The 105729-nt window shown below is 36.9% G+C and overlaps 1 protein-coding gene and 1 long non-coding RNA gene across 3 annotated transcripts; one reads left to right on the top strand and one right to left on the bottom strand.

Moving 5' to 3' along the window:
* The first annotated feature begins 1096 nt into the window (after window positions 1-1096).
* Window positions 1097-85412, top strand: NAA15 (N-alpha-acetyltransferase 15, NatA auxiliary subunit). Of its 2 annotated transcripts, none has more exons than XM_059168473.1 (20): window positions 1097-1431; window positions 36269-36353; window positions 38446-38550; window positions 41842-41999; window positions 42810-42944; window positions 44164-44317; window positions 48477-48596; window positions 49954-50049; window positions 50199-50305; window positions 52522-52594; window positions 55247-55416; window positions 56602-56754; window positions 57269-57397; window positions 58518-58731; window positions 66853-67046; window positions 71529-71637; window positions 73992-74090; window positions 79432-79575; window positions 80728-80825; window positions 82974-85412. In XM_059168473.1, the coding sequence occupies exons 1-20, from the start codon at window positions 1378-1380 to the stop codon at window positions 83172-83174; spliced, it is 2598 nt and encodes an 865-aa protein (XP_059024456.1). In that variant the 5' UTR covers window positions 1097-1377; the 3' UTR covers window positions 83175-85412. The 2 variants fall into 2 exon arrangements, with proteins under 2 accessions (XP_059024456.1, XP_059024449.1); XM_059168466.1 differs by having other exon boundaries at window positions 1098-1431; window positions 79429-79575.
* Window positions 85413-85809: 397 nt separating this feature from the next.
* Window positions 85810-86646, bottom strand: LOC131827617 (uncharacterized). The gene is made up of 3 exons (XR_009352080.1): window positions 86521-86646; window positions 86253-86366; window positions 85810-86135 (listed from the first exon to the last, which is right to left on the bottom strand). It is a non-coding gene; the product is annotated as an uncharacterized LOC131827617 (long non-coding RNA).
* Between the last annotated feature and the right edge of the window lie 19083 nt (window positions 86647-105729).

Genomic DNA, 105729 nt, shown 5'->3' with positions numbered 1-105729 from the left:
AAATGGCTCATATGAGGGAAAAATTGTAGATCATCAATGGAATGTCAGCTTTAAAATAGTTGTACTGTCAATTACAAAAAAAAAATCTTTTTTTAAAAAGTAGGCTTCATGCCAACTTGGGGCTTAAATTCACCACCCTGAAATCAAAAGTCATATGCTCTACTGACTGAGCCAGCCAGGCGCCCCTTTACTGTCAGTTGTTAATGAAATTACTTATACATATACGCATATGTGGAAAAGGTCCACTTCGGTATCTAGTTTGATCTTGTCTACTGCAGCGTTCTCTAGTATCCTTCCCTGATACTCTGATGTTCAAGATTTGAGGATTTCTGGTGATGGAGAGTTCAACACTCACAACATTAAGCACTTTAGCCAACTCCGGGGGAGTCAATGTCCCTGAACTCTACTCCAACATGGCTTAAACAGTCGTGAACCCTTCATTGTATGGACTAAACACTGAAATAAAACACATTTAACTTTCAGATGCTTCTTTGGCAGTGCAAATATGGCACTTAGGATATGGCTCTTTCCCCGCTCACCTTAAGTAATAAACTAAATCACCGATCCTCCAGCCAGCCCATTTAATTGGTCAAACTCTTTCACGGTTTTCAGACTCCATGAACCCTCTCTTTTTCGTACAGGTTTTCAAGTCCCCCCTGGGGTGAAGCCTTCATTTCCCTTTCGCCTCTGCTTTTTAATTCGGTACTTGATCCACGATCAAACGCAGAACTTCTTGAACACCTTCACTTTAGCACTTCAGGCTCAAAGTATGATCATACAGCCTACGAGAATCTACCCAATGAATGAAAGGCAGGCCGCTTTGGCATCAAACAGCAGAAAAGCAATTTGAGAGCGGGAGGCTCTTGGACAGCAGTTAGGGACCTCCCACCCCCCAACTCTTCCCCAAGCGCCTGCAAGACGCTCTGCGACCGAGGGATGGGCGGGGCCTGCCGCGACCCTCTTGGCCTCCGCCCACCCGCTGGCCTCCAGGTTTCCCAGCAAGCTCTAGGACAGAGGAGGTGGGGAAAGGAGGTCATCGCGCCTGCGTGCTAGGAGGTGTGACCCGGGTGGGAAAGCCCTCCGCGTCCGCCATTTTGGCTGCCTCTGTCGGTCTGTTCAGTTACCACGTGAACCGCCGACGGAGACCCGTGGGGGGGGGGAGGCGGCGGCAGCGTTAAGTGAGAAAGGAAAAAAGACAACGAGGGGAAGGGGGGTGTCGGGGTTGGGTGACGCGGTGACACTCGAGGCCTGGTGGTGGCGGTGGATCGGGGCAATCAAGGCTGAAGCGGCCAGGGGACGGCGGCGGCGGCGGCGGCGGTCGGACAAACAGACTGACCGAGCCGGGCGGTGGCGGGAGCAGCGGGAGGAGCCGGAACGATGCCGGCCGTGAGCCTCCCGCCCAAGGAGAACGCTCTTTTCAAGCGGATCTTGGTAAGTGTGAGACTCTGGGCAAGAAGTGGGGAGGATTTAGCCGGTACAAGGGCCTGTCACCCCTAACCTCGGTCCGGCGGGCACGGGGCCACCTCCGCCAGGAAACCCGCCTTCGTACTCCTAGTCAAGCAGTATGCACCTCCTCGTCCCTTCCCTGTGGTTCCCACTGCGCCCCGAGCCACGGGCTTCCTCCTCGCTTCCGAGGCCGTGGTTCCGGAGTAGGCCCCGTTTTCCTAGCTTCTAGACTGCGGGTTTTCATCCGCCCCGAATGAAGGGAGGACAGGCCCGGCCTTTAGCCGGGAAGCGGGCAACACGGGCAGGAGTAGCGGCCGGGGTGGTGCAGGAACACTGCCGGTAGGTCGCAGTGGCACCCTTCTAAGGAACAGGTGGTGCGGATGCGGCACAGCTCATTCATTGCCCAAGCGCGGCTCTCCCTCCATCGTCCGTCCCTCCCTCTTCCTCTCTTGATATTCACCTGTCCCCGCCCGGGGTCACTGAATGACCTGGACGGAGGGAAGGAAGGGATTTAGTAGAGGAAAAGAAGCTTTCTAAATGACTACCTCCTTGTAATTAGTTTCATACTTGAGTCTGCAGATTATCGGCCTTTTCCCCTCGTTTCTGTATGGAGAAGGGACATTTATTTCTTAGTTTCCGAGCGGGAAACAGCCCCACCCCATACCCTACTCGGGAGGTGGGGCCCACTGCGAGGGGGCGGTCCGGTTGGAAGTGAAAAGTTTATGGAGTTTCTGGTTTAGATGTTCTAGACGCAAATTTTCTCAGAGACTGAAGTGTATTAACACTGATCCAAAAATTTAGCAGCAAAGGCAACTTAAGAACTTTTGAGATGGATTTTATTGACGCGAGCTCACACTCACTTATTTTTTACATTTCAGATGTGTGCGGTTTGCATTTTTCTTTAATACCATAAAATACAGTGATGTTTGGAGGGACTGTTGACATTGTAAAATGTATCTTGTGGTCTTGGCGCTATGATTAATACCTCATGGCACATTTTAAGTTTGACATTTAGTTTGTGGGTTGCCCCTTCATGCGAAGATTTCTTTATGAAAGAATTAACTGACAGACTTAAAACTTTTAAAAAACTTGGAGTGTGTGTATGAAAGTGTTAGCTGTTTTCCATTGCAATTTTAATTTGCTTCAATTATTTATTTGAAAAGTAGACCAATTTTGGGGATCCAGTCTTCTAGAAATAGGAAGGAGTAATCCATGTTGAACTGACTTTGATTTTGCAAAAATATCCATATGCTTTACAGATTTAGTCAATTTATGTTGAAAAACTTAACAGGAAGTCACATCCAATACCAAGTAATTTTTCCTTTGAATTTCTTATTGCCATTTTTTGGTTTTAGGAATAACCAGGGTAGATGGAAAATTCATTTGTTTTACAATCCTTTATTTATTTATTTTAAAAGATTTTACTTAACTGAGGGAGAGAGCGTGAGCATGCCTAAGAGCGGGGGAGTGGGAGAGGAAGGTAGAGGGAGAAGCAGGTCACTGTTGAGCGGTCCTAGATCCCAGGACCTGAGCTGAAGCCAGGAGCCCAACCCACTGAACCACTCAGGCATTCCTACTTTTAAATCTTTTAAAAGACCAACTGGTGTGTCAGTTCGACTGTAACATACTTTCAGGGTAAAAATGTGTCTTAAATTTTACTCCTTAACTTTTTTTGAAAAAAATTCAAGCAGAAAAGTTGAGAGAAGAGTTCAAGGAGCACTCATGAACTCTTTACCTTAATTTAGTATGTAACATTTTGCCAGATTGCTTCTTGCTCTTCCAATACACATAAGAGTAAATAGCAGGCATACGATTTAATCCATATATGCTCCAGCAATAAGGGTAGTGTCCTGTCTATCCATAATATTGTTAACAGCCATTCCCTGGTACTGTGGAATATCCAGCTCATATTCAAATTATCCCAATTGTTAGGGTAGCAGTTTAAAAAAAAAATCAGACTTTTTATTTTGAGATAACTAGACTCACATGCAGTTTTAAGGAATAATACAGAGATCCCTTGTACCCTTTACCTAGTTTCCCAGTGCTAATGCCTTATAAAACTGTAGTTCAATATCAACATTGATATACTCTATCAATCTTATTCAGATTTCTTGAGTTTATTTGTACTAATTTGTGTGTGTATTTAGTTCTATGCAGTGTTATCGCAATTGTAATTACATAACCTCCACTACATTGGGTATGCAGAATGGTTCCATAAGCACAGGGATCCTTCTCTTGCCCTTTTAGAACCACACCTTCCTACCTGCCTTCCATCCCCTTTACCCCCAAACTCTGGCAGTCACTAACTGTTCTGTTTCCTATTTCTATGATTTTGTCATTTCATGAATGTTTACTGAAAAGAATCATACAGCATATAACTTTTTAGGATTGGCCTTTTTTTTTTTTTTAAGATTTTATTTATTTATTTGACAGACAGAGATCACAAGTAGACAGAGAGGCAGGGAGGGAGAGGGGGAAGCAGGCTCCCTGCTGAGCAGAGAGCCCAATGCAGGGCTCGATCCCAGGACCCTGGGATCATGACCTGAGCCAAAGGTAGAGGCTTAACCCACTGAGCCACCCAGGCGCCCCGGATTGGCCTTGTTTTAATGCAATATAAATTTCCTTGGGACACATCCCAGTTGTTGGGTGTATTAATACTCGTTTGTTCCTTTTTATTGTTGAGTAGAATTCTGTGATATAGGTGTACCACAGTTTAACCATTCATAGAATAGCATTTTTTCATTAATCATTTTGCTCATATTTTTTTTTCTCGTGATAGTGGGGCAGAACTTTTAAGTTTATTGCTAAAATCGAAGCGCTAAAGGATTTATTGTGATACAGTATATGCGGAAGAAACGTGAAAATTACTAAAGAGAAGGGGATAGTGTTCTTTTTGTTCAGTTACATTAGGAATGAAGAAAACTTTGCTAACCAAAAGTATAGTTGTATTTGCTTTTTCAAAATTCCTTCTGATTCCTCAGTTTTTATGGTATGTTAGCCCTTTTGATTTTAAGACCGCCAATTCCAAAAAATTGGGCATACTTTAATGCCTGTAAACCAAGTGTTGCTGGGTTGGTAACTGTTAAATCATTCCAGTAGTATTCACTTTTTGAGCTGCTACTTTGTTAGTTGTACCATACTTGTTTGTATTTACTACAGTAAATTCCTTTAGGAAATGAAGTTTGTATTTTTAAAATATTTGAAAACTCAATTTCAAAGTAATAAAATATGTTTTGCCTTTATTTTTCAAAGGAGACCCAGAAAGTTTCTGTAGTGGATTTTCCTGGCTCGTTCTAGTTTAGTTTTGATATCTAAAATTCAGTTTTGAGGGCACCTGGGTGGCTCAGTCAGTTAAGTGCTTGCCTTTGGCTAAGGTCATGATCCCAGAGTCCTGGGATCAAGCCCTACCTCAGGCTCCTTGCTTAGCAGGGAGCTTAGTCTCCCTTTCTCTCTGCCTGCTACTCCCCCTACTTGTGCTCCTCTCTGTCAAATAAATAAAATCTTAAAAAAAATAAAAAATAATAAAATTCAATTTTGGTGCATATTGGGCCCTTTTTTCATATGTTACTTTACTCTTTTCTGACTAAAGAATTGTTATAAATTGGTCAGAATGTCTACAAAATGGGTCTTGTGTGTAATTTGTCTAGAGAAAGGGCAGGGCATGAATTTAATGTAACATATAGGAGTTTAGTTTAAAGAAGAGTTATGTGTGTTTATCAGGAATGGGTTTTTTTTTTTTGTGGGATTTTTGTTGTAATTATACACGATTTTAATGATTTGGAAAATTAAGTCATTAGAAAATTGTGACTTTGTCTACTCATGATGCTATTTGTTTATCTAAATAGTTTAAGAACAGTACCAGATCTCCATACCACTTTTTTAGGATCTAGGTTAAGGGTAGGAAAAATGAGTTGCTGGAATGGAATGAAATTCACACCTTTTTAGATTTTAGTCCACTTGGACAAGTTGGGTATACCCTGATGCTTTTCAGTCAAGTGTTGCCAGGTTGGTGACTGTTGCTGCTTCTGCTCTTCTTTTCTCAAGTGTTAATGTGAGCTATACGGGCAAAAAATCCTATGTTGAGAGCACTTAAAATAGTTTACATCATTAATCTGTTTTGGACTTTTGCCTGAATGATTTATGTTGTTAGTTAAAAGTCTAGAGAACAGAATTTTTCTTTCCTAGAAAAGTGGCAAGAGAAGTTATAGTGTGGCATGGTGATATTTGTGATTTACTGAAAACTTAACATTTGCACTGCACAATAGAACTTTCTGTGGTGATGGAAATGTCCTGTATCTGCCTTGTCCAATATGGTAGCTGTTAGTCACATGTGACTGTTGTACACCTCAGATAGGGCTAATGTGATTGAGGAATTCAATTTTTAAATTTAGTTAAGTTTAAATTCAAATAGCCACATGTGGTGGTGTGTGATTGCCGTTTTGGACAGTGCCCTTTGTGGATCCTTCTTTATTCTTGAAACTTCCCAAGGTGGAGACATTTTTTATTAAGAAAGCAGACTGAGATTAAGGTTAACACTTAGTGTTAGATTCAAGAATCAGTTTTTGGGGTATTTTTCAAGGCATTTGTACCATACCTGCCTAGTGTTTGTTTGGTGGTGGTGGTGTGGGGTGCTGGGTTTGGTTGTAGGTAGAGGGAGTTAGGTGAAGGTGTTGTAATAATTGTCGGTGACTAGATGTATTGTAGGTACCTACATATTGTAGGTAAATTATTTCATATGATTTATTGCATTTGGGAAGAAGTGCTCTTTTTACAGTAATACTTAGGTTGGATTTAGTTGCAGATGAAATTAAAATTAGGAATTGTCAAGAAAATTTCCATGTGTACATGGAAGGTCTGTTGATTTAAATTTCTATGTAACAGTTGTAGTTTTGGCAACTGAATGTGGACAGTAACCTTGAAATTGGTTTTAATGTGCTCTGGCCTGCCTTGCATGTGTTCAGAATGTAACAAAGAAACAAATACAGAAATGGAAACAAAGTTTTACCTACAGTGAAGTCCTTTTTCTTTTTCTTTTTAAAAACTTTTTAATTTATTTGAGAGAGAGAAGGTAAAGCAAGTGAAAACATGAGTAGGGGAAGAGAGGCAGAGGGAGAGGGAGAAGCAGGCTGAGCAGGGAGCCGGATGTTGGGCTCAATGCCAGGGCTCTGGGATCAGGACCTGAGCTAAGGCAGAAGCTCAACTGACTGAGCCACCCAGGTGCCCCTGAAGTCCTTTTCTTTTGTACACTGTAGGTAATCAAATGTTTAAGCCAGAATAAATTTCTTCCTGGAAGTGTACTAGAAAAGGAAATGCAAATTTGCTATACTGTACTATATTATAAAATACAGAAAATGCTCTTTTTAAAAGTCTGTAAAAATCTTAGGAGAAAAAAACCTTTCAATAATGTGGTGAATTCATGGTTTTGTTTGTTTGCATTTATACTTATGCCCTAAATCCTTTCTGGAATGGGATGTAGAATGAATGAACAAAGAGATGTTTTTATTTAAATTGACAAAGCATATGTGCTTGTACGTGTGTGTTTTTTGTTTTTGTTTTTAATTTTGGGGGGTTGGGGTGGGAGAGAATCTTACTTAAGTAGCTCTATGCCTAGCATGGGACATGGGATTGATCTCAAGACCCTGAGATCCTGACCTGAGCTGACATAAGAATCAGTGGCCTGACTCTACCACCTAGGTGCTCCCAAACATATTTTTTAAATGGTTTATTGTGTTAGAAACCTGAAATGTCTCAAATGTCTCTTGGATTGAGAGTAGGTTAAAGTACTTGTTTATGCAGATTATTTAGAGACTACTTTGGCTTAAAAAAAAGAATTGACCACAGTTTAGTTTTTTTTTTTTTTTTTTAAGATTTTATTTATTTGTCAGAGAGAGAGAGAGAGAGAGCACAAGCAGGGGGAGCTGCAGGCAGAAGGAGAAGCAGGCTCCCACTGAGCAAGGAGCCCATTGTAGGCTTGATCCCAAGACTCTGGGATCATGACCTGAGCTGAATTGAGGCAGATGCTAAACTAACTGAGCCACCCAGGTGCCCCCTGCAGTTTAGTTTTTAATAGTAGGAAATTACACTTTATGTTCAGAAAAGCATACAAAACTTTAACAGGGAATTGAATTTAATGTTTGATTCTGTGGATATTTTAAAGGCTTGCAGTCTTGGGTATTTATTGGGGATTATACAAACTAAGTTATTTGATGATAATAGAATTGCTATCCCAGCTATTACTTTGAAGCACTGGTTAAAAAGACTGTTTCCGCAGAGGCAGGCATGGTGCCCTGTATGGTTGGAGGACTGGAGAACTACTGGCCAACCTGCTTTAGCTAAAGGGATCTCTTTGTTTAGTGTGCATTATTTCCTTTAATATTTGTGCCTCTGACCATGCAGTTCTCATAGAGCATTGAATCAAATATATCGTCTTTGTACCTGAAAGTGGTTTTGGACATAAAAAGGCAGGTTATATAAGGGATCATATGCAAAGGACTATTCAGAATTTTCTCCCCCATCAGATACCTGCATGGCACATTTCTTCTTTTAGAATTCTGCTCAAATGTTCTCTAAATGTTGTGTAGAGGCCTTCCTTCACCAGAAGTCTTCCTCAGCTCACTTATTTTCTTCCTTACTTTATGTCTTTCTATATCATTTTATTACCATATGACATATATGTGTGAGTAATTTATCACATGTCTTCTATAATTAAAATGTAGGTTTTATGATGATAGGACCTTTTTTCTGTTAATTACTATACCCCCATTGGTTAGAACGATGTACCATAACAGACACTGAATAAGTACTTGTTGCATAAAATGAGTGTATAAACAGTAACAAGAGAGAAAGCTCTTTGGATTATGTTCTTATATAAAGATTTTTGAGAAAAGGGTGTTACTGGGCCTTGGCATTGAAGAGTACATTGTTCCATGAGGTAATGGTAGGCTATCAGGCAGAACCTGTATTACCCGGTAAGACCTTAGAAGTTTCATTTACGAATGAATCATAGTATTAGTTTGTTTACATGGCCTTTCTCTAGTCACAGAAGCATAATAAGAGGAAATTTTATTGTTTCTGTTTTGGTTGTTTTAGCACTGGAGGAAAAAATGGCATCTGGATTAAATGAGGATGTTTGTCATGAGGAGCCTGTTGAATCAGATAGTAAAGCTCAGTCATCTATAGTTTCAGAAAGCTCTGTAACTGATTCCAACACACATTTGGGGTTGAGGACCAGTGCATGTGATATCATAAAACAGGAAGGAATATTTTTGTAGATTAAAGTTGCTTTGTAAGTGTTTTACAGAAAATGTAAAGATGAGGTTGAATTTTTGGAATTGGAAAGGTATGCTAGGAGGCTGGTGTGGCAGAGCAAGCCGCATAACTAATCATTGAGCCTAGCCAGCCATCAACATTCACATCTAAATACAACTTTGCTGTCTATTTATAGGCAGTAGCCCTACTGAAGAGAGAAAAACTTAAGATTCTTAGTGAAAAATAGTTTTGAAAAGAATGTCAGTTGCCAGTGCTGATGGTGAGAAGCGCATGTGAAGAGGTTTAAAAGAGTGTTGGTTCTTAATATAAATATTGGGGTTTGGTGAGGAGGGAATTTTATGCTGTGATTGTATTCTTGACTTTGGGGAATTTCCCTGGAATATCAGCTGTATACCTAACATCTAAGCTGTTTTATAATGCAAACTTGTGTTGAAATTTTAACTTTTGAAAAACTAGCTTAACTTGTTACATATGGTTTTTCCTCCTTAGGTAAGATAGGAATTATATTGTTCCCTGCTAATTTGGAAATAAAATAATTCATTCTTTAAAATTTTAATTTAATAAAGCAGTTTTTTGACTTTTTTTTTTAAGATTTTATTTATTTATTTGACAGAGAGAGATCACAAGTAGACGGAGAGGCAGGCAGAGAGAGAGAGAGAGAGAGAAGCAGGCTCCCCGCTGAGCAGAGAGACCAATGCAGGACTCGATCCCAGGACCCTGAGATCATGACCTGAGCCGAAGGCAGCGGCCCAACCCACTGAGCCACCCAAGTGCCCCTTTTTTGACTATTTAAAAATAAAATAAAAATTGCAGTATAGGGGAGCCTGGGTGGCTCAGTTGTTAAGCGTCTGCCTCATCAGGAAGCCTGCTTCTCTTTCTCCCATTCCCTGTGCTTGTGTTCTGTCTCTTGCTTGTCTCTCTCTGTCAAATAAATAAAATCCTTTTTTTAAAAATTGCAGTATAGAAATAAATGATGGAAAGATTAATGTTTTTGTTGCCTGATATGCTCTATTCCACTGAAATTTTCTTCAGTTAGTATAATAGGAACACATTTTCAGTTGAGATAATTTGAAAATTTCTGTCAAAGCCTACTGGGGAAATTACAATCTTAGTTCAAGCCAATGATTCTTTTTCTTTTTTCTTCTGTGAGTAAGCCCTAGGCCCAACATGGGGTTTGTACCACCACCGTAGGATCAGGATTTGCATGCTCTACCCACTGAGCCAGCCAGGCACCTCTAGCCAGTGATTTTTTTTTTTTTTAAAGATTTTATTTATTTATTTATTTGACAGAGAGAGAGATCACAAATAGGCAGAGAGACAGACAGAGAGAGAGATGAGGAGAAGCAGGCTCCCTGCTGAGCAGAGAGCCCTATCCGGGACTCAATCCCAGGACCCTGGGATCATTACCTGAGCTGAAGGCAGCGGCTTAACTGACTGAGGCACCCAGGCACCCCTAGCCAGTGATATTTTAAATCTTGAAGATTCCATTATGTAGGAGATTATTTAAATATTCCTGTGTGTTATCTGTTGGAATTATTCTATCTATCTATATGTGTTGGATATAAAAGGAGAAATGAAAGTTTGCTTTTAAAAGTATAGACCTAGAAAAATACCCTTAAGGTTGGTTGTTTACTTCCACACATGGTTGTTCCAGTTAAAAAAATTTTTTTCTCTTTACAGTAATGGCTTCCACTTAATATGATACTCTTTATTTTTCAGAGAGATCTCATTGGAGATTACAAGATCATCTTTGAGTATCAGTGCTTTGAAACTGAATCAGAATCTTTAAGAAGAGGGGAAATGAAGTAAACTGGCATTTATTGAAGAGTATTTTGAGCCAGATTTTATATTAGGCTCTTCTTACACATGAGCTGATGTAAATAAATCTTGCATCTCTCCTTTAAGGAAACTAACAAGTATAGCTCATACTTAACGTTATTGTTAAAAGTAGATTTCTGATTGCTTTATATAGAGTCACTTGTGCTGTATCAGGACAATGGGTTCCTGAAAGTCACTGCACTATGCAAAATCATGCAATAAAAACCACAGGGCTTACGGAAAAAATGGGGTTAGGCACAGCACTCAAAAAAATTTTTATTAGTGAGGGGCACCTGGCTCATTTGGTTAAGCGTCTGCCTTTGGCTCAGGTCGTGATCCTGAAGACCGGGATCGAGCCCTGCATGGGCTGCCTGTTCAGTAGGGAATTCCCTTCTTCTCCCTCTCAAATAAAAAAATAAAATCTTTTTTTTGTTTGTTTTTTAAGATTTTATTTATTTGACGGAGAGATCACAAGTAGGCAGAGAGGCAGGAAGAGAAAGAGGAGGAAGCAGGCTCCCTGCTGAGCAGGGAGCCCGCTGTGGGGCTCTATCCCAGGACCCTGGGATCACGACCTGAGCTGAAGGCAGAGGCTTAACTCACTGAGCCACCCAGGCGCCCCTAAATAAAGAAATATTAAAATTTTTTTTCAGTAGTGAAAAAAGCAAAGGTAAGAACCAAATTAAAATGATAGCACAGTTTTTACATATGTTAAATGGTTAACAAATACATAAATACCATAGAATAAATACTGCATTTTACCATAGAGAGATCCAGAAGTTTGTGGGAGTGTCAGAAGGACTACAGCTTGTGGATTATTTGAAGTCATGGAAGGAAAGTTATGTAAAATCTGAGGGAAAGTTGTAACACAAGATAGGGATGGGTGTGGCTCATAACACAGCCAGAACTGATGTAGCTAGTAGATGTTTGAGGTGTATGTTGTCTGTCCTGTACATGCCTATGTGGTTTGTCTCAGCTGAGTGCAGTTTTGTTTACCTAGTACTTCTGATGGACAAAATCTCACAGAAACAATCACGAAATTTGAAATTTAGTGTGTTCAGAATACTCTTTACTGTGTCAGTGATGTTGGAACAAACGTGTTTTCCAAATAAGCATTATAGCAGAACGGACTATACATTATCTAACTTTGTGTTATAGTGATCACACAGCCTAGGTTTGGGTAACTCTTCTTCACTCTGGCATGTGATTATTTGGATTACTAAATTAGAACTTCTTGCATTTAAGACCTGATACAGTGTCACATTCTTTGCCATCTTAGTTGCCACTGCCACTGTGAAGACTTAAACTTATTTCAGTGTTTTTCTTGTTAAAGAGAAACTTTGTCCCAGAATATCAAAAGTTTCAGGCCAATTCATCCTAAAGATTTTTTGTGGGAATATAGTATTTTAAAAACAGGAAACAAACAGTACACATTTCTTACATTTGTGTTTTGAAACAATTTCAGTGTTGAGTAGAGGGAGCCTGGTGTGGAAAGAAAAACATTCTGGAATTGAATCCTAGCTCAGCTTTGTTTTATTCCATATTTTTTAAGACTCAGTTTGCCTTATGAGTAAAAACAGATAAAAGAGTACTTTTCTGACACACCTCACAGGTCGTGTAGTGAGATATATACGAAAGTGCCTGGCAAATAGTTAAGCATGTGAATTAGTACTTGTTTTGTTGTAGGTGTAGTGTATTAAGAACTTTAGTTTTTTTATTGATTTCATTTTTGTTTTATGTTATCCTTTTGTGTTTTATATTCTGTTTGATATTTTTATTTTGTTTTGTGTATTTTTTGGTATTTAGGAAGGTTTATATCTACTTAGTTACCTTTATATTTTTACCTTTGAAAAGTTCTCTTAATCCTCCTTTTTTTAATTTAGGCTTTTGCTGTTTGATTTGTTAGCTGTAAATTAAATCCACTGATTCTCATTTTCTTATGTATGAGGCAGTGAATGAGCTTATTCTGCTTTACATTTTTTCCCATGTCTCTTTTTCTTTGACATTTTAAAGTGATTTTTACTTGGTTGAGAGTATGTAATTTTATGTACTGTTCTTTCACCCTCATCAATACCTTTGTTTTAGATTTAGTTCTGTAAGTAAATATAGTTTATATTCACAAGCAGACCGTTAGCTGAAGTTTTCCCAATCATCCCTTGGTTGGATAAAGCTCATTGTACACTAGAGGTTCCTTAGCAGTGCTTATGGAAATCTTTTAAGTTCATACATGGTTAAACTGTTTTTCTGTAGCCTTGATATTTGAAAGACAGTTTGGCTGAATGTAAAACCTTTGATGTATGTCTTAAGTTTTTTTGAGAATATTGCCCTCCTGTTCTCTGGCTTGTATATTGCTGATGCCACTGTGATTTTCTTTGTGGGTGATTTGGTCTTTTTGGAGATCTGAGGAGTTTTCCTTATATCATTTTACTAGGATTATGTCTCTTTGTTAACTGTTCTGGATAAATTTTCCCTGGTATGTGGTTTCAGGTACAATTACAGTTTGTTAGTTCTCTTCTACTTTATTCTCTGATGATCTTTGCCTGTTTGATCTCCTTTTATTTTTTATTTTTCCTTGGATTCTTTTCACATTTGTTTTTCACTTACTTGAGAAGCATTCCTATTTTCTATCACTTTAGATCATATATCTTGAAGTTTAGTCTTCATTTCTGAGATGCAGTTATGTTTCTCTTGTTTCTTTACTTCAGTCTGTAGTCTGTACCTGTCCCTGTTTTATATTTTCCTATTATTATTAAGAAATAACTGACATAGGGGCATCTGGGTGGCTCAGTAGGTTAGCGGTCTGCCTTCAGCTCAGGTCATGATGCAGGGGTCCTGGATCGAGCCTTGCATTGGGCTGCCTGCTCAGTGGAAGCCTGCTTCTCCCTCTCTCACTTCCTCTGCTTGTGTTCCCGGTCTTGCTGTGTTTCTGTCAAATAAATAAATAAATAATCTTAAAAAAAAAAAAAAAGGAAATCATTGACATACCTCGCTGTAAGTTATACAGCATTATTTGGTTATTTTAAATTTGTGATGGAGTTGGGGCGCCTGGGTGGCTCAGTGGGTTAAAGCCTCTGACTTCAGCTCAGGTCATGATCTCAGGGTCCTGGGATCGAGCCCCACATCGGGCTCTCTGCTCAGCAGGGACCCTGCTTCCCTTCCTCTCTCTCTGCCTGCCTCTCTGCCCACTTGTGATCTCTGTCAAATAAATAAATAAAAAAATAAAATAATTTAAAAAAAAATAAATTTGTGATGGAGTTGTATTACATGCTTCTTTTTTATTGTTAGGCTTTTTGGGTGTGTTTCCATCTGCCACAAGGTTTTTTACTTTTTTTAAATTCCATATAAATAGCTTGGTATAGATGATGGTTTTTTTTTTTTCTTTTTCTGTTCAGGTTGTGATGGATTTTACTAGACTAACACTTGGACAGTTTTATTTTTTATTTATTTCTAATTTTTTAAAAAAGATTTTATTTATTTGAGAGAGAGAGAGAGAGAAGGATCAGGGGGAGAAGGAGAAGCGGACTCCCCGCTGAGCAGGGAACCCGACTCGGGGCTTGATTCCAGGATCCTGAGACCATGATTGAAGGCAGATGCTTAACCAGCTGAAGCCACTCAGGTACCCTTGGACAGTTTTATTTTTGGATTGAGGTTTGTGTGGCTTCCTCAGTCTCTTAGTTCAAGAGAGCACCCTCTTTTGTTGCTACAGTGAATCGTTTTTTTTAAATAATTATATATATATATATAAATATTATATATATATTATTTTAAATAATTATATATCACAATTGTTCTATCATTATTTTAGTAGTGTCTTCATCTTCAGTGGTTTCTTTCTCTATTATGCTTTCAAGTGTCAATTCCTTCTTCTAAGGTGCCTCTTTCTCCCCAAATGCTATGCCTTGCTAAAACTGTCATCTTTGATCTTTTTTGTTTTTTAAGTTTTTATTTAAATTCCAGCTAACATACAGTGTAACATTAGTTTCAGGTATACACTACAGCAATTCAACACTTCCATACATCACCCTGCACTCATCACAAGTGTACTCCTTAATCTCCGTCACCTGTTTCACCCATCTTCCACCTACCTTCCCTCTGGTAACCATCAGTTTCTATAGTTAAGAGTGTTTCTTGGTTTGCCTGTGTTTTCCCTCTTTGCTTATTTGTTTTATTTCTTAAATTCCATATGTGATTGAAATCATATGGTTTTTGTCTTTCTCTGACTTATTTTACTTAACATGCTGTACCTCCACCCATGTCATTGCAAGTGGCAAGATTTCATTCTTTTTTATGGCTGAGTAATATCCCATTGTTCCCATTGGTATATATACCACATCTTGTTTATCCATTCATCATTCAGTGGACCTTTGGTTTCTTTCCATAATTTGGCTATTGTTGATAATACTGCTATAAACATTGGGGTGCATATATCTCTTTGAATTAGTATTTTTATATTCTTTGGGTGAATGTCTAGTGTGTAACTGCTGGATAACTTTTTAAGATTTTATTTTTAAGGGGCACCAGGGTGGCTCAGTTGGTTAAGTATGAGCCTTCGGCTCAGGTCATGATGCAGGGGTCTTGGAATTGAGCCCTGACATTGGGCTTCCTGCTCAGCAGGGAGTCTGCTTCTCTTTCTCCCTCTTTCCTGTCCCCCACCATGCTCTCTTTCTCAAGTGAATATATAAAATCTTAAAAAAATTAAAAAAAATTTATTTTTGTCATCTTTTTTAAAAAGTAATCTCTCTTTTTAAAGTAATTCCAACACTGGGCATGAACCCACAACCCTGAGATCAGGAGTTGCAAGCTCTACAACTGAGCCAGTTAGGTGTCCCTATTTTTAATTTAATTTTTTTTTTAAATGGGCTCCCCATGGAGCCAGCATGGGGCTTGAACTCACAACACTGAGATCAAGAGTCAGATATTTAACAAATTGAGCCACCCAGGCACCCCTGTTTTCAACCTTGTTTTTTAAAGATTTTATTTATTTGAGAGAAAGAGCATGGATGAGAGAGCACAAGTTGGGTGGGAGCGCATGCAGAGGGAGAAGCAGACTCCCCACTGAGTAGGGAGCCTGATGTGCTCTATCCCAGGACCCTGGCATCATGACCAGAGCTGAAGAAGATGCTCAATCAACCAACTGAGCCATTCAGGTGTTCCTGTTTTTAACTTTTGGTGGAGTCTCCATATTGTTTTCTACAGTAGCTCCCAGTTTGCATTCCCACCTTTAAGTGCAAAAGGGTTCCCCTTTCTCCACATCTTCGCCAACACCTGTTGTTTCTTGTGTTGTTGATTTTAGCCATTTGGACAGGTGTGAGGTGGTGATACCTCATTGTAGTTTTAATTTGCTCTTCCCTGATGGTAAGTGTATCTTTTCATGTGTCTGATGGCCATCTGTATGTCTTTGGAGAAGTATCTTTTTGTGTCTTCTGCCCGTTTTTAAATTGGATTATTTGTGTTTTGGGTGTTGAGTTTTGCAAATTAATTATGTATTTTGGATACTAACCCTTTATTCATATGTCATTTGCAAATATCTTTTTCCATTCACTAGGTTGCCTTTTTGTTTTGTTGATTATTTCCATCACTCTGCAGAAGCCTTTTATTTTGATACAGTCTCAATAGTTTATTTTTGCTTTTGTTTCCCCTGCCTTTGGAGACATATCTAGAAGTTGTTAATGCTAATGTCAAAGAAACTACAGCCTGTGTTCTCTTCTAGTATTTTTAAGGTTTCATGTCTCACATTTAGGTCTTTCATCCATTTTGAATTTTATGTGTATGGTATAAGAAAGTGGTCCAGTTTCATTCCTGTGTATGTTGCTGTCCATTTTTCCCAACACCATTTGTTGAAGAGATGGTCTTCACAGACTTTAAAGCCTTTCTTCTTGATGTCCAGTAGCCATTATTCTCATCCATTGTGTCTCTTAATACTTTCTTTCAAGATGGGGCCTTCTTCTGAGTGAATCCTAGGTAAGATTACATACATTCAGTCACCACTTTGGCCCTGTTTTATTGCTCAGTTCCTATGGGGGCTTCTGATGTTGGGTGGTTATGCACGTATATGCAAGCTGGAATATTTTACTTATCTCATCTTAAGAAGCTGACTTTGGGTGATTTTGTTTGCTCTCTTTCTTGGCCTGTGGTTTTTGTGAGGATTTGTGGCGTGTTTAGAAATTAGTGGGCAGCCTTTATGCTATAAAGAGTTTAGTTTTGGTTTTATGTGCTATGCTTATCAATAATGGTGTCTTTTTTTTTTTAATTGCAGTTCAGGTTTTATACATATAAACTGAGTAATTGATTATACTTCTGTTTCTGTGTTTTCATGGCCACTTCATTGTTTCTCTTCAGACTCTCTTGGAAGTACAAGGTTCTATTATATAGTTGACTATCAAATGTGTATGTACCTATGAGTTTTACTGAATTTTGTCCTATCACTAGCATTAGAGCTCATAGCTAACAGCATTTCTTCAGCAGAATTCTGTTCATATTAAGCAGAATCTGAAATCTTCAACTTTTTTCTCAGGTGATGTAGTTGAATACTGAGAAAAAAAAAAAAAAGTAAGATAAAACACATTTTACAATGCATTAACAGTGGTGTAGTATCCAGAAAGCAGATGGTGATTGTCACATTGAATTCTGCTGCTAGTAAGACCATATCAGATTTTAACTTCTGTGTCCAAAATTTAAGAAAGATATAGACCATTGACTCCCTCAGGCTGATATGCCACAAGAATATTGGTGTAAAATTCCTACAGAACTTTGTTTTATTTTGAGACTGTGTATCTGTTACTTTTAAAATACTGATATGCCTTTTGTTTTGTGAAATAGTAAATACAGTTTAAAAAAAGATTTAGAAAAACAAAGCTTACAAACCTCATTTAAATGATTCTTTTTCTTTTTTTAGAAATTTTACTAGTTTTGAAAAATTATACAAGTATGGAAACAATACTGTATTAACTTCAGAGAGTGGCCCAGGTTGTTAAAGGACTTAAAACTTTCTTAAAAGGAACAGTTAGAACAAGGATGGTTAGCCTGAAAGAGAAAACTGAACTCTTTTTTTTTTTTTTTTTAAAGATTTTATTTATTTATTTATTTATTTGACAAGAGAGAGAGACAGACAGACAAACAGTGAGAGAGGAAATACAAGCAAGAGGGAGCAGCAGAGGGAGAGGAAGAAGCAGAAGCAGGCTTCCCACTGAGCAGGGAGGACCCAGGACCTTGGGATCATGACCTGAGCTGAAGGCAGACGATTAACGACTATGCCACCCAGGTGCCCCAGAAAACTGAACTCTTACAAAGCTAAAATCAGTAAACAGAAGGCAGAGTGAGATTTTGGCTCAGTATATCTGAAAACATTTTAATAGAGTGAGCTGGCAGCACATAGGAGCTATGTAACCACTTGCACCAGATGATGTTTAGGGTTTCTTTTGACTAGAGACTATAAAATAGCCTGGACTTGTTAAGTCTTCTCTCAGTGGATCTTAGTTTTGTTTTTTTATTGTAGAAATAAGAGAAACATTTAAAAAAATAGTATAAAACTAGGAGGAGAGAAGTCATCCTTAGGATTTCTTTTCATGGTGCTTGTGGTTTGCCAGAAATTGTATGATATGAGAAGGACAATATATTGTCTGCAAATGGAAGTTGCAACTAAAATAATTTTGGGAAAGATGATAGAGGTAGAGATCCTATGTTGTTTTTTGTTTTTTAAAGATTTATTTATTTATTTTAGAGAGAGAAGAGTGTAGCAGGGAAGGTCAGAAGGGGAAGGAAGGCGAGTCTGAAGCAGACTCTGTTGAGCATTGGAGCCCAACTTGGAACTTGATCTCATGAACCTGAGAATACAACCTGAGCCAAAACCAAGAGTTGGATGCCTAACTGACTGTACCATTTGAGTGTCCCTCTGTGTTTTCTTTTTCTCTCTTTTTTTAATTATTTTTTTTAAACAAAAATACTTGATATATAATCCCTCAGGGTGCAAATTGTATAGAAGGGTGAGTTGATTTTTGACCTGATAAGTTCAGTCTAATTACTAGACTTTTAGTGTTGTAAATGGAGATTCTTTTTAGATTTTAGTTATTTATCAGAGAGAGAGAGAGAGATGTGCACACAAGGGCGGAGCAGCAGGCAGAAGGAGAAGCAGGCTCCATGCTCAGCCACCCAAGGGTCCCTCTGTTTTCTTTTTTTTTTTTAATTTCAAAAGTCAAAGTATAATTTACAGTAACATGCACGGGTCTTGAGTGTACTATTTTATTAGTTGTCTTAAGGGTACTGTTCTATTCATTTTGACAATTGCATATGTCTGTGTAACCTATATGCCCCTTTCAAGATGTAGAAACATTTCCATTATCTCAGACCCTTCTTTCCCCTTGGTTGTATAATTTAATTTAGTTTCTGCTTTCGTATTCCTCTGCGCTCAGTCAATCTGGGTTAGGTATAAATATTTTAAGCTGTAACTGATACCTTAGTGCTTTTTTTTTTCTAAGTATAATTTTTTATTTTTTATAAACATATATTTTTATCCCCAGGGGTACAGGTCTGTGAATCACCAGGTTTACACACTTCACAGCACTCACCAAAGCACATACCCTCCCCAATGTCCATAATCCCATCCTCTTCTCCCAAACCCCCTCCCCCCAGCAACCCTCAGTTTGTTTTGTGAGATTAAGGGTCACTTATGGTTTGTCTCCCTCCCAATCCCATTTTCTTTCATTTATTCTTCTCGTACCCACTTAAGCCCCCATGTTGCATCACCACTTCCTCATATCAGGGAGATCATATGATAGTTGTCTTTCTCCGCTTGACTTATTTCGCTAAGCATGATACGCTCTAGTTCCATCCATGTTGTCGCAAATGGCAAGATTTCATTTCTTTTGATGGCTGCATAGTATTCCATTGTGTATATATACCACATCTTCTTGATCCATTCATCTGTTGATGGACATCTAGGTTCTTTCCATAGTTTGGCTATTGTGGACATTGCTGCTATAAACATTCGGGTACACGTGCCCCTTTGGATCACTACGTTTGTATCTTTAGGGTAAATACCCAATAGTGCAATTGCTGGGTCATAGGGCAGTTCTATTTTCAACATTTTGAGGAACCTCCATGCTGTTTTCCAGAGAGGTTGCACCAGCTTGCATTCCCACCAACAGTGTAGGAGGGTTCCCCTTTCTCCGCATCCTCGCCAGCATCTGTCATTTCCTGACTTGTTTATTTTAGCCATTCTGACTGGTGTGAGGAGATATCTCATTGTGGTTTTGATCTGTATTTCCCTGATGCCGAGTGATATGGAGCACTTTTTCATGTGTCTGTTGGCCATCTGGATGTCTTCTTTGCAGAAATGTCTGTTCATGTCCTCTGCCCATTTCTTGATTGGATTATTTGTTCTTTGGGTGTTGAGTTTGCTAAGTTCTTTATAGATTCTGGACACTAGTCCTTTATCTGATATGTCGTTTGCAAATATCTTCTCCCATTCTGTCAGTTGTCTTTTGATTTTGTTAACTGTTTCCTTTGCTGTGCAAAAGCTTTTGATCTTGATGAAATCCCAATAGTTCATTTTTGCCCTTGCTTCCCTTGCCTTTGGCGTTGTTCCTAGGAAGATGTTGCTGCGGCTGAGGTCGAAGAGGTTGCTGCCTCTTAGTGCTTTATTTAAACTTAAAATGTTTGTTCGTTTGTTTTTTAAGGTAAACTCTACCCCCATCGTGGGGCTGGAACTCAGAGCTTGAGTCACATGCTTCCCTGATTGAGCCAGCAACGTGCCCCTATTTAAACACTTTGATTGAGTGCTTATTCAGGTTCTTTATAAAGTTTGTATTCAGTTCTTTTTTTTTTTAAAGATTTTATTTATTTATTTGTCAGAGAGAAAGCAAGCGAGATCGAGCACAGGCAGACAGAGTGGAAGGCAGAGTCAGAGGGAGAAGCAGGCTCCCTGTGGAGCAAGGAGCCCGATGCGGGACTCGATCCCAGGACGCTGGGATCATGACCTGAGCCGAAGGCAGCTGCTTAACCAACTGAGCCACCCAGGCGTCCCTGTATTCAGTTCTTACCTAAACCCTGCATGGTGGTTGATCAGATAGTTGAGGCTATAGTTAGGCCAGTGATACAAGCTGTATTTTCAGTGGCTGCTAGGGTTTGAACTCTAGACCATTGCTGTCTAATAGAATTTTTCATGGTGATGGAAGCGTTCTACATCTGAATTTCCAGGACGTTAGCCACTGTTCACCTGAGATTTGGGTAGTGTGAGAGCTTTACTGAAGAATTTTAATTTTTTTTTTTTTAAAAGGGAAAAGGAGGGAGGGGCAGAGGGAGAGAGAATCTTAAGCAGTCTCCACACCCAAAGTGAGCTCCACGTGGGCTTCATCTCACAACACTAAGATCATGACTTAAGCTGAAATTACAGGTCAGATGTTTAAGTGACTGAACCATCTAGGTGCCCCTTAAGAATCTTACTTTTTATTTAATTATTGATGAACTGAAATGTTAAATGGCTACAGCTCTAATCTCTGACTCCTAAGGCTTTATGTGGTCTTTCACCATATCTTTCTGCTCTGCAGAAGTAGAATCACTAAACTAGCTCCAGTACACTGGCATTAAGTGCTGGTCAGGCTTCTGGTAAGTGAATAAATGCTTCTTTTTTTAAAAAAAATTTACTTATTTGACAGAGATCACAAGTCGGCAGAGAGAGAGAGGAAGAGAAGAGAAGCAGGCTCCCTGCTGAGCAGAGAGCCTGATGGGTTGTGGGGCTTGATCCCAATGACCTGAGCCGAAAGCAGAGGCTTTAACTTACGGAGCCACCTAGGCACCCTTGAATAAACGCTTCTTGATTTGATTTTGGCATACCTAAGACTTGTTTTCTTTTTAACTTAATTGTGAAAATTTTCAAACATAAGAAAATAATATAATGAGCCTATCTCCTAATTTTGACAGTTACCAACTGTGGTTCCTTCTTTTTCATCTGTGACCTCTACCCCTTAGACTATTTTGAAGAAATCCCAGGCATCATTTCAACATGGTTGACTTTTAAAGTCAAGTTTGGCTTTTATCATTTAGCTTGATTTGAAGCTACATTCTTTTCAGTTTTAAAGAATGAAATGTTTCTTGGCATTAGCTGAAGGAAAGCAATGGAAGGATATATATAATACTAAAGAAAATCATGTAATCTTAACGCCAAATCTAAATTGTATGTACAGTTTTTGCCTAGTTTCTTTATTTGCCCTGTCATAGTTCCCACTTCTAGGGAACTGTTTTTTTCTGTAACAAGGATTCAGAAAAGGTCGATGAACTTTATTTCTGCAATAGATAACCTTATATAGTTTCTCTGGGCTTTTCATAACTTGTCTAGTTATTCTGTTTTTGTTTTTGATTTTTTTTTAATTTTTCCCCAAGATTTTATTTATTTATTGAGGCAGTGAGAGAGAGTGAGAGCTCACACAAAGGGAGAGGGAGAGAGACAAGGAGACTCCCTGCCAAGCAGAGAACCCTACATGGGGCTCAGTGCTAGGACCCTGAGATCATGACTGGAAGGCATGAGCAGAAGGCAATGCTGAACTGACCGAGCCACCCAGGCACTCCTTGTCCAACTATTGTATTCTTTTTAACTTATTTACTTCTTAAAGATTTATTTTTGGAGAGTACTTGTGCAAGTGGGGAGAGGGGCAGAGGGAGAGCATCTTCAAGCCGACTTCCCACGGAGCACCATGCACCATGTGGGGGCTCAGTCCCACAACCCATGAGACCACGATCTGATCCAAAACCAAGCACCAGTCACCCAACTGCTTGAGATACCCAGGCACGGCCAGCTATTCCATTTATATAAACAACCACCTGTTTGGAGATTTCATAACAGCCTTCATACTCATTTCATTTTATTATATATATATTTGAGAGAGAGCATGCAAGTGGGGAGTGTGCGGAGGGAGGGAGAGAGAAAGAGAGAACTCCTGGCAGGCTCCTCACCCAGCATGGAGCCCGATGCAGGGTTTGATCCCATGACCCTGAGATCACGACCTGAGCCTAAATAGAGAGTCAGACACTTGCCTAAATAGAGAGTCAGACACTTAACCAGCTGAGCCACCCATGTGCTCCAACCTCCTTCATGTTAGTCAAATTAGAGATCATTTTCCTAGGGAAGAATAGTGGAATAATTTTTAGTATTATGACAAAAGTTCTGTTACTTAACATCATGGGTTTGATTTGTGATGACCTCATGGTACCATATAGTGCCTCACCTCAGGCATTGGTGGCTGATGAAATGTGCTGGGCCACCTAGGGGATCCCAGAGGGTCCCCTCTTCCAGGATTCCTCTCGCACAAGTGCCTAAGGCTTTGTTCATTTTTTTTAAAAGTCTTTTTCTCTGTTCTTCAGATTGGATAAATTTTTCTTATTGATTGACCAGTACACCGATTCTTTCCTGTTATCTCCATTCCAGTATTGAGCCCATATGATGAGTTTTCTTATCTTCCCAAAAAGAGTGTTGGAAAGTGTTCAGTAATTGCTTCCTCCGGTATTTTTATAATAGCTAATTTCAAGTCTTAAATCTCTCTCATCTCCATACTTGCATCAATAAGTCTTTTTTCTTGCAAGTTGAGATTTTTCCTGTGTATTTGCTTGCCATATAATTTTGAATTTTATCCTGGACATTTTGAATATCAGCTTACCAGAATCTGGGTCTTATTGAGATCCTGTGGAGAATGTTATTTTTGTTTTAGCAAATCTGGTTAGGTTCAGGCTGTAAGTTTCAACTCTTTCTTTTGGCTATGGTTGTAATATCAGTTCACTTTTTAAAATCTTTGTAGTCAGTTTTAAAATCCTGTATGTGCCACCATGTAACTGATTTGAGTCTTAGACAGTGTATCTTTTGGTTCATTTCTCAGTCTTTGGTGTCATGAATAGGATCAGGTCCATCCATGTATGTGCAGTTTAGGGTTGAACCGTGGAGTTCATAAATGAGTATAGGGTTGCTTTCTCTATTTCCTCCTTTTCTGTGAATTGTTGGTACTTTGTTTCCCTGAGTCTTCTCTTTTCATCCTCTAGCTAGAAAACTGGGGTTCTAGTTAATTCACTGTACTCTGCACTTTTGTGATTATGCCTGTGTCTGGCTAGAGCTTAACAAATTCATTGACCCAAAAGAACTAGCTTTTGGTTTCAGTGGTTTCCTCAGTTTCCCTTCTTTTATTTCATTGATTTTGCTCTTAATCTTTTTTGTTTCCTTTCTGCTTACTTGAAGTTTAATTTGCTCTTATTTTTTTAATTTCTTAAGGTAGAAGCTGAGATAATTGGAGACCTTTTATAATACAGGCTTTTCTTCTGTTACTTTTCAGCAATTGGATTTTGATGTGCCTCTGTTCTCTTCCCATCTTTTTTCAGTTTATCTTGCTCGGGGTTTGTTGAGATTCTCGGATCTGCCGATTTAGAGTTTTTATTACATTTGCAGGGTTTTTGTTTTTTTTTTAATATTTATTTATTTGACACAGAGAGAGAGGGAGAGTGAACGTGAACGAGCAGGGGGAGAGGGAGAACCAGGCTCTCCACTGATCAGGAAGCCTCATGAGGGGCTCAGTCCCTGGACCTGGATCATGACCTGAGCTGAAGGCAGACACTTAACTGACTCAGCCACCCAGGTGCCCCAAACTTGCAGTTTTTTATATTTATCCCACTTCAGTCTTTATTTTCTTTTGCTGTTCCTGTTTACATGTATGTGTTAAACTTTTGACTACTTGTTGTAGTCTATGTAGACTGTGTATGTAGTCTATGTAGACTGTTATTCCACAGGTCGTTGAGTGTGTCTGTTTGCTTTCCCTGCTGCCCCCTTCATTTTCCTCCTTCAGCTTCCATTTTGGATCATTTCTGTTGCATGTTTTCACATTCATTGCAGCCACTTTAAGTTCTCTCAGTGGTTTTATGTTCACTGTACTGGCTTCAAAATAACTGCAGTGTCTAATATTTTGAGCCTATATGATTATTCACTTTTTGGTATTTTCTAGTCTACAATGTCCTTTTTTTTTTTAAGCTTCGATTTTTCTTGTTTTTTAAAAATAAATTTTAAAAATTTTATTTTTAAGTAATCTCTATACCCAACATGGAGCTTGAACCCACAACCCCAAGATCAAGAGTCACATGTTCCACAGACTGAGCCAGCCAGGAGCCCATCTTTTCTTCTTCTTCTTCTTTTTTTTTTTTTTAAAGTTAACTATCCCCAATGTTGGGCTTGAACTCCCGACCCTAAGATTGAGTCACATATTCCATTGACTGAGGCCAGCCACGTGCCTCCCCCCACCACAAAGTTTGCATTTTTCTATTGAGTTTTTCTGTTTTCTGATTGGGTCCATGTTTTCCTTTCAGTCCTTTATTATTACCTAATAGCTCACTGGTTTAAAGTCTCTGCTATTTCCATCATCATTATTTTTGGATTTCTCTTGATTTTTTTTCCCTATAGGTTGTGGGTCACAATTTTTGCTTTTTTACCTTTCTATAATTTTTTTTTTCATAATATTAGGTATTAATACACACTAGGACGTTGAATGTCTGGCTACTGTTGTCTGTCTTAGTAGAATTTTGTTTTGACAGACTGTTAATTTGCTTGTATGTCAGCTTCTCTCCAGGGCTTGTTTTAAGGCTTTAATAAAAGTAGATCTAGATTAGCCTTACTCCTAAAGTGTTGGCTTTCTAGGTCTCTTCTGAATCTTGGAGTATTTAAGTCTCTAACTGGTTGTTAGGAACTCAGATGTCTCTTCCCATCCATGTATGAATGAGCACCAGTAGTTATTCTGTTCATGCTAATTCATAGTTGTTTTTGCCTAGCTTCTGTAGAATCTTTCAGTCAACCAACTTAGCTTAATATTTGACAAAAGATTCAGGGGTACCTGGGTGGCTCAGTCAGTTAGACATCCAGCTCTTGATTTTGTCTTGGGTCGTGATCTCACGGTTGTGAGATTGAGCCCCATGTAGACTCTGCACTGAGTGCAGAGTCACTTGAGAGCCTCTACCTCTGCCCCTTTGTTTGCTGGCTCTCAAATAAATAAAATCTTAAAAAAATATATTCGACTAAAGTTTCCTGCACAGATTTCCAAAGCTTCATCTTTGTGTAGTTCTTTCCGGTACTCTGCCCCATAAATACTAACTATTAGAGCTCTTTCTAACTCAGATTATCTGCTGAGATCAGTGAGATTGCCATTTGTTTGCTCCCCACCCCAACCGTATCCACCCCCCTCCCCCATTCTACAGTCTGTAAAATGCTTCTAGGCAGAGAAAAGGATTTTCTTGGGGTTTACCTTGATTCCCTTCTGAGATGACAACCTTGTGTTGGCTCTCATCCAACATCTGAAAACAATTATTTCATATTTACTTGTTTTATGCTTAGCAGAAGTTTCATCTTTTTCTTTTTCTTTTTATTCCAGAAGTAGTATTTGTGCCAGTTTTTCCTATGCATTTGGAAGCAGGAGTCTCAGAGTATATGGTATCATCATTTAGCACATTTTTTTTCTTTTCTTTTAATCTATTAGGACCATTTATTCTTTTTTTTTTTTTTTTTTTTTAAGATTTTATTTACTTATTTGACAGAGAGAGACAGTGAGAGAAGGAACACAAGCAAGGGGAGTGGGAGAGGCAGAAGCAGACGTCCTGCCAAGGAGGGAGCCTGATGTGGGGCTCAGTCCCAGGACTCTGGGATCATGACCTGAGCTAAAGGCAAACACTTAACAACTGAGCCACCCAGGCACTGTGACCGTTTACTCTATTTTAATTATATCCTATTTTGCTTTAACTTTTTTTTTTTTTTTTAAAGATCTATTTACTTATTTTTAGAGAGCGAGCAAGTTGGAGGGGCAGAAGGAGGAGAATATCAAGCTGACTCCACCCTCAGCGTGGAGCCCAGCATGGGGCTCTATCCCACGACCGTGGGACCACCATCTGTGTCAAAACCAAGAGTCAGAGGCTTAATCAACTGTGCCACCCCGTTGCCTCATGGTTTACCCTTTCTAGAGCATAGTGTTAGTATTAAAATTTAATTCCTAATGGAAGGTAATAGTCTACAATGTTCTACTGTTTTTGAAACTATTATGTCTAATTTTGAATTACCATATACCTGTGTTATAGGTAAGAGAACAAATAGAGCACTGTGGTATTCATTCCATACCAAGGGAAATCCTTATAGTTCTGGAATTTCAAGAACTCCCAAATACAAGAGTTTTAGAGATAGGGTTGTAGACTACTTCTATTTTTTTTTTCTTTAGTATATGTGCTGCCGAAGCGAGCACTATTTTTTTTTTTTTCTTAAAGCAGTCTCCACACTGGGCTTGAACTCACAACACTTCAGATCAAGACCTGAGCTGAGGGGCGCCTGGGTGGCTCAGTGGGTTAAGCCGCTGCCTTCGGCTCAGGTCATGATCTCAGAGTCCTGGGATCGAGTCCCGCATCGGGCTCTCTGCTCAGCAGAGAGCCTGCTTCCCTCTCTCTCTCTCTGCCTGCCTCTCTATCTACTTGTGATTTCTCTCTGTCAAATAAATAAATAAAACCTTTAAAAAAAAAAAAAAAAAAAAAAAAAAAAAGACCTGAGCTGAGATTAGGAGTCAGATGCTCAACTGACTGACCCATCTAGGCACCCTTGTAGACTTGTACTTTTATTTAATTGGATGATTCCACTGTGGAGAACTTCTATGTCTGTCTACCATGTTGTTTTTTAAAATCTATTTTAAATGAATTGAATATGAAACTTTTCTTCAAAGTATACTGTATGTGGTATTTTGCGTCTTTCTTTTCCTAAGTAAAAGTTCCTTAGAAACTTACTTTCAGCCTGTGGGATTGGTCAAGGCATTAAGAATCTTGTCATGTGGGACGCCTGGGTGGCCCAGTTGGTTAAGCAGCTGCCTTCGGCTCAGGTCATGATCCCAGAGTCCTGGGATCGAGTCCCACATCGGGGTCCTTGCTCCGCAGGGAGCCTGCTTCTCCCTCTGCCTCTGCCTGCCATTCTGTCTGCCTGTGCTCGCTCTCTCCCCTTCTCTCTCTCTGATAAATAAATAAAATCTTAAAAAAAAAAAAAAAAAGAATCTTGTCATGTGGTGCGCCTGGGTGGCTCAGTTGGCAGTTGGTTAAGTGGCTGCCTTCGGCTCAGGTCATGATCCCAGCATCCTGGGATTGAGTCCCACATTGGGCTTACTCTGCAGGGAGCCTGCTTCTCCCTCTGCCTCTGCCTGCCTGTCTACGTGCCTGTACTCTCTCTAGCTCTCTGACAAATAAATAAATTAAATCATTAAAAAACAAAAAAAAAAAATCTTGTCATGATACCTGCCTTTTATATAGTTTTGTAGAATTAATTTAGTGATAGTGTTACATAGAATTTTGAAAAATAAGCAGATTTTTTTCATTTTGTACATCTCCTCTTTTTGAATGGTTCAATAAAGGACTTTTTATATATTTTATATTTGCTATTGTTTTTTCTATTAAACTAGGAATACTACTTTCATTTGTAAAAAGTGACCTGTTGTAGAAGTAGTGCTTTTAAGAGAAAAAGAGACTGGGATCCATATCTCTTAAATACACACTGATTCTTAAGTATAGAGAGATGAATTCTTAGCAGTTTTTTGGAGGAGTATGCCATTTTGAATTATTTTTACAGGTCACATTGACAGCAATCATTGGTTTAATGGCATTGAGTATAATTTTAAAATGGAAGACTGCCAGATTTCATTAATTGAGAACATAATTATTAGGAATTGAAACTTAATTATTGGTTTGAAATGTGATAAAATAAAAAGCTAGCTAGTATAGTATTACCACATTTAAAGAAAGTGGAGTTTGTTTTTTAATTTTCATTCGGTAAACTGAATTATTCGGAGGAATTATCCAGTTAATTTATGTGTGTTCATTTTTCACACCTTACTTTGGCACTTCTGTTGCCCTTTTATTTGGCTATAATAATAAGAAAAGAAAAGAAGCACGGTGAGGGGCTCTTGGGTGGCTTAGTCAGTTAAACCTCTGACTGTTGGTTTCAGCTAAGATCTCAGGGTCCTGAGATCGAGTCCTGAGTTGGGCTCTCCACTCAAAGGAGATTCTGCTTGAGATTCTCTCTCTTCCTCCATGCGCCTCTCTAAAATAAATCTTTAAAAAAAAAAAGAGGTAATGTTTGGATTTGATTAGAAGGTCTATTAAAAGATTATAGGCTTTTAAAAAATTTAAGATTTTATTTATTTGACAGAGAGAGCACAAGCAGGGGGAGCAGGAGAGGCAGGGGAGAAGCAGACACCTCTGCTGAGCTGGGAGCCTGACTTGGGGTTCTGTCCCAGGACCCTGGGGTTATGACCTGAGCCGAAGGCAGACACTTAACGATTAAGCCATCCAGACACCCCAGCTTTTAAAATTTTTATTTATTTCTTAAGTAGGCTCCATTCCCAACGTGGCACTTGAACTCATGACCCTGAGATTGAGTGAGTCACATGCTCTACTGATAGAGCCAGCAGGCACCTCAAAACTATAGGCTTTTTTTTTTTTTTTTTTTAAAGAGAGGTAATGCAAGTAGGGGTCAGGGGTCGGGGAGAGAGGAAGAGAGAGAATCTTAAGCAGGCTTCACACCCATTGTAGAGCCCAATGTGGGGCTAGATCTCAGGACCTTGAGATCATGACCTGAGTCAAAATCAAGAGTCAGCCGTTTAACCATCTGAGGTACCCAAGTGTCCCCCCCTCCAAAAAAAATATAGCCTTTAATAATATTTTATGTTAATAAAATTTAATAAAATTTCTACATATGATGGAAAGTGCTTTCATCTGGGCCTCAGAGGGCCTAGGATGTAGTCTAAATTTTGCCACCATCTAGGTAAATTGCTTGTTTTCTAAATCTTACTTATACAATAAGGATTAACCCTTTCATTCCTAGTTTACAGGAGTATCATGAAGAGTAAATGAGAAGTTAGTGTGCAGTCCCCTTGAAAAATGTGGTGCTGTAAACAATGTAAGGTATTTTCAGTAAGACCAAGAAAAAGGCAACTGGAATTCCGAGTATTTTAAGTTCAGCTATACAAAACAAAGTCACATTTTGCATATCAAGTAAGAATATAAATATCTAGGGGTGCCTGGGTGGCTCAGTGGTTTAGGCCTCTGCCTTTGGCTCAGGTCATGAACTCAGGGTCCTGGGGTTGAGCCCCACATCTGCTCTCTGCCCAGCAGGGAGCCTGCTCCCCCGCCACTTGTGATTTCTCTGTCAAATAAATAAAAATCTAAAAGAATATAAATGTCTATACTTTTTATATGCTTGTTATCAATTATATTTATACAGGTTCACATTTATACTGTGGGACAGTGGGCTGTTCTATAGTTTTTGAACTAATACCTTATTAAAAAATCAGAATGTTAATAGCAGTTCTCTCTGTAATGCGATATAGCTAACTAGCTTGCTTGCTTTCTTGCCTGTCTGCTTTCTACATGGCATTCTATTTCTTGTGTTAGAGGCTTTCTTTAAGAACCTTTTCTCTTTTTTCTTGGGTTTTTTTGTTTGTTTGTTTGTTTGTTTGTTTTTGGTCTGTGCTACAGTACTCAACTGTAGTAGAAAGGCAGTTATAATGGCTAGGCGTAATGGCTCTGAATCCAGATTGTCTGGTTTAAATCTTTTTTTCAATCATTTTGTAGCTGTGTGACCTTGGCCAAATGATATAATCTTCCTGGACCTCAGATGTCTCATCTAAAATGAGGATAACAAGAATACTTACTTCATAACATTGTGAGAATAAATGAGTTTTCCCTGTAAGGCATTTAGCACAGTACATGGCATTCAGTAAATGTGCAGCAAGTATTAGCTTTTAGTACTATTTTACATGTTTTTTCCTGGCAAGTTTTCTCCAGGATTTAAGGATTCTTTCTGATACTCGGCAAAGTACTTAAGACTATGTAACTAGTTTATTATCTGAAGTCACTGTTAAAGCCAGAGCTATTTGATTCCATAGGTACCTCTTCACTGTTTGACTAATTCCTTGAAGTAAATTTTTCTATTCATAATGTTACTAGTCTGTAAAAATTACCTACAAATTTAATTCTAGGATTATGACATAGTGGCCACACTTTATATGATTTGTTTACTAGAAAAGACCTTTAGTACCATATTTATTGTATTGACTTTGGTAAATTTAAGCCTTAGGCATAAAGACAATTTTTTTTTTTTTTTTAAAGACTTTATTTATTTATTTGACAGAGATCACAAGTAGGCAGAGAAGCAGGCAGAGGGTGGGGGAAAGCAGGCTCCCCGCCAAGCAGAGAGCCTGATTCGGGACTCCATCCCAGGACCCTGAGATCCTGACCTGAACTGAAGGCAGAGGCTCAGCCTCTACTTAGCCACCCAGGTACCCCATAAAAGCAATTAAAAAAAAAAATAACAGTGCCCATTACTTTTTTTATTTTAAGATTTTATTTATTTATTTGACAACAGAGGTCACAAGTAGGCAGATAGGGAGGCAGAGAGAGAGGGGGAAACAGGCAGGGTACCCGCTGAGCAGAGAGCCGGATGTGGAGCTCCATCCCAGGACCCTGGGATCATGACCTGAGCCAAAGGCAGAGGCTTTAACCACACTGAACCACCCAGGCACCCCACATAAAAGCAATTCTTAATCCAAAGTAAATTTAAAAATACAGTAAGTTTTTGCTGAGTTATTACTATTATACAGGTTATTAATTTAGGTATTTTTTGTTGCTTTCATGTATTTTTTTTTTTTTAAGATTTAATTTATTTTTTTGACAGAGAGAGAGACAGCGAAAAGAGGGAACAGAAGCAGGGGGAGTGCGAGGGGGAGTGCGAGGGGGAGAAGCAGGCTTCCTCCCTGAGCAGGGAGCCTGATGCGGGGCTTGTTCCCAGGACCCTGGGATCATGACCCAAGCCGAAGGCCGACATTTAACCACTGAGCCACCTAGGTGCCCTGCTTTCACGTATTTTTTTTGTAACGTATTTTTTTTTGTAAACTCAGCTGTTAATAAATGTTCACATTTTCCCTGTCTTTTGGTGAATGCATGTTTTTGTTTATTTTGATGTAATTAAGCACCTCTGATGCGCTTATGGGCTGTTAGTATAACCTCTTTTGGGTGCATTTTTTCAAGACCCTTCCCCGATTTTTAAAATTTTTTAAAAAAGATTTTATTTATTTATTTGCAAGAATGAGAGAGAGAGTGCACAGAGGGAGGGGGAGAAGCAGACTCCCTGCTGAGTGGAGAGCCCAGTGCATGGCTTGATCCCAGGACCCTGAGATCATTATCTGAGCAGAAGGCAGACACTTAACTGACTGAGCCACGCGGGCCCTCTTCCTTGACCAATTTTTTATTTTTTATTTTTTTATTATTATTTTTTAAAGATTTTATTTATTTATTTGACAGAGATCACAAGCAGGCAGAGAGGCAGGCGGTGGCGGGGCGGGGGGCGGGGGGAGCAGGCTCCCCACTGAGCAGGGAGCTAGATGCAGATGCGGGGCTTGATCCCAGGACCCTGGGATCATGACCTGAGCTGAAGGCAGAAGCTTAACCCACTGAGTCACCCAGTTGCCCCCTTGTCCAATTTTTAATGAGCTATCTTTTTGATACTAACTTAAAGGAGTTCTTTATATATTCTAGATACAGGATCTTTGTTGGGCATTGCTTATGTCTTCTCTGGTTTGCCTTTTTTTTTTTTTTTTTTTTTAAGATTTTATCTATTGTGAGAGAGGGAGAGCATGAGCAGGTGGTGAGACAGATGGAGAGGGAGAGGCAAACTTCCTCCATTGAGCAGGGAGCCCAGTGTGGGGCTTGATTCCAGGACCTGGGATCATGACTCAAGCTGAAGTCAGATGCTTAACTGACTGAGCCACCCAGGTGTCCCTGGCTTGCATTTTATTAATACTATGTTAAACATTTAAACTTACCTGTTTAAGGGATAAAGGAGCCTGTCAACCCAACCTATAATGAAGATATTTTAAAATGGTTTTGGGGCATCAGGGTGGCTCAGTGTGTTAAGCCTCTGCCTTCAGCTCAGGTTGTGATCTCGGGGTCCTGGGATTGAGCCCCGCATTTGGCGTCTGCTCAGCAGGGAGCCTGTTTCCCCCTCTTTCTCTGCCTGCTTCTCTGCCTACTTGAGATCTCTCTCTCAAATAAATAAAATCTTTAAAAAAATAGTTTTTTTTTATGGAAGCTTTATTGTTACACCTTTTTCATTTAGATTTATGGTGCTTTTAGGATTTTTCTTTTGTAAAGAAGGGTTGTTTGGCTTCATGAAGTTTTACCCTACATATTTAAGACTTGGTACTCAACAGTTTTTAGCAACAGATGCATGGGGACTCAGCTCATCTACTTTTTCTATTTTTTTTTTTTTTCTATATTTGCTTGGGTAGTTTCTATTGCTGTGTCTTCTTTTTCACTCATTTTTTCTTTTACAATGTCAGTACCTCTAATCTGATGACATTTTCATTGTATAATATTATATTTTGCACCTCTAGAAGCACTGTTTGGTTGTTTTTTATATGTTCTGTTTCCCTTTTCTCATGTTTATGTTCTTACTTGAGCATCTACTTGTCTTGATATTTTTACCTCATTATTTCATCATTTTTCTTATTTCTCCTGGTTATGGATCATGCTTTCTTGCTTATTAGCTTATCCAATAATATTTTGTTGAATATTGGGTATTTATGAATTCTGCATTGTTTTCTGTGACTTAACTGTCTTTAAAGAGTGTTGAACTTTGTTAATAGCAGACAGTGAGGATACTTGTATATCAGCTTAGGACTCTGCATAGAGTGGGTCTAGAGCACACTTATTCTAGGATTAGTTTTTGTCTTCTGCTGAGTAGACATTTTTGCAGTATTTACTGAATTCTGCAGGTCTTCACTGAAGTCGCCATTCTGGCTATTTGGAATTCTCAGTACCATGTGAATCCTGAAAATTTTTGAACTTACTGCTTTCTGGTCACTCTTTATTTATTTATTTGACAGAGAGAGCACAAGCAGGGGGAGCAGAAGGGGAGTGAGAAGCAGACTCCCTGCTGAGCAGGAAGCCCAACTCAGGACTTGATCCCAGAACCCTAGGATCATGACTGGAGCTGAAGGCAGATGCTTAACCATCTGAGCCACCCAGGTGCCGACGTGTCCCACTCTTGGTCAGCTCTTGATCTAAAGTCCCATGTTGGGCTCCACACTGGCCATGAAGCCTGCTTAGATAAAATTAAAAATATAGGGGTGCCCAGGGGCGTCTGGGTGGCTCAGTGGGTTAAGCCTCTGCCTTTAGCTCAGGTCATGATCTGGAGTCTTGGGATCGAGCCCCGCATCAGGCTCTCTGCTCAAGCAGGGAGCCTGCTTCCTCCTCTCTCTCTGCCTGCCTCTCTGCCTACTTGTGATCTCTCTCTGTCAAATGAATAAATAAAAATCTTTAAAAAGAAAAAATATAGGGGCGCCTGGGTGGCTCAGTGGTTTGGAGCCTCTGCCTTTGGCTCAGGTCATGATCCCAGGGTTCTAGGATCTAGCCCCACGTCTGGCTCTCTGCTCAGCAGGGAACCTACTTCCTCCTCTCCCTCTGCCTGCCTCTCTGCCTACTTGTGATCTCTGTCTGTCAAATAAATAAATAAATTCTTTAAAAAAATTAAAAAAATATATACATACATATATATATATAAAGAAATAAATTTTCAGAAAGGTAATTGAAGATTTTAAGAACAATGCACTTAAATGGTCTTTATATTTATATAGTTCCTGGAAAATATTGACACATCAAGAGTGTCCCTTTTAACTAGTGTTTACATTAATTATTATTATAAATTATAGTTGGTTATAAATAATTACTAAAAAAAGAATATGCTTATACTGTAATTGGGCTTTCTACTTAGTAAGTAGGAACACGAAATTTAATTAGTTATGTTTCTTTGACTACATATGGTTGATGATAGCCCTCAGTTACTGCTTCTGCTTTCCCTTCTCTCATCCTCAGATAACTCCTGCCAAGTGTATAGTTGATGGTAGGGAGAGGGGGTAGGGAATTAGGAAGCTCTTATAGAGGACTAATGGTACTAGAGGATGGAAGTATGAGTGAAAGAAAGCACCCAAGATAAATAGGGTTTCGGGTTTTTTTTTTCCCCCCTTCATATCTGGTTGGGTAAGTTAAGGGCAAAGCATCTACTGAGATGATGAAGACTTGGTGCAGAAGAGATTCTGGGAGGAAAATTCAGTTGTGTTTTGGATATATTAAGTTTGAGGTGAGAAATAGCGAAGTAGAGATGATGAGTACATACTTGGTTATAGAACTATTCTGTAGTTGGCCCTAGCATTGAGCTTAAGCAGTTGATTTCTTTCTACACATTTTTTTTTCTTTCTACACATATTTTTCTGCTTTGATTTTTGTCATCATTTGCATTAAGTCTCCCTCCCAGATTTTGAAGATCCTGTTTTAAAAGTTGTGAGTAAAATTTGCTTAAATTTATGACGGTGAGTTCTGGCATAGATCATTTTATCTTTAAGATGCAGGCTTTTCTCTGTAACAAGTAGAATGGTTTAAAAAATAATTATTGGGGCACCTGGATGGCTCATGCAGTTAAGCATCTGACTCTTGTTTTTGGCTCAAGTCTTGGTTTAAGTGCAGTGAGTATAGGTTCTGCACTGAGGTCCACGTTGGGCATGGAGCCTACTTAAAAAAACCACAAACATTAAAAAATAGTAATTATTAGTGAAACCACACACTGATACCTGAAAGTCAAATAGTACTAAAACATTTATGATGAAAAAGTATGTCCCCCTCTTCCATTTTACACTAAGACCATATTTTTCTTTCTTATACAAGCCTTTATTTCTCCTAGAGTTAATACTTGTCTCATTTAGTTGCCTTGGTTTTCTGTAGACCTATGGCTCATTTTCCCCAAATATGTCTGAATTTCTGTCATTTGCTTATGAATAATGATTTCCATATTATGAAGTCTATGAGTTCCATTTTGACCTTACTGGAAATCTGTGTCATGGTGGCCTTTGGCTTCCTTTTTTATTTTGTAGTGGTTGTTCTCTATTCTTTTTTCTGCATTAAATTTATTTACCAAGTGCCATGTTGTCTTTTTTTGTTTGTTTTCTTTTAATAGCTTCATAAGAAAGAATGTATAGAGATAAAATTTTAACTTTTTGAGAAGCCTGTGTCATTTTCACATGCTTGATAATTTGGCTGGCTTTAGAATTCTAGGTCAAAACTTGATTTCACTCTGAATTTTGAAGGTTTTCTAGTTTTTAGCAGAATTGCATTGTGACTTTGGAATAAAAGTTCAGTGACATTCTAATTACAGATCCTTTTTATGTGTCTTTTTTCCCCTCTCTGGAAGTTTTTAAGGACCTTTTCTTTATTTCCAAGGCTTTGAAATTTCATTATGATCTGCCATGGTATAGATCTTTTTCTTCTTCTGCATTATTTTGCATGTGCTTGTTCATTCCTGTGGTTTGAGAGATTTCTCTCCTCCAGTAAGAAGAAAATAATACTTTATAATACAATTTCCATACATTTATTTTCTTGCAGATTTCATTTTCTATAACATTTGCTGGACATTTTGGAGTGAGCTAATGATGTCTTATTTTACATACTCTGTATTCTGTCTCTTTGTCTTGCTTTTACTTTCTATATTTGAATCTTCTGTAGTTTTATTTTCTTACTGGAATTTTAGTGGGATTTAGGAGAATATGGAAATAACATTTGATCTTTCTGTTGTATTTAGCAATCAAAATTTTAGGATCAAATTTAAAATTGTTTGCATTTCTTGCTGAACCCAATTTTTTCTTTTTTGTTTTGACAGAGATGTTATGAACATAAACAGTATCGAAATGGGTTGAAATTCTGTAAACAAATCCTTTCTAATCCCAAATTTGCAGAGCATGGAGGTAAGTATAAATACCATATACTATTAAATGTAAGTAAATAAAGCTTTGCTAACATGTCTGGCTTCACTTACTTGGGTAAGTGAATCCCTAACTATCTCAGCTGCCCTAACTATTTTTCAGACAGAATGGACCTTCTCCAACTCTTTTGTGAAGATGTGTTAATACTGTAGTTTGAATTTAATGTCAAGAAAACTGTGACACATTCTACTTGATTTCTGGTTTATTCCCATTTTGAAGATTAGTGCTGTAGGAAAGGCAGAGGAAATTAACAGGGACAGATATGTTTAAATTTAATAAATAGGCTCATTTAAGATATTAGACAATTTTGGTTTAGAACTTAGGTTGAGCTGGAAAAACATGATGTCTTACATTAAGCTTACTCAGAAAGTGTCCATTTTGTCCTTAGCTTATGAGCTAGCATCTTTTTATTCAGCATTGTATCTTGGGTTTTCAAGACAGTCATGTTTAAGACTTACTTGTGTATAGTAATGTTCTGAAAATTTACATACACCTTTTGCCTAGGTGAAGGGAAGATTGAACAGTGAGATGTTGGTAGGGTAAGAATGTGTGGCTGAACTTGTGAAGACACATAGAAAAGCTAAGCTTTCGCAAGTCTGATTTGTACAGTTAGGAAACATGGATTTTCAGTAATTAGATAATCTTTTAGTATTGAAGAAGAGGGAGAGAGCAGTAGTTCTTATCGGCTCTCTTTACTCCTGTCTGTTTTTACTGTAATAATAAAATTGGAGATGGAAAGCAGGGGGAATAAAACCATCTAATTTGGGGCACCTGGGTGGCTCAGTCAGTTAAGCCTTGACCTTTGGCTCAGGTCATGATCCCAGGGTCTGGGATTGAGCCCCATGTTGGGCTCCCTGCTCCACAGGGAGCCTGCTTCTCCCTCTTCTCTGCTTGCCTCTCCCCCATTCATGTGTTCTCTCTTTTTCTGTCAAATAAATAAATAAAATCTTCAAAAAAATTTTTTTCTGTTAGAGTGATGGTATGTTATATGAAGTGCCATAATTTAATTGAAAGTATTTTAATAGTACGTAAAATGATGGTTTGTCTTAGACTCACTAGCAATACAGGGTTTCATTAAGGCACTTTTAAGATGTTTGGTAAAACTTGTATGAATAGATTTTATATATTTGACAACAAAGACTATTTTATACTGTTCGCTACCTTGCTAGTTTGGCTACTTGCCAAATATATTTTGTTTGCTTCCTTTCCTTTAAAGTTTTATATGATTTATAATGATTTTTACTTGATTTTCCCCTCTCTTTTCTATTTCCTTAACTGTATTTTTCTAATAAATGTTGATTTTTCCTCAGGGTAATACCTTTCTTTTAATCCTTTTTATTCTTAATTAATTATTCTATAAATTATAAATTTTAGCCCTAAAATTTAAGTAAATCATATCGAGTATTTTTTATTTCTATATGCTTAATAACATGCATGTTATAAAATTAGGAATCTTTTTTTCTTTTTCTTTTTTGAGAACTTAGTATTTCCCTCAACTCTGTTAATCTTTTGATTGTGAATGACAGGTACCTGACATTTTCTTTGTTGTGTGTTTGGTGTCGTAATCCCAAAGAATCATTTAAAAATTTATGAAAGTCAGAACTGTTAGATAATTATGTTAATTGTTTAACCATTGAACTGTGAATTTAATTTTAATGTAACTTAGGTTCACAGAAATAAAGTCTGTTTTAAGGTAAAGTTTTCCATACTTTAAGGTAGAGATTAATTACATGAGGTGACCCATGGAATTCCCTTGAAGAACAATAATAGAGTCATTGTATCTTGTTAGAATAGGAATTACCAGATATCCATGCATTTTTGTATCTTTTTATTTAGAAAAGATTTCTGGGGATGCCTAGACTATAGAAATGTGTTTCTTGATTTGTCAAATTTTAAAATGTTTTAATTCTTTAGAAGTCTGAAATTTTTCCAAGTTACCCTCTTGAAAGTTTAAATTCTTAGGATAATGTAACATTTGTTTTTCAGATTATGATTACTTTTTTGTTAATTATTTTTAATGTTTAATTACTTTCTTTTTTCTTCATTTTCTTTCTTTTTCTTTTTTTAAAAATAGAAACCCTGGCTATGAAAGGATTAACATTGAACTGTTTGGGGAAAAAGGAAGAAGCATACGAATTGGTTCGTAGAGGTTTGAGAAATGACTTGAAGAGTCATGTGTGTATCCTTTTGGAGATGTTTAAGGGTTGGTTTGGGATGTCTTAAGCTAAGACAGCAATTTGGGAGTCAGAAGTCTTAGATTCCTCTTACTGTGTAATTGCAGAGTTTTAAATTGAGTAACAGCTGTCACCGTGGAACATTTTTGTGTACCTCCCCTGTTCTCACATTACTTCTATTCGGATACATTGGACTTACCTTGTAAAATACCATAGTCCCACCTTATCCGCAGTTTCACTTTCTGCAGTTTGAGTTACCCGAGCTCACCTGCCGTTTGGAAGCACATGATCCTTCTGATGCACTGTCAGGTCAGTAGTGGTATTACCACCTGACATCACAATGCCTGCGTCATTCACTTCACTTCATCTCATCATGTAGGCATTTTATCATCTCACCACGTAGGTATTTTATCACCTCACATCACAAGGAAAAGGGTGAGTACAGTATAATAAAATATTTAAAAGAGAGGCCACATTCACACAACTTTTATTACAGTGTATTGTTATAGATCTATTTTGCTATTAGTTATTATTAATCTCTTACCTTGCCTAATTTGTAAATTAAGTTTTATCGTAGGTGTGTGTAAAGGAGAAAACATAGCTGTATATAGGTTTCAGTATTATTGATTGTTTCAGGCCGTTTTTGAGAATCTTGAAACCTATCTCCCACAGATGGAGGTACCATATTTGCAAAAGCTCTTCCCACAATTACAAACAGAGTAACACCCTGGAGATTTCATCATCATTATAAATTTAGAAAAAAAATATACAATAAGAATAATAAAGGGGCAGATAGTATACTGATGAAGAGCACAGGCTTTGGAGTAAGCTTCCCTTAGGTTTGAATTTCACCTCATCATCTTTTTGTGATCTTAAGACTTAATTTCCTAGTGTATGAAATGAGGATAACCCTATGTATCTCATTGTGGTGTTTTGAGGATTTAATGATGAGGTAGATGTTTAACATAGTTTTTGATAATTCCAAGGTATTATACAAGGTAAATTTTAAGAGAAGTGTGAAGTTAGGAGCAAGTACAAATGTCTGAAGGAAGATAGAGAAAAAATTGTGGGTTGCTTTTTTTTTTCCTGCATAAAATTAATATTTTTGTTTTTTTTAAATTATTTTTATTAAAATTAGGTTATTTTTTTTTATAAACCATTTTAAACAATATTTCTTTACTTATTTTGTGAGCTGGCACAATTTTTAGTGCTGAGACTTTGAATTTCAGGTGTTTACCAGACCTCTGGTAAACTACAGATGAAGAAAAGTTAGGGATTTTGCTGTTGAGGGATTTATAGTCTGGTGAAAGAAGGTGCTTAACTGGAAGCATATATAGGAACATGTTTGAGTATTACATAAAACGTTACAGCTTGTTCAAAAATTATAACTAATCCAATAAATCAGAAATGAGTTGGGAGTAAGTGGAAACTCTAAGGTTATCAAAGGACTAATTAGTAAGACTTTTGTAGATACTTTTTCATCCTTTTTAATGATTACACAGTGTTCTGTATGTATTTGTGTTCCTCTTGTTGGACGTATGTTTCTTTAAATGTTTAGCAATGTTAAACTCCTTAAGTATAAATTTATAGGAGTTTAGAAGCAGTTAAAAGATAGTTGCAGTGCTTGAGAGGTGATAAAGTCCTGAAATAAAGGTGATGGTGGCCAGATTATGGAGGGTAGTGCCTTAGGCTTTTAAAAACATGTACTAGCCAAATGAGAAGATTGTGTTAAGCTTTACTTTATCGTTTATAGTGTGAAAGCAAAGATTTTTCAAATAAAATTTATGGTATTAAATATGTTTTTCAGTTAAATTGCCATCCTGGGCACTATGTATTTAACTGACTCTGTTGAGGATCCCTGGCAAAAATGTTGGTAGGTTGAAAGGTTTAAATCTAAGAGAGAAACACTACAAGTTTCTAGAAAGTGAATTATTTTCTTTTGATTTTATGTGTGTTTTCTTTTTGTTGTTGTTGTTGTTGTTGTTTTTAAAGAAAGGTTACTCTGGAGAGAATAAAAGTAGAGAGACTGAAGGTAGGAGGATAGGTGACTGCAGTAATCAAGATCTGAAGAGAAAAGGACCTATTAGGGGAGTGGAGTTAATTTACATATTTTTCACCCTTTATAGCATTTTTTACAGCCAACTATAGTTTACTTACCTGTGCCCTTACTAGCCTTCAAATTTTTTGAATGCAGGAAACAATCCATTTCGGTCACCTACACCCTGATTATTAAGATTTTTTTTTTTTAAGATTTTATTTATTTATTAGACAGATATCACAAGCAGGCAGAGAAGCAGGCGGAGAGAGGAGGAAGCAGGCTCCCTGCTGAGCAGAGAGCCCGATGCAGGGCTCCATCCTGAGACCCTGGGATCATGACGAGAGCCGAAGGCAGAGGCTTTAACCCACTGAGCCACCCAGGCGCCCCTATTAAGATATTTTAATTATTTGCTAAATGAATTTTTATCTTACATGTGGTTTTTATCTTCTCTGTATTGACTTTCAGGAACTTTGAACTGCACTAAACATTCTATACTAAGGATATTGTTAGCTAAAGAAAATGTACATGATGTAGAGTAATTATATGTCATGTATATACCGATTCCCTCTTTTTTTCTTTTAAAAGTAAGGATGATTCCAGGGGCACCTGGGTGGCTCAGTTGGTTATGCATCTGACTCTTTTTTTCTTTTTTTTTTTTTAATTAAATTTTATTTTATTTTATTTTTCAGTGTTCCAAAATTCATTGTTTATGCACCACACCTGGTGCATCTGACTCTTCATTTTGGCTCAGGTCATGATCTCAGGGTCCTGAGATTCAGACCAGTGGTGTAGAGCCAGCTTGGGATTCTCCCTATCCCTCTGTGCACCATGCACATCCCATTCTCCCCCACCCCCAAAACTTATGTGCGCATGTGCACTTGCTCTCTCTTGCTCTCAATAAATAGATAGATAATTCATAACATTTATTGAGCACTTATTTTGTACCAGTCTTTTCCATTTAATTATGAAACTATGCTATGTAAACTTTCTGTTTACATTTTATAATTGAGGAAACAAAGCAAGACTAAGTAACTTACCAAGGTCACAGCTAATAAGACAGGTGAGTCCTTTTTTCTCTGGCTCAAAAAGCTGTGTTGTTTTCTAAAGTGTTAAACTTCTATGCTTATATTTTCTCCTTTTTTTTTTTAAAAAAAGCTTATAATTTTATAAATAGCTGTAGTTTTCTGAGTTTCTTGAGAAATATTACTGGAATATTATTTCTTGACTTGTAGGTTGTGTCCTTAACTAAATCCTTTAGGTTGGCATGTTTATGGCCTTCTCCAGAGGTCAGACAAGAAATATGATGAAGCCATTAAATGTTATAGGAATGCGTTAAAATGGGATAAAGACAATCTTCAAATCTTAAGGGACCTTTCTTTACTACAGATTCAAATGAGAGATCTTGAGGGTTACAGGGTAAGTAAAAATAGCCTTTTTTTTTTTTTTTAATTCTAAGGGGAAAGTAGTATTAAAATATTTAAAACTTTTGTACTTACTAAAAACAAAATTTTCTGTTTTTAAACAGAATTGGATTGACTCTCATTCATCTCCTTCTAGTAGTGATTGTGTGTATGTTATGACTAGACTAACCAGATTTTTTAAATAAATTATTTTACTGAGGCAGAATTGGATTATTGTGTAGAATGGAGTTAATTCAGTGAAAATTAACAGTGATGTTCCTCAAATAGGCAATGCCTTTGTCTGCTATTAACATGTAAATACAACCTTTAGTAATCACATTTTTCTGAAAAGCATATTTGTTTCTTCTTTTTACCTCCACTGAGACTATTCTGCCTTTGTGCCTATATTTTAACCCTTAAATCAGTCTATTAATTCAAATCTATAAAGTCCATGTAGTACCTGCCAGTTGTTTTCTATAGATCTTAACTCAGTAGTTGGGCCCTTTTAAAAAACGTTTTTCTTATGTACTGTTTTTCATGCTGTCTCTCTCTTTTTAAAAGTAGTTCAGGAATTAATAAAGCCTATTTAGTCTTAAGTTCTAAAACAGTTACAAGATTATCTTGGAAGTTCATTGTACTTCTTACAAATTTTGTTTTGCTCCTATAAAGCAATACAGTATGGGTGTCTGTAGCTATTTTCTGTTACTATTCCCAGTGTTGTGTTGCAAATTACTCAGCATTGTTGGATAAATTAATGTGATCTTTGTTAAGAGCATTTGCTTTCAATGTAAACCTAAGAAAAAGTGGTTTTTTTCCCCCCTTAAAGGAAACGAGGTATCAGTTACTTCAGCTTCGCCCTGCACAGAGAGCATCATGGATTGGTTATGCTATTGCTTACCATTTATTAGAAGATTATGAAATGGCAGCAAAGATTTTAGAAGAATTTAGGAAAACACAACAGGTAACAACCAGAAGACAGACCTAGTAAACTGGGTCTAATTCTAAGTATAATCATAAAAAAGAAGTGCATATAGACTTGCAAATTTTTTATTTTGAAATAGTTTCAAACTTCAAGAAAAGTTGCAAGACTAGTACAAAGAACTCCATATATGAGTTCAGTCACATTAATGATAATACTTGGCACATTTACTTTACAATTTTTATTATTTACGTATCTTTTTAAATTTTTTTCCTGAAACATTTGAGAGTAATGCAGACACCCTGATCTTATACTCCTAAATCTGTTATGTTAGTGTGATATTTTCTGCGAATAATTCTTACCATTATTAACTCTATACATAGTATAATATAGATTATCAAAAATTAGGAAATTTAACATTGATAGCCTAATCCACAGCTCATATTAAAAATATATTAATTGCTCTATTTATATCCTTTCTAAGATTCCCCCCATTAATGGAATCATACTTTGCATTTAGTTATCATTTCTTTGCAGTCTGATTTAATCTGAAAATTTCGAAGACTTTATCTGTATTTCATGACATTGAAATTTTTGACGAGTACAGCAGGTGCTTGTGGAATGTCCATCAATTTGGATTTCTTTGATGTTTCTTTATTATTAGAGATAGTTAAGAATTTGGGGGAGGAAACTACAGGAGTTATATTTACCCCTTCTCTGTTCATCACATTGAGAAGTGCAGAAGGTTTTTTTGTTCTGTTTAATTACTTGGTTAGGGTGGTGCCTGCCAGGTTTCTATACTAAAAAATTGTTATTTTTTTCCCCTCTGTAATTAGTAAACAGATTGAGATTTTATGAGTAGCCTGTTCTTTATCAAACTTACAACTAGTTTTAACATTCATCGATTGTGATTCTTGCCTGAATCAACTGTTCTATGATAGTTAAAAAGTGGTGATTCTTTAACTCTCTTACTTTTTCTAGATTTATTATTTGACATTCTACTCTTAAGTAAGAGCTTTCCTCCCTCCCCTGTTTACTTATTTTATGTAAGGACTTAGGGATTCTAACTTTATTCAGTTAATAAGTTAATACTGTCATTTTTTTACTTAGTTGCTCTCTAGACAAATGTTTAAGAATTTTTAGAAAATAAATTTTATCAGTTATTATCCTTTGATTTCTTAAATGTATTTTGAGTGTTTAAACGGTTTTTTAATATGAAAACAAAATTCTTACTGTTAGTATTCCTTATATCCATATATAGACATCCCCTGATAAAGTGGATTATGAATATAGTGAACTCCTTTTATATCAGAACCAAGTTCTCCGGGAAGCAGGTCTCTATAGAGAAGCCCTGGAACATCTTTGTACCTATGAAAAGCAAATCTGTGATAAACTTGCTGTAGAAGAAACCAAAGGTATTTTAAAAATTTTTTATTTTTATTTACTTATTTATTTTAAAGATTTTATTTATTTGAGAGAGAGAGCCTGTGCGTGCACAAGTGTGGGGGTGGGGGCAGAGGGAGAAGCCAATTTCTGCTGAGCAGGGAGCCTAATGTGGGGTTCTATACCAGGACCTTGGGATCATGACCTGAGCCAAAACCAAGAGTTGAACACTTAACTGACTGAGCCGCCCAGGTGCCCCAAAGGTATTTTTCTTTAAAGGATATAATTTATGCTAGTATTTAGTTATGACAATGAGCAAGACTAAAAAACTAGTTGCTGCTGATAACTGAATATAATTCAGCTTTTTGGTGATAGAAAATCTGTTTCTTGCTCATACACGCTGAATAATTTGTAATGTTGGAAAATACACATTTAAACAATCGATGTTTATATAGGAAAGAATAATTGCAAAAAATAAGATCATTAAATGAAGTGACTCAAGATATTTTTCTTCAAAATGTTTTTGGCTTGAAATTATTAATAGGGTTTGATCAAAATATATATATAGGAGGTAATTGCTTAATTTTATAAAGCAGGAATTAATTTCTTAGGAACAGCTTATTAGCAAAACTATTGCTATATTGACAGTAATATTTGTTGATAATCAATCTTTACTGAAGTATATATGGGGCAATAATGAGGTCTTTCTAGTTTATTTGGATGTCTTTCTGGACATAGAATATGAATTGAAACCAGAGATTTGGCTTTGTGTGTTTGGATTGTGATAAGAGGGATAGATCCCTCAATAAAGCTCTCTAATGCTGCCATTTATTAGAAGGCTGAAAAAAGGAGTCTTAGTTTTAAAACTTGAGGACCTTATTATGGAAAATGAAAGAAGAATAACCAGTAACTGAAAATAGAAGTACTTTTCTAAGAATTACCATCTGAAATGTCTCTTTGCCTGGGTTAGTCAGGGAACTGATGTTTGCTAGTTTCAGATTCCTTTGGCTCCTGTTGAAGTTGAACACTAAAAAAGTATGGTACTTGGTTAGGTTTGAGGTTAGTGTTGAGGAGCATAACTACCATGACTTCCAGTGCTTTGATGAAACCTCTGATGCGAGGCCTTCTGGCCAAGCATCTGTGATTTTATGTTGTTGGAGCCTTTGTTGTGTATCCCTGGGGGTTGCAGCTTTCTCTAAGTTTGCTGTGGCCAAACCAAGAAAGAAAGCATATGCAGATTTCTACAGAAATTATGGTTCCATGAAAGATTTTGAGATGAAGAAGACTGGTATCTTTCAGAATGCAAAGGGATTTTGCCATGCACAGAATTGCTTTGGGTTGAGTTCAGTTGAAGTTTGTCACTGACCTGTGTTCCTGAACTATGAAGCACAGATATTGGGTTATGGAATTGTTTGTCTTGATAAACAACTAACAAATACTTTGGACAGTTTAAAAAAAAAAAAAAAAAGTATGGTACTTGTTTACATTATTTGCCAGATGAGCTTTCAGCAGAGGATACTGCTATTGGCAAGAAAAAAAATTGGAAATCTGTACCTCTGCTGGAGCTCATTTGTGAGCTATAGATCCAGAAGAGCCGACTTTTCCTTTGAATTGATCATTCTGTAACAATCTATTAGTTATAAAGGAAGGTATTTCTGTCTTCATGGAAAGATCACAAGATTGGAAAAAACTAGCTTGGATTTCTTTATTGGCTACTCTAGCTGTATGACCAGTCACAAGGCTTAGACCTTTGTTTCTTTATCAAAATACATGCTAGTTTCCAAAATACTCTTAAGTACCTCATTTCATTTGATCACTTTGATAATTATATTAGCAAGAAAGAATGACAGATCAAGTTAGATGAGGATTCACAATTGATCAGTTGGTTTTAGGAATTTGGAAGTCATTGGTGACCTTAACAAAAGCATTTTCTGAACATTTGGAAGGAGGGTGGAAAAAGTTAAATCAAGTAGAATTAAATGACATTGGAAGTCAAGAAATTAAAGATAGCATGCGTGGACGACTCATAAAGGTTTTGTTATCTAGGGAAACACATAAGTGGGATTGTGCTAGATGAAATGGAATACAGAATCAAAAGGTTTTTTTACAGTATCTGCTTATGCTCACTGGAGAATGATCCAGTAGAGACAGAATATTTGATACAACAGAATAATGTGATCCAGTGGATAACTTGAAAGATTAGCTTTAGATAACAACATGAATAGTTCACAGTAGCAAGAGAGGGTAGAATATATAGGCAAGCTGATATATAGATGTAGTGGGTATTTGGGAATTCTCTTCTCATTGCTCCCATGTTCTCATTGAAATAGGAAACAGCCATCATTTCATTTCAAAAAGTATGTATTGATAATTACAGTGAGTCAGGTGACGGGAGGTATATAAAGAGAATAGAAAGGAACCGAGAGTAGTAGAACATTAATCTTTGGAAATTCCAGTAATAAAGGCATTGTTAGTGGTCTGAATAATTTGCAGACTTCTGGAGTGGGTGAGAGGGCATAATTAGCAGAAAGTTGCATTGTTGATTCTTAAACCTCCCTGTTCCTTCTACAAAGAAGAGGTGGGAGAAAATTAAGGAAATGTTGGGTGGGTATAGTATAGGGGAGAAAAGTTGCAGGATTTTTTTTTTGTTCTCAGTGAGCTAGGCTTTTGATTAGTAGAGAGCAGGTTTGTCAACCTTGGCACTGTTTTGGGACCGAGATGTTGGGGGTGGAAGTTTCCTATATGTTGTAGAACATTTAACAACATCCCTAGCTTCTACTTACCAGAATACCAGCAGCATGACCCTGTCCCTTACTGTGATAACCAAAAAATATCTCCATATACTGACAAAAGTGCCCTTGGCTGAGAGCCACTGATGTTAAGAATATGGGCTTTTTAAGCCAATTTACTTGGATTCAAATCCTGATTCCAACAATTAACTATCTGAAAGTCCCTCAGCAAGTCTGCTTATGTTCTCTCTGCTTTAAAATGATGAAAAATAATGTGTTTGTTTGTTTTAAAGGTTTTATTTATTTATTTGACAGAGATCACAAGTAGGCAGAGAGAGAAAGAGGAGGAAGTAGGCTCCCAGCTAAGCAGAGAGCCGATGTGGGGCTTGATCCCAGGACCCTGGGATCATGACCCGAGCCGAAGGCAGAGGCCTTAACCCACTGAGCCACCCAGGTGCCCTGAAAATAATAGTGTTTTCAGAATTGGATTACTTAATGCATGTGAAGCCATTGAAAGTTACTGGCACACAGTGAATACACTGTGTTTGTCTTTATTGTCTGATGAGAGCATGGTGTGCAAGGGTGAAGTTGTGGTTTGAAAATAATGCCTTTGGTGGATGGAAACCCATTAAAGATAAGGAAATGTGCACCTGAGCAGTGTTTGAAGCTCATTTGACTTTGGAACTCATAAATTTCTAGTGAAACTGGTGTCTCTGTCCAGTCTTCTAATGACGTTTTCTGAGAAGGTGTGTAGCAAGCAAATATTTGGGATGATCCAGGCCTTGAAATTGGTAAATAAGAGAGCCTTGTGTTTTGAGACTGATTTTGATATTTGGGTCTCCTAATGTCATTTGGGGATGAGATTTGTTGTGCACCTCAGAGAAAACCAGCAATGAATCTGTGACTTACTGAAGGGTCTGAAGGAAAGGGAATGGTTTTTCTCTAAGATTGAAGGCTAGGATTAGTGAGACAAGAATAAGCTAGACAAGACAGTGAAGCTTAAAGCAAGATAGGTGTCCTATTTGGTAGTTGGAAGAGCTAGAAAAAGCAGGTTTTGAATGTGGCCATGGCTGTGGGCTGCTATAGCTGAATCCTTTTATAATTTATTTGGAGATCATAAGGTTAGAGTGTTGGATTTGGTCAATAATTCAGATATGAAATTGTGTTATGTCAGGCGTAATTAAGTAGTAGGTGGGTGGCTTGGTAACTGTGTTTAGTGAATTTGGAAATAGCCTATAGTTAGACAAATACCTTAATCAATTGAGGATGTGGAAAGGAAGACATTTCTATATAAGAACTTCAAAAAGAGACAATAATATGGTAGTCTTGTTGAAGGGTATTGGGAATTTAGGATGATACTGAATCCAATTCCCAACATTAGAGAGGCTTTAAGAGAAAGTTTAAGGAAAAGTTAAAGTTATAATCAGAAGATATCTAGTTAATTTAATTTGTTTTTCATCAGGGGAACTTCTGTTGCAGTTAGGTCGTTTGGAAGATGCAGCCGATGTTTATAGAGGATTACAAGAAAGAAATCCTGAAAACTGGGCCTATTACAAAGGTCTGGAAAAGGCACTCAAACCAGGTAGTATTAAAACTTTAAAGTTTTAATTGCACCTTTTGTTGATAAATATTTTATTAACTCATTGGAAAGCCATAACTTAGAAAAATAGTCGTTAAGAATTGGTTTCAGGAAAAAAAAAAGAATTGGTTTCAGAATCTGAGTACAAAAGTACAGTAGCAAACTTCCATTTAATATGGGAGAGTGAGCAGTTTCTGAAACCTCTCTTCCACACATTTATAGGAATAGTTGAGAAAAGAATTCAGAAACAACTTGAAGAAATTCACAAATGGCATGGCAGCTACAAATATTGAAAGGGAAATTCCTACGGATAGAAATGTTGCCTTACTTACAGAGATATCTCTGTAAAGGAAAGAAACAAGCGTAACTTCTGTGGCCACAGCAGCATGGCCTCCCAAGGGCATATGAATGTAACCAAGCTAAAAGAGCAGTCCTGTTTCCTATGTGGGAAGAGGGACTGAATTTCCATCACTCAAATGAACTTGGGTCCAGAGAGTCTCCCCACAACTTCCCTTCACCCTCTCCCATGAACGGGACCTTCTTGGGAGGACAGACCCAGAAACATGTCATCTACAAATAGGGTCCTTAGCCACGATGATCTGATTTGAGGCTGTCTCCTTCAAGACTGGAAGTGAGCCATTACTGATATATTGATAAATACAAGAGAAACCTTATAACAAAGAATATTTTACTACTCTGGAGCACTTATCACGGGAATGGTTATCATTAGCACAGCAAAAGGGAGTAAATGGAGGAATCTAAGATGAAAAAAGGGAATTGCAGCCATGAAGTATGAAGTTTTGAGAAAGTACTAATTAGGAATTTAAGAAATGAGAAGCCTACTTCTTGACATAAAAATCTTAACAGATTGAATGGAAGAGAGTCCACAAGTGAGGAGAAATTAGTTAACTGGAAGACTGAACCGAGGAGAGCTCTCAGCTAAGAGTAAAAGAAAGTATAAAAGAAATAAGGAAAAATGAAAGATGAGGGGATAGATCCAAAAGTTCTGTAATAAAGGATAGGCTGAAGAGAATAGTAGAGAAGCTATGGAAACATAATAATCAAACCTTTCTTAGAATTAAAGTAAACTCTGAGTCCTTAGATTCTGAAAGGTACCTAAAGCAGAATGGATTTAAAAAATTACGTATTTTAGGTGATTATAGGTATTTAAAATATGAAAATATTAGGGAAAAATACTCTAAAATGATTGGTGTATTTGGGTGGTTATTTGAAATTTTCTTTTCACCTTCAACTTTCCTGCTTAATAAGAATTTATATATACTTGGAGAAATTTATAATTTGTTAGAAAAAACATACAAGTTATAATTATATATAAAAATAATTTTTTCTTTGTTTGCAGCTAATATGTTAGAACGACTAAAAATTTATGAGGAAGCCTGGACTAAATATCCCAGGGGACTGGTGCCAAGAAGACTACCGTTGAACTTTTTATCTGGTGAGAGTAATTGCAAAGGAATGAAAATGATGTTAGGATTTAGTTTGTCTTCTTGTTTTTAGATATATGAATATGCATATTAATATTAAGGTATGCATTTTAGAGTTGTCTGGGTAAATGCAAATCAACAGAATTTTTTTTTTCCCAAGGTGAGAAGTTTAAAGAATGTTTGGATAAGTTTCTAAGGATGAATTTCAGCAAAGGTTGTCCACCAGTCTTCAATACTTTGAGGTCATTATACAAAGATAAAGAAAAGGTAAGCAAAATACAATTTTTCCCCCCACTATCATTTCTTTGCTCAGTATTTGGAATTGTTGATCCCCGATTATCTGTGTACATACTACACATTTGGTGAATCTGGTATCTGTTTTCCTATCTTGCAGTTTAAATGCTTCTGTACCCCTTTATGTTCCTATTTTCTCTTTTATTTCTGCTATTTACTTTGAGTCTGTGTAGGTATGGAAAGTTCGTAAGGTAGTGATTTCTTCAGTACTTTCTCTAATCCTTGTTCATGGTGAAAGTCGGATGTGATTTTTAAACTAAGGTTTTGTTTAGTAATCATTCTCCTTTTTTATTTGGTGGAAAGAAAATTCTGTCAGCAGTTCATTTGCTGTCCCAGTAAGTTAACTTACTCTTTGAGCTATGTATAAAAATGCTCAAATTGCTTATTCAGAGGCCATTTTAATTTTAATTTAGATTATATTGCTTGCAAGTACAGTGACATCAGACATGTTGGTTGACTTAAATAGAAATCAGTTACAGTGAAGAATCAGAAAGGTGGGACAAATTGAACATGCTGAACACTTTAACCTAAAACACAGAAGGTGTGCTTATTTTCCAGTCTTTTGTTAAGAGGCCCAAGGTATGGGCTTTATGATGACTTTCACTCTTTTTTAAATTAAATAAATCACATTCATAAAATGTGATCTCTTGTTTTCAGTACCAATATTATGGGAAATGGATGCTTACAAAGCAATCTTGATTATAGAAGCCTCTTTATTAATGATTTTCCCCTTTGTGGTTGTATCATTGAAACCTTAATTTGTTAGAAGTATCTAATTTATCCTTGAGTCTTCCCATGGTATTCAACGTAAAACAGTTTTTTCTTTCATTTTCATTTATTCAGTTTGCATAATATTGAATTCTGTAATGATGATAATAAATGGAACTGATTCAAACAGGTTTGGGAAAACAATACTCTTAGTAAGCAGGTAGCTCACCTTGTGGGAGCAGAAGAACATGGGCACACCAGAATAACCTAGCTGTGACCATTCAGTCCTCACAATTTTTTGAGGTAATGGAGAGTGCTGGTGTTAATCTGTTGAATCGGTTAAGGTGAGGTCATTTAGGAGAGCTTCTATAGTAACAAATCCATTATAGATGGATTAAGTGAGGAAGGGAATTAATAAATTAAAAGTGTTCACAGATCTCTTACAAAGCAAGTGGTATAGTCATGACTCAGAAGAAACCAGAACCTGGACATCCACTCACTATCCTGCATTTCAGAAACCCACCTGCTGTTCTGTTTTTACTAATGCTTTTCCTTGGATTTTAAAATCAAGAGTTGATGGTATTTTGTACTTTCGGAATTTCTCTTTTCACATAGTTTTTAATTCTTGATTCTTGGAGGGCAGATGTTAACTGCGGGTGTTATTTATGTGAATTGAGATAAAAATGAACCGAGATAAGAGTCATCTGTAGTGTTACCTATAGTATTACCTCTTTTTAGCCAACCTTTTCCTGATTTTTAGCTTGATGCAAATTCCCTCCTTCCTAGCAGGAAAGAAGTTGCCAGTAAGTTTCTAGAAAGTTACATCCTTTTTTTTTTTTTTTTTTTTTTTTTTTTTTGGGAAGACTTTATTTATTTATTTGAGAGAGAGGGAGAGGGACAAGCAGACTTGCCAGTGAGCGCAGAGTCTGATGTGGGGCTCAGTCCCAGAACCCTGAGATCATAACCTGAACCAAAATCAGGAGTTGGGCACTTAACTGACTGAGCCACCCAGGCACCCTGAAAGTTACATCTTAATACCTTTAAAAATGTATGGCTTACTTGCTTTTTTACATTTTTATTTTATTTTTTTAAAGATTTTTATTTATTTATTTGACAGAAATCACAAGTAGGGAGAGAGGCAGGCTCCCTGATGAGCAGAGAGCCGGAAGCGGGGCTCGATCCCAGGACCCTGGGATCATGACCTGAGCCGAAGGCAGAGGTTTTAACCCACTGAGCCACCCAGGCGCCCCTGCTTTTAAGTTTTTATCCTTAGGTTAATAGGTTTATAAAAGGGTGTGTACATGAGTGTGTGTGTGTGTGTGTGTGTGTGTGTGTGTGTGTGTGTATGTGCGCGCGCGCACACATACCAGTTTTTGGAATGTTGATGTAGCTCTTTAAAATAATAAATAACATTTTGTACAAGAATAGTAGCTGCATGTATATATATTTTATTAAAGTGTGCTTGTTTGTTTGTACTCTAGGTGGCAATCATAGAAGAATTAGTAGTAGGTTATGAAACCTCTTTAAAAAGCTGCCGGTTATTTAACCCTAATGGTAAGTGCTCAAGTTTTATGTTTTAAAACATCTTGAAATTTTTAATGTATTATGAAATTCTTAATCAGAAGGTTAGTATATTCATTATTTAGACAGTAAGCTTAGTATATTTAAACTTATTTTTCTTTTTAAGATGGAGATGCATTAATTTGCACACTGAAAATATTTGGCTAAGAAAAGAATCATATTTTACTGGAAAAAATATAAAATTTAAAACATCTATAAAATTAGACTTAGTCATACAATGATCCTCCATCATTTACTCATCATCCAGTTTTAATAATTTTTAACTCATGGGAAAACGTATTTCATGTATATTTTTACCTGCTTCCCTCTTTTCCCATGGTATTCTGAAGTAAATCTCAAACCCAGTCACATCATTTTATCCATGACTATTTCACTAGTCTAAGATTATAACCATAATATTATCATTACACTGAACATTAATACTTTGTTATGATCAAAGAAAAAAGTCCATGCGTAATGTTTCCAGTTGTCTTAGAAATGTCATCACCCTCCACACCCCTTGTCTTTAAAGTTTGTTTGAATGAGGATCCATATGAAATCTGTGCTTTGAATTTAATATGTCTCAACTCTCTTATAAAAAATCCATAGGTTTTCTGTTTGCTCTTTTTCCTGCAATTTGTTTGTGTAAAAAATTAGGATTTTTTCTAAAGTTTTTCCATAGTCCATATTTTCTTGAATGGATTCTTACGGTGTTGCTTAACACATTATTCCTCTGTCCTCTGAATTTGTTATAAATTGGTAGTTGGACGTAGAGCTGTGCTGTTTAGTATAATAGCTATCAGGCTCATGTGACTATTAAAATTTTTAAAAAATTAAATAAAATAAAAACTTTCCTTAGTTGCAGTAGCCACATTTCAGGTGCTGCTCAGTAACTGTGTAAAGCCAATTCCTACTACCATATTGGCCAGGGCAAATACAGAACGTTTCCAAACTTGTTTAAGCTTCTCATAGACAGGTCTGAGTAGAGGATTAATAAGATCTACTTTTTTTTGTTTTCGCCTTTTAAATATAGGGGGTGAACAAGGTTATTTCTTGGCGGCGGGGGTGATAGTATATTCTTCCATCAGGAGGCATTTAGTGTTTTTTATGTTAGCAAGTGTCAGGAATTACAAACTAGTGATAGTCTATCATTCATCTTCTATTATCTTACAAGAGAAATTTCCCTTCATCTGTTACCTGTTTATCCAGTATTTTGGTTTGTATAGGAAAAGCAAGGTAAATGCTGCTTCTTTCCCCTTTATCTCCTACTTTATGTTGTTTTCTTTACTAGTTTTCAGAATAATGAATTCATTTAGTAGCATCCTTCAAAGATGCCAGTACACATTTTAAAGGTATTATGAATTCATGGGTTTAAACATACTTAATGTTTTAAATCATTGCAGTTTCGAATGGTTCCAGCCTTCACATACCATGGTGTAGTAGTTGATAGCTTTTTTGCAGTTTGGTATGACAAGATATTCCAGTTTATCTGGTCCACTGCCCATAGCAGACCTGGAATCCATTGTTATTCCAAAGGAGCCCTGGTTCTTAACAGTGGGAAAGCCCAGTATGGGACCTGGGGTGCTCATTGCTATTGGGTTGATCATTGTTTCTAGGTCTCAGATTAATTTTAATAATACTTTTTAGAAGGCGTTACCATGGTTTCATTGGTTAATCATCATGATGTTCCTTTGATTATCAGCATTTTCCTACATATTTTACAAATGTGGAAGAGGTTCAATGACATGCCCAAGAATATGCAGCACTTTAGTTGCAGATCTATCAGATCGGGAGTTGGTGAGTTCCACTCCTATTGTTTGTCCACTGAGCCATCCTGCTTTTACTAGGATAAAAATAAGCAATCTATTGCTTTCTTTGAAAGCAAATTAACAGTGCTTAGATTTTAGATATTGGTATTAAAAAAAGTATTTTATAGTGTGTGGGTTGTATATTTAACTTACACATTTTCTTGTGAGTGTATAAAAATTATGAAATAAAATGTAGAGTAAGCATTTTTACTTAACTCAATTTTGGTGTATAGTTTTTATTCAACCTAAATTATGCATCATTGCATATCAGCATAATATTAGAATATATTAGTATAATCACCCAAAACTCAACCACATCACAAGTATATTTATGTATAGTTTAGTACATTAGCTAGATACCCAATTAAGCAGTCAGGCATTTTTGGTTTTTTTTTTTTTTTTTAACCTCACATTAATGGAAAATCAAAGTTTCTTCTGATACCTGTTTCACCCGTCATAAATAACATCCTGATCTTTATAGTTTCATAGTACTAGCACAATTTGTCTCTCCCCCTCCCATTCCTTTCAGTTTCTTTTTTAGGTAGTTTTTTTTATATCTTTGATCTCATTTATCTGCCATATTTATTATATAAAGTCTTTACTAAATTCAAGGTTTTGTGTTAGGGGCTATAATGATACAGAACAGACAACATGGTCCCTTCCAAAGATCTTATAAATTTAAGGATGGTTTTATAGCTAGATACATAAATAAATGGTTCAAACTACTTTTCCGTTTTAATAAAGATAAAGCCATTTGGAGGTGGGTAACTCTCTTAATATATGTAATGACTAATCTTGGTTTATTTCCTCTCCCACCCACCTCCCCCACTTTTTAAAGATGATGGAAAAGAGGAACCACCAACCACATTACTTTGGGTCCAGTACTACTTGGCACAACATTATGACAAAATTGGTCAGCCATCGATTGCTCTGGAATACATAAATACTGCTATTGAAAGTACACCTACATTGATAGAACTCTTTCTTGTGAAAGCTAAAATCTATAAGGTAAAAACCCCCCTCCCCCTTTTTATAAGGTAATGAGTCTTACAAAAACTTCTTTCTATAATTTGTAGATTCTGAAAGCGATAATTAAAATGATACATTTGATGGCTCGTAAAACCTGGAATAAGTATAGAACATTTCTCAGTCGGATTACTTTTAGATTTGTCATGGTCATAATTTACTCATTTTTATCTGTATAAACGCAGATATACATACATGCATGTGGTTATTCAGATATGTGGTTATTCATATTACATATTCTTATATACACACACATCTGGTTATTTTCTTGGGTTTAAGTAGTAACAGTATAGTTACTTGAAAGTAATTTGCTGCGACATGTTTGTTTCTGTTAACATTGGAGTATGATCATGATCAGTATCTGCTAATATCAGTGAAATGAAACTGGAGATTTTACTATTTTACTTATCTTCTTAACTTCTTGGTCTTACTTGACAATCTCCAGTCATATGTTTTAGCATCATCATAATGTTGGCTCTTCTTTTTTTTAATACAAATACAAAGTAGTAATAATAGGTCTTAGGGAAGAGATTGTAAACTTAAAATTTATTTACCAAAAACTAATGAAATTAAGAATTATTTTGAAAGCACTTTTCAAAGCCAGGTTATGCTTATTAGTTTTGTGGCTTTGACAGGTGGACTAGTAATGTAAATCAAAGCACATCGTGGAACGTCCGGTAATAGGCAGTAATGTTTCCATGATTGCTTTAGGGTGGAAATTTGGCCATATCTTTGCCTTTATTTTTTTTTTAACTTTTCAATATTGATCAATAGTTTAAAAAAAAATAAGCATTGTTGTATGTTAATAGAATTTCCCTGATACTCAACCATGAACCCTTTTATGAACTATATGCTGTTCTGACGTAAAGATTTTAATTATTATTTATTCTTAAATTCAACCATTACTTTTGAGTATTCTTTATGTGCCCGACACTGATACAGGCAGTGAGATATAACCGTAAACAAAAACAAGTCTTTACTGTCAGCCTGTATTCTATATCGCCAGAAAAGTATCAAAATGTATGCATCTACATTGATTAGGGTCCTAAGATCAGTCAGAAGAATACCTTTTTTTCTCATTTGTGTTTTAGTTATTTATCAGTAGGTAACTAATTACCTGCATGGTAAAATTAGCATACTGACTGGTTTATTTTGCTTTTCTATAAGCATGCTGGAAATATTAGAGAAGCTGCGAGGTGGATGGATGAGGCCCAGGCCTTGGACACAGCAGACAGATTTATCAATTCCAAGTGTGCAAAGTACATGCTAAAAGCCAATCTGATAAAAGAGGCTGAAGAAATGTGCTCAAAGTTTACAAGGGTTTGTACATCTAATGTTCTCATGAATAGTTTATACTTGTATATTTTTCAAAATTTGTTTTTAGTATCTTTAGTATGAAAATAGGATTTTAACTGAATTGCCATAGGAGAAGGAAACTGAAATCAATATTAGTATAAAACATAAATAAAATTTTCTTTTTAGTTGGTTGTGGGTTTTTAAACTCTGATTTCTATTGATGTATGTTCAGATGAATATTTTTTAAGGGTGAAAGAAACTAATGTTAAGACTGCTTGCTGTGTGCTAGTGTTCTCTTACGTTACTCTCCAACTCCAGTTACGTAGATCTTTTGATTATTTACAAAGATATATTTTTTTCAGTGATTAGAAATATAATTCCACTTCCTTACACATAACTGTTCCTTCTAATTCTAAAAATGGTTAGAAAGATAGAAAGTGATTTTGAAAGAATTTGTTTATCAGTTGACCATATTTTCCTTCTTAAATTCTATGAAGTGCTGTATTTGGTAAGAAATGTTCTTAAAATTTTTATATAGGAAGGAACATCAGCAGTAGAGAATTTGAATGAAATGCAGTGCATGTGGTTCCAGACAGAATGTGCCCAGGCTTATAAGGCAATGAATAAATTTGGTGAAGCACTTAAGAAGTGTCATGAGATTGAGAGAGTAAGTACTAGATATATATGAGTTTCTTATTTTTTTGTTATATGTTGAAGGTTTTGAGAAAGAAAAACTATAGTTTTTCTTCTTTATAATTCATAGCAAGTGATTTCTAAATATCAGTGCCCACATTTCTACGGTTTTTTAACGGAAATGTGAAATGTTTAGACTACATTTTCATCAGACTTGCCCATTATCTACTATTCTGGCAAGAATTCATGTGAAAAACTTGATAGAAAGTTTGTAGCTTGGCTGTTTTTACTGATTTTTTAATATTTCACATTGCTGCTCCATCTTCAGTAATACTAAGCTCATTAAGTTATTCTAGAAAGCTTTTTGTTTCAGGGGTTGATTGATGATGCAATATATCTTTGATAGTCATAAAGTATAAGCTTTGAATCCTTTCTACAGTATTTCTGTAGCCTGTATAATTCCTTATTTTCTGATACATGCATTGTTTTCTTAGTCCTCTTCTGATTTATTTCTATCATGAATGGTTAGTTTTCTTTTTTTCTGTTTTTCACAGATAAAAATAATTTATATAATTTCATGCTGTTCTCTTATTAAGCCCAGAACCCCAGAGCTAGTTGAATGTGTTAGGTTCTGGTTACTTGACTTAAATGCTAATTGATTCCTCTCCCACATACCAGCACAACATTATGTAGGATTCAAATTTGTATTATTAGAAAAATTGCCAAATACTACACATAGTCTTTGCAGGTTATTCTAAATATAAAAACTGAATGTTTAATGTGCAAATGTACTACATCATTATGTGTATAATTATTTAAATTAGTTGATTAATTATGTTAATTAATTGATTTGTCATGCTAGCTTTACGTATGATTAAGGAAGGAATAAATACATATATTTCAAATCATGTGTTTACTTTTCATTCAACAAATAATTCAGTGCTTGGTGTATGCCATATGTTGTGCTAGGGGATGGCTAGTTGTATTTGCTTATTTGATATGCAAAGTATTTATATTGGATGATTGTAATTTTAAATACATTTTTATTTTACTAATTTTTTCATGTGTAGGAAACAAGTAATTTGGAGTTTGGTTTCTATAGTTTTCTTTGACATTGTTTTATTTCAGTATAATAAAAAAGATAATTTTGTTAGCATTTTATAGAAATCACTGACGACCAGTTTGACTTTCATACATACTGTATGAGGAAGATTACCCTTAGATCATACGTGGACTTACTAAAACTAGAAGATGTACTTCGACAGCATCCATTTTACTTTAAAGCAGCAAGAATTGCTATAGAGATTTATTTGAAGCTTCATGACAACCCCCTTACAGATGAGAATAAAGAACATGAAGCTGATACAGGTATAATACTCAAAGATATCTTATTATTTGCTGTGGTATGTATATGCGTCTTTGTATTTTTGTGTAGCATAAATTTTTCTTGAGATTTTTAGTAGGCACCTTGTGGGAAGATGTTACACATGCTTGGAAAATGATCAACATTTTGTGGATTTCCCTAAGCAATAAAAGAAAAATACTGTTTATACTTTAAAACGTTAAGCAAGAATTTAATTTGTAACTGATTATTAGCTCTTAAGAAGTTGAATTTTATGAGTTTAACATTTAAAATCTGGTTTACCCTGTACTGTAAATTGCTAAATATCATTAGTGTCAGCATTCTACATTAGTGTTGGCTGTCAGTATATCTAGTTAGTCTTCTTTGTAGTATTTATAATTAACCTACTGAAAGTTGAATATTGCTTAAACATTAAAAGCCAGCTTGGAATCAAACTAGTGAAATTGCCTAATGATTTATCATTAGGCCAATTTTTAAAGTGCTGTTTTTATGCCATGATGCCAGAATATATCGTCTTCCTTAGATAATTATTTGGGAAGGGATCTCAGAATAACAATGATACAGGCATGTACAAGGAAAATGTGTGTCAGATTTTATTATTCAATCCTGAGCTTATTTTTCTTCTGAAGTTACTGTTGGTTGTTTTCTGTTTCCTTCTTCCTGTTAAAGACCTTTGGATTCCTTTTGTTAATTTTTATTAAAATTTAAAATCATAAATTGAAACCCTTGTATAGATTTCACTTGACCCTCTATCTGTTGTTGTTTCTTTAACTAGAAAGCAAATGCCAGTAAGAATCTACAGAACAATTTGCAGTTGAAGCTGAGAGCTGTGATCCTGTGGCTTCTTTTGTTTACCTCTCTGTTTGCTCCTCTTGCCTTTCTCCTCTTCTTCAAATTATACAAATGATAACCCAATTAATTCTAGTTAGACAAAGTTAAAACAATTCAGAAATACAACTAGCAAGTGTGAAAATCCCCTTTTACTATTCTTTGTACCCATAGATAATCTTTCAAAAGTTATCCCTATAAAAGGTTCAGTTGCTTTTGTACAAATTTACATATTTGTTTTATGTGTATGTAAACTCCAAACACATATTTTAGGGCAGTTCTTTGAGTTTTTGGTTTTCATTTTTTTTTTAAATTTTAATCCCATAAATGAGTGATGTTCTCTCCAGTATTTTACAACTTAGACTTGTTTTTTCATAGTGTTGCTCCGTATCTGCACATAACCTATTACAGTCATCAGTCATTTATTTTTTTAAAAAACTTTTTTTTTTTTTTTTTAATTTTTATGATTATTTATTTGACAGAGCACAGGTAGGCAGAGAGGCAGGCAGAGAGGGCGGGGGAAGCAGGCTCCCTGCCAAAGCAGAGAGCCTGATGCATGACTCGATCCCAGGATCCTGGGATAATGACCTGAGCCAAAGGCAGCAGCCTAACCCACTGAGCTACCCAGGCGCCCCATTTTAAAGGCTACATAGGAACCAATGTGGGGTTTTTTTCCCCCTCACCATTACAGAGCTATAATAAATGTCCTTGTACATCATTTTGTACTTGTTTATTTAGCATGGATTGTTAGAAGTGAACATTACTGGGTTAGAGTATGAGAATTTGAAATAGTGTCAAATTGCCTTCTGTAAAAGATTCATCAGTTTTTATTATCACAGACACTATGTTGAGCTTATCTTTTACTTTTTTGCTAACATAAAAAATTACCATCCTTTACATTTTCACTATTTTGGGGAAAATACCTGATTCATAATTCCTAGATTATTTAAAGATTTATTTATTTATTTTTAGAAAGAGGACGTATGTGGACACGCTTGTCTGGGGGTGGGGCAGAGGGAGAGAAAGTCCTAAGCAGACTCTGTGCTGAGTGTGGAGCCTGACACAGGCTCAGTCTCACAACCCAAGCTGAAATCAAGATTCAGACACTCAACTGGCTGTGCCAGTTAATTCCTAAATTTTTAAGAATGGAACATCTCTATATATTTTCATGTGGCCTTTGGCTTTCTTGTGTAAATTGCCTGTTCATGCCTTTTTCCCATTTTATTTTTCAACTTGGTTTGTAGAAGTTCTGTGCATGTTCGGGACTTTGATCCTTGTTTATGTATTGTAGAAATTTTCTTCCTGTTTTACTTCAGTCTTAACTTTATGGTGGGTATCTTTTATTATGGAAAAGTATTTTTATGAGACAAAATTTCTTTAGTCTTTTGTGACTTCTTAAGTCTTGCATAGAAAGGCTTTTTTACTTCAGAATTTAAAATATATTTTAGAAGGTATTTATCTTCTGTGTTTCCTTACAGTATTCTGTTATGTTTACAATCATCTGTAGTTAGTATTTTAAAAGATTTATTTATTTATTTTGAGAGGGTGGGGGAGGGGTAGAGAGGGAGAGGGAGAATCCCTAGCAGACATGGGACTCCATCCTGTGACCCTGAGATCATAAACCCAGCTAAAACCAAGAGTTGGATGGTCATCTGACTGTACCACCCAGGTACCCCTCATCTGGAGTTAATTGTTAACATAATGATGTGAAGTAGAAGGTAGCTTATTACCCCCAAATAGACTGCTGCCTCCTCATCAGTATTTATTGGTACGTTGTAATATTCCCCACTGCCTGGCTCCTCATCAGTATTTATTGGTACGTTGTAATATTCCCCACTGCCTGGCTCAGTCAGTGGATCATGCAACTCTTAATCTCTGGGTTTTGAGTTTGAGCCCCACATTGGATATAGATAGATTATATATATTTTTAAATTTTTAAAAATAACAAATGCCACCTTTATCATGAACTAAACTGTGAAACACACCGTAGTGGGTTATAGATGTCTGGTTCTAACATGCATCAGAGCTGCTTGTAAAGATATTAAACTGTGGTGTTGACATCAGTATATAAGATTCTATTATGATCTCTTTGTCTCTTCTTAAAAAAAATCTAATACTATGTCTTTAGAATTTTCTTGCTTTTATATCAACTTTCTTTTACATTTGAACTATAGAATTAGCTTGTCAGAAAGTTTCTTTTGGAGTTTTTAATTTGAATTGCATTTAAGATACAGATTACCATTTGGGGTAGGGATATCTTAAATAATATCGCATCTTTGCATACTAGAATGCATTGTATCTCCTATTTGTGTTTTAGTGTAATTGTCATATAACTTTGGTGAATTTACTGTTAGCATTATCTCTACATGTCTTTTTTTTTTCCATTACAGTATTCTAAATGAATATTGTTGTAGTTTTTCTTGGTATACTTATTGAACTCTGATATTAAGCTTAATAGTTTTTTCAGTTGATTTTTAAATAATTTTTTATGTAAGCTATTAATCTGTAAACACTGGTAGTTTTCTTTTCAGTATTTATACCTCTCTTTTTCATGCCTTATTGCATTGGTGAAGGTTGCTAAAAGTGCTAATTAATGGAAGCAGTAGTATGCTTGCTGCTTTTTTTAACTTTAGACTTAATATTTCTATGGTCTGCCATAATGCCTGCTATTTGTAGTAAATATCTGGTAGTTATCCTTTATTTGGTTGAGAAGTTGTGGTGTTTTTATCTATTTTCAGTAAACTTAGAATCTTAGTCATGTGGCCAGATTTCTTTTATTTTGCCTTATGTGAATGTTGATTTGGCTGTATAGAGTAGTTTAGATTTGGGTGTTATTTGCTATGTATACACTTATGTATGCATACACATACACATAATTTTTTTTTTCAAAATATTGCAATATTCCAGCATAGTAGAATTCTCCTCTGGCTCCTCCTAAGTGAAAATTCTGAGCCTTTATTTTGTACACACAAGTAGTAGGTAATTCATGTAAAGTTGAGACACTGTGCTTATCCAGATAATTAGTGCTACATTAAGTGAAACAGGATTTGAACTCTTAGTTTCTGATGTGGTTATTCCTTTCTCTGTTTTTGTGTGGGAACTCTGTTATTATGAGTTAGGTGAGTCCTTTCAAGGCAGTGGTAGATAACACAGAATAAGATCACAGAATAGCCAGTGGGCCAGATCCATACTGCAGTTTGATGTGATAAATAAAGTTTTATTGGGACTTAACTTACGTTTATGTATTATTTATGGCTAATTTTGTGCTACAACAACTGTGTTTAATTGCATCAGAGACCCGTGGCTTACAGAGCTGAAAATATTTAGTATCTGGCCCATTACAGAAAAAGATTATTGACTCCTGGTATAACATAGTGGAAAGAAAGAACCCAGACTTTGGAGTCAGAGTGAAGTGGATTTAAATCCTTGTTCTACCTTTTATTATTAATCTTGAGTTAATATTTTTCCTCTGATACCTCAGTTTTCTCATACATAAAATAATATTATACTATAATCCATGAGATTATTGAGGATATTAAGTAAAATTTATGCATGGTGTCTGCTATATAGTAAGGATGCAAGTGGTAGCAGTTATTTTACAAAAGGTCAGAATTCTTGTGGTTATTTGTAAATGTCTTATATTTCCAGAATGTAATTTTTGGTCCTTGTTTGAAATTTTCTTTTTTAGTAGTAAGGGCTTCTTTACTAAGAAAAAGAGAAACAGGTATGTATTTATTTTTGATGGTTGTTGTCTATTGACACATAATAAATTTCCCTAAATTTAGCAGCTTAGAACAACTATTTTCATAGTTCAGGAATTTAGAAGTATCTGGGTTGTTCCAGCTCAGGGTCTCTTATAAAGCTGTAGTTAAGTTGTTGATGGGGCGGTGTAGGGGCGCACCTGGGTGGCTTAGTTGGATAAGTGTCTCTGCCCCTTTGGGTCAGGTCATAATACCACATCCTGGGATTGAGCCCCACATTGGGCTCCCTGCTCAGCCGGAAGCCTGCTTCTCCCTTTCTTTCTCCTATTCCCCCTGCTGTGGGCTCTCTTCCTTCTCTCTCTTTCAGATAAATAAAGAAATAAAATATTTAAAAAGAAAAAGGTTAACTGGGGCTAGAAGATCCATTTCCCAGATGGCTTTCTCGCATGGCTTTTGGCAGGTGACCTTAATATTGTTAGTCTCTCTAGAGGGTTTCTTCAGTTCCACGAGACATAGTAGCTAGCCATGAAGGCAAGGAAGGAGCCACAACACTTTTAACATTCTGTTCTCTTGACATAACACCCCATCACTTCCTACATGTTCTGTTTGGTGGAAGTGAGTCACCAAGTATAACTTATATTTGAGTGGGAGAAGAATCAGATAATTTGTAGACATATTTTTAACTTCCATGTTCTACATTCTGGGCACAAATTATTTACATTATTCTTTTATCCTTTTTTTTTTTTAAGATTTTATTTGTTGGAGAGAGAGAGAGAGAGCAGGAGCAGGGAATCCAATGCGATACTTGATCCCAGGATTCTGGGCTCATGATCTGAGCCAAACGCAGACGCTTAACTGACTGAGCCACCCAGGCGCCCTATTTATATTATTCTTACATGCAGATTACACTTGCCCCTTCTGAGGCCTTCAAAAGTCTCATTCCATTACAGCATTAACTTGGAGTCTAGTTAGTTATATATGTATATGAGGTACTGGTGCTGATGTGATTTCTTGAATATGGTTCTTTAGTATAGCTGGTATAGCTCTTCAAGTGTAGTTCTTGATATGAAATCCTGTGCCGGGGCTCCTTGCTCATTCTCTTAAATAAGTAAATAAAATCTTAAAAAAATCCTGTGCCAAGTACATGTCCAGTATAAATTGATTGCAAAGGAATATTCTTGGTCAAAAGTGGGTGGTGAAGGGGAAATGGAAGGTACACAGGAGTTACTGGTTCTGTCAGTTCTCAAGTCCAGTTGAGGATAGCAGTTCTTTGATGAGGGCTCACGATGTAGTACTAATTCTCTAATGGTTTCTCGTTCTAGGCTCTGGTTTTTTGGTTCCACCTTCTGCATTTTCTTTCCTGTTCTTAAAAGTTAGCATTTGTGGGGTCCCTGGCCAGCTCACTTGGAAGAGCTTGCAACTCTTGATCCTGGTGTGGGGGTGCAAGTCCCATGTTGGGTGTAGTGTGATTACTAAAATTAATTTTTTTAAAAAAGTTAGCATTTGTTTGCAACTGAGTAGTTTTTCAGTCTGCTTCCAAAATTTGCGAGTCTTTTATACTATCTCTATTCCTTTTAGTCCAGATTTGCTGTTTCTGCCCATAGAATTCTCTTAAGAATTTTATAGTTTTTTTGTGAATTTTATTGGAAGCCACATGCACAAATATCATTGTCTGCCTTGAGTTTTTGCTGAGAGGACAGCACCCTTGAGTGTCTTAGAATTTCTGTTGTTTGAAAGGATCAGTGAATCATACCCTTAAAGTTTTTAAGAGAAAAGAGCCTTTTGGGTGACCGGTAGCTGAGACATCATCTTTTGAGTTTCAAAGGATTTTAAAGCCAAACTCTGCTTTCCTCATTGACATATTTTCTTGGCAGTTCTCTGAATTTGACCTTTGCTTAGGAGCCATTTCCAAAGAGGCTGAGAATTTTGAACACTGTCAAGTCCTTCTTCCATTTGTTTCTTTCTCTTGCGTTTTAATTACAAGCTTCAAGAGGAATTAGGTGCTGCCTGAACAACCTTCCCCCCCCCCTTTTTTTTTTCAGTTTGGAAATCCCTCTAGCTAGATCACTCAGTTCATTTGATACATTTTATGATGTTACTAAATACATGTTATTAAATTTTCTGCCTCTGTGTGAGTATGACATGTTTCACTTACAGCCTCTTCAAAATCCAGACTTTTGAGCTTCATTAATTCTTTTTTCCATGTCTTCCCACCTTTTGCTGTGCTCTGGAACCACAGTCAGTCCTACATTTTAGGTTTTTATTGCAGCAGCACCCCATTTCCAGGTACCAAAATTTGCCTTGGTTATCTATTGCTGCCTAACAGATTGCTTACACAGAGCTTTAAATAGCAAACATTTATTATCTCAGAGTTACTGTGGGCCAGGAATTCAGAAGTCACTTAGCTTAGCTGTAGGATTTTGAAAGATGTGGGTTCTCTCAGGAGATTGAAGCCAAAATGGCAACCAAAGACTTCTGAAGGGTTGATTTTAGTAGGAAAATCTGCTTTCAAGATGGCTTACTTTAATGGCTGGAGGCCTTTTTTGGCCACACGTGTCCTTCCATAAGGTTGTCTGTGTATCTTCACAGCATGGCAATTGGGTTTCTTCTGAGTGGTCCAAGAGAAAGCAAGGAGGAATCCACTGTGCTTTTATGTTCTGATCTTGGATGTCATACAGTTTGATTTCTAGCATATTCCATTTGTTGGAAGTGAGTTAAGTATAGCCTACAATTAAGGGAAGGGGAAATAGGTTCCATCTTTTGAAGGAAAGAGTTTATGGGCATATTTGAAAATCACCACTGTGATGGTATACTCTAGAATGACCTTATTCATTTCTCACTAAGTATTACCCAAATAAATACCAGTTGTACACGTAACTTTCATATTTATTGCTTGAAGACTATAGGTTTTTTTTTACTTTATTATCTAATATTTGTGATTTTCAGTCTTTCTTTTGAGACATTCCATAGTTTGTACCACACAAGCTATTGTTAATTTTCAGTGTCGAGCTTTTGATTTATCATATAGTTATTTATTATTCCATGAACAAATATTTGAATATTTTCTGTATATTCTGCTAGTTTTCTGGTAGGCCCTGAGAATACAAAATTTATGAGTAAGATAGGGTCTCTTCACCAATTCGCAGTCTAAAAGAGAAGCACATGTATAAATGAAGTATTGTGACAAGCAAATATATATGTCATAGTAGCAGCAGTTGAGTATAGAGAATGAATAACTCACAAGGTTAGAGAGGCATGACTAAGAAAAAGTGTAGTCTAAGGCCATAGAAATATGAAACAGCTTGTTAGATTTCTAGAACTGCAAGAGTAAGATTGCTGGGGGAACTTTTATGCTTTTATGTTTTGCTATGATTGCAACACCAGGTCTCCACCTGGTTTCAGAATATTTTTTTGAAGGGATCATCACAGTGTTCTCTAGCCATTGTGGAACCATTAAATGGCAAGGTACACATAGGTACATGAACTTGTATAACATGTCATATTTTGTCTGGGAGTTTTAATGAGAATGTTAAATTAGTGATTGATCATTACTAACCTGATTAATATGCTTTTCATTAATTAACGTATTGCCTATAGCAAACATGTCTGACAAAGAGCTGAAGAAGCTACGGAATAAACAAAGAAGAGCTCAAAAGAAAGCCCAGATAGAAGAAGAGAAAAAAAATGCAGAAAAAGAAAAGCAGCAGAGAAATCAGAAAAAGAAAAAGGATGATGATGATGAGGAAATTGGAGGTCCGAAAGAAGAGCTTATCCCTGAGAAACTAGCCAAGGTACTTAATAATAGTGTTGAGCACAATTGAGTGAAATTTTGTGACCAGCTATTGTCATTTTATACTGTCTTATTTAACTAATTTGATTATAGATTTTAGAGTGAAAAATCATTTTAATTTTTTGTCTATTTTCTTTCTCTTTCTTTCCCTCTCCCTCTGCCTCTCCTTCCCCTTCTTCCCCTCCCTCCCTCCCTCCCTTCCTTCCTTCCTTCCTTCCTTTGTCTTTCTGTCTGTTTGTCTTTCTGTCTTCCTATCTGTCTTTTTTTCTTTCTTGGAATAATGATCCTGATCCAGAGTAATCTAGTATGGTATAGTGGAAGGTTTGGGTTTTTGAGTCATTCTGATCTGGGTCCACATAATCAGCACTTATACTTCACTGTGTGTCTTGGACACTTTGTCTAACCTCTCTGATGATATTCTCTTGTATAAAATGGGACTAGGAAAAAATCCCTACTAGGCAGGGATGTTAGGATTAAAGGAACTTTATGTGCAAATAATGAAGCATCTGTTAAAAGTGGTAACATGCAACTTTTTATATCTGGACCAAATTGAGCTTATCTCTCACCAGTGTGTCAGTTTACGGTATTTCTTTATTGGACTTTGTGATTTGAACCTAATCTCTCTAAAAGCCCCTAAATATCTTCCCCCATGCCAAAAATCATGTCTGCCGTTATTAACTGTTAAGCTGAAACCAAGGTATTCATTGTCAGATAAGCCATTTTGATTAGTAACATATCCATGCAGTTTTCTTCTGGCCCTTGGTGTTGGGCTACTCCATGTGAAAATAATTGCATAGTTTATTATGTTAAAGCAGTGAATACAGTATGCACATTAGTAATTAAAAAGTCAAAATCAACTGCCTTATAACTAAGAAAAATTATAATACCTAATAAGTAGAGTTGAAAAATAGTTTTAGGATCAAATCAGAGCAGATGGACGATAATATCTCAAAGCAGTATTGCTAAGAACCATAGAAAAATCTGGCTTGGATTTCAAAGGATATATTGACATCTTTTCACAAGTAAATGTATAACTTCTAGGAACAAAGATACTACCTTTTTATTGTTGAGAGTTTATTGGAAGAATATACAGAATAGTGAGGAAACACAGAAAATTGACCTTTTAGGCCTCATGGAGAATTATACAGTTATTCAGGGGTAATATCAGCTTTAAGAGCTTTCCATCTTTATGCTTCAGCTTTCTTTATTACTACCACTTTTACCACTGTCACTGACTGTGTGCCACCACCATTTTTTCTACATGCTTTCTCTGTAGCCCATAATTTTTCCTAATGACTTTTCTTTGTAACACTTCATATCTTCCATTATACTTCTTGAAGAGAGGATCTATTTGGATTGCTTAGTCACTGTCTAATAAAGGTTACTTACCCCCACAGAGCAGAATTTTTATACCAAGCCTCCTTATAGACTATTGACCTTGTGTCCACTGTATCATAGCTGCTTTTGGGCCAGATACCAAGTTATAGTCTAATTATTTATAGCTAGAGATTTTATAGTCTCAGAAGAAAATAATCCCTATAGAAATTGCTTTATTTGGAAAGAGCCCAGTGAAAGGTACCAGTTTCATAGGCTGCCATTTAATATATACTATTCTTGCCTGTTAGGCATATGGCACACTTCTCTTCCTAAGATAACTACCTCCAGGATGCCCCCTTCTAATAGCATCCACACTTACTTATATCCCTAGTGTGGTGGCAGTGCTAGATTACACCAAGCCATCATAGTAAGGTTTGGCATTGTAAGCTGTTTAAAAAGCTGCTTGCCAAATCTAGATTTACAGTGTCTCGATTCCGATTTTTTGTGATCCTATATTTTATCATTATTAATGTTATATCATTATTATTGTTATATCATTCTTAGTGTTAATAATGGTATATTTAGTGTCACCAGTTCAGGATTTTATATATGTAATATAAAATAAAAGCATTATTAAGTTAGCAGTAATTCCACTTAAAGAAAAAAAGAAAATAGGAAGAGGTTTAGTGAGTTTTAATATTCAGTTAGCTGAGTATAAACCAGAAATCTTTGTTTCTCCAACTTACCATGAGGCAGTAGTTGGTATTTATGAATTCCCTCATGTACCACCAATGCTATGTTCCTCCTTGCCTTCAGGTAGTATTCATCTCAGCTGGATTATTTTTTCCCTTCTGTGCACACATGACATTTCTCCTCATCAGTGTATTCTTATTATTCTGTCTGTATGGGGTTTAACAGTTCTAAACTTTCTGTTGCTACTCTGGGAGTATAGGGAGATGTATTCCTATACAACATATTGTAATACAGATTAGACTTCACATCAGTTTATAAATTTAAAAATCACGTATGAGCAAAACTGCCCTTGTGGATCTCTTACATTGCCCATCAACACAATGCAGTTCCAGTCTGTATCTCTTCCAACTTAGGTAAATTCAGATCTTCACGACTATCTAAGTTTGAGAGACAAAAATGAGTACGCATAATTCTGGCAATTTTCATCCAGTCCTCCACTCAGTGAACACAGGACCCTAGCTGAGTTTGAGACCAAGGAATTATGACTACCATTTGTTTAGTCCATGTCAGTTCCTGTGTGCCTCTCCCAGTGTGAACATTTTGCTATATTGAGTTTCATTTTGGTACTTAATAGGGTTGTCGTGCACAGAATGCAAAGTTGTGAGAGAGGGAGAGAGAGATTTATTTCTATGCATCTTGTCTTTACAGCTTTAGGGACTTGATGGTACTTTTTTCTTTCTTTCTTTCTTTCTTTTTTTTTTAATCTTAAACACTGATTGTAGAACTCAACCCTGTTGATAGGCTTTTGTATATATAACTTCATATTTCATTATGTATATATGAATATAGAATGTAGGTAGCTTTATTATGGTTATGTACATAACCATATGTGCATGGTTTTGTCAGACAAAATGATAAAAATCTTACCTATACAAGGCACACAGAAACATGGGGACAATTAGGTCCAGATTTTTTTGTAGTGGCATATGTTGTTCTTTATTAGGATTGCAGGCAAAATTTCTCTTTTCTTTTTCTAAGCTTAAATACTTAGATTTCAGTAAGTATAATGCTCATATTGACTTAGCTTCCTTATATTCTTTGTTTCCATTTTGTGACAGCAGTCATATCTCCCTGGTAGTAAATTACCCTAGTCATTATAGTGATCCTCATTTCAGTCTGTGCTCTGGAAGTCTTAAAAAACTTGATACAGCTCCATTACAATTTCAGTTTTCAGTTCTTTATCTTTCCCTGGTAGACCTTTCTCCTCTGTATACCACAAATCCCAAATCAGTAGAACATAAAATTGTGGAAATAAGAAGCAAAATATCTACAAATGTATGAGAAAGGCACACTTAGGAGGTCTCCTCTCTCCCTGCTGTCTCTTGGTATCCACGGCTAGTAGACTGACAGTGCCATATAGTGATTTCTTGTTTAGAGCATGTGTCCTTCAGAATAATGCCAGCTGCCTACATGCTAGTATAAAGTAAAACTCCTAGACATCACTTTCTTGCCTGCGGTGTTTTTTATTTCTTTGTTTGTTTTTAATGCTGTGAAATAATTTCCTTAGCCAGAATCTGTGTTGGTAAAACCACAATTACCATATTGGTAGAGGCATGTGGGATTGTTATGGCAAATACAAATTCCACCAAGGATAAATCTTATTACCTCTGTGATGAGACAAGGCAAATACAGGCATGGATATTCAGTACCTTTCTGATAAATATGGTATTCTCCAGCCCCATCCCAGTCTACAGAGATGAATTTTGTCTTAGATACTCAGTCTAGGAGTGTAACAGTAACACAATTATGTATTAAGTATTTCCTGTCCAGGAATTATTACAGGTATATAATTAATATGACATCTACATAATTAATAAAGGATGACAGAGACAGTTCAATAAACATAAATCTTCTTAAATGCTATCTCACCATTAGTATGGCATTGGAATAAATATGAATTCTATAGAATTTGTATGAGAACAAAGCAAGATAGAATGGTTATTTTACTGCCTTTAATAGCTTGATCATACTTCACTTTGAATTTAAAAAGAATGTTGACTCATTCTGTAATATTCTCTATCTCTCTCTCTCTCTCGACCCCTCTGCATCCTATTTAATATTTCTCCTCTGTCCTCCCCCCATCCTACCCCTTGGCTACCTTACCTGTTCATCTCACTGTCTTTCTTTGCCTGGTTCTGTTTTATCTTTCTTTTTACTTGTTGGATAGTTTCTATCCAGACATAATATATATATATATATGGTTAAAAACCTGTGAAGAGTTGTAGAGTTCAAATTCCCCTTCCTTTAGATTATGGGAAGTTAAAATATGACAGTATTTCTGGGTAATGGGTAAGTGATTTTTACCAAAAAGAAAACACCCAGAAAGTGAAGTGTTTTTAATAGAATAAAGTCACATCCTTTTCCCCCTCCCCCATCTTGCTTCCATTTGTATAATATCTTTTATTTTTGTTAGGTTGAAACTCCATTGGAAGAAGCTATTAAATTTTTAACACCGTTGAAGAACTTGGTGAAGAACAAGATAGAAACGCATCTTTTTGCCTTTGAGATTTACTTTAGGAAAGGTAGGCAATTAGGGTATAGTGGCCCTGACAAAATTGATCACTGTATTTCTTAGATATAGTCACCCAAATCCAGTGTTCTCACCACCATAGGGTTTTCCCAATGTAGCATCTCACAGAAATGCCTGTTACATGTGTACGATATTGTGAGTCTCCTAGGACATTAAAATCAATAATAGATATACATACATAACTAAGATTAAGGTCAGATACAGTAGTTACTATGTATAGGTGTGGATAAAATTAGTTAATGATACTGAGCTTTGATTAGTGCTTGATACAGAGGGAGCACTGAATAAATGTTGGTTATTATTAACTATTGTTAGAAGATGTGGTGCTTGAGGTGTATCTTGAAAAATGGATATTTCTAAAAGAAGATGCATGGAAAGGAAGAAGATCCATTAAGAAAACACAAATATGCTTAAATAATGTTGAGGTTGTCTGTTGTCCGAGTCAGGTAAAAGATAATGGAACCTCTTGGTTGTCTTGCTTAGAATGCCTAGACTATATATAGATACTAAGACTTTGTGGTATTGAATTGCTATAATCCAGGTAGTTCATTAAAAAAAAAAAAGAAAAAGTATATCATTAAGATGACACATCCTGAAGAGAAGAGCAATTGGTTAGTAAGATCTGACAGAAGGTTTTTGCTCCAAGCAGTGTAACTGTTCTAAAAGAGATTGAATAAAATGGTACCTCTATAGAGTTTCCATTAAAAAATCAAGTTTATCCAAAGTAATTAATAGTAATGTTGGGTAAAGGTTGCTATATAGTATTGCTTGGAAATAGGACACAAAACTATAGTTTGGTTTTAATTTTTATTAAGATATTTACATGGGGATGTAAGACAGAGAAAGGGCCAGGAAGAAATAGATAAAAAAAAAAAAAAACAGGTGGTCTTTTGATGGATTTGAGTGATTACAGTGGTTTCCATTATATTTCTGTTTTCCAAAATGATTGTGTTGTAATTTGGAAAAGAAATTTAATAAATAGTCCAGTAATTTTAGGAACTTCTAAAGAAAAGTTAATGCAACTCCCCTTTTTCTTTTTCTTTCTTTCTTTTCTTTATTTAGAGAGTGCATGGGAGCTATGTGGGGGTTGGGGGGAGAGGGGGAGAGAGAATCTTAAGCAGGCTCCATGCATGGAGGAACCCAGTGCAGGGCTTGATCTCATGATTCTGAGATCATGACCTGAGCCAAAATCAAGAGTCAGACCTGTAATCTACTGAGCCACCCATGTGCCGCAATAACAACAAATGTTCTTAAACAGAATCCTGAAGTATAAAAAAGCTGTTCTCCTTAAAGTGGGGAAGGGCAGTCTGAATTCCTTACAATTGGCTTCTTGATTGTGTTCTAACCTCTGAAGGGCTCTTCAGCATTTGGAATTCACTGTAGTTGTGTGATAGGCAGTATTTTTAGCTTTCTGAGTGTTGGAGTAAGGGAAAAAGAAATGTCAGAGGAGCCTGGAGTTTTGAATTTTGTTATTTGGAGAATGGTACCAAATCGGGAAGTCTTTTTTTTTTTTTTTTAAAGATTTTATTTATTTATTTGACAGACAGAGATCACAAGTAGGCAGAGAGGCAGAGAGAGAGAGAGGAGGAAGCAGGCTCCCTGCTGAGCAGAGAGCCCGATGCGGGGCTCGATCCCAGGACACCGAGATCATGACCTGAGCCGAAGGCAGCGGCTTAACCACTGAGCCACCCAGGCGCCCCCCAAATCGGGAAGTCTTAACAAAGAAGTAGTTTTTAGATGGGACTTGGAAGTGCAGTGGAGTAATCAGGTGAAATTTCCATTCAACAGATGGAAACACTACTGAAGCTTGGGAAACATGGGGGTGTGTAGGGATAGTGTAGAAAGATATGAGAAATCACTGAAAACATTACCTTGGTGCATATTGTATCTTTTGAGGAGGAAGCAAAACCAGGGATTGATTAGGAGAGGACACCAAATTAGGAGGGAAACCATTTCATATGAATGTCACAAAATCCAAGAAAAGAGCTAGTCTGAAGTATCAGTAATGAAGTTTTATAAGTAGTGCAGAAAATCCATTTACTTCTATTAAATTAGGAGGTTAAGAAACGGCTTAAGTTTTGTTTATATGGCATTAGTTCAAATATTATTGAATGTTATCTAAATTTTTTGTACTTCATAAAACATTTTTTTCTTAATGAATATTGTGTGGAAAATATTAGCTAATGTTCTAATCTGAGGAAATCATTTGCTTCAATCATGTTGCAGTTCACATATGATTGACTGTAAATTAGTTTCTCTATTTGTAATTCTCTAAATTAATCCTCCAAAGGAGGGCAGCTTATTTTATCAAATGATCAAAATATATTTTACTTTTTCTTTTTATAGAAAAGTTTCTTTTGATGCTACAATCAGTAAAGAGGGCATTTGCTATTGATTCTAGTCATCCCTGGCTTCATGAGTGTATGATTCGACTCTTTAGTACTGGTATGTTTTTGTTTTACATTATTTAAGATTTGATTACAGTAGTGGATAGTGACTGTATAAGTGATCTATTTAACTTTGTCATAAACTCAGTCATTTTAAAGCTGATGGATTTTAAATTAGCTAAGGGGAAAAACAGGATTCTTTTCTTTGTGATGAAGGTCTTTATTTTAAGGCTAGAAATGTTACATGATTTTGATATAGAATTGTTCAGTCCAAATATTTGAGAATAACCTTTGTTCCTGTTTCTAAAAAGTTACATGTAAGTTGAAACTTTGAAACATACTCATTGTGTAAAGTTTTTTAATAAATCATTCTAAAATTGAAAAATCTCGTTGAAATTGACTAGCTACTTCCTTGCATATCTGTCTTCAGAATTCCTGGAGTCATAAAATTTTTGTTACTAAGTATAGATTTAAATTTTATAGTTGAGAAATCTAGGCCCTTAAAAGATTAAATGACTTATTCAAGGTAACACAAATAATTAGTAATGAAGCAGGAATGAGAGCTCAGGTCTTCATATTATTCTTTATACTAAAGAGCTATACATTTAAAGTAAAGTATTCCTGTAGTCAAGTGATGGTGGTAGTTTTAATTTTTAAGTGACTGAATCTTTATAATAGAACAATCTGCAAGTACTGTTAAATTACCTATCTCATTGCTGAATACTCAGCCATATATGAATCCATACATATTTAAATAATGAGAGTAAATCAGTCTTCCCAATCAGTCTTTTGAGAAATGCTAAATTGTCCTGATTAAGAACATTCTTTTGACTTCTGAGAAAAAATAAAAACTTACTTCAATTATATTTATGCTTGTTAAAAAAATTGATTCCTGTTGTAAACACTGAATCATAGAATGTTTCTCAGATTCTTAAATTATGAAATTAATAAATAACATAACCGCCTTATAGAAAATAGAAGAAAGAATTGCTATATTTATTTATTTTGTTTTTAAGATTTTATTTATTTATTTGACAGAGAGAGATCACAAGTAGGCAGAGAGGCAGGCAGAGAGAGAAGGGGAAGCAGGCTCCCTGCTGAGCAGAGAGCCTGATGTGGGTCCTGATCCCTGGACCTTGGGATCATGACCTGAGCCGAAGGCAGAGGCTTAACCGAGCCACCCAGGCAGCCCAGAATTGCTGTATTTAGAGAAAATAAAATTTCTAGTATCTTTTTTTGTATTAAACTTTTTGAAATCGTTGAGTTAGAAGATGAAGGCCAAGAGTAATGGTCTTAAATCCATTCCTGGTTAGGATGGAGTGCACTTAAGCTGTTTTGAGAATTAATATAAACACTTTATTCATATAATCAGCTCTTTCCTAAAACGTAGTAAAATAATACATAAAATTCTATGAATTTGGAGACTAACCTTTGAAATAGGAATTAAAAGTGGCATATCTGAGTATATTTACTTACAGTATGTGTGTGGATTGATGAACATACGACTGTTTCCTTGGAACAGTTCTTTCAAGAATTAAAATGCTCTTGGATTTCAGAAGAACAAAGGCAGGATGGTCCTGATGTAAGAGTAGAATTATTTTGTGTCACTGTTAGCTATACCCATTGCTCCAGATGTTTAGCTGACAGCATTGTCAGGAAGAGAGTTACAAAGTAATTCTGATTTTGACTAAATTTAGACAATTAAATGATAATTTGGAGTGATAATGATGCACTTTCTCTTTAAAAAGCCTTCAAGAATTGGGTAGACTGCTCTGTTAAAAACAGGTGTATACTGTATAAAAATACCTGTGAAACTACAAAGGCACAGAGTCGGGGCATCTTTGATATACCCTACAGGGTTCCTTTAACTAATATATTTGGTACTTAAAAAAACAACAACACTGACTTAGAAGTAATTTTTCAAGAACACGTTTGTCATGTCAAGTTATATTATACTTCTTCACAAAGAAATTCTCACAGTAACACCTTTCTGGGAAGTATGGGGATAAAAAGGTGCATCAACACCTATTTTATTATAGAAACCAAGTAAATTATAGAAACCAAGTAAATATACTCATTTTAGGCTGATTATGAGTACCCTTAAAATCCTCCGAATGTTGTTATACTACCAATGTAATTAGTATCTGCTACATAGTAATTTACCATACAGGTCATCTTTCTTTCCCCCTTTTAATTATGAAGATGATTTTCAAGTTTTTTTTTTTTAAGTTATAGGACTTAGAGCAACTTAAACTACTACATTCCTGCTCATGCTAAGTAAAAGATAGGAGCTTAGGTATTCAGTTGTTTCATTATTCATTTACATGCTTTTAAAATCACTGGTCATCTTGTTCTATAATGAATCTTTTGTCTTTTCCTCTGTCATTTGTACAAAATCCTTTTTTCTTTTATTTGCAGATTATTTTTCTTCTATACTAATACATTTCTCTCCTAAAAACTTCATTAATACTCTCATTTATCTACTTTACTGTTTTGAGTGGTAATCACTTTTAGGTTGTCCTTTAACTAGTAGTGAGTAGTCTTTAGCTTACACAAAATATGAGCTTTTTTTTTTTAAAAAAAAGATTTCATTTATTTATTTGCCAGAGAGAGAGAGCACGCACAGCAGGCAGAGTAGCAGGCAGAGGCCGAGAGAGAAGCAGACTCCCTGCCAAGCAAGGAGCCTGATATGGGACTAGATCCCAGGACCCTGGGATCATGATCTGAGCCGAAGGCATCGGCTTAACCCACTGAGCCACCCAGGTGTCCCAAAAATATGAGCATTTTCTACCCAAATTATAAATGAAAATGCCAGCTAGCCTGGGAATCCAGAGAAATTCTTTTTCTTTTTCTTTAAGATTTTATTTATTTATTTGACAGAGATCACAAGTAGGAAGAGAGGCAAGCAGAGTGGGGGCGGGGGAAGCAGGCTCCCTGCTGAGCAGGGAACCCGATGTGGGGCTCAATCCCAGGACCCTGAGATCATGACCCGAGCCGAAGGCAGAGGCTTAACCCACTGAGCCACCCAGGTGCCCCAGAGAAATTCTTTTTGCTGAGAATCAGCCCCCTTTTCAATGCGACTGTTAACCATTGATGATTACTAACTTAATCTGCTTTAGGATGAACCAACCATTATTTTAATTTTAAGATGTTGAAAGACTCCAATCAAAAGCCTCTTAGAGAAGGTTTTATTACCCTTCCCTCAATCAAGTATTGCTTTTCTGTGATTCACAAGACATTGTTCTATCAGAAGATAGCAAGGAAGATAAGTAGTCTGGGATTTTTTATTTTCCTGAGACCTCAATATTTTTTGTTAGTTTTAATCACTTTCAAAGGATTTTTAGATTGATCCAGCAGCCCTCTAGTCTTTAGCAATAAAAGCTTATCTAATAGATTGTGACGTTTGCGGTTGCTCCTTTCCTTAAAGATACAGGTAAAATTGCATTCTATAGAATTCCATACAACATTCTAAGTTGTACTGCAGCAGAGTTTTGTTGTTGTTGTAATTAGTATCTTCCTGGAAATTATAGTTCCAGTCTACATAACACAAGGGAGTAAACAGAGTCAGCCTTAAACATTTTGTGATTTAGTGACAAATATTTTTGGAAATAGCTATTAATGGAAGTTGGGAGTTACATAAATATTTCCTATTTATATATCCCAAATATATATATTTTTTAATTGTGTGGCCTTTTTTTTTTTTTAAAGCAGTTTTGATTTTTCTGGGAAGATTGTTTTAATCTGAGGAAAACGGATTTAATGAAGATCATAAAAACATGAAAAGCTTAGCTTCCACCTGTAACCAACTGTAATCTAACTATGTGATTACCTTCCCATCTTCATATAGTGTCCGGAAAGCACATAATGCAAAACAACAAAGCCCATGGAAGTACCACATTTTATAGAAAATCCTTGGTTTTGACATAATGTTCATTGTAATTGGCTATCATCTATTTTACCAACTTTTCTTTGAGTTCTCTCTGTACTCCTGCTTCCCCTGAAAAACAAATACTGATAAATTGCAAAAGTTGAAAGTACAGCCATGATGGAGTTTAAGCTATATTCTTTAGTAACTCATTTAATTGGGGAGAAAAGCCCTCATTTAATTGAACCACTCAATTCTATAGAATGAGAGAAGAAATATTATTTAACCAACAAAAGTCTTATAATTAATTATTCAGGTACATAATAATAATATGTCAAATATTTCATGTAGATGTTTACTACCCAAGATTTCATGTTTAATTTTAAACTTAGGATAGTGATCCATTAGGGAGATAATGAAAGCAGTTTAGTAAGTCATTACTACCATTTGAAAATCTAAAATAGAAATAGAGTAGAAAATACCAGAATGCATAGCACAAAGTTAGGGTTAGTGTTCTGTGCAACTTTTGCTTCACATAATGAGTTAAGTACATGGGATACATACTCATCAGTATGATATTTGAAAAGTGACCACTGTGGTCATACATTTTCAATCTATGACAAAAGTAATAATAATTTATCAAATTATATATTTAGCTATTATATAATTAGCTCTCTTATATATAACCTTTCTTTACTGTGATCATTTTAGGTTAGGTATTTCCTCAATTTTATAGATCAAGAAATAAGTTCAGAGAGGTTGTGACTTGTCCAAGCCTAGATCCAAACCCAGTTCTGTCTGGCTCAAAGCTTCAGTCTCTCTCTCTATATATACCAAAATAATGATGGGAAAAAAACACACCAAAATTCAGTCAGCGTTTGGGGCGGGGAGGGTCAGCTTTTCCATCTCTAAATCCCAGGCCCTGAAAATAAGATTATTACTAGCACGTAGTCATTACAGGAAAATACTTTGTTGATCCTTTAGAATTTATTATATAGTGATAACTCAGTTTAAATAGCCCCTACAAATAAAGGTCAATGAAGTCAGTCATATTGTCTTTTAAAATTGCTAAATTTTATAATGCCTTACTTGGGTATAGAAGATGGAGGTGAGGAAAATTCTGTTGTCTTCAGCACTCCATAATTACTGTGACAGTATTTATCAGGTAGGTGTCATCAAAGCCCCTACTTTACAGACTTGATTTGAAGTTGAGGGGGGCAGGCCTTTGGGCTTGGAAGGCTACAGAATTACATCTTTCATTACCTGTTTTGCTTTCTGTTTTTTTCTGAAAGTGAATCATTTATCAGTGAAATGTCTTTGAATGCTATTAGAAAATCATTAGATTATTCTGCTGACACACATTCTTTACATCTATTTAATAAGCTCTTTAAATGTTGAATTATAAGTAGGTTCATCTAGTTTTTACGTATAATTGCTGTATTTCATCAGACTCTTCCACATAATTTTTTAACTTCTGCAAACTGTATCAGAGTATCTAACTACTAATCGAGTTTGTTTTTAATTTTTTCAGCAGTGTGTGAAAGTAAAGATTTACCTGATACAGTTAGAACAGTATTAAAACAAGAAATGAATCGTCTTTTTGGAGCAACGAATCCAAAGAATTTTAATGAAACTTTTCTGAAAAGGAATTCTGATTCATTGCCACACAGATTATCAGGTAATCACATTATTTTCTTTTTATCTTAACCTTCTAAAACAATTTCAGTTTTTATCGTAATGAATCAGTGACAAGGTTACATATTTCTCGTGGAAGAGGTATTGCAATTATCTCACATTTTAGTCTTATGAAAATAGCTTAAATATGCTTCCTATAAGTTAAATCATTGAGACAAAATTATTACTGTGCAACAAGATCAGTAGTTTTTCCTGGTTCAGCATTGTCTTTACAACAAAGCAAGTATACTGCATTTAGCTACATATTACATATAATGAAGGTGGGAGGAGAGTTCTGTTTTTTTTCTTTTCTCCCTTCAGTGTGTTCTTAAAATTCACTTGGATGTAACCATCATCTTTTACTTCTCATGCTTATATAAGATATTAAACTAAACAATGCAGAGCACTTGAAACCTTTTCACAGGCAGGGGTCCATGCTGGCAGTCCACAGTCTGGACTTGATGGGACCGTGTGGGTAGTGCATTAGTAGGATGCTTTTAGAATACCTGGCTAAGAACGCCAGCAGCTTTGTATGCCTCTGTGGAATTCTGAATTCAACTTTTTGGCCCATACCATCAAGGTTGGATGTCTCCCTCCCACATCCCCATCCCCATCACATTTTGTGGAGTATTCCCCTCAGCCCCAAATTATGTTCATTTTATTTTTTTTATTTTTTTTTTTTAAAGATTTTATTTATTTATTTGACAGAGAGAAATCACAAGTAGATGGAGAGGCAGGCAGAGAGAGAGAGAGGGAAGCAGGCTTTCTGCTGAGCAGAGAGCCCGATGCGGGACTCGATCCCGGGACTCTGAGATCATGACCTGAGCCGAAGGCAGCGGCTTAACCCACTGAGCCACCCAGGCGCCCCAAATTATGTTCATTTTAAAGAAGAAAACTATCCATGGTTCCGCTGCACAAACACAACTATTATTAGAATATTTTATTTCTTCATAGTTTTTTTACTTTAATCCTAGTTAAGCTATTTTTGGTCTATCAGGGTTTTTTTAAACAGTGTTTCAAATGACTGTTCCTATTTTTCTAATAAAGTGCCTCACTGAGTACACATATATGTTACATTTTATATTTGAATGGATAGAGGATAAGATGCTGATTTTACTTTGAAATAAAACAGATTTCCTTTTTACTTGTCCCTTAGCTGCCAAAATGGTATATTATTTAGATCCTTCTAGTCAGAAGCGAGCTGTAGAGTTGGCAACAACGCTTGATGAATCCCTCACTAACAGAAACCTCCAGGTAAAGAGTTTCTCATAATCTCCATTAAGAGTATCTGATTACTTCTCTGTTTCTCTTTTAACGAGAATTTCTCTTTTCACAAAGAGAATAATTTTTACCCAGGTAACTGTTTTTTTTTGTTGTTGTTGTTATTAATGCCTACTGTTTACCAAACCATTATGAATACATATCAGAAACTAACCTTATCTTAAATTTATGTAGGATTGTCTCTGTGTGTACACACACATAGCAGGCTACCTGGCATTCAAGAGCTAGTTCCACATCTGTTACTTTTTTTTTCTAGATATGTGTTTTAGTAAAATCATATATATATATATTCCATAGTTAATTTTAGATTTCACTTCATTCATATCTGTGCATTTTTTAAAAGATTTATTTATTTTAGAGAGAGTGTGTATATAAGTTGGGGAGAGGGGCAGAGAGGGAGGGAGAATCCCAAGCAGGGCAGCTCAGTCTCACCACCCCAAGATCATGGACCAAGCCCAAATCAAGAGGCGGATGCGCATCCGACTGAGCCACCTAGGCACCGCCCTGTCTGCATTTTTGAGCAAGCAGTGGTCTCTGTGAGGCTATTTATTTATTTATTTATTTGACAGAAAGAGAGAGAGAGAGATCACAAGTAGGCAGAGAGGAAGGGAAGCAGGCTCCCTGCCGAGCAGAGAGCACCATGTGGGGCTTGATCCCAGGACCCTGGGATCATGACCTGAGCCGAAGGCAGAGGCTTTAACCCACTGAGCCACCCAGGTGCCCCTGTGAGGCTCTTTTTTAAGAGCTCTTTTTTAAGATTTATTTACTGAGAGAGTACACATGCATGCACACAGGAGTTGGGAGGGACAGAGGAAAAAGACAATCTTTTTTTTTTTTTTTTTGATATTTTATTTATTTGTTTGACAGACAGAGATCACAAGTAGGCAGAGAGGCAGGCATAAAGAGAGGAGGAAGCAGGCTCCCTGCAGAGCAGAGAGCCCAATGCGGGGCTCGATCCCAGAACCCTGGGATCATGACCTGAGCCGAAGGTAGAGGCTTTAATCCACTGAGCCCCCCAGGCGTCCCGGAAGAAGACAATCTTAAGCAGACTCTGAATGATCCCCATGCAGGGGTGGCTAGTACCACCCAAGATCACTACCTGAGCTGAAACCAAGAGTCATTTGCTTAACTGACTGAACCACCCAGGCGCCCCCTGGATGAAGATTCTGGCATACTGAAGATGCATATGCCAGGGGTCAAATTAAAACACTCATTTCATAACTTGTAATGTGACATGAAATTAAATAGAGTAAAAGATACATGGATGTCTTGCAAAATTGAGATTCTAGTTCACACTAAAAACAAAGGACATAGTGTTACTTCCTGTGATAATTAGCCAGACAAAATAAGCATTTGAAGTATTGCTTTAATGGCAAATGAAGTAAATACCTTCAAGAAACATTTGACTTGTTGATTGCTAATATTTTAATACATCATTTAGATTAGAACATTTCTAGAGTGGCAAAGTTGTTGGATACTACTATATATCTGCAAACTACATAATTTTTTTTCAGGTGAAAAGATAAAACATAGGAAATGCAGGTCATCATATAAGATATTTTAAAATAGAAGAAAATACACTAAGGGGTTTGGTTGAAACGGTTGTCAGTTTATATGAACAAATTTTTCTTGTGTATGTGCCCTTTGGTTTGAGACTTCCTTTCCTGCTTCGTTAGTGGGAAAACCTACAATTTGAATATAAGGGTGAAAAACAATGTTTGATATTGTCAACTATCTCTAAACCTCTTAAAAAACAAAACAAAACTGTGAAAGGTGTAAGTAACTGACGTTACCATAGAAATTTTTGCATTTATATACAGGGCCAGCCTGGGCTAAGGCAGGGTTTCCACCTGGGTTTGAGTACTTGCTCAGAATGAGTGGGTCTTTAAATGCAGCACTCTACACACTTTGCTTGCCCAACAAAATTCATCCTTTTGTGTAAACCCTGCAATTCCAAAGAAACTAATTCTTACGGGATATATATGTGCAAGTGAAATGCTTTTGTGTATCTTAAATACGTGTGTATCCACAGAAAATCTGTGGATAATGAAATGTCTAATGAATTCACAGTACAAACTTCTTCTTTGACAAGTTATAACATGACCTTTTCTCTTTCTTTAGACTTGTATGGAGGTATTAGAAGCCTTGTGTGATGGTAGCCTAGGAGACTGTAAAGAAGCTGCTGAAGTTTATAGAGCAAATTGTCATAAGCTTTTCCCCTATGCTTTGGCTTTCATGCCTCCTGGATATGAAGAGGATATGAAGATCACAGTTAATGGAGATAGTTCTGCAGAAACTGAAGAACTGGCCAATGAAATTTGAACATCATTAAACAAGCAATTGGAATGACTTTGGACCATATCTAGTGTATAATATTTTTGTCACGCACCTGCTGCATTGCTCTAACTTACACAGAATGAGAAGAGTAAATGTTCTTGCCTTCAAATAGTGTTTTACGTTTTTTTTTTATCCTGCTGAAAAAGTATATATAAAATATCTAACATATTACAGGATATAGGTTCAGTTTCTTAAAAAATTAAAAGCTGCTAAAATTGAGGGATTAAAAGAAGATACCTTATTCTATTCCTACCTACCCACCCATGTTTTTTAACTAATTTATATAAAATCTGGAGGCTGTTACAGCTAACAAAGCAGGTGTGTGGCAGAAATATTACTTTAAAATTTGTCTTGTGAGATTTTACTATATCTCAGACAGCAAAAACGCTGTTTTAGCACTGGATTCTTTCACTGAGCACAAAGAGTTGTTGGGGCTTTAGCATCTGACTGATTTTGTTACGGGGTTGATTCTGACCATAGGAAGTATGCAATGTGAATCACTATTTACAGAGAAACCTACAACAGATGCTTGATGTTGTAGAAGCTGGGACATATAGATACCAAGCAGAACTATAAGAAACCTAGAGGGTGTTCAATACGCTTGTTGTGTTTCCAAAATTCACTGTACATGATCAGTTTGGTGTTCTTGTACCACAGTTTTTAACTGAAGGAACCAGTTGGAACAATCTCAATTTTAACTAAAACTTGAAGAACTAAAATAGCAATGCAAACCTTTCAGCATTGTTTTGGCCAAACTTGTTAAAACTGTAATGCAAGAACCAAATGCACTGTGATGTGGCACCAACTAATTAGCACGCATGAATTTTTTCACCCAAGAGTGAAAAAAGAAAATCTACCGTGGCTTGAAGTTAAAGAGCAGAACTCCTGACTACCATTCTATGACTGATCAAGAGACTAATAGTTTAAAACCTCAGCAGGCCTTGTTCACGATATGCAGAAAAAAAGTGCTGCAGTTTAGATACCTCTGGAATTTTTCCACAGTGTCACAGGTTTGTAATACTTGAAGCCCTACATTTCTAAGAATATATTTCTTGCTCAGTCGTTTCAGGCAAGCCCAAGACTTTGTAATTTTTAAAGGGCCCAAGATTTTTTTTTCAATAACAGACCAGCTTCTTTTTCCTGCAGTTACAGATGTAATTTCCTTTTTGTTGTCAAACATAAGGTACCAAATATGATGCAATAAATTGTTTTGAAAAACAGTTGTGTGAATATTTCAACTAATCTGTGTTGGGCTTCTGTGAAAATACACAGGTGGAAACAGAGGTGCAAGCCAGAGGCAATGTAACATGCTGTACAACTAGTGCTGATGGGAGCGTTTAGGATGGGCCAAGCAAGTGCCCATGCAGGGGAACTCCGCAATGCAGGTGTAGTGCCTCTCCTGCATTAAGATTTCATCGAGGGCTAGGATGGTGGCAGGTACTATGAATGTAATTCCTAACTCGTCATTTGAAAGGAAAACAATACTGCAATTTTGATGGAGAAAACGAGCCTTAAAATGTTAAACCTATATACTGAGAACTGGCCTCAGGCTCAATATTCTCATTGCGTTTGCAAGATCCGAGCAAATTAAGTGACTCAATTGTATATATAATTGACCTTTTTGTGGTACTTTAAGTTTATAAGACGTATATTCTAAAGGGAATTTTCAGGAGACCTTCTGCTCCTACTGACTGAACAGTTGTGCTAAACTCAACCTTTCATAGTACGTGACCTGCATTCCGCGTCCCAGTCTAACGAATTAGTGATGTAAAGAGAAGTACAAACTGAACTCCAGTGCTTTGTTATGTTTTCTTAACTGGCCCTGTCTCAGGAACATCTTAACAGATGGCAAAAAACAAACAAACAAACAAACTTTTTTTCAACTTCTCCTATGAGTGGCAACTGAAGTTCTTATTGTTGGGAAAGAACACTAGTGCTACCTCTGCCACTATTGAGGTGTTGGGAGGAGGCACCAGCCATATAATAGGGGGTATATGTGTGAATTATGTTTAAACTCTACTGTATATTGAAATGAAATTCATATATTTGTCTTGATAATGTTCAAATGATGTAGATTGTCTTAGAATGAAAATTCATAAATACTCAGAACTCTTCTTGATGCAGATGCCACCCGTGAGGAGCTAAATTCCTAACATGTATATTGTACTCCAACCCAATTTTACTGGAACTATTGAATAAATATTTTATTTTCTTTCAGGTTTACTTGATAGTGGATACATTGTCTGGTGTCAGAAGATCTTGACAGGGTTCATTTTATGTCCAGACAGCAACCCTAAAGCATTGTACTGTACTGTCTTGCTCTGAGTAGTATCAACTGGATCATCTCACATTTGCCTCATTCCTCATTCACTCTATTAATTCCAAATGATACTGTGGGGGAAAACAGGGTTAGAAAAACAAGTGTGGGGCGGGGGGAATGCAGTGATGTTGTATTCTAAACAAGTGCCTTATGTTTATTGCTGAGAACTGGTGTTATCAACCCTTTTCAGAAGAAAGGGTCCCTTGACCTGTATTAACATAGGAAAGTAAAGTTATTTTTGTTTTTCTTTATATTTACTACGCTTGTCATTTCTCATTTAAAAATTAAATTCCGACTAGGTTAGTTTACTCAGCTTTAATTAGATGGTTGAGTCCTACATTTTCAACATTTTTCTATATTTATTACGCACAAAGTGCGATCTATAATAGTATGGCTAAAAGTAGTCCCAATATTAGGGAATAGCTTTTCTGTGGGTTTTATCAGGCCCTTGTTTTTCAGTGATGTTTGTACTCCATGGTGTGTTGCTGTTAGAGCTGTGAAATTAAAGCTTTGATTGTAAGAGGAGGCCAGAAATTGTGGTCTGGTTTCAGGTAGGTGGTGATAAATTCAGGGAAGTCTCTCTCCTGCACAATTTCTAGGAATATTCCAGTTGCCATGTGTAGAGTCTGTTTGGGAAAAGGTAAAAAGTGAAGTGTTAAATTTTCTTACCAGATAACGTGTATACTTAGTAACTATGAGCCTTAAATTTTGAAATAACTCTATGAGTTCTAAGAAAGACTGACCTGTCAGATGGAAGGTAGTCTTCATGTTCTAGCTCATGCTCCACTTGAAGTCTAGGCAAGCTTTCTTGATGCCATCCAGCTACCATCTAAACTTTGTTGAATCTACTGCCGAAACTAAATTAAAAACAAAGTCACATGAAATAGCTGTATTGCCCCATAACAAAACCTTAGGTTTTGTTCCAATTTTGATGATTAAGAAATCTCACTACTTATAGCAATAAAACATTTTTTGAAAAGGCCATTGTTCTTTATTGAATTGCACTTTCACCTTTTTTAGTATGCAGCCTACAGGGTGGATGTTAAAAATATTGGTAGTGTGCAGAAGGTTTGGGAGAAAATGCTCATTTCAGTAAAGCAGAAGAGTATCTTATATACTGTAGGTTATACAGCTGAGTTAACACTGCTACTACCTCCATCAAGTTCTACTCCTTTTATGATGACATAAAGGTGGGCAGGAAGAAAGGGAGCAGTATGTGGTAGAAAGTGGGTCTTCATGGTTTGTAGCCTCAGTTTATCCAATTGCCTTTGAAATGACACCATCTTGGGACTGTAGCCAGAAGAAAAAATTGGTACTCTTTATATCAGAATTTTTTCTAAATTGTCAGTGATAGTCAAGCTTGCAATACTAATGTTCAGTGCTCTTCCTAGAGTGCTAGATGCCAAAAACAATATGGACTGTTTTAAGGTGGCTTGTAAAACAAAAGGAAAGTTGGTACTTGGCAGTCTAACAAAGACTGTAATGTAGTTCTTGTATTTTTTATATTAGGCCTTGTGTCTTTTTTAACAGTCTGTATTATTTCACACAGGTGGTACAATTCTTAACTAAAAAATAGTGATCTTGAGCCTGAATATGTGATGAAAATTTTCCTGTGATGTATATTCTGCTGTTGCTAAATCAGCTTGGTCTCAGTAAGTTCAAATTATCCTCTTCTTTAGAAACAACATAGGAGCAAAGAGATTTGGGGAATATGATTTGGGTCCCCTTGCTTGCTTTCAGCTAATAATTACATTTGCCTTCTATATCTAGTTGTGCATTGTCTTAACAAACAAGAAGCCTTTCTCCACACCATTCTGTGTTATCTTTCCAGTCTACTATAGTTTCCTAAAGGGCTTTTATGAACTAGCCACTTGTTTAATCTCCAAGTTTACCAGGTCCATGGCTTAATGCTTGATGCTTCATCACAACTGAGATAGGTGCTGAGATAGGTAAAGTGTTTTTCCAGAACTCTGGTGTTTCTTCATTAATAATGAGTAATTAAATTAGCTACCACTTTTTTTCTTTCTTTCAAACTACTTACTTGCCTGCTAGTAGTCAGACTACTGTTTGATATCTTTAAAAATGAAAAAGGAGCCATTTAAAGAAGTAAAAAATAAACATCTCCCATATCTTATATTTGAAGTTCTGAACTATGGATATACAAACTGCTGATTCTTCCCTTCGTTCACTTCTAATAAAATTTACTATGCGTTAATAACAGTAGTAGAAGTATTCAGAAACGTATTCAGCTGGCATTTTTTACTGTTAAGCATAATTTCCTTAGATCTGATTTAGGGTATTCCCATTCATCTTGTGCTTCTCTCTTGGTCTTTGGGAATTTCCTCAAAATACCACAGATCATTATATTTTACTTATTCTAAGTACATTTCTCACATCTAATTTTTGTTTCTTTCCTGTAGTTTGTCAATGGAATGGTTGTGACTGGCTTTGTAGGAAGCAGATGACTGGAGGACCATCCTCTAACTTTTTCAGTTGCCTGTTCATTGTCGCATAAGTTAACAGTGAATCTACTCATCCTTCATGTCTTTAGCAACCAGCCACCCAGGTAACATCTCATCCCGTGGAATTAAGTCACTACAGAGATTGTCATTCAGTGGTTGCTTTTCATCTTTCCAACATTTTAAAGGGATTGGTAACACACACACCAACTACCTACCTAGAGAGCTCTGTTGTCTATAGCCTACTGTCTCTACTTTTTAGTCATTACAAGTAAGGAGACACTGGGGTAGGGTCTGCAATGGTTAGCTGTAGTCAGTCACATGACCTACAGCCTGTGTTCATCACAAGGAGAAGTTGTGGTCCACAGCTGATCTTAATTAAGGTAGGCAATTGAATCTTTTTATGTCATAAATTTAACCCTGTTTATTAAAGTCTTAGGGGCACTATTTTAAAAAGACAACCCTCAATACCTGAGCCTACCTGCAGAGATTCTGATTTGAATGATCTGGAGTCAGGCCTGGGCATGGGTCGTCGTCTCCTTTCTTTTTTTTTTTTTTTTTTTTTTTTTAAAGATTTTATTTATTTATTTGACAGAGAGAAATCACAAGTACACTGAGAGGCAGGCAGAGAGAGAGAGAGAAGTAAGCAGGCTCCCTGCCGAGCAGAGAGCCCGACGCGGGACTCGATCCCAGGACCCTGAGATCATGACCTGAGCCGAAGGCAGCGGCTTAACCCACTGAGCCACCCAGGCGCCCTCGTCGTCTCCTTTCCCTCATACCCCACAGTGATTTTAAGGTGTAGCCAACGTTGAGGACCACTGTCTTTGAAATTTAAAATATTTTATAGTACTGAGTTTTTTCCTTAGCTTGAAGAAGGAAGCAACTATATAAGTGCAAAAAGATGAACTTTCCCCCATCTTAACATTAAAGGGAAGAACTTAGGTTTGAATTTTCTGTCAAGACCTTTGTCAAGCTTCTGTCAAGACTCTTCAAAGTCTATGACAGACTTTTCCCTACTTAAATCATGCTGCCACTGTACTACCAGAGATGCTGGTATTCAAAGAAAAAAAAATCACTTAATAGTTTTATTGGATGTCATGGTAACTTGTCTTCATTGAAGCAAGTTTTAAAACATAATTGCCATGGATAGATAGATACTTGAATTTTTGAGTGGATGAGTACCAAAGCAGAGCATGGACTTTTAAATAAGAATGGGTGCTAGATAGTACTCCCTGGAAATCCATGCATACCTAACCCCCAATCAAATACATGTGTTTCTTCTCCCTAAAGGACATTTTATATAAACGAGTGGATTACTGTTACAGATCAGATGTGAAAGGAACCATGATTCTTAGAAAGACAGAATTCAAAGCTAACTGTTGGCCTGTTAGTGTAGAACCTGGAAAGGAGATTTATGTAACATGCAGTCCTATATCAAACTAAGAGATCTGTTGAAATAACATTCTGGGTAGGTAACCCAAAACTATCCAATCTAGTGTGGGTTTTTGTGTTTTTTTTTTTTTTTTTTTTTAGTAAAATAGGAATTGTTTTATAGACAAGCCTGAATTCTGTCTAGCTTGTTCTTGGCTGGTTAAAGGATTTGATAAACGAGTCTGGTTTTAATACTGTTTGTCACCATTCTTGAGTTCCTAGAAGTGGATGATCTTCCCTCACCTTTGCAAACTAGAAAATCTAAATTGTTTTAGTCTTTTTACATAGAAGCCTGGCCTTATGTGTTAGTTACTTTTCTCTGATCCTTGTGACTAAATGCCCACTTTGTGGCTTGGTACAATAGTGTGATGTAGTTGAGAACATAAGCTTTTAGGTGAGACAGAACTAGGTTTAACTCCTGGTTCAGTTCCCTTAGGCAAGATAATAAGAATTTCTAGTTCATAGTTGTTGGAAGGATTAAGTAACATATATCCTGTATAGAAAATGATTAGCACAAGGCCTGACCTGACACATAGTAAGCATTCATTATAAATACTATTATTTGCAAAAGGATGTTCTTTTCTCTATTTGACTTAGTTATCCTTATTTGTTGACTGTAGTACATTGGGCCAGCATATTCAGGAAATAGTTTATAATCTTTATCTGGATACTGACGGTTCAGTTTTTAATTTTACTTCATAGTAAAATGAAGTATTTTACTTCACATAGTATTTTACTTCACATGAGAACTTTTCATTGTTTGTCTTTTCTCACAGTAGAAAAACCCACCTGTAATACCTACATCCTTCAGTGATCATTTTGACATTCTTGGAAACGTTTACTGGTGTTAGCGAACTTGACAGATTTCTGCAGTTTAAGTTATTTAGAAGGTGTGGAATTAGGCCAGTTCCAGTGTCCTTCCAGTGTCTATCCAGTAGTTAATGAATGCCTACTACCCCCAGGTATTGTGCTTCATATTGGAAATAGATGATCTAGGCCTTGCTCTCACATTTTTTACAGGCTAGTAAAGGAGACAGACAAATCAAGAAATGAGTGCAGCAGCAATTTATAAGCCACTGGAATCAGTACTCATTTCTTTTTGAATGGGCTAGGAAAAGCTTGACATAATATTCCCTAGAACTTGGAAAGATAAAGACCAGTTTCCTAGACATATAGTAGGTAGCATATACCTAAAGGCACAGATACATGAAACATGTATTCAGGGACTATGTAAACTAGTGAGAATAGAATCTAGGAAATGAGGCTGGGGCTCAGATTAAAGTGTGTTAGATGATTTGGCTTGATCTGGCTTTGTGTAAACAGAGGAAAGTTATTGAAGAAAGAGGGAAGGGTAAATGAGAGAATTCTGCTCGCATTGTGATCATGAGGGCGGGGAGAAAGATTGGAGACGCCAAAGCTAATCACAACACTCAAGTTGAGCTAATGAAGAATAGCTATCACTGAGTTCTTACTGTGTGCTGAGCAATGTAGGGGGCACTTTGCATTTGTTAGCTCATTTAATCCTTGAAGAGAACACACAATATAGATATTGTTCCTATTTAGCAGAAAGCTTGATTATAATTCGCTCATGGTCACACAGTTTGTAAGTGATAAAAATCTGCATTCAAGCCCAGGTGTGTCTAATTCCAAAGTGCTTGTTTCTGATCAGTATAACCTCTGGCAAAAAGTGGTAAGGACAACAACAGTTAAGTATGGGGAGGAGAGCAAGATACAAGAGATGTTAAAAAGGTGGGACTTACAGGTCACCTGGGTGATTCAGTTGGTTAAACATCTGCCATTGGCTCAGGTCTTGATCCCAGAGTCAGGCTCCCTGCTCTGCAGTAAGTCTGCCCCTCCTCCCATTCGTTCTCCCAGTCTCTCTCCTCTCTCTTCAAATAAATAAAATCTTAAAAAAAAAAAAAAAATCAATTGACTTGTTGGAGGGGAGAGGGCAGTGGATGGAGAAGTAAAAGTTAATGATGTCCAGCGTTTGGACATGAAACACTTTGTCTTTGAGAGTATCATTAAGCAGTAAGAGTTGGGAAGAAGAAATTGAGGGGGAAAGAGAGTTCTTTTCAGAATGAGTTTTACTTATTTATACGACATGTAAGTCCCATAAGATTAGTAGGCAGCTAGGCATATGGGTCTGAAGTTTAGAAGAGAGGTGACTTGTAGATTTTAGGAATTAGCTGTGAGTAGTGTAAGCTGGACAAGACTGCTAAAAAGAGAATAAACAAAGATGATGACCTGCAATGCCAAGAGAAGTGGGTAGAGGAAAAGAAACTAACAAAAGAGACCAAGAAATAATAGAAAGTTAGGAGTAGAAGATAATAATGTTGGGAAATCAAAGTTCTGCAACAATTAGGATCAATAGGGTCAGAATCAAGTTACTAAAATTTGTGTTAGTCAAGATGGTAATATTTTAGAGGTCTAAATATTAGATGTTGGCAGGGATGTTGAAAAACAACATAGAACTCTCAGGTACTGTCTTCGGTAGTATAAATTGATAGTCATTATGAGGGCAATTTGGCAATATTCATTTACTAAAATTAAATGTGTGCATATGAACCAGCAATTCCACTAGGATATACATACACGCATATATTATGCCCTGTAAATATTCCTACATATTTGCCAGAGAGACATGGAAGAATGTTCATCACAGTATTGTTTATAATAATGAAGTTTGGAAATAAAGTGTCTGTAACATAAGAATGAATAAGTTGTGCTATATTTTCATTTAATGGAATGCTGTCTAGTTAAAATGAGTAAGCCAGCATTAAGTGAATCAGTTACCCTCCAAAACAGTGGTGATGAAAAAAAAAAAGAGAGCAAGTTCATGGCGTATTATATTTCTTGTATGTATATTTATTAATGTAAGACAATACTGTGTGATTTTTGGATATATTCATTTAAAGTAAAGTTTTAAAGGGGTGCCTGGCAGCCTCATTCAGTGGGACATGTCACTCTTGATCTTGGGGTTGTGAGTTCAAGCCTCACATTGGTTATAGAGATTACTTAATGATAAAGTTTTTTTTTTTTAAGATTTTATTTATTTATTTGACAGAGATCACAAGGAGGCAGAGGACGGCGGGGGATGGGGGGAGCAGGCTCCCTGCTGAGCAGAGAGCCTGTTGATGGGCTCTATCCCAGGACCCTGAGATCATGACCTGAGCCGAAGGCAGAGGCTTTAACCCACCGAGCTACCCAGACGCCCCTAAAGATAAAATCTTAAAAAAAAAAAAAAAAAAAAAAGTAAGCTTTAAAAACAGGTTTGGGAATTGTAAACCCAAAATTCAGGACCAAGGTTCTCTTTATAGGAGGCAAAGACACATAGGTAGTCTATACTTTCTGTTTCTTAAAAAATATTCTTCAATGTGGCAAAATGTTAAGATTTGATGTCCTTGTTAATTTTGGGTCTATATAAGATACTTTCTTGAAGTTAAATAAATTTTATTGATTTTTTAAAAAATAATTTTATTTGTTATACCCCACTAAAAAAATAGATAGATAAAAATGCCCCTACAATTGAAACAAAATTTCCTTTTTAGGGGGGAGGGGCGAAAGGAAAGGGGAAGAGAATTTTAAGCAGCCTCCATGCCCAGCACAGAGTCTGACATGGGGCTTGATCTCACAACCCCGAGATCATGACCTGAGCTGAAATCAACAGATGGTTAGCTGACTAAGCCACCCAGGTGCCCCAAATTTTGCTTTGATATTTTTATTGATGTGCCAAGAATGAGAAAATGAAGGGAAGATCACCAGGATATGTGACACAATTTTTCAGGAGGAAAATTGGCTCCCATAATATCTAAATTTATTACCCTTTGTAATTACTCATATGTAGGTATAATCATTACAGAACATCTCAGAGATGTTAAATGATTTGCTACGGGAACCCAGCTAATAGTAGTACGAGTGGTGCATTAGGTATTCAGGTTGCAGACCTGTAGATGTTAGACCAGGAACTTGAACCCAGGTTTTTTGTTTCGAGGCAAACTAACTATGTATGGTGTGTTCCTGGATCCTGCTGTTTTGCCCATAGAGCTATTAGTGAAGTTAAATGTCTTGTGCTATTGAGAAGTCCCTTAGAAGAAAGAATTGTTGAAATGAGATATGGATATTTTCTTAAGTATGCATTTTTATACAGTATCTGTTTATCCTACCCCCTAGCCCCCGCTTTTTAAAGATTTTATTTATTTATTTGACAGAGAGAGAGAAATCAGTAGGCAGAGAGGCAGGCAGAGAGAGGGGGAAGTAGACTCCCTGTTGAGCAGAGAGCCTGATGCAGGGGTCGATCCCAGGACCGTGAGATTATGACCTGAGCCAAAGGCAGAGACCTAACCCACTGAGCCACCCAGGCTATTTATCCCTTTTGATACATACCACATACTTAATGCTGATAGTGCTTTATGTTTCAGACTTCTCTTTTTTTCTCCCATAAGCCCCTGTTACGCTGGCATTTGGATTTCCTTTGCAGTGATCACCATCTTTAAGATGGTGAAGATAAATGTTTAAGTTCATTTACCAATTCCATAAATTAGAACTACCATCCCTTTATGCCTCAATTGAAACACAGTGTCCTGCAAAAGAAACTACACTAGTGTGTAGGATACCGGCAGTAACGTGGTCAAGAGCTATAAGTTATAGATGTATTAATCAGACATTGCCAGGCTTTCTTGTCTTTGTACCTGGATCATGTTAGCCCTTCAAATCTCAATTTTTAAAATCATTTTCTAGGAGATTTCAGCATTCAAGTGGATGATCTGTCCAATACCCAAATATCACAGTTCCCAGGCCACGTCAACCCATTCCCTTGGCCATATTCCCTACTTTGTTATAGAATAGTTCTGAGTGATTTCAGTACCCTTCTCCCATCCATATTATCCCCAGTATGCCTGATCAGAATCTCATCAAGAGCTCTATTCCTGTAATACTGCCTTCCAATTTATTCTTGGTCGCACTTCTTCCATATCTGGCCTTGATCTTTTAATTGGTCACATGACCTGCTCTATCACCACTGCTTTCCATCCCCTTCCATATTTTTCCTTTTCTGGTATCTTTTTCCCAAAGCACATTTCTAGAACAGTGCTATATTATGCCTGGCATCAATACCCTCGAGACCCTTCCTCCTTGTCTTTTTCCTTGACCTGACATCCAACTCACAATTCTGGATCAGTCCTGTAATATCTGGCCCTATAAGCCATTCAGCTAAGATACTAGAAACAATCATAAAACCACTATACTCTTATGATTTCCAAACTCATTTTGGTAGTTAACACCACCATTAATGCCTTTGTCTTCTATTTCACAGTGTCTCCGTTCTCTTTAAACCCCCTTTTCACTCCTTCATACTTCACAATAACATCAACTATTACTTCCTACTTCACAAAAAATAATAAGGCCATATAGTAAAAAACCTTTCCTTTCACAGCTATAAATTTATTTGTAACCGTTCCCCTATTCCCTCGATTTCTGAGAAAAGGTATTTTTTTCAAGGGCCATCTTTTTGGTCTCCTTTGGGACCTGGCTCCAATTTTCTTTCCCCTTCTCTACAAGCTCCTTTTCATTCAAATTGTCATCATGCTCAGATCTCTCAAATATCATGACTCCTCTCTCTTTTTTTTTTTAAAGGAATTTTTTTTAAAAGATTTTATTTAGTTGACAGTCAGAGATCACAAGTAGGCAGAGAAGCAGGCAGGGCGGGGGGAGCAGGCTCTCTGCTGAGCAGAGAGCCCGACGTGGGGCTCCATCCCAGGACCCTGAGATCATGACCTGAGCCAAAGGCAGAGGCCTTAACCCACTGAGCCACCCAGGCGCCCCATGACCCCTCTCTTTTTAATGCTTATTTCTTTCTGGTTTCTGCCCTCTATCTCTCCTTTCCATCTTACCTCCAAAACATTTTTAAAGAGTGATTCTCTTGAAGTCTATGTCCTCATCTCCCATTTCTTCAACTTGTTCCTTGGCTTTGATTCCCACCATTTTGTGGAAACTAATTTTGCTAAGAGATGACGTCTAATAGCAAAATCTAACATTAGAATTTTTGTTTATAATAGTTTTCAGTAATGGTAATGTTTTCCTTAACTTTACCTGGGAGGAGTTACTCTTCAATCTGAAGTATAATATTTTAACTGGAGTATAAGGTAAGTACAGATAGATCCTATATTCTTGGTTTCTAATTGTAATACTTTAGCAAAAAAGAAAGCCTGGCAGTTCCCATTCCTTTCCAAAGCTCAGAAACGTATTTTTCACTTTCTTTGTGAAGCATCCCTCAACATTTTAAGCCACAGTGATGCCCCCTTCCTGGAAATTCAACTACTGCTCACATGAAAACATCTGATTGCAACAGCTCAAGTTTGTATTTAGTTCTCGATTTACTTGGCATTTTTATTTATTGAGATCTTTGCTACCAAACTGGGTTTTGTACCTGGCACCTTGTATTTTTCTTATATACTTTACTATCCTGACCGTAAGTCCTTGCACAAAGGAAATGCTCACTGAATATTTATTAAGTGAATGACTTTTATCTCACCTGGAAATGTATTATAAACTTCATGTGTGCCCTTAATTTGATTAGCAGAAGGTAGATAATTTCTATCATCAAAATCAGCCTGTAAGATATCAAAAAGAATTGTATTTCCATATTACTTGACATTGTTACGATTTTGTGTATGACCAGCTAATGGATTGCTTCCAGTAATAATATGTTAGACAACAGGGTTGGGCCTGATATGTGGCTAAAGCACAGGTTCAGGAACTCTGTTTTACAAGTTTATCTACTGGTAATAAAGCTTGGTGAGACTAGTTCACACAAACATCTGAATAAATTAGACTGCCAGCTTATATTAACTTACCATAAGAAAGGTCATCATACAGGGTGACTACTCCACTTTAAACAAGTCATAGTTCAGAAGATGGCTCAGTGAGCCAACATAAGCAACCAGAAAGTGCTCAGAAAAGATCACCAGTCGGGACGCCTGGGTGGCTCAGTCAGTTAAGCTGCTGCCTTTGGCTCAGGTCATGATCCCAGGGTCCTGGGATCAAGTCCCGTATTGGGCTCCTTGCTCGGCAGGGAGCCTGCTTCTCTCTTCACCTCTGCCTGCTTGTGTGTTCTCTCTCTCTCTCTGACAAATAAATAAAATCTTTAAAAAAAAAAAAAAAAAGATCACCAGTCATTTCAATCTATTTTGGACTATAGGAACTTCCCTCCTGGAGCTTAATAGCTGGAAAGTCTTAACTGTTCATGTAAGGTTAGAAATTAGGTAAGTCATAAAAGAAAATGCTAATGCTTTTTAGAATTTGCCACAAAGTCAAGCATATCATGGGCCATTAGAAATTAAATCAGTATATGAGTACTGTTCTAGGTCAGATACTTAACTGATAAGACTCCATCCCTACTTGTAGTAGCTGTATGTCATGGGCCCAGGATCCTACCACCTGGAGGAAACCTCGTGTTTGCTAAGGAGCAGTATCAGCAGCACACTTGGTGTTTCCATGGCTCCAAGGTACAGGTGCCACTTGTTTTGTTTTTCATTTTGAATTTGGGCGTTGTGAGAGAAATTCAGAGGCTGAATTTCAGAGGTTAGGTTCAGTGAAATTTTGAAACAATTCATGGTTGTAGGATCTCTCCAGAATATGAATATCTTTACTGCTGTTGTCAAGTCCTTATAGACAACTCTAATTCTTCTATTATATAATAGCCAATACTTGGAAATGGTCAGAACTAAATTGAAACCTCAAGGGCCAAATGAATTCTATCCCAGGGTTCTGAAAGAATAATCAATCCAGTAGGACACCAAGGTGGAAGTAGAAAAGGTAGTCTTCTCAAGGGAAAGCAATTTTCCATTAAAGCCAAGAGAAGGAGTATTTTGTTGCACGGATGAGAAAATAGGTGAGTTTGTTTTGAATCCGCAGGATTTCCAGAGGATACCAGGATAAAGAGCAAGAAGAGCTAGGGCTTAGGAGGATTGTAGGGCAAAATGGGAGAGGATGGCCACTTGGAGAGCCTTGTACTGAGGAATTGCTGAGTATGATAGGGAAGTGAGGATTAATGGACCTTACAGGTGTCTGGCCATACTTGGAAATGATATTTGAGGACTGGCCCAAGCCAAAGACCTAGGAGGCATCAATTCTGAAGTTGGGAACAGTTGGCAACCAAGTCTGGGAATACATCTCTTTCTATTCTAGCTGGTGTTAGAGACATAATGCTACTAGCAACCTTGATTCAAGTTTCTTTTGCTTATTCAACATACATTGATTGAGCATCTCTTATGTCCCAGGCATGATGCCTGATTCTGGGGTGAGGTTACAATGCTATGCAATAGGTACAGCCTCAGTCCACAGGAAGCATAAAACAGTGTGAGATATAGGCCAGTTGCAATGGTCTGAATGTGTTCTACCCACATTCATATGTTGCAATCCTAATCCCCAAGGGGACAGAATTTGGAAGAGAGGCTTTTGGGACGTTGTTACTCATGAGAGTAGAGCCCTCATGAATGGGGTTAATGCTCTTACAAAATGGGCCCTCGAGAGAGCTTGCTTACCTTTTCTACCTCGTGAGATTAACAATGAGAAGTCTGCAACCCCAAAGAGGGTCCTCACTCACCACTGGCACCCTGACATTAGACTTCCAACCAGAACTGTTAGAAATAAATGTCTGTTGTTTACAACCCACCCAGGTGTGATGTTTTGTTATAGTAGCCCAGATGGATTAAAAAAATATAAATGTAAGATAATTATATTTTTATATTATGATAGGGGTAGCTCAGAGTGTAATGAGAATATAAGTAATTGGGGTGGGTCACATAACCCAATTTAGGAAGATCTAGGAATGCTTCATGGAGGGAATGCCATGTAAGCTGAGACCTAAAGTTCAAGTGTGAAGTAGCCAGATGAGAGGGGTAAAGAACAGGTGAAGAGGAAGCAGGATTATTTTAGGTGGAGGACAGCATATGTAAAGTCCCAGAGCAAGATGAAAAAAGGCTGAGACATTGAAAGAAGCTTGTTCCTGTCTTATAGGGTTGCCATGAGGCTTAGCTGTGTCTGAAGAGAGTAAATGTCCCATATATATCAGAAATTACTACTGTGCCTAGAGCATAAAACTGAGGGTAAGTGTGAAAGGAGGTGAAAAATAAGGCTACGTGAATAAGCAGAAACCAAAGTAGAAGTCCTGTAAACCATGATACCAGGCATGTGGTCTTAATCCAGGAGTCATTGGTAAACCACTCACAAATGGTGAATAGGATGGTAAATTTCATGCATTTTAGGAAGAAGGGCCGAAACTAGCAGCAGGGAGACAAGACAGAGGATTGTTTTAACTGTGGTCTGAGTTAGGGGCAGTGATAATGGAGAAACATGGATGGATTTCAAAAGAGTCTTAGAAGATAGATACATTAGGGGCGCCTGGTTGGCTCAGTGGGTTAAAGCCTCTGCCTTCGGCTTAGGGCATGATCCCAGGGTCCTGGGATCGAGCCCCACGTCGGGCTCTCTGCTCAGCAGGGAGCCTGCCCCCACCCCGCTGCCTGCTTCTCTGCCTACTTGTGATCTCTGTCAAATAAATAAATAAAATCTAAAAAAAAAAAAGAAAGATAGATACATTAGTTTTCCTAAGACTGTATAACAAATGACCACAAACTTGATGATAAGAATAGAAATTTGTTCTTTCACAATTTTGGAGGCCAAAAGTCTGAAATCAAGGTGTTGATTGGACTGGGCCAGCAGTCCTTAGTCCTTAGTGCTCTTTGGCCTTTGGCAACATGACTTCCGTAGATCCTTGCATCTTCTCAGGGTCCTGAATAGGGCCTTCTCTCCTGCTTTTGGGTCTCAGTTCTCCCTCTCCTTCCTCCTCTTCTTTCTTGTATAAGGATACCAGTCATATGATCTCTTCTTCAGATCCTTAACTTAATCACATCCGTAAAGATCCTATCTGCAAAGAAGGTCACATTCACAGGTACCAGGGGTCAGAACTTGGACATCTTTGTTGGGGGGCACAGTTTGATCCAATATAAAACTAATGGAATCTAATGATTGGCTGGACTGGGAGTGTGGGAAGTTGAAGGAGAAGGAGAAATCAAGAATAGAATCCATGAACGCCTGGTTGAGAGCAATGGTACCATTCCCTAAAATAAGTTAACAATGGAAGAAAAATAAGTTTGGAGAAGGAAGATGACATCTTTATTTTAAGGCACTTGTGGAAACCTAAGTGAGGATCAAGTAAGCACTAGGCCATGTAAATTGAGAGCCCAACAGAGGGAGGTGTGGGCTGGGTAGGCAGATTAGGGTGCTAATTGGAGCTATGGACATGGGAAAGATTGCCAAGGGAGAATGTGTAGAATAAGAAAAACTCAAATCAGAACCTGAGATACACAGAATTTAAGGGTGGGACAAGAAGAGTAGCAGGGAAGTGGGAGAAAAACAGTAAGAGAAGTATGTCTTAGAAAAGCTCAGGGAAGAAAATTAAAGCAGGAGTGAGCTATTTCTAAGGACTTTTGGAGAAACTATTATGAACGAAAGATAGGCAATGCAAAGAGAGTAAAGAAATATTTCAGGAAGTTTGACTTTGAAAAGCAAGGGAGATTGGCAGCTGACCAGAGATGAATACAGAGGATTTTTTTCTTCTGAGTTTTATTTAAAATGGGAGAGACTTGTGGCTGCTAGGAAAAATGTATGCACTTAGAGATTTGAATGTAAAGGCTAAGTCAAGATCATTAAGGAGGCTGAATATACAGGAGACAAATTCAGAGAGGAAAAAAAAATCATCTACTTAAAGGGAGGAAGAGGGGAAAGAAGGGCTCTAGAAGTGCTAATTTGATGGCAGGAAGTCAAAAGTTTTTTTCATGGATTTATTCAAAAAATATTTTTGAATGCCTGGTATATGCCAATCATTGTTCTAGATGTAAGCAATATATATATAAAAAAAAGTCCTCATCTTCTTAGAACTTACATTTCAGGTGGCAAGATACAGAAAATATATATGTGTGTGTGTTTTATAATGCCAAGGTATGGTAAATGCTAGGAGGAAAAATGAGTATAAAGAGAGTTTTGGAAGGGTATCTGTTTAAACAGAGTGCCTAGGTTTCAGCCTCTCTGAGGTAAGGAATGAGAAGCGAGGCATGATGGATCTAGGTAGGAGGAGCATTCCAGGCAGAGCGAACAATAGATGAAAAGGCCCTGAGGAAGGAGTGTGCTTGGCAGGAGCAAAAAACAGCAACGGTACGAAAGGGGAGAGAGGTACAAGAATGGTAGGCAGGAACCAGACCATGGAAGTCTCGTAGCTTTTGGTATGGACTTCAGAGTCTTCGTGTAAGGGTGATGAGGATCTCTTGTAAGATTTTGAGCAAAGAAGTGACATGATATAATTTTTGAAAGAATACGGTCTGCATGCATAGAGTAGATGGTGGGTAGGGAGAAGAATGGAAGCAGGAAGTATAGTCGGGAAGTTGCTGCACCAGTCAGATGAGAGATGAGGATGGCTTGGACCAGGGGGGTCGTGATGGAGGGATAAGAAATAGTTGACTTTGGGATCTGTTCTGAAAGTGAAGCCCACAGCACTCACTGATAGATTGAAAAAGGGATATCATATAAAAAAGAGTCTCCAACACCTCAAATAGAACATTGGCTAAGATGTAAATGATTCTTTCAAGTAAATCCTAGCCCAAGTGTGCAAAGAACATCTGGATGAGTGCATAATGCAGGGAGAAGGGAAGAAAATGTCTATCTGCTAGATCCCCGTATGTCCTAGTTTTTTATGTCATCTCTTTTAATCCTCTACCACCTTTGGTGATGCTAGGATTCTTAATTTTAGAGATAAGAATTTTAAATTAAAAAATTTAATAATTTACTTAAATCATAGTTAATGTGTGACAGTTAATATGTGAATTTTAACTTGAGACTAACACCTAAGGTCTTTTCACACACTGTCCTCTTAAAATAAAAAGCAGGAAAAAAAAATAAAACACTTTCATAATCCTTGTACTAATTTTAAATTTTAATTTATTTTCAAGTAAGATGGTACTTGAGGAAAAGCAGCTTTAGATGATAATTCAAAGTGTATTCATTTGGGGAGCAATTCTGAAAGATTTTTTGGGTTTTCTTAGGGCTTCAGAGGGTAATGGCCCTAGTTATTTCAGACTTTCAATTTCATTTCTTAAAGATTTATCACTGAGTACAATTTTTGCACTTATTAGCACTTAATGCCATTTGGTTTTGAGCACAAAGATAGATGCAGAGCTGGAGACTGTTTTCCATGAGAATTTGGGCAAGAGCTAAAGAGAGAGGGGAATAGTTCATGAACAAGTGTACCTAGTGATGTTAACTCTAAGTTCTGGCCATCAAAAATTTAAGTAGGGAGCATAACATGGATAAAACTGGCACAGGGGAACCCAAAAAAAGCCTATCCATAGTCCTAAATCTCTGACAGAAGATTCTTTGTTTCCTCATATTCCTCTCAGTAAATGTTTATACTTTCTTTTCAACCATGAGGAACGTGACATTGGGGCTATGCTGAGAGCTGTCACCAAAAGCTCGGAAGGAAGAGGCACTGGGGTAGAGCAGCTGCAGGTGAACCCCAGCGTGGCTGGCTCTGCCCCCCTGTGCAACTCACTCACTTTCTCTGAGCCTCAGGATCCTCACATGTTAAATGGGGATAAATGAGAGTAAAAACAGGACCTACCTCATGAATTCCTATGAGAAAACGATGAGATAATCCATGTAAAGTACTTAGAAAACTGGTTCAACAAATGTTTGTTACTAATAATAAGTTTCATCAGCAGCATGACTTCAGACAAGTGGCTTCAAATTTTTGCTTTATATCCTTAGTTCTAAAATGATGGATAGAACTAGGTGATAGTGCAGGTTTCTTTACTACTTAGAATTATGATGTTGTGTGCACTGTTTCTTAAAGTGACAGAAAAAGAAGTAAGAAACCTCTCTGCAGTAGCCACCAGGTGGCAACAGTGAAGAGTTTAACTGCTCTCGCATTTTGGAGAAAACTTCACTAATTTTTCAGGATACAAATTAAAAAAAAAAAAAGAATTGTTTAATCATCCCTAATTCTTATTCCAAGGGAAACACTATTAACATTTTGATGTATAACCTTCCATCTAGGTTCCTTCTTCACCTATGTATGTAAATTATTCTTTTAAAATTTTATATAAACGAGGATACCATTGTATATCCTGTTTTATAATCAGCCTCTTCTTTAACAAAGGGAATATGCAAACACCTTCCATAGTAATTAATGTAATTCTACACTACATAATTCTGAAAGGCTCCGTGATATTCTCCAGGTATTTAAGCCATGATTTGTCTGATCCATCCTCTACTTGGGGAACACGAATTGTTCCTGTTGTTTTGGCATTACAGACATTGCTCTGATAAACAGCTTTGCCATATGATATAACTGTAAGGGCCTATTTAGCCAGAGCGATTCCAGATTCCATCCGGTTAAACAGTGATTTTGTTTCTGCAGTAAAACAAACTGACCCTGCCCCCTCCCCCCCAGGGGAACTTACTTAAAAGCAAGTGCGGGAAACCAGTAAAATATGGTCGACCAGTCCCTGATAACAGAGCCCAAATACAAGGGCAGGGCAGGTCATGTGGAGGTAACAGAGTCCCAATGCAGGGATGAGTCAGGCCAGGTGGAGAGACATCCAATCAGTGGGGCACGCATACTGTCTCCCTAGCTACCAAGGAGTGTGGGCCCTGCCTTTTGGGTGCCAATTCTGAGCGAGGTGATAGGCTAGTTCAAATAGCTACTATGGGGTGAATTGTAATTCAATTGGCCACCCGTGTGTGACCTATCATGACTGTGCAGCTTTCTCTGTGTGTTGCAATCTCATTGGCCACCTGTGTGTGGCCAGGCTCAGCCACATGGCCTTTGCTCTATAAAAGTTAGTCTGTGAGGCTGGGAGGGGTCACCCTCTCTGTGAGAGGTGACCCCGAACGGTCGGTTTGATTCTCGATGCTTGGCGCAAAATAAAGCTTTGCTTGACTTTCGCTTTGTATCAGTCTCGCTCCTTTGATCATGGACCTATCATTGGGGGACCTTTCAATAACTATTTCTTGGGAGAGATTTCTACAAGTGGAATGTCCGGGTTAAAGGATACACTTTTTTTTTTTTTAAGCTTTCAATGCAGTTTGTCTTTTCCCATGTTTTCTCGTCTGGGAGAGCAAGGTCCCTGATTAATACCTTTCCTCAGAATTTAATTTACTATTCTACAACACTTACTCTTTTCTGATGAAATTTTAAATCTTTTGTCAACTTTTGCCTTTCCCTTTTTCCTAAAATTGTTAGTTGGGATTTTGACTGATACTGTGTTAAATTTATAGATTAACTTGGAGTGAATTTGCATCCTTAAAATATGCTTTTTCATTCAGCAACATGGTATGCTTCTTTATGTATTCAATTCTTCTGTCAGTAAAATTTGAATGTTACTTAGTTTCCCTACCTCATATGCCTATTTGCCTCTTTTTACAGGTCAAGTCCATATACAGATTCTTTTTTTTTTTTTAAAGATTTTATTTATTTATTTGACAGAGAGAAATCACAAGTAGTCGGAGAGGCAGGCAGAGAGAGAGAGAGGGAAGCAGGCTCCCTGCTGAGCAGAGAGCCCGATGCGGGACTTGATCCCAGGACCCTGAGACCATGACCTGAGCCGAAGGCAGCGGCTTAACCCACTGAGCCACCCAGGCGCCCCAGATTTTTTTTTTTTTTTAAGATTTTTATTTATCTGTTTGATAGATACAGATCACAAGTACGCAAAGAAGTAGGCAGAGAGAGAGAGAGAGAGAGAGGGAAGCAGGCTCCCTGCTGAGCAGAGCCCGATGTGGAGCTCGATCCCAGGACCCCGAGATCATGACCTGAGCTGAAGGCAGAGGCTTTAACCCACTGAGCCACCCAGGCGCCCCATATGCAGATTCTTAACCCCAAAATGCCTTGCTTTAATCTAGCCTAACTTCCCATTTCTTTTAATCTACTTGATTTTTCTGTTGTGCTGAGATCAAATGCCCTGTATCTTTTTTTTTTTTAAAGATTTTATTTATTTATTTGACAGACAGAGATCACAAATAGGCAGAGAGGCAGGCAGAGAGAGAGAGGGAAGCAGGCTCCCTGCCAAGCACAGAGCCTGATGCGGGGCTCTATCCCAGGACCCTGAGATCATGACCTGAGCCGAAAGGCAGAGTCTTAACCCACTGAGTGACCCAGGTGCCCCAAATGCCCTGTATCTTTAACAGTTTTTCTAAACATTTCCTTTATCTTCTTACTCTAACCAAAAACCTAGCCATTTCCAGAAAATATGGCTTCCTCTGCAATACTTTTATTAATTTATTTTTTAAAGATTTTATTTATTTATTTTACACAGAGAGAGAGAGAACGCAAGCAGAGGGAGAGGGAGAGAGCCCCATGTGGGGCTCAATCCCCGGACCCTGAGATCATGACCTGAGCTGAAGGCAGATTAACGATTGAGCCACCCAGGTGCCTCTCTGCAGTACTTTTGAGTTGTGGTTTTTTGTTTTTGTTTTTATCCCTCACTCCACTAAGCAAAAGACCTAAAGATGAGGAAGGTGGCTTGCTTGCTCCCTATTGCCAATTCCACACCTTTCCTCTTCCTTCCAAAATCCTCTTCCCTTAGGTGCATACTGTTATCCATTCTCCCTTCTTGTGACAGTCACCTACTGGTCTGGCGGTCCCTTTGCTCTTATCACAGAAGAGTTCAGCATGTGATATGATGCCTTTCTCTCCACTGCTAGTCCTGTCATTATTCTTGACCTCAGTAACCAATCCAGTATCTGATCTATGGCTCCACATGATCTGGCCTTTGCCTACTTCAACTTCTACATCCCGCCCCTGTTAAGACAGAAACAGAGGTGTCTGAAAGTGTATCCTCCTTGTGAGCTGGCAGGGTGGCCGGCCACAGTTTCATACACATATACTGAGAGACAACACTAAACTCCTGGGCCAGGGACATAGAGGATTGGTTACTCATAGCAAATAACGTTTACAGCAATATTTTATGTCAGTTCCTCATGTCTCAGTTCCCACAGGTGACAGGATGAGGGCCAGATGTATGTGCAGTGGGCTGCGTCACAGGAGAATAATCTGAATTTAGGATCTAAGCTTTTATCAAGGCTGTTGGTACTGGATCATTCCCCCCTCAGGAGAATTACTCATTATCTTGAAATGCAAGCAAATTTCCTCCAGAGAAGAGGAGATAGTCACCTGTAGGTTTATTATCTTGGAATGTAGTAAACATTGGGGTTTTTTTTGCTAGGTATTTATATTACTATGCCCTTTCCCGCCCACAGAAGGATACTTTAAACCTATACCAGG

This window comes from Mustela lutreola, chromosome 1 (assembly GCF_030435805.1).
Source record: "Mustela lutreola isolate mMusLut2 chromosome 1, mMusLut2.pri, whole genome shotgun sequence".
NCBI lineage: Eukaryota > Metazoa > Chordata > Mammalia > Carnivora > Mustelidae > Mustela > Mustela lutreola.
The sequence above is the reverse complement of the archived record's forward strand: the minus strand, read 5'-3'. Positions and strand labels throughout refer to the sequence as shown.

What these genes read in the sequence shown, in the direction of transcription:
- NAA15 (XM_059168466.1), top strand. Translation starts at nt 1,378, where the DNA reads ATGCCGGCCGTGAGCCTCCCGCCCAAGGAGAACGCTCTTTTCAAGCGG. An exon ending in TGAGATTTACTTTAGGAAAG is followed by an intron (nt 71,638 to 73,991) that starts GTAGGCAATTAG and finishes TTCTTTTTATAG; the next exon opens with AAAAGTTTCTTTTGATGCTA. An exon ending in ATTGCCACACAGATTATCAG is followed by an intron (nt 79,576 to 80,727) that starts GTAATCACATTA and finishes CTTGTCCCTTAG; the next exon opens with CTGCCAAAATGGTATATTAT.